The sequence below is a fragment of the Leopardus geoffroyi genome, chromosome D2 (assembly GCF_018350155.1).
Source record: "Leopardus geoffroyi isolate Oge1 chromosome D2, O.geoffroyi_Oge1_pat1.0, whole genome shotgun sequence".
NCBI classification, from domain to species: domain Eukaryota; kingdom Metazoa; phylum Chordata; class Mammalia; order Carnivora; family Felidae; genus Leopardus; species Leopardus geoffroyi.
The window spans coordinates 12,607,182-12,733,464 of NC_059334.1; the positions used below are offsets into that span (position 1 = coordinate 12,607,182).

The 126,283-nt window shown below is 44.4% G+C and overlaps 2 protein-coding genes and 1 long non-coding RNA gene across 8 annotated transcripts; 2 read left to right on the forward strand and 1 right to left on the reverse strand.

The window, feature by feature from the left end:
• Positions 1 to 4,005: 4,005 nt before the first annotated feature.
• ERO1B (endoplasmic reticulum oxidoreductase 1 beta) lies at positions 4,006 to 65,900 on the forward strand. 3 transcript variants are annotated; one of them, XM_045437267.1, is made up of 17 exons: positions 4,009 to 4,290; positions 13,855 to 13,974; positions 20,110 to 20,193; positions 30,107 to 30,148; positions 32,400 to 32,482; positions 37,625 to 37,698; positions 42,591 to 42,711; positions 42,832 to 42,878; positions 46,425 to 46,436; positions 48,301 to 48,327; positions 52,138 to 52,230; positions 52,357 to 52,603; positions 53,664 to 53,733; positions 55,945 to 56,031; positions 56,956 to 57,089; positions 62,918 to 62,974; positions 65,569 to 65,900. In XM_045437267.1, exons 1-17 carry the CDS (start codon positions 4,189 to 4,191, stop codon positions 65,738 to 65,740), a joined length of 1,572 nt encoding a protein of 523 aa, XP_045293223.1. In that variant the 5' UTR covers positions 4,009 to 4,188; the 3' UTR covers positions 65,741 to 65,900. The 3 variants fall into 3 exon arrangements, with proteins under 3 accessions (XP_045293224.1, XP_045293225.1, XP_045293223.1); XM_045437268.1 differs by lacking the exon at positions 30,107 to 30,148 and having other exon boundaries at positions 4,006 to 4,290; XM_045437269.1 differs by lacking the exon at positions 20,110 to 20,193 and having other exon boundaries at positions 4,007 to 4,290.
• Positions 57,244 to 120,569, reverse strand: GPR137B (G protein-coupled receptor 137B). 4 transcript variants are annotated; one of them, XM_045437272.1, is made up of 7 exons: positions 119,942 to 120,567; positions 99,044 to 99,093; positions 92,961 to 93,183; positions 90,018 to 90,167; positions 87,081 to 87,209; positions 74,292 to 74,416; positions 57,244 to 57,338 (listed from the first exon to the last, which is right to left on the reverse strand). In XM_045437272.1, the coding sequence occupies exons 1-7, from the start codon at positions 120,353 to 120,355 to the stop codon at positions 57,284 to 57,286; spliced, it is 1,146 nt and encodes a 381-aa protein (XP_045293228.1). In that variant the 5' UTR covers positions 120,356 to 120,567; the 3' UTR covers positions 57,244 to 57,283. The 4 variants fall into 4 exon arrangements, with proteins under 4 accessions (XP_045293228.1, XP_045293227.1, XP_045293229.1 ...); XM_045437271.1 differs by lacking the exon at positions 57,244 to 57,338 and adding an exon at positions 71,991 to 72,854 and having other exon boundaries at positions 119,942 to 120,563; XM_045437273.1 differs by lacking the exons at positions 57,244 to 57,338; positions 87,081 to 87,209 and adding an exon at positions 71,991 to 72,854 and having other exon boundaries at positions 119,942 to 120,569.
• Positions 85,832 to 88,523, forward strand: LOC123576427. Its single transcript, XR_006701380.1, has 2 exons — positions 85,832 to 86,274; positions 86,847 to 88,523. It is a non-coding gene; the product is annotated as an uncharacterized LOC123576427 (long non-coding RNA).
• Positions 120,570 to 126,283: the final 5,714 nt, after the last annotated feature.

Below are 126,283 nucleotides of genomic sequence, written 5' to 3' on the forward strand. Positions count from 1 at the left end.
GGAAAAACGAAACTTCTTGAGGTTCCAGTGGCTGGGGGGAACTGACAGGAAGGAAGAGCTCAGTCAGTGCCAATGTAGAAACACACTTCCAGCAGCCACTTATGACCACCTATGACCTTCTCTGCTTTTCCCTCCCTGCCATCACCATTTCCATGACCTTGTCCCCCTCTACTTCCTGTAATGTTCATTTTCACATCATAAGAACATGCTCAGTGTTAGCCCTTCTGTGACGTGCCCTAGACCCTATGTGGAGTGGACCGGAGTAGCAGCTGGAATAAAGTCACACAGTCCCAATGTGCAGGCCAGTTACATAGGACTTTGTGATTATGTGCAGTCTTTTGCATCATAGAAATTAGGTGGGAGAGTGAAATTGGCAGAATCCTGATTCTGGTTTTCTCAATTATTTACATTTAGGAGATTTTCCCTCTGATTGCATTACATATTAACTTTTAGCGTAATGCCATGTGTTTGTTACATAAAAGAAGGTTTTATCCAAACTGCATATATCTCCGTGCAAACTCCTTTAGAAGTGGAAATAATTCCAACTTACTCCAGTTTATCACCTTTAATGCTGTTAAGTGAAAATGCTTGAGAGTGTCACAGCTGAGTAAATATTAAAGAAAAACAGTGAGTGCTTTAGGTAGGTAACTAACAACAGGCCACAGGCTGGCCAAGGTCTTTCATTTTAATTACTTTTAATCCCTATTACTTGTCAGAAGAAAAGGGGAAGAAATTCCCTCAGTAAAATTGAGAAATCCTATCATCACCCAGAAATTCCCTTTATAACTAAGTCGCAGGTGGAAATCGACTTTCAAAACAAAATAGCCGTGGCAGGTTGTTAATACACCAGTACAAATACACTTGTTTAAACACAACAGATTGCCACTACTCAGCAGGTTTGTTAACCGCAATTCAGCTTGCCATCAGAAGTGAAAATTATTGATGTTATTAAATTTCCACCCCATTACCTTGGCTTTTATTTAGAACCATTCATCAACGATTTCCTTCATTAGAAGTCACAAGTTAACCCAGCCAAAAAATCATCAAAGAAACACAATACATTTGATGGTATCTTGGAAGCCTGAAGACAGTGCAGCGTTGCTAACTCACAAAGTCTCTTAAGTGTTACAGTAATCTGTTCAAGACCAGTCTCAAGCTGTTGCTTCAACCACCACGAGTAAAGACATTTCAAATAGTGTTTGAGGAAAAACCAAAATGCTTGAAGTAACGGATTTCCAGTAATTGGTACCAATTACCAACCAATCCTCTGACAAGTCCATTACTTTCCTCAGTCTTTTCGATAGTGCCCAAATACACCTCTGTTTGAGCACGTGTAATCCCTTGCCTTAATGAAAGGCTGCCCGTTTCATCTTCCTGGCTTCTCCAGGAATATTCCTGTCCCATGAAGCTACTTCCCAGCTGTCCACAGGAAACGTTTAGGGGCACCCATCCAGGATTGGTTCTGAGACAGATGTCTTCTAAGATAAATTGAGATCGTAAGTAATATCAACCAAATAACAAATGTGTATCAACTACGGTTCATGCGAACTGAAGCCCCTAAAGAGAATATAGTATAAAAAGACAGAGTCCTCTGAAAATTTACACTCTAGACACCTATAATATGCATATACACTGGAAAAGCTAACCCTAATACAGAGCGGGCAGACTGTTCGAGTTAAATGAATGTCATGGGTAGGAACTGCGATAGGAATCTGGATGACCCACTCTAGACTTTGGGGATGACATAATTAGGCCATCCTCTCGGAAAGGAGAGAGGTAGCGGAGAGGAGGGGAGAGAAAACAAAGAGATAAGAGGGACAGGGAATCATTTGTATTTGAGAGCAAAATGGAAAAAATCTGCGATGAGTAGAAATTTGGTTTTGTGCATGTTGTCAATGTGACTACATCTCAAATACCAATATTCTGAATAAGACTAATCTTGACTTGGGGTGCCTAAGTGACTCAGTCGGTTACGGGTCCGACTCTTGATCTCAGCTCAGGTCTTGATATCAGGGTCATGAGTTCAAGCCCCACATTGGGGCATTGGGGTCCACGCTGGACGTGGAGCCTACTTAAACAACAACAACCAAAGGAACCATTCATCTTGACTTAAGCCCATTATGACACTACTCATTGAAAACCTGCAGCACACAGAACAATTATTATTATCAATTATATTAATAATAATATCAATAATTAATATTAATAATAACATCAACATTAATATTATTATTATTATTAATTATCACAATATAATTAATAACAATTAATAATAATTGCTTCAGATTCTGTATCTCGCTCTCTGCCCTTCCCCCGTTGGCGCTTTGTCTCTCTCTCTCAAAAATAAACATTATATATATTTTTTTTAAAAGAAGGACCCTGCACTTGGTTTAATGACCTAATATCACTGTCTTGAAATTCTTACCATGTTTTGAACCAGGACCCTGCATTTTCGTTTTGCACTAGGCTCCACAAATTATGAAAATGCTCAGAAAGGTATAACACACTGTGCTGACTGATTAATGTCCCCAAAGCTGTGAGTGTATTACCTTATAGGCCAAAAAGGACTTTGAAGAAGTGATTAAGAATTTTAAGGGCTGGCACCCACCCATCCACCTGCCCAATAAACAAGCTCTCAAAAAAAAATTGAGATGGAGAGATTACCCTGGATTATCTGGGTGGGCCCCATGTAATCACAGGGGTCTTTATCAGAGGGAGGCAGAAGAGTTAGGGTCAGCAAGAGAAGGCATGTGACAATGGAAGAGGAGGGAGTGAAATGTGATAATGTGGGGCACAGTCATGACCTGAGGAATGCAGGTGGCTTTTAGAGGCTGGAATGGGCGAGGAAACATATTGCCCCCTAAAGCCTTTAGAAGAAATGCAGCCTGGCTGATATAATTTGGGGTTCCGGTCTTCGGAAGCTTAGGTCACTAAATTTATGCTAATTTGTTATAGAAGCGGTGGGAAAGTAATACACACTACATAAATGTATGGTGATGTATTACTAATTCTCTAGAAATCAAGGCTGTTAATAAAACGAGTAGCAGCTATCATTTATTGAACACTTCTTTGTGCTAGGCACCCTACTAAGCCCTTTATGTATGTAATCTATGTAATCTTACGTAATCCTAGAACAATGTCTGAGGTGGGTATTATTGTCTTCACTTACAGATGAACAAATTGAGGCTCACAGAGGTTAAGTAACTTGTCTAAAGACCCATAACAAACTAGGATGTTTTAGAGGCGGGAATTGAACCCGCTCTGTATCACTTCCAGTTCTTCTATGCGTATAGCCCCGTTCCAATACATCATTATAAACGATTGGGTTTGTTCCCATTCTTCAACGTGCATTGTGCTTCTCTCATCAGAGGAGAGGGAGTGGGCCGGGGAAGAGAGGACATCCACGTCCGGGGCGTATAAAATAAAAGAGGAGCCGAAGTCACCTCTCCAAGTAGCAGGTGGAGGTGGTTGATTCTTATAAGGCACTTGCAGTAGATGTGAAGCCACAGAACACTGAATGAACCAAGAAAACGCTTCGGCTCGAAAGTCGAAGATCCTGCACCACTGGTTCCACATTTGCGTAGGTAGCGGGCGGATCCCGAAGCCTGGCGGCTGTGCGATGTTAGGGAGCAACCGTACGGGGCGGGGCGGGGCGGCCCCCTCTCTCCCCGGTTTCCAGGAGCAACCGCCCGGGGAGGGGGAGCGGAGGCGGCGGCCGGCCGGGAGGAGCGCTCCCCGCGCCACCTCCTCTTGTTTTGGAGGCCCTCGTGGTCCTGCCTCATTGGCCGCCGTGGAGCCCAAGGCCCCGGGGAGGCGGAGCGGCCTCCGCAGTTGTAGTTCCCGGGTTCTCGCGGCCCCCTGCCCCGCCTTCCGGCAGGAGGCCCCCTCGCGGCCGCGCGAGACCACAACTCCCACAAGGCCCCGCGCTCGGAGGGGGCGTGGCCGGGGCGAAGGGGAAGCCGGGGGCGGGGCCGCCTAGGGGATGAAGTGGGGGCGCTCGGCTCTTCAGCCTCACTCGCAGCTGCCGGGAGCTGGGGAGAGCGGCCCCCTCCTCGGGACGGGCGTGCAGACCTCTGACCCTGGAGCCTCTTAGCCGCCGGGAGCCGTCCCCTTGGGTCGTCGCCCGGGCCGCCCGCCGTTCCCCGGCCCCGAGGGGCCCGGCCGGCCGCGGTGGGGGGAGAGGTCAGCATGAGCTGGGGGCCCCGGCGGGCCGGCGCCGGGCAGGGGGCGGCGGCCGCAGTGCAGCTGCTGGTCACCCTGAGCTTCCTCCCGAGCGTCGTCGAGGCCCAGGTGAGCCCGAGTGATGGCGGGGCGGGGACGCCGGCCGAACGCCCGCGGCGGTGGCGAACGGGCCGGGGCTGGGGCTCCGGGAGAGGGCCGGCGCCGGACCCCGAGGGGGATTTCTGGCGAGCGGAAAGGGGCCGGGGTCTGGAACCGAACCGTCACGTCCAGGAAACGTCCGCGAGCCGCGTGCCGTGTGCGGGGGATGGCGACGCTCGCGGGGTGATGGCAGCAAAAAGAGGAAGATGGTGACGGTCCCCTGAGGTGTTTTCGTTTTCCTTTTCCGATTTTTTTAAGCGGCTGGGAGTGTGGCGGGAGAGGAGACGGGAATGAAAACGTCATCAGCGGTTTGGGGGAGACAAGACGCGTAGAAACGGTGAAGCCCTCCCGTCCCTCCCAGGAGGGAGGGGAGGTGGACCCCGCGCCCCGCAGAAGTGGGGTGGATAGGGAGGGGACGGGACTCACTAACTTGCTTGAACTTCTGGGGCTCTCTAAGCCCCTCGGCTGCTACCCTCGCTCTGGCATCTTTCCTTGGGACTGCTGTATTTCCACCCAACTTGTGGCACCTCCAGATGAGCCCAAGCAAGAGACGTGGGGGGGGGGGGTGGGGGGGGGGTGGGGGGGGAGCTGGCCTTTGTAGGTCTGTGAGCAGCGAGGTGATGGCAGGAGGGTGAGCTAGAGTTGAGGGGCTGCCTTTGTGAAACAGTGTTACTACAGACGTGTTGTCAACACGCCGGACGTGGGAAGGTTAGCTGACCACAGCCTTGTGCCTGGAGAGCGGTGCTGACTGCTTTTCTACGGAAGATTTTGAATAGACTGCCAGGTGCAGCCGCGCCTTGTCTGCACCTGCTGCAAAGTGGCAAAACTGCTAAGAGAGAGAGAGGAAGGAACCGTGTCTCAGGTGGCTCGATAATGAGGGGAGATGTCATTGTAGGCAATTAATACTCACTGCTGAGAAAAACCGAAGCTGTGAGTGGAGCCGTGTAAACATGTTTTTCTGACTGTTCGCACGCTGTTTTCAGGGCGTTAGGGTGTCCTGCACAAAGTCCCAGAATGCCTGAATAGTCTGTTTTGTTCGCGTTTGGGTATTTTTTCAAATGAATGATGTGCTAAAAATGAAAGGGGGCAGACTTGGTTTTGGTATTGGTGAGCGTGTTAAAATGCAGATTCTCTGGCCCTGCCGCCGCCGCATGTTCTGATTTCGTGGATCCGGATGTGCCCCAGGGATCAGCAATTTTAAATGAGCCGTGTAAGTAGCTGTAATGCAATTATCCTTTGAGCTACCTTTTGAACCCCACCTAGAAAACACTGAAGTAGCGGAAATCTGGGTGGGAGTATCTACTATATTAATAAAAAGTAAATTTCCCAAATTACCTTTAGCAAAATAATAATCTAATCACTGGTTGGGTGATTGTTTTTGAGTGGCATGTACATTTAGATATTTTTCTAAAATGGGATTCTTGTCATTTTTCCTTTTTATGCCTTATATTAGTTGTATACGTTGCCATCAATCTAGAAGCTTCATTTTAGTCCTCTTTATCTGCTAGTTACATGTTTTATAATTGCACGTTACACATGCCATTTATTAAGGTAAAATTTTAATTTTATTGTATTTAAATGAATATATGGAATTTCATCATGTCCAAATGAATACCTGTAGTTTAAAAATTAAAGATTTGTACATATTCAAAGTAGCATTGTTCCAAACAGTCCTCAAAAGTGGATACGTTTGGTTTTTGTTTCCAGTGGTACTTTCTAATATAGAAGTTGGAGCACATTTTAGATAGTATTTTAATCTCTAACACGTTTAAATATACATTATCTCATTTTATTGGATACTTCTCAGAAGTGGGGCTATTGAGGTAACTGAAGTTCAAAAAGCTTACGTGACGAATACCACACTTGTTAAGTGAACAAGGTTGAACTGGACCCCTCGTAGGCCCCGTTTTCTTCTGTGCAGTACATCTCTGTATGCCTGCTTCTTTGGGGTATAGAAATCTGAGGGAGACCCAGGAAAATAAAAAAAGTGCAACTAAGATAGTTCTTTTTTGTTGGGGGTGGGGGAAGGAAGCCCAATAAAGCATAAAGGGAAGAATTTGATTTAAAAAAGAAAACACCTGGGGCACTTGGGTGGCTCAGTCGGCTAAGCGTCCGACTTCAACTCAGGTCACGATCTCACAGTTTGTGGGTTCGAGCCCCGCGTCAGGCTCTGTGCTGACGGCTCAGAGCCTGGAGCCTGTTTCAGATTCTGTGTCTCCCTCTCTCTCTGACTCTCCCCCGTTCATGCTCCATCTCTCTCTGTCTCAAAAATAAATAAAAACGTTAAAAAAAATTTTTTTAAATAAAAAAAGAAAAAAGAAAACACCTCCGTTTAAAAGAAATCATTTAAGGACAGGACTATATCGACTATGTCTCCTTGCAGTGAAAGCATAAAGTTATTTTTGCACACTTAAAATGATAGGCATTTGTATATCTCATACTCCGTTTTCTTATAAATTAAATGCGAATGGGCTTTGTAGTCTGGAAAGCACTAGAAACTAAAGACCTAGTGCATACAAATGATATGACAAGTTAATCTTCCTGTAAAGAAGTAATTTTAGTCAGATGTATTTTTAAATCTTTCTAAATGCATTTCTGAGGTGGCATGAAATCAAAGAATACATAGAGCTCCCCTGCCCCCAGCCCCCAGTGGAAAGTCAGACGTTGAGACTCAAACAGTGCTGTTCCAGTCCATGACCCTGAGGATTTCCCCCAAACCCTGAAGACCCTGAGTTTCTGCTTTAATTGCTCCTTGGTGTGGAATGGACAAGAAATAAGGGTTGTGTGCCCAAAGAGAGGAAACTAAAAGAAGACCCCGTCATAAAGCTTGAACTCCAAAGAGCTACGGCCTCAACATGAGAAATGAATCCTACCAGGAACAAGGGGAGAGTAAGAAACTTGCCAGGGAAGGGGAGGGGGGGAACTCCCTCGAGAATTTGTAACCATGAACTTGTTCCTATAAAGGTTTGCAGGCCAAATTCATGCCACCTATGCTGGGAAAAGCTTCAAGTGGAAAATTTGATTTATAGCAGACCCAGGTTGGTATGCCCCCAGCTTACTGGTAAAAGCAAATGTCCATCCCCTCTGGAGGAATTTATTTTCAACCCAAACCCTAAAGAAGTCTTTAAGAGCCCATGCCAAGGAGAATAAGCAGCTAATAGTCAAAAATCACAAAACACAAGGCACCGTGAATGAGATAATAGAAATATAGCCTATAGAAAAAGACCTGTGATAACCTTAGATTCTGAAAATATCAGACATAATTTAAACACATGAGACATAGTGAGTTTAAATACAAAGGGGTGGGGGGCAAAGATAGGGACACTGACCTGAAACTGTGAAAAGGGAACAAGAGATTTTAAAGAATGATCAAAAAGATTACAACAGTGTGATAGGATTTCTAGAGATGAAATTAAAAACTCCATGGATGGATTAAATAGCTGATTATATCCAGCAGAAGAAATGATTCCTGAATCAGGCATCCATTTTATGTCTTATTCTAATCCTCCAATTCTTTTCCTTTTTTTTTTTTTTTTTTAATGTTTATTTATTTTTGAGAGACAGAGACAGAGGGAGACACAGAATCCGGAGCAGGCTCCAGGCTCTGAGCTGTCGGCACAGAGCCGGATCCCAAGATCATGACCTGAGCTGAAGTTGGGTGCTTGACCGACTGAGCCACCCAGGCGCCCCACTTTTCCTTTTCTTCGTTTCGTACTTCATACTAACAATGTAATCCATGTTTATTCACCCATTTGTCTCTGTACCCTCACATTTTGCCTTCCAATGGATTACCATAGATGAACTGTGAACTCTTATCAAAAGCCAATCCCTCTCATATATTAGGTCCCAGTTTCTTCTTTGAAGATCGTGTTTTGAGCAAATCTTTTTTCTCTCCTGGATCATTAATTTTTCCTTGTCTGATGGATTGTTACTGTCATCCTAAAACATACTGTTAATTCTGTTTTAAAGTTCTGTCTTGACCCACCCATCTTTTCTGGCTCTGCTCCATTTTTCTGTTCCCCTTTATGGAAAAACTCCTCAAAGGAATTATCTTTATTCGTCCTATTCTGGTCCTCTCGCCAGCCTATTCCAGTCAGACTTTTGCCCCTACCTCTCCGAAACTGTTCTTGTCAAGGTCATTAACGTCTGTCTTGTCACTAAAGCCAATAGTTAGCTTTTAAACCTTAACTTTACCTATAGACAGCATTTTTTCCCCACAGCTCATGGCTTACTCTCCTTGAAATACCTAATTTCTTTGGGCTTTCAGGATACTGTACTTTTCTGATTTTCTTCCTTTTTTTAGGCTAGCTGTACTAGTATCCTTTGCTTATTTCTCCTCTGCTACTACTGACCGCTAGTTATTTCAGCCTCAGGTTTCAGATCGTGTACTCTTTCCCCTCTCTATCTTGGTTCTCTCATTTGGTTTCTCAGCTTTAAATACCACCTATATAACTGATTGTCAGAATCTCCAGAACAGGATTCTCAGCTTTAGATCTGGATAGGCGGGGCACCCGAGTGGCTCCTTTGGTTAAGCGTCCCACTTTTGATCTTGGCTCCGGTCATGATCTCACGGTTAGTGGGATGGAGCCCCTCATTGGGCTCAGTGCTGACAGTGTGGAGCCTCCTTGGGATTCTCTCCCTGCCTCTCTCTCTCTGTTCCTCCCCTGCTCTGTTCTCTTTTGTCTCAAAAATAAATACTAAAAAAAGAAAAACCTTGGAATTTACAGAATAATCGGAATGCCTTTTGTTATTTATAATGAGCCCCTTTTAATCACACCTATTTATGCTAATGGGAACCCCTAGATCACCTCAGGGTGGTAATGATCATCAGACACACTAAGTGGTTAGAGGGTTGGAATTTTAGCCCCACCCATAACCACTGGGACGGGGAGAGGGATGCTGGAGACAGAGCTCCGTAAAAGCTCTTGGGGCATCTGGGTGGCTCATTCGGGTGAGCGTCTGACTCCGCTCAGGTCACGATCTCACAGTTCCTGAGTTCGAGCCCTGAGTCGGGCTCTGTGCTGACAGCTCAGAGCCTAGAGCCTGCTTCAGAATCTGCCTCCCTCTCTCTCTGCCCCTCTCCTGCTAGCACTCTCTCTCAAAAATAAACATAAAAAGAAATTTGAAAAATATAAAAGCTCTTAAAACAAGATGGATGAGCTTCCAGGTGGGCGAAACATAGACTTTCTGGGAGGGTGGCTCAGAGGCATGGAAGCCCTGAACTTGCACTCCCAGTAGCTTTCCCTCTGCACCTATTCCATTTGGTGCTTCCTGAGTTGTATCTTAACAATAAACCAGTAGATATAAGGTAAGTGTTTCTCTGGTTCTATATGCCATTGCAAATTACTGAACTTGAGAGTCATTGGAACCCCCAGTTCATAGCCGGTCAGTCAGACGTACAGGTGGCCTGGAACTTGGCAGTGATACCTAAAGTGGGGATCGTGGTGTGTGACTGAACCCCTAATCTGTGAGGTCTGCTCCAACTCCAGATAGCATCAGAACTGAATTGGGTGCCCAGTTCGCGTTGGAGAGTGGGAGAATTGGTTGGTGTGAGAAAACACCAGGTTCCAGTAAAGGCCAGAGTCTTAAAATGGTCTCCTATTTCTCCTTTTTACATACGACATAGTCCTTGTCCTATTTCCTCAGGAACTTCAGGTGAGCATACTGCCTCAGGGCATTGAGCTTTGTATTCCCAGTGCTTGGCATGTGTGCCCCCACGCCCCACGTAGCACACCCCCACATAGCGCTGGCTTGTTCCTTTTCCCCCTTGAAGTATTACCAAAATTTGCCAAAATTTCACTGAGACCTTTTTAAATTATACTTTCTAAAAATAGTAGGAACTCAGTTCTGCACTGATGGTCTCCATTCCCTAGTTTTCCTGTCCCTTTATTACCATCTGGAAGCCCCTGGAGGGCAGAGATTTTTGCCTTTTTTTTTTTTTTTTTTCCCTTCTACTTCTGCATTCTCAGCACTTAGAACAGTGCAAGGCTCATGTTAGGTAGGTCCTCAAATAGGTTGAATGAATGAATGAATGAATGAAGGGAAAATAAATGCAAATTCAGAATGAAGCCCAGAAAAATAATGGGATAGTAAATTTTAAAGAGAGCTTATGAGACATGGTCTAATTTGTGTGATTGGAGTTCCAGAAGAATGTAATAGAGTGGGGAAAGCGGTACTGATTCCTGCAGGTCAGTATGAAAAAGACAACCCAGTAAAAAAATGAAAAAAAGGGGCATCCGGGTGGCTCAGTTGGTTAAGCGTCCGACTCTGGGTTTTGGCTCAGGTCATGATCTCACGGTTTGTGGGTTCAAGCCCTGCATTGAGCTTCGTGCAGGCAGTGTGGAGCCTGCTTAGGATTCTCTCTCTCTCCTTCTCTTTCTGCCCTTCCCCAGCTCTCTCTCTCTCTCTCTCAAAATAAATGAACTTTAAAAAATCTTAAAAAAAAAAAAAAAGAAAAATGAGAAAGGACAAACAGGTATTTCACACAAGGAGTAATTACAAATGCCTTATACAACATTATACCTCATTAGTACAAAAATCAGATACCCTTTCGTTCTTACTAGATTGGCAAAAATTACAACAATATCCAATATTGGTAAGGAGATAATTCAGCAGTAATTCCATCTGCTGTTGGATGGGGTTGTGAATTGGTAACCTATTTTGAAAATAAGCTATAGTAATTCCACTTTAAGCATATAAGCTGGAGAAACTCTTATACGTAATGAGGTCATGACAAACCTTTGTGTAGCATTATTTAGCTAAATCTGGAAACAACCTACATATGTTTTGTATTAGTTTCCTGTTACTGCTCTAACAAATTACCACGAATTTAGTGGCTTAACGTGGGTTTCACAGGGATAAAATCAAGGCTGCCTTTTTTTTTTTTTTTTTTTTTGGAGGCTCTAGGGGAGACTCATTCCTTGCCTTTTCCAAGCTTCTAGAGGCTGCGGTGCTTCTGGCATGTGCCCTCTTGTATCTTAGAAGCCAGTGGTGTAACATCTTCCAGTGTCTCTCTGACTCACACTCTTGGCTTCCTCTTTCAAGGTTCTTAGTATTGAGTCCACCCAAATAATCCAGTATAATCTTACCATCTCAGGATCCTTAACTTAATCATGTCTGCAAAGTCCCTTCCACCGCATACAATAACAGATTTACAAGTTTTAGGAATTAGGGTATGGATATCTTAGGGGGGCATCATTCTGCCTACCTTATGGGTCAACAGTAGAACAAATACATTATGATATTTTCATGTAATGTAACATTTACAGCAGGGAAAATGAATGAGCTACTAGAAAACTCATTATTTTGGGTAGATGTCAAAATGTTAGCAAAAGAAGTGTATTACAACATAATTCCCACAATAGATTCCATTAATATTAAAGTTCAAAAATCAGCTTTTAAGTATATTGCTTCAGGATATATATCACATGTGATGAAATTACAAAGAAAAAGAACAAAAATAAGATATTCTACCTCCGTGAGGAGGAAGATGAATGTAATTAGAAAGGGACTTAAAAAAATAGCTGTATTTGTATTTTTTAAAAAATTTTGGTGATATACAGGTTTTTGTCTTAGTAGTTGTGTTTAAGAGTTAGAAGTAGGTATGTGACAATTTTGTATACCTTACCCCAACCCCTACCACAATTAAAACATCTTTAAATTTTTTTTTTTCAACGTTTATTTATTTTTGGGACAGAGAGAGACAGAGCATGAACGGGGGAGGGGCAGAGATAGAGGGAGACACAGAATCAGAAACAGGCTCCAGGCTCTGAGCCATCAGCCCAGAGCCTGACGCGGGGCTCGAACTCACGGACCGCGAGATCGTGACCTGGCTGAAGTCGGACGCTTAACCGACTGCGCCACCCAGGCGCCCCAACATCTTTAAAAAATAAACTGTGGTGGTTTACTAACTAAAAATAAACAATTTAAGAAAAATTTATACGAAAGAGAAATATCTGGATAAAATATTTTTAAAACATAGAAAGCTTTTGGTTCTTATTTCTACCCCCCCCCCATCCCTATTACTTAGAATTTGAGGTTTTATAAATAGTAAGCTTGAGAAACGGAATGAATTTCAGTAGAGTTGGTGACAGGATCTTAGTAACTAGGATAGTAAAGCATATGGAATTCTAGAGCTAAAATTCTCATTAATGATCCTTTGTTCTTTAAAGAGGATGTACCTCTGACTCTTTATGTTGTAGAGAGTTTGGGGACTTATTTACAGCCCTAGGGGCAAAGCCTGAGAAAGAAACAACTGGGATGTTCTGGTTTCCAGGTTCTGGTCATTCTTTGCATAGATTCCTCCAGTGGATCATGTGAATGACCTTTAAAAGACTGGGTCCCCTTTTTGTTTTTAAATTTTAATTTCAATTGAGATAATTGTAGGTTCCATGCAGCTGTAAGCAATAATACAAAGAAATGCCACCTACACTTCATCTAGTTTTCCCCAATGGTAACATTTTGTAAACGTACAGTGCAGTATTATCACCAGGACATTGGCACTGATTCAGTCTGCTGGTCTTCAGATTCCCCCTTGTCTCATTTGTGTGTGTATGTATTCTTTTCACTTTTATCACGTTTAGGTTTGTGTATCCACCACCATGGTCGAGATACTCAATAATTTGATCACCACAGGGATCCTTCCTCTTGCCCTTTTATAACCACACTTGACCTCCTTTCCAACCTATGCCCCCACTCCACGTCCTTCCCTCCTCCAGTCTTTAACCCAGCAACCAATAACCTGTTCTCCATTTCCAAAATGTAAAAATGAAACCACATAGTATGTAACCTTCTGGGGTTGGCTTTTTTCACTCAGCCTGATTCCCTGAAGATTCATCCAAGATGTGGATGTCAGTGAGTCCCATTTTTAAATTTAGCGGAAGAATGTTTTATGGAAGTTTTGGATTCTGAACTCCCTTTGTAAATATCAGTTTCTGTTGCATTAATGTATACTTTGAGTAGTGGATAAAGCATGTATTTTTAAGTGTGATTGACTTAGGACTAAGTCTCATTGCTACTTGGGAAAAATTATTTTAACCGTGCTCAGCCTTAATTTTCTTAGGTGTAAAATGAGGACAATACCTATTTCATAGAATATTTTTTAAAAAATGAGGTAATTATCACCATGCCTATCATACGTGTTCCATAAATGGCAGTGGAAAAGAAAGATAAGGCTACTACAGCAGTATTCTTACAGTCTGTGACTTCTAGGTTAATCTTGGAAGAAATGGCTTCAGCATTCCAAATACTTGTTGGAATTTATGTATGTTTCATATATTTCTCTTTGGCCATTAAACATTAATGCTTAGTTCTTCAGAATAGGTGTATCTGATCCTTGTATTGTGTCTTACTTAATTGGCCATAGTAAAAAGTAAATGATTGCTTTAGTGTTTTATATCTCAGGCAATGAAGACTAGTTACCTTGAATTAACAAAGTATCTTTTTTATATAATATTACAGATTTGTTAAGGTTGGAATATCAGTAATTCACATATTTAAAGTTTTATGTTTGTATATATATTTTCCACCCCACAGGTCACCGGAGTCCTGGATGATTGCTTGTGTGATATTGATAGCATTGATAACTTTAACACCTTCAAAATCTTCCCCAAAATAAAAAAATTGCAAGAGAGAGACTACTTCCGTTATTACAAGGTACAGTTATAATTTTTGATTCCATTCGTAGCAAAGGTTTTTACACAGCTGTCTACAGATGTGACTTTTATGACCCTTTTGAAAGCCCATTTTGACTCTTCTCAGCACCCTCTGTGTGTTTTATCGTTGGAATGTATTAAGTATTGTGGTGAAACCTGATGGTCTTTTTGAACACAAAGAATCTGAACCCTCTTCCTGTGTTTGGGGGATTCGTCATCTTTCAAGTTTTGTTTTTGAGACAGAGACTCATTCCATGGAAGCTCAAAATGCCAGACTTCCCTGGTCAGCCTTCCTTGTGACGTTGCCTCCTCCATCTAGACACTGACCCAGGTTCTCTGCTGTGCTGATGGCAGTGGCCTGTGTTAGCATTGTTAGCTGTACAAAGTACCCCCGCGGCAGACGTTCACCAGAAGGGCTGGCCCCCAGGCTGAGGGTACAAGCACCATTCATAGTAAAACTGCAGAATCGGTTCTGAAACCTAGTAGTCGTCTCCAAGTATAACCATAACAGCTTAAAGGGAGGAGAAATGAGGCAACATTCAAAAGAACGGTATTTTACATTTAAGAACAATATTTTAGAAGCTGCTGTTCTGCTTTGCCTATGCTCTTGTGCTCAGCATTCAGTTGGGTTCATAAGTTCTCTGATTTTCATTTTTAGTTTATTTTAAAAATTGAGCATGATTTTACACTTTTTTTTTTTATCCTGATCCTACATAGGCTATCTTAGTCTTTAAATATTTTTGAGGATAAAAAAAATTTAGAGGAGGAACTAATGGCCATTCTTTTTATGGTACCACCAAAATCTTGAATCAATTTCCCATATTTTTGCAACACTTTGTACAGGTGTCAAATTTCTGGCAGAACACTTCTATAAGTGTCTAATTGACCAAAAGAGGGAAAGACACTTTGGTTAGCAATCCTACTTGCGTAAATATAAGGGAAGTGATTGTTTCTTAAAGGAACGTTAGAGGATGTTACAGAAGAAGGAAAAATGAAAGTTGGGTAGGCAGAAAGAACAATGTTCTAAAAAAACGTTCTACCCAATTTAACAAAATTGCTCCGTGTGTAATGGGAACATAGTCCTGTTCTCCCAAGGGAGGGTCATGCAGTAATCTAGTTAATGGATTTATCTCCATGGCAAGGATAGCAGTGATACCCACTCCTTTTCTAGTTCTGTCAACCTATGAATTAAACTAAAGGGACATTTTTTTTTTTTTTCCAACGTTTATTTATTTTTGGGACAGAGAGAGACAGAGCATGAACGGGGGAGGGGCAGAGAGAGAGGGAGACACAGAATCGGAAACAGGCTCCAGGCTCTGAGCCATCAGCCCAGAGCCCGACGCAGGGCTCGAACTCACGGACCGCGAGATCGTGACCTGGCTGAAGTCGGACGCCCAACCGACTGCGCCACCCAGGCGCCCCAAACTAAAGGGACATTTAATCACCACAGTATCCTGTTCGTGCACCAGTGGCAGAAAGGAAAGCTAAGAGAAGAGGTGAATTGTAAACATGCACATACATACTGGTGATTGAGCACGCAAGGGTGCACAGGTTGAGGCACCAGTCTGCCCCTGTCGACTGGTCAGCTGGCTGTTGTAGTTAGTGTTTACAATTTCTTGTACTATCCATTCCATTCCTTTAGTCATGGAGTATTTATTGAATGATTATTCTGTGGGAGGCCCTATTCTAAGTGCTGTGGATACAATAGTGAATAACACAAAGACTCTGACTTCATGAAGCTTTTATTCTGATTAGGAAGGCAAACAATAAACAATGAAATATAATTTCATATGGTTATACGGTAAGTGCTATGGAGAAAAATAAAGTAGGAGATACAGAGTAATTAATGGGGTGGGGATGGAAGGTAGCTTTATCTTTGACGAGGATGACCAGGAAAGGAAGGTATTCATACTGTGCTGTTTGAGTGAAGACCTACATGACGTGAAAGCCATGATGAGATACAGGGAAAGAACATTCCAGGGAAGGGGAGGAGAACTGCAGGTGTAAAGGTCTAGAGTGTTTGAGGAATAAGAAGACAGGGATAGGCTGGAGCAAAGTGAGTGAGATGGAGAGTTGGAAAAGTGGGTAGGGGCCAGATTAAAAACAAAAATTAGAAGGCCCTATTCCCCACATAAGGATGTTGAATTTTAGTGTAGGTGTGATCAGTTTCTGGAGGGATTTGTACAAAATAGACTAAGGGTGTGAGACAGGAAATAGAGAAAAACCATGTAGGAGGCTTCTGCAGATGGAAGGTAACGGGTTTGGAATAGGGCAGTAGACTTGGAAGAGGTGAAAAGTGAGCAAATGAGCATTATATCTAAGAGGTAACACCAAAAACTTGTCGGATGGTGTGAATGTAAGCTCTGAGGGTAGAGGTGAAATCAAAGATAATGCTGAGTTGTGAGCATACTACAAAAAAGTACGTCCTGACCAAGTTGATCTTATTCTAAGAATGCAAGGACAAGGCTTTTAGGTCTTTCACACAATTAAACACACATTCTTGATTTTTTTAAAATTAGGAATGATGGATACTTCCTTAACATGAACATTTTAATCCTAACATGAGCATTGCCAACCTCTTACTTGCTGGGAAATAATAGAGGAATTCACACTTAGGTGAGGGACCAAGACAGAGGCACCCATATCTCCTTTACTGTTGGAGGGATTAGTATATCACAACAGCTAGAGGATAAACATTTTTAAAGAATAAGGAAAACGGTCTCCTTTTATAAATGACAGAAGTATACTAGAAAACTCAAGTAATAAAACGAACACAAGTGATAAATGCATTAAGCTCGCAGGCTATAAAGTTAATGTACAAAAATCAATATCTTCATAAATACAAACAATAACAAGTTAGAGGATCTGATGGAAAAGAAATCCCCATTTACATAAGCAGTGTGAAAAAAGGCGAAATATATAGGAGTCAAAAACTGTGCAAGACCTAGAGGAGGAAAGCCTCAAAACCCTACTGGGAGACCCAAAAGTAGGCTTCAAGAAATGGACAGGTGTGTCTATAGCTAAAGAGGTTGGTTCTCTCCACGTTGGCGTATACGTTCAGTGTGATCCTAGTAAAAGGACCAATATTTTTTTCCTGGAGCTGGACAAGTCGTTGCAGCCTCAGTTCTCTGGGCAGCAGATGAGACCGTGGTTGGTGTGCAAGAGGTTACTGAGGGACTGCTCGTGGAAGCGACGGCTCAGGGAAGGACCGGGCGGAAGGGAGGTGAAGCTCTGGGAGTCCGCCTCTGTGGAGACCTCAGGTGACCCTCTGGGAACCCTGGAGACGGGATGGCCCTCCAGAACTCTCCCCCCTTGCCGGAGAGACCTAGGCCTCTGCAGCCCTCCATCAGTCATTTGCAGGCTGCCGTTGGAAGGAGTGGTGTGACCTTGTGCTAAGTGGCTGTCTTCGGCTGAGGCCAGCTGCCTGCAGTGTTTTTGGAAGCCCGGGGTAACAAGCCCTTCCTGAAGGATGACGTTAGCAGCATGTTCCAGTGTCCACCACAGTCCGCTCCTTGCTCTGTGTTACTAGTTTTCTGTTGCCGCCTGACAGATCAGTCTAAAATGTAGCAACTTAGGGGCGCCTGGGTGGCTAAGTTGGTTAAGCACTGGACTTCAGCTCGGGTCTTGATCTCGCCGCTCCTGAGTTCGAGCCCCACATTGGGTTCTGTGCTGACAGCTCAGAGCCTGGAGCCTGTTTCAGATTCTGTGTCTCCCTCTCTCTGCTGCTCCCCTGCTTGTGCTCTGTCTCTCTCAAAAATAAATATTAAAAAAAAAACATTTTTTTAAGTGTTTAAAATGTAGCAGCATAAAGCAGCAAACTGAGAAGGTGGGATTTGGGGAAGACCTAAAGAGAGGAGGAAAGCAAGCCATGTCGATATCTGGAGGGAGCACACCCCGTGCAGAGGGACCAGCGGGAGCAAAGGCCCTGACTCTACAGTGTGTCTCCTGTTTTGAGGAACAACCCGGGAGCCAGTGAATAAGGGGCAGAGAGCAGACGGACAGGCCACATAAGGCATTCCTGACCGTTACAGGGACTTGGGTTTTGAACTAACCCAATTTTTAGAAGTATTGGATGTGGAGTGAGAAAGTAAGGAGTCAAGAATGATGCTGGGATTTTGGCCTGAGGATCTAGAGTAATGGGGTTGCTGTTTTCTGAGATGGCAAGAAGAATGTCCTGTGGACAGATCCAAGAGGCATTGGATGCATAAGCCAGGAGTTCAAGGAACCTGCAGTTCCCAAAAGAGGTTGTCTTCAGACATCCCGAACCCTCTGCCTGGAAATCTCTTTCTCTAGGAAACCTGTATCCGAGTTCTCCCTATTTTACATGTAACTGAAGGGAGGCCTCCCCTGATTAACTCCACGGTCAGAGCTGACCGCACTCTCCTTGTGTCACCAGTTCCACGTGTTTTTGCCTCTTCCTCTGTGACGTAGGTGTTATTCACTTCATTTACCGGCTATTGATTGAGCTGTCTATTAAGTATCCCAGGCACTGGGGATAGAATAATGAAGAAGGTGAAATCTCAGTCCTTACAATGGGAGATGCAGGCAATAAGTAAATCAGAAATAGGTAGTGGTGAGTGCTATAAAAGAATAACAACAGGGTGTAGGGTGCATACTGAGTGTTACTTTAGAGAGTCTGGTCAGGGAAACTCTTTGCCGAGGTGGTATCTGAGAGAGCCCCGGCCGAGGTGAGGGGAGCAGGCCGTGAGACCTGGAGGAGCAACAGGCCAGGCAAAGAGGAGCCACTGTAGAGGCCTGGAGACCAGGAGCTAGGTATGTTCCAGGCTGGAGGGCCAGCGTGGCTGGAGGTGCACAGGAGACCAGGCGAGGGAGGGCCTAGTGGCGCTTGCTACAGAGCTGGGATTCCTTCTGAAGGTGCCGGGAAGCCACGGGAAGGTGTTGAGCAGGGATTGGTACCGTCTGAATTACGTTTCAGAGGGATCACTGTGGCTGCTGTATAGTAGAAGCAGGGAGCATGGGGTAGTCCTGGGATTCCCCTCCCTCCCTCTCTCTCTCTCAAATAAAATAAAAAAAAAAAAACAGTGGAGGTGGTGGGAAGAAGTGGATAATGAATTGTGCATGGAGGTAGCAGAGGGAAGAAACAAGAATAAAACTTTGATTTTTGGCTCAGGCAATCCATCTGGCAGTCCTGTTGAATCACTTTCTGTTAAGTTCAAGATAAGAAAATCCAGAGTTTTTAACAACATGGTTAAAATGGTCCGTCCCTGGGGCGCCTGGGTGTCTCAGTCGGTTGGGCGTCCGATTTCGGCTCGGGTCATGATCTCGCAGTCCGTGAGTTTGAGCCCCGCATCAGGCTCTGTGCTGACAGCTCAGAGCCTGGAGCCTGTTTCCGATTCTGTCTCTTTCTCTCTTTCTCCACCCCTCCCGTACCCATGCATTATCTCTCTCTGTCTCAAAAATAAATAAACGTAAAAAAAAAAAAAAATTGTTTTTTAAATTAAAAAAAAATAAAATGGTCCATCCCTTTCCTATGTCTGCACTCATTCTCGCACTAAAAGTTGGTTAAACTGTTTTGTTTTCCAGTTCCCACAACTGTTCAAGCTCTATCACCTTATCCAAATGCACAATTTCTCCAACTTTGATCCATCCTGAGATATTACCTCCTCAGAGGCTGCCATCCACCAGCCCCATTATTTTCCATTGTGAAACTCTGGATTTTTGTTTGTAATTAAACATTCATTCCCTCCAGTAGATTATCAGTTCCAGGGGGAAAGTGCTTTTTGTGTCTCTTTTTGCCCCAGAACCTCCATGGTGCCAGACAGATAGTGGGTGCTCGGTGCACGTTTAGGTGGCTGGGCGCACAAGCGAATCCTCACGGGGAAGGTAACGGCATGGTGCCGACAGTTGTGAAAATGCTTTCCAGGGTCTGCAGGTGAGCAGTGTGCTTGGACTTTATTCCTTTTGGGAAGTGTCAGAGGACTAATAACAGTTATTTTTTACATTAATATTACACCTGGGTGTCTGAAAACCTGCATTTAAGATTCTGAACTCTATAGATGACACGGGAGAGGAAGCTTTTTCTTCTTACCAGCATGTCATTGGCGCCCACACAGTGACACTTAGCATGCGGACTGTGACACTTCTATCCTAATGTTAATCCAATCTCTCTCTCAAGGTTAATCTGAAGCGACCATGTCCTTTCTGGGCAGAAGATGGCCATTGTTCAATAAAAGACTGCCATGTGGAGCCCTGTCCAGAGGTAAAATAAATTAAAAAAATATGAATAGGGAAAACATTGCTTCCTCTTGGGCTTTTAGACAAACATGAACTTTATATTTTATTGATGGATTTAGACCTGTCATCAAATTCATAAACTGTTAGATCTCTCCTTTTTAAGTATTTTTATTTTATTTATTTATTTTGAGAGATTGTGCAGGGGAGGGACAGAGGGGGGGGGGGGAGAGAGAGAGAATCCTGGGCAGGCTCCACACTCAGCACGGAGTCCATCGTGGGGCTTAATCTCACAACCCTGGGATCATGACCTGAGCTGAAATCAAGAGTTGGATGCTTAATTGACTGAGCCACCCAGGTGCCCCTAGCTCTCTCCTTTTTACTGAGATTATTAAAGATTTTATACTCATTACCAAAATGGGTTTGAAGACGCTTGTATCCAGTGGTATTGATGATTGGATATGGAAGTATAGTATGATTCTAAAACAGATGGAAAATCAGGGGCCTGTTCTAGGATTGGATCTACAATGTCTAACGCTTATTTCGTGCTTTATTGGATGTGCATCTTGTTTCATAAGAAAAGTAATGCTACCAGGGGCGCCTGGGTGGCTCAGTTGGCTGAGCGTCCGACTCTTGATTTCAGCTCAGGTCATGATCCCAGGGTCATGGGATCCAGCCACGTGTTGGGCTCTGTGCTGAGCGTGGAGCCTGCTTAAGATTCTCTCTCCATCTCTCTCCTCCCCCTGCCCCTCTCCTTGTCTTGTACTTTCTCTCTCTCTCTCTCTCTCTCTCTCCCTCCCTCCCTCCCTCCCTCTCAAATAAAAAGAAAAGTAATGCTACTGGACCTTCAATTTTACATTTAGAGTGGGAATTACCATGGGTAAAGTGGGAGAATCTCAGGCTTGGTGTCAGGTTTGCACTTGGTCTTGTTATATTAAAAAAAAAAATAGCTATACTTATATTTTAGACTTCATTTTTTGGCATCTAGCACAATTCTTTTTTTTTTTTTTGAATATATGAAATTTATTGTCAAATTGGTTTCTATGCAACACCCAATGCTCATCCCAAAAGATGCCCTCTTCAATGCCCATCACCTACCCTTCCCTCCCCCCACACCCCCCCATCAGCCCTCAGTTTGTTCTTATTTTTTAAGACTCTCTTATGCTTTGGCTCTCTCCCACTCTAACCTCTCTCTCTCTCTCTTTTTTTTTTTTCTTCCCCTCCCCCCATGGGTTCCTGTTAAGTTTCTCAGGATCCACATAAGAGTGAAAACATATGGTATCTGTATTTCTCTGTATGGCTTATTTCACTTAGCATAACACTCTCCAGTTCCTTCCACCTTGCTACAAAGGGCCATATTTCATTCTTTCTCATTGCCACATAGTACTCCATTGTGTATATAAACCACAATTTCTTTATCCATTCATCAGTTGATACAATTAATTCTTAAACAGTAATTAGTTATGAGCTATGTTTTCATTCATTTTTTTCTTTTCTTACCTAATCAGTCTAGTTTGTTACCCTTAAAAATGGGGGGGGGGCGGAGGGGGAGCCTTATCTGAAGCAATGTCCTTCCTAAAGGGACAATTTTAAAAAATTCTAATTTTCCTTTAAGAATAAAATGTTTTAACTTTTTAGTTTGAAATAATTTCAGACCTACAGAAAAATTGCAAGGATAATAATAGCAGTCCTCATATACTTTTTATTCAGATTCCCTAAATGTTCATCATGTTTGCTTCATTATTCTCTCTATACACATATGTTAATATTTTCTGAAGCATTTGGGCCTAAGTTACCAACATGGTGATCTTTTACCCCTAAATACTTGAGTGTGTATTTCCTTAAAAACAAGATTATTCTCGGGGCGCCTGGGTGGCGTAGTCAGTTAAGCGTCCGACTTCAGCCAGGTCACGATCTCGCGGTCCGTGAGTTCGAGCCCCGCATCGGGCTCTGGGCTGATGGCTCAGAGCCTGGAGCCTGTTTCCGATTCTGTGTCTCCCTCTCTCTCTGCCCCTCCCCCGTTCATGCTCTGTCTCTGTCTGTCTCAAAAATAAATAAACGTTGAAAAAAACAAAAAAACAAGATTATTCTCTTACCTAACCACAACATAATTAACAAAATCAGGAAATTAACATTAATTATAATACTGATGTCTAATCTGTAGACCTTGCAGCTGACTTAATGTGCTATATAGCTAAAAAACAAAGTGTAAAAACATAGTGTTGTGTTCATTTCAGGTATACAAAATAGTGATTCAACAGTTCCATACATTACTTAGTGCTCATCAAGATAGTGTACTCTTAATCTGCTTTGTCTATTTCAGCCCCTCCCCCCCACCTCCCTTCTGGTAACCATCAGTTTGTTCTCTATAGTTAAGAGTTTGTTTTTTGGTTTGTCTCTCTCTTTTTTGTTTTTTTGTGTTTTTGTTTTGCTTTCGTAAATTCCACACATGAGTGAAGTCATATGGTAATTGTCTTTCTCTGACTGGCTTATTTCCTTTAGCATTATACTCTCCAGATCCATCCATGTTGTTGCCAAGTGGCAAGATTTCATTCTTTTTTATGGCTGAATAATATTCCTTTGTATGTATATGCTACATCTTTTTCCAATCATCTACCGGTGGACACTTGGGCTGCTTCTGTAGTTTGTTTATTGTAAATAATGCTGGAATAACCTAGGGGTGCATATATCCCTTCAAATTAGTGTTTTTATAGTCTTTGCATAAATACCTCCCGGTGTAATTGCTGGATTGTAGGGTAGTTCTATTTTTGATTTTTCAAGGAACCTGCATGCTGTCTCCCAACAGTGGCTGCACCCGTTTGCATTCCCACCAATAGTGCACAAGGGTTCTTTTTTTTCCACATCCTCGCCAACACCTGTTACTTGAGTTTTTGAGTTTAGCCATTCTAAAAGGTGTGAGGTGATATCTCATTGTGGTTTTGACTTGCCTTTGCCTGATAATGAGTGATGCTGAACATCTTTTCATGTGTTTGTTGGCCATCTGGATGTCTTCTTGGGAGAAATATCTGGGATTATTTGGTGTTTTTTTGGTGTTGGGTTGTATAAGTTCTTTATATGATTTGGTAACCTTTTATCGGATATGTCACTTGGAAATGTCTTCTCCCAATCAGTAGTTTGTCTTTTAGTTTTGTTGGTTGTTTCCTTTGCTGTGCAGAAGCTTTTTATTTTTATGTAGCCCCTAATAGCTTATTTTTGCTTTTGTTTCACTTGCCTCAGGAGACATATCTAGAAAGATACTGTTATGGCCAATGTCAGAAAAAGTACTACCTGTGCTCTTCTAGGATTTTTATGGTTTCAGGTCTGACACTTAGGTCCTTAATCCATTTTGAGTTTTTGTGCACAGTGTTAAGTGGCCCAGTTTCCTTCTTTTGCATGTAGCTGTGCAGTTTTTCCAATACCATTGTTGAAGAGACTGTCTCTTCCCCATTGCATCTTCTTGGCTCCTTTGTCAAAGATTAATTGACAATAACATCGTGGGTTTATTTTTGTGCTTTTTATTCTGTTCTATTGATCTGTGTGTCTGTTTTTGTGTAAGTACCATATTGTTTTGATTACTATAGATTTGTAATGTAACTTGAAATCTGGAGTAGCTCCAGTTTTGATTTTCTTTTTCAAGATTGCTTGGCTGTTTTGGGGCTTTTGTGGTTCCATGCAAATTTTAGGATTATTTTTTCTAGTTCTATGAAAAATGCTATTAGTATTTTGATAGGAATTGCATTAAATATGTAGGTTGCTTTTAACATTTTAACAATATTTGTTCTTCCAATCCATGAACGTGGAATGTCTTTCCACTTCTTTGTGTCATCTTCAGTTTCTTTCATCAGTGTTCTATAGTTTTCAGAATATGGGTCCTTCACCTCTTTGCTTAAGTTTATTCCTAGCTATTATTTTTGGTGCAGTTGTAAATGGTATTGTTTTCACAGTTTCTCTTTCTGTTGTTTCCTTATTAGTGTATACAAATGCAACAGATTTTTGTACATTGACTTTATGTTCTGAAACTTTAGTGAATCCATTTTTCAGGTCTAGTAGTTTTTTGGTGGAGTCTTTACAGTTTCTGTATATAGTGTGATGTCATCTGCTGATAGTGAAAGTTTGACTTCTTCCTTACCAATTTGAGTACACTTTATTCCTTTTTGTTGTCTGATTACTGTGGCTAGGACTTCCATTAGTATGTTGAATAAAAATAGTGTGAATAGATATTTTGGTCCTGTTCCTAACCTTGGGGGGAGAAAAACTCTCCATTTTTCCCTATTGAGTATAATGTTAGCTGTGGGTTTTCCACATAAAGCCTGTATTATGTTGAGGTATGTTCCCTCTAAACCTACTTTGTTGAGGGTTATTTATCACGAATGGATGTTGTACTTTGTTGAATGCTTTTTGTGCATCTATTGAAATGGTGGTATGGTTCTTGTCCTTTCTCTCATTGATGTGGTGTATCACATTGATTGATTTGCAAATATTGAGCCACCCTTGCATCCCAGGAATAAATCCCACTTGATTGTGGTGAATGATTTTTTTTAATTGGTTGTTGGATTTGGTTTGCTAGTATTTTGTTGAGGATTTTTGCATCCAAGTTCATCAGAGATACTGGCCTGTAGTTGTCTTTTTTAGTGGTGTCTTTATCTGGTTTTGGTACAGGGTAATGCCGCCCTCATAGAATGAATTTGGAAGTTTTCCTTCCTCTTCTATTTTTTTGGAGTAGTTTGAGAAGAATAGGTAGTAACTCTTCTTGGAATGTTTGGTAGAATTTGCCTGTGAAGCTGTCTGCTCCTGGATTTTTGTTTGTTGGGAGTTTTTTGATCACTGAATTTCCTTATTGGTAATCAGTCTGTTCAAATTTTCTATTGCTGCTTCAGTTTTGGTATGCTACATGTTTCTAGGAATTTATCCATTTCTTCTAGGTTGTCCAATTTGTAGGCATATACTTTTTCATAATATTCTCCTACAATTGCTTGTATTTCTGTGGTGTCAGTTGTTATTTCTCTTTCATCTGTGATTTTGTTTGGATCCTCTCTCCCCCTTCCCCACTTCTCTCTATGAGTCTGGCTAGAGGATTATCAATTTTGTTGATCTTTACAAAGAACTGGTTTCATAGATCTGTTCTGTTTTTTTTAATTTTCTGTACCATTTGTGCTCTAATCTTTATTATTTCCTTCCTTTTGCTGGTTTTAAGTTTTGTTATTCTTTTTGTAGCTCCTTTATGTGTAAGGAGATTTTTCTTGCTTCTTGGAGTAGGCCTATATTGCCCTAAACATCCCTCTTAGAACTGCTTTTGCTGCACCCCAAAGATTTTGGACTGTTAAATTTTCATTTTCATTTGTACCCGTGAAATTTTTGATTTCTTCTTCAATTTCTTAGTTGACCCATTCATTGTTTGGTAGCATGTTAGTTAATCTTCATGCATTGATGCTCTTTCCAGATTTTTGTTTGTGGCTGACTTCCAGTTTCATAGCATTGTGGTCAGAAAAGATGCATGATATGACTTGATCTTGAATTTGTTGAGGCTTGTTTTATGGCCTAATAAGTGATCTATTCTGGAAAATGTTCTGTGTGCACTTGCAAAGAATATGTATCTGCTGTTTTAGGTTGGAATGTTCTGAAAATATGTTAAATCTATCTGATCTGGTGTGTCATTCAGAGACACTCTTCCCTTGTTGATTTTCTGGTTGGGTGATCTTTCCATTGATGTAAATGGGGTGTTATAGTCCCCTATTATTGTATTTCTTTTGATCAGTTTTTTATGTTTGTTATTAACTGTTTTGTGTATTTGGGCACTCTCAAGTTGGGTGCCTAAATATTTACGGTTGTTGTATCTTCTTGTTGGATTCTCCCCTTCGTTATTATATAGTGTTCTTCTTTGTCCCTTGTTACAGTCTTGTTTTAAAATCTATTTTGTCCAGTATAAGTATTGCTACTTTGGCCTTCTTTGACATCCATTTGCATGATACCTGTTTCTTCATTACCTCACTTTCAATCTGCAGGTGCTTTTAGGTCTGAAATGAGTCTCTTGTAGGTAGCATATTAGATGAGTCTTATTTTTTTTACCCACACTGTCATCCGATGTCTTTGGATGAGAACATCTAGTCCATTTACCTTCAAAGTAGTTATTGATATATATTTATTACCAAGTTGTTACTTGCTTTGTGATTGTTTTGTAGTTTTTCTCTACTCCTTCTCTTGCTCTCTTTCATAGTGTTTTGGCTTTCTTTAGTGATATACTTGGATTCCTTTGTCTTTATTCTTTGCATATCTATTGCTGGTTTTTGATTTGTGGTTACCATTAGGTTTGTACATAACATCTTCTGCATAGCAGTCTATGTTAAGTTGATGGTCGTTTAAGTTTGAACCTATTCTTTCTTCCTTTCTGCCTGACATTTTAGGTATATGGCGTCATTTTTATTTTGTGAATCTCTTGACTGATATTTACATATATATTTATTTTTACTGCTTTTGTGTTTCCTACTTTTTATAATAAGTCTTATAGTCTTCCTTGCCACTCAGAGAGTCCCCTTTAACATTTCTTGTGTGGCTAGTGGAGTGGTCATAAACTCCTTTAGTTTTTGTTTGAGAAACTCTTTGTATTTTCTTGTATACTGAATGAGAGCCTTGCTGGATAGAGTATTCTTGGCTGCACAGTTTTTCTTCTTAGCACTTTGAATGTATCATGCCATTCCCTTCTGGCCTGCAAATTTTCTGCTGAAAAATCAGCTGATATCTTTATAGGGTTTCCCCTTGTATGTAACTTGTCTTCTTTTCTCTTGGTGCTTTTAATTTTTTTCTTCATCACTACTTTTTGTCACTTTAAGTACTCTGTGTCTCGGTGTGGACATCCTTGGGTTGATTTTGTTGGGGGATCTATATGCCTCCTGGATCTTGATATCTGTTTTCTTCCCCACATTCAGGAAGTTTTTAGCTATTATTTCTTCAGATAAAATTTTTGCCCTCTTTTTCTACTTCTTATGGGATCCTTGTAATGCGAATGTTATTATGCTTGATGGAGTCCCTGAGTTCCCGAAGTCAGTCTGTTCTCATTCTGTGTAATTTTTTTCTCACACCTACTGAGCTTGATTACTTTCCATAATTGTGGCTTCTGGGTGATTAATGCATTCCTCTGTTTCATCTAGCCTGCTATTTATTCCAGTTAGTGTGTTTTTAATTTCATTTATTGTATTCATCTCTGATTTATTCTTTTTTATCTCTGTGTTAAGGGTCTCACTGATGTTTTCCGCTCTTTTCTCAAGTCCTGTGAGTATGTTTATGCTCATTATTTTAAATTTTCTATCAGTCATATTCTATTCTTTTCTCTTTGATCTCTTGCTGTGCTTTTGTCTTGTTCTTTCATTTGGGACATATTCCTTTGTCTCCTCGTTTTGTCTAATTCTATAGATCTGTTTCTGTCTGTTGGGGAAAGTCTGCTACATCTCCTCCTCTTGACAGTAATGGCTTTATGAGGAAGAGGTCCTATAGTGCCCTGCAGTGCAATGTCTCCTGTTCTCCACGACCTTATACTTCAGGGAATGTCTCCTATGTGTGTTGCAAATGCCCTGCTCTTGTGCCTTGGCCACTTTTTTCTTTAGTCCGGTCGTCTGCAGAGGCTCTCTTAGCCCATTGTGGGCCGTATTCGGTCCCAGACCTGTGCCGCACATTTTCACAAGGTGTGTGCTGCTCTGTTTGTGAGATGAAACCTGTTGCCTGCACTGGGGGAATAGAGGGTGTGTGGGTGGGGTACTTCATGGGGATCTTCCATGAGCTTCTGCAGAGCCCATGCTGCTGGGACCTATGCCCTGCAAAAACCCATGGGTCAGGAGAAGCTGTGTTGCTGATGTGATGTTTACATTGGTCTTGTGGGGGAGGTGATTCGCAGCCAGGACTGAGGAAAATCTGTTGAAAAGGGCAGATCAGCCAGGCGTGGATGGGTGGGGCTTGCTGTGAGCAATTTAGGTAGGGAGTGTTGTGCAGCACTGGTTCCCGCCGGTGCCTGTGTGTTTCTGCTGGGGGCAGGGAGTGGGGATTGTGGGAGGGGGTTGCGGGGGAAGGAGGGAAATAACACCTGCCTCTTCCTTTGTACCTGGAAGGGTCTCCCAGTGATCCCTGCCTCTCTGGACTTGCTCTGTGATTAGTAAATAAATCTCAGTCCCATGTGCCCTGGGCATTTTTCAAACTGCTGCTTCTAGGCTGTATCTACCTGGGCCGTTTGTCATGCTATCATTTTAAGGGCAGGAACTCTGCTTCCTAATGCCCTTCAGGCTCTCCCACACCAGAGCTGCTGATTCTTAAAATTCCAGGCTTCAAGTCCTGCTGGTTGTAGGAACTCTTGTAATTTGGACCCCCTGGCTTTCAGAGCCCAATGTTAACTGGGATTGGTCTGCCCTGTGCAGGCTCCCTGGTGTGATCATCTATTTCTCCCCCTCTCCGTGCCCCCCGCTCAGAGAAGAGTGAGATGCGCCCTCTTCTCTTCCTTAGTTGTGGAGTTTGTTCTGCCAGTCTTTGGGTTGTTTTCTGGGTTATTTGTGCTGAGGTGAGTGTTACCTAGTTGTATCCATGGGACGAGGTGAGACCAGGGTCGTCCTCCTCCACCATCTTTCCAGCCTCAATCCCAGCCAGATTTATTTCATGCTTGATTTTAGTCATTAGTTTTACATTTATCATTACTTCTAATAATTCTCTTTTGTGATTGTTATATATTATCTGTGACAGTGATCTGTGATGCCTACCCCAATATTTCTAAAAGCCTTGTTAAGATTTGCTTAAGTCAAGTTACTGCATTTAGCATCAAACCTTTAAAAAAGCTGCTGAAGATTTTGATTTTAGCACATTATACTACACTAGTTAGAGGACACACTGTAGCCAGCAGTCACTTTTGGTTAATATTTATTCCGTATTTTAAATTCAGGGTCTGTGGCTGTTAGGTTTGACTTGAGTTTTACAGTCTTCTCTCTTTTGCCTTCTGTTAGATGTCCTAGGAAGCACTGAAATGATAAAATACTGGCAGCACGTAACATTTTAATTGATTAATCTTTTTATTAATAAGGGAAATATCTCTTATCATCATTATTATTATATACATTCTTCCACCTGACAGGAAGATATTTATTCTGAATATTTGGTTAAGTTTGCCTGTGTTAAAATTTATCATGATGATACATAAAAAAATTTTAAGAGGTAATTTTCTATACCGTAGATCCAGATGTTGAAAATCAGTCCCCTGAATTGATCAGAGTTATCAACCTGTGATTTTCTGTTTCAGTATGGTTTTTGTTTTAAAACTGTGTTTGATAAACCAGCTGTAATGATTTCTAGGTTTATTTATTAAAGCCTAAAACTAATTATTGGCTTTGTAGGAAAGTGAGTCAAATTGGATCCGCATGCAGATCTTCTGTTAGTAAACCCTGGTTACCTAGATTGATAAGCCCTAGGTTAATCCTGTGGACCAAAGAACTGACTCTCTTAGTATTAATCCCAAACTGCCTTCACTATAAATGTCAATTTAGAGCAGAATTTAAGATTGAGCCTAAGATATTTCAAATAACTGAAAATTTTTAAAGCTTCTGTTTCTGTTGTAAGAAAGTTCATGGAAAAGTGATTTTTGTCAGGTTTTTTTAACCTAAAAATTATGTAAACTATTAGATACTTCATTGAGAATTTAAATTATAGCTAATTTTGACACTCTTATTTTGTATATGTCATTTGGTTTGCTATACTATGATTTACAAGTTTGTAAATTGGTATACCTCCTTACGATTTATCTTAAAGAGGTAATATGAAAACAGATTTTGAATGAATGTATATTTTCTCATCATGGAATAAAATAAAATACCCTTTATTTGAGCAATGTCATTATTTGTGAAGAAATCTCAAAAAAAAAAAAAAAAAAAACAAACGATGGTCATTTTTTAAATTGCTGTTGTTGTTCTTTTAAGAGTAAAATTCCAGTCGGAATTAAAGCCGGGAGTTCTAATAAGGTGAGTCCCTTTTCCTTGAGTATTTCTGCTTTATGTTATGAAATTTACCATTTACTGCTTGACGGTAGTTACCGAAGGAGAACTGTACTGTGGTTAGTTGGGAGTGGGCACATTTTGCCCCAGAATCCCATATTTCCAATTCTTTCAGCAACAGAGAGCTTGTGTATTTTTTTTACAGTTAAATTATATACTTTTGTTTTGTTTTAAGATATTTCAATTCTGTTTTTGGAACCTCTAGAAGAACTACAGTAGTGTAATGTAACTACAGTGTCAGATGGCCTACTCAACAGGTGTTTTATCATGCATGTATTTTTAGTTTTCGGTTTCAACTAGTCAACCTGTCATATTCAGGGTTATATTGTATAAACAGCTATTAAGGTATTAGCATAGTACTTTTCAACGGCATTAAAATACTCCTTTATTAAAGATTACCGTCCCCCCTTTTTTTACCCTTTCCCTTTTAAATTAAAAAAAATTTTTTTTTAATGTTTATTCTCGGGAGAGAGACAGAGACAGAGTGTGAGTAGGGGAGGGTCAGAGAGAGAGAGGGAGACACAGAATCCGAAGCAGACTCCAGGCTCTGAGCTGTCAGCACAGAGCCTGATGCAAGGCTCGAACTCCAAACTGTGAGGTCATGACCTGAGCTGAAGTCAGACCCTTAACTGATGGAGCCACCCAGGCGCCCTTACCCTTGCCCTTTTAGAAGCATGCCATAATTTACTTAGCCGTGTATGTTTTTATGTAACAGTTTACTTCTAGTTTTTCACTATTATGTGTACATAGTAAAGATCATCATACCCTCTCTCTCCCTGCTCCCTCTCTCCATTTTCTTTTTGCATTTTCTCCCCTGTGTGTTCTTTTGTTTGTGTTCACTCTCTTTAATTTATTTTTGTTTCAGCTCTGAACTAAATACACAGTGTTAGAGACATTTGAAATCTCTTCTGGACTCCTTCCCAATCCCATTCTGTTTCCTCCGTCCCCAGAGATAGCCACTTTTCTGAAACTTACATGTGTCCTTCTGTGTTACTTAACTTTTCTACTTCTAATGCACATGTAGCCACAAGTGACATATAGATCTTTTTATTTTTTATTATTTTCTTAAACATTTGTTTATTATTGAGAGAGAGAGACAGAGGATGAGCATGGGAGGAGCAGAGAGAGGAGGAGACAGAGAATCCAAAGCAGGCTCCAGGCTCTGAGCTGTCAGCGCAGAGCCTGACGCGGGACTCAAACTCACAAACCACGAGATCATGACCTGAGCCGAAGTCGGACACTTAACCAGCTGAGCCACCCAGGCGCCCAACATATAGATCTTTTAATATGAAGTTTAAACATTAAGATTATGCTTTTTTATTTCTTCAGGTTAAAAACATTTTTTCAGTTACCTTTACTCCACATTATGCTTTTGTCTCTGATGTAGCTTTGTTAATTTTAATAGGTAGTATTCTATTTTTTTTCAATGTTTTTTTTCATTTTTTTTTTTTTTTTTTTTTTTTGAGACAGAGAGAGACAGAGCACGAGCAGGGGAGGGGCAGAGAGAGAGGGAGACACAGAATCTGAAGCAGGCTCTAGGCTCTGAGCTGTCAGCACAGAGCCCGACGCGGGGCTCAAACTCACGGACTGTGAGATCATGACCTGAGCTCAAGTCGGACGCTCAACCGACTGAGCCACCCACGCGCCCCAATAGTTGCATAGTATTCAATGGTATGATTATGTCATTGATTAGCTCCTCCTCTGTTGATGGACATTTCACTTGTGTTGACTTTTTTGCTATTACATACAGTGAGGCACTAGCATTTCTGTCCTTTGTCTCATTGTTCATATGTAAGAGTTTTCCTAGGTCTGTATTTAGAAGTAAGGTTGCTGGGGCATCCGTTATGCTGTCCCAACATGAGATAGTACCTAATACCTTTTAAAAGTGGTTGTACCTTGTTTTTAGTTTTGTTTTTAAATGTTGCTCTGGATATGGTTTCAGTTTTAAGACTGCTGGTTCAAGGATATTATGCATTTTTGCAGCTCCAGATAAATATTGTCAAATTACTTTCCCAAGATGGTTTTCTCAGTTTAGGTCATCACCAATGTACCAGTACTAATTGTTTTTAATGTCTTAGCTTAGTTGGTGGAAATTCGTGATGCATTTTGATTTGTATTTCTTACATATGTGAGAGATTTTGATGTATCTATGTCATCACTGTCAGATTGCCAGTCGTACTTGAGATTATTACTAAACTTCCTATGAACTTCCTTTCAGTACTCAAAAGTGGCAAACAGCACCAAAGAATTAGAAGATTGTGAACAAGCTAATAAACTGGGAGCAATTAACAGCACATTAAGGCAAGTTTATTTTAGGAGTGTTAAAAAATATTCTTTTGTTTAGTATATTTATATCAGAAATCTTCTGTTTGTGATTTTGCTTCAAGTAATTCTTAAAAGGAAGAAGTTATTTTTATCTTAAATTCCATGATTGCTTTGCTTCCTCCTGTTAGCTGATTTGTTCTTAAATTTCTGGAATGTATGATCAATAGTGACTTTATCAAAAAGGAAAAATTTAGAAGATTGCTCAACTAGCAGGGCTTATGGGTCTATTTTTCCTGGTTATTATAGGAAAAGGAACTTGAACCTCTAAGTCTTTTATAAATAGTAATTCAATCTGTAGGTTACATTTTGAATGGGAAAAGTTATTACCATAACTGTTAAGTTTCGTAGATTCTTTTTCCTATTGACTTTTCCTTATTCTAATAAAAACCTGCTTGGGAAGGCCAGTGTAATTGTGAGTGGTCTCAGATTATGCACTAAAAATGATTGTATCTATAGTTGAATCTGGGGAATGGAGTATCATTGAACTTCTTTTGAATTTCCCTTTTTGTTTAGGTTGGCATCTATGTACTATAACTGTTAAAGACTTAATAAAGTTAGCAGTTTTATTATCTATTGAAGAACAATTCTATAGAAAACTAGAGAAGATAATATAATAAATACTCCTGTGTCCTTCACTCCAGATGAATAGTTGTTAACTTTTTCTACCATGTCCTCTCTGGCCTATTCCCCAATCCTGTTTTCTTTCCTTTTTCCTTAGGAGGAGCTACTCTCATGAATTTGCTGTATACCCACTATGTTTTTCTTTTTATCATATATATCATCTTTATTTCGTGTATGATTTTACTTTTCCCTTATATAAAATAATACTGTACTTAACAGACTTCAACTTTATTTTTATACTGTACATTTTGCTTTTCTAGATCTGTCTCATTTTTTTAACTGATGAGTGGTTTTTACCTTATGAATATATCATATTTTACTTCTCTGTTCCCGTATTGATAAACACTTGAATTGTTCAAATTTTTGCTTCTGTAAGTTATGCCACCTTGAGCATCCTTGAGAAATTTTTTTTGGTGTATGCTAGGAAATTTGTCCTACGCTAGAAAAACTGCTGCATCTTCCTGTTGCCCAGGTGCGCCTATTCGTGTTACTGCCTGATGGCTTTCCAGAATACTCGTGTGGTTACATACTGCCTCTGGGACTGAGAACTTGTTTTGTTCTTCACATCCTTGCCAAAAATGGATGATGTTTGACTGCAAAGTAGTACCTCATTTTTGTTTATATTTTGTTACTAGTGAGTTTGAGCATTTTTTTGATCTGTGTATTGAACATTTATGTTTTTTATTCATTCAGTAAATGAATGCCTGCAATATGCCAGTCAGTGTTCTAGAATATTAGGCATTTAGCGCTGTACATGGCAAATTCTTTTTCTCAGGAAGCTTAATCCTAGTTGGAGATATGCAGTAACTGAGTAAAATGTATCAGAAGTTAAGTAAAATGATGATGAGTGCTTGGGAGAAAAAGAAACCTGAGAAGAATGATAGAGAGCTAAGAGTGGCAGGGCAGGGAGGGGAGGGAGTTGCACTGTTTCCAATGGGTTGGTGAGAGAAGGCCACAGTGATATGGGACATTTGAACAAAATGCCCATGAAGACATAAGTCCTATTATGGCTGCCTGGGGCATGAGTGTTCCAGGCACGTGTAATTGTTAGTAAAAAGAACCTGTGGCAGAAGCACGCCTAGATTATTTGAGGAACCACAGAAAGTCCAGTGTCGCTGGAATACAGTGGTCATAAGATCCTAGGGGTGGACGTAGGAGTAGGGTGGGGTGGAGATCTTATAGAGCCTTGAAGACGATTACAAATACTGCTTTGAGGCTAAGTGGAATGAAAAGCCACTGGAGGATTTTGAGAGAAGGTGTTGAGGGAGGCAGGTGTTCCACTGTGGAAGCCTTGTTATGTGATTATTGTAGTGATTCAGCTAAGGTATGATGGTGGTTTAATTTAGACTAGGGCAATGGCAGTGGAAATGATGATAAGTGATCAGATTCTGGATGGATTTTGAAGATGGAGCGGACAGGGTTTGCTGTGGGATTTGATGTGAGGTTTGAAAAAAGATAGGAACTGTGAATGACTACAAGATTTGGAACTAGAAAAATGGAGTTGCCATTTACTGAACTGGGATACCTACAGGAGGAACGAGTTTGGTGGAAAATCACAGTTCAACCTTGGACCTGTTAAGTTTGAGCTGCCTATAAGACATCCAGTTGGAGATGTCAAGCAGGCAGTTGGATATACAAGTCTCAGTTTCAGGGGAAGGAGAAAATGTGGGAGTCATTCAGTAAATATATGCTTATTTAAAAACTATAAACCTGAATAAGATTACCCAGGAGAGAATATAACTAGAGAAGTCATCAAAGGATTGGGCCTTAAGTCATTCTAAGATTTTAAGGTAAAGCCCCTGTTCATATTCTTTGCTGTTGTTTCTCCATGGGGGGGGGGGGGGCAGGGTAAAGGTGGAGTAGGTGTGCATTTCTCGATCATTATTAATTTGTAGGCATTCTTCATATAATATGAGACAATGGCTTGTCTTTTAATTTTGCTTACAGATCTTTTGTTGAACAGCAGTTACTAATTTTTTTAAACTTTTAAATTCCAGTGTAACTCACATATAATAAAGTGTATAAATCTTAAACGTAAAGGTCAGTTTAATTTTACAGATTAATTTTACAGAGTAAATCAACTCTGCAGCAACTATCCAGAACAATGCACTCGATACCCTGAAGATTGGCACGTGTGCTTTCCTAGTCATTACCACTGTCCAGAGTTAACCATGATTTTGAATTATATTAGCAGAGATTGGTTTTGCCTGTTTATATAAATGAACTCTTAAGGAATGTATTTTTTTTTTTGTATCTGGCTTATTTTATTAAACATCACATCTGTGAGAGTCATTCATGTTCTTAAGGTTAGTAGCATTTAATTCTCTTGTCATTGGTATAATATTCCATAGTTAAGACTGCACCAAAATGTTTCCATCCAACTATCATTGATAGCTGGAGTTTTTCACTTTGCAGCCATTACAAAAAAAAAAAAAAATTTGGTGGATATTTGGTGGTGTTTTTGGTATGCATTTTTGTGTAGAATATACCTATAAGTGGAATTAAGTAATACTGCCACGTGGTCTTCCAAAATGACCACTAAAATACATTGCCACTAGTAGTATATGAGATTTCCTCATTCCACGTCTCCAACAATTGGTCTGTAATTTTTTAAACAGCTTTATTGAAGTTTAATTGACATGCAGTGTATTGCATCTACTTGAAATATACTGTTTGATGTTTTGACAAGTGTGCACTCGTGAAAATCTGCATTATCAAGATAGTTGTCCTACCCACCACCCTGAAAAATTCTCTCATGGCCTTTGGAAAGGCCTTCATTCCATTCTTTCCTGCCCTGCGTTTCCCACTTTGAAGGCTCCTGCTTTAACACACAGCACCATCTTGACAGGAAGCCCTGGTTTAAGCCCAGGAAATTCTTATAGAAGTAGCTTGACATCCATCTTCAAACTGACTTTTAGAGAAGCTGGGCAAGGGTTTTTTTTTTTTTTTGTTTGTTTGTTTTTTGGTTTTTTTTTTTTTTTTTTTTTTACATTTTATTTATTTTTGAGAGAGAGAGAGCGCGCGAGCACAAGTGGGGGAGGGACAGAGAGAGAGGAAGACACAGAATCTGAAGCAGGCTCCAGGCTCTGGGCTGTCAGCCCGGAGCCTGATGCAGGGCTCGAACCCACAAACCATGAGATCATGACCTGAGCCAAAGTTGGATGCTTAACCGACTGAGCCACCCAGGTACCTCTGGATGAGGTTCCTTCTAACTCATTTGTAAAGCAAACTGGGCCAGCTCTGTTAGCATTAGGTTAGTGTTGCCTGTCTTTTCTGTTGCTGTGGCTTTCAGGCAGGGTTTAGGATGAAACAACAAAGTGTCATCAAATAAGTATGCTCAAAGAAAAAAGTTTGTTTTTCTAAGTCAGATTGTTAACAAGAAAATTGGAATTTATGTCACAGTGGTCTTGTTCTTGATTATTTTCAATGGAAGATGTATCTAATTAAACCTAACGATAGTTATTTTAGCTGTAACTAGAACTTAGACATTCTCGTTTTATGGAATTATATGTTTCAGCTGAGTCAACTAAGATACGAGTATTTCCATTAACTTTTATTATTAAGTTAACTCAGTATTCCCACAGTGGGAAAAAAAAAATCCCACAGTGAATTGAAAACATTTATTGATAAAGTTGGGGTAGTCCAGTCAGTCAGCCTTACATACTTCTCGTAGTGGTTATGTAATGTAGCAGTTTTTCAAATACAAAATAAATTCTTGGCTATGAAAGTAACACATTTAGAAACTACCTGATTTAAACTTAGTACACAAATAATTTTTTTTTTATCTTTTTTCCCCCTATTGTGTAGTGAACAAAGAAGAGTAATAATAGTTCTCTTATAGATGTTGCCAGTCTGGGTTTAAGACCGAGAAGGTCTGAACATAAGTTAAAGTAAATGTAGGTCCGAGGTTATTTGAGAGACTGTGATTGTTCCTTTATCGGTTCTCCAAGCAGAGATCTTGATCATAGGTTTTGTTAAATGTGAGGTAGTATGTAAAATGAATGGTATGTCCTGATTAAAAATGACATTGGTGTTACCAGTGAATATCACATTGGAAGGGACATCCTGGAAATGCAGCGTTTGGTGTTTTTGTCCTATAAATAACAGAAACAAGTTAAAAGAATTATGAAGGTAAATTCAATTCCTGCTTTAGAAAAAAATACCACAATTTCTAAGTTAGGTGAAAAGGCTAGCTTAAATTTTGTGTTTAACTAAATCTCATATATATTTGTAAGTTTTCTAGTTAAAGTAATTATCGCACTAGGGCTAATAATAGCTTTAGTATGAATGGAAATCCTTCACGGGAGAGTTAATATCTGTGTTTTTCGTAAAACTTGCTATCATTCCTTCATGTGACCACTAATTGAATTTGTGACACTATCTAAATTAAAGATGTGACCTCGGGTTATCTGTTTTCAGTTATACAAGATGCATTGTAAACATTTTCAACTCCAGATTTAATCATTTTTTTTTCTTTCTTGTTCCCTCCTTCCCTAGTAATCAAAGCAAAGAAGCCTTCATTGACTGGGCAAGATATGATGATTCACAGGATCACTTTTGTGAACTTGATGGTAATAAAATAAACTATTGTAATTAAATTCTGTTCACTCTAATCCTTTTATAAGAACTTGAAGTCAATGAAAATATACTCAGAATTAGAACTTGAACACGCTGGATGTTGCTGTGTGGATCTTACTATTGTTCATAATGGCATTTATTGAGAGCTTATGTTCCAGATCCTGTGCTAAGTGCTTGAAGTGTGTTATTTCTCATCTTTGCAGTTACTTTATTTTTAATTTTTTTTCATGTTTATTTTTGAGAGAGAGAGACCAAGTGGGGGAGGGGCAGAGAGAGAGGGAGACACAGAATCCGTAGCAGGCTCCAGGCTCCGAGTTGTCAGCATAGAACCTGATGTGGGGCTCAAAGTCATGAGCTGTGAGATCACGACCTGAACCAAAGTCAATGCATATCCGACTGAGCCACCGAGGGGCCCCTTTGCAGTTACTTTAATAAGTATCTGTTATTTCATATCCAAGGAAATGGAGTCTCAAAAAGACTGGCTTAGCCAGGATCACACAGTAGCCAGAGGCTGAGATGGGATTCGATCCCAGATCTGAATCCCATATTTTTTTCATCGTGACATACCATCTCCTGTGGACCTCTATTTCAAGCCACTTAGTTTAGCTCTGTGAACATATAAACATGTTCACAATGGAATTTTCTGGATGTCTCAACAAACTAACATAAAGATGCCCTGCAGTATTGGGGAGGACTCTAATTTGACTTCCCCATAGCCCTCTTGCCAAGAGTCTGCAGAATGGTACGAAGAGAGGGCACTGTTTACCAATAACTACCATGACTCCTATGGCAGAAGGGAATTGGAGTGACTCAGAATTTTTTCTGAGGAGAATATTTCCAAGAGTTTTGTGCTGAGTAGGCTTAAATCATTCATTTGGCCTCTCTTCACTTTTTACCTTTATATTGTGGGTAGTGGAAAAGAATTTGGGATAAAGCCTGCCCATTTGGAGATAGCAGAAGTTCCTCTGAATTCTTAAAGCATATAGAGTGGTCATACTGCTTTCTGGAGGTTTTTGGAAGATTCGTCTGTAGAACTGTGCTGTGAATCCAGTGTGTAATGGAGTAAGTTACAGTGAGCTGCTACAGTAGTATGGGAAATTGAGACAAAGCCAGGAAGTGGAACGGTCTCACCATGGTTTATATGGTTTCAGCAAGGACATTTTTAAGAGATCTGAAAAAAGTGTCTTTGGGTATCATAACTCCTGTTAGGATATTTAGAATCGCCAAAGGTTTCGTCGAAGCAAGCCGCTGTACCTAGGTTAAGAATTAACATCACTGCTTACTTACTCTTTCATTTGCTCTTGGGTCATCATTCTAATTACATGTAACGTTCAACATCACGGTCACTTCCTGCCAACTTGTTTTACCTGTTCGTTATTAAAATAAAAAATTTTCAGTAGTGCTTAGTTGACAGGGTTTTTACATTAAAAATCATTTCTGTGAATATTTCTCTCAGTAAATGATATCAATATATATTTCTCTTACAGGTATTTAGTAAACAATACTACTCATTGGCAGGGATCACCTGATATGATTAAATTGATGTACTCAATTACCTCATCAATATAAATAGTATTAACTAATTTTTTGACATTAGCTCCTTCTATTGTAAAAATGGAAGAAGTGTCCTAAAAGAATTTACATCGAATCATCCCTTAAGATTTTTAGGATGGTATAATTAAAATAATTAGTGGTGTTTATATTTTGTGTAGTCCTTAAACACGTAACCGTTCTGCTAGTTGGATTACCACTGCTCTTCCAGGTAGTAATGTTCGTGTGTCTCCCAGTGATTTATACGTACAATTTTTAGTAAAAGGTGAAAGATGTATACAATCTGAAGAGAAACCAGAGTATTATACGTACAATTTTTAAAAGCCCATCAGAGTAGCTTTAGAGTCACTGTTGAGTAATTTCAGTTATCTAAACTCACTGGATCAAAACAACAAATCTGAAGAATAGTCACCCCCGTTTACTGGAATGTGTTTATACATAAGCCCGTGTGCTCGGCTGCTTTGTTGTTGTTCTGTGTTTGGAAAGGGAGATGATCTTCATAGATCAAACGGTAGGTTTTTAAATAATTTAGCAGGTTAAGGTAAGCTGCTTTCCCTGCTCATTTTTTCGTCGTCGTTGCTGTCTTTATGCATGGCTGGCTGCTGCTTTTGCTTCAGGTTTCTGCTCACATGTCTCCTCAGCAGAGAAGCCTTCTGTCACCTCCCTATATGAAATGGTAACCACTGCCCCTCTCTGTCTGCACTGCTGCCTGCTCTCAGACCACTGAGCACTACCTGAGCGTGCGTGGTGGGTTGTTTAGGTTATCTGCTTGTTGTCTGTCTTCTCCAGCTACAGTGAGAGCTCCTCTGGTCCACTACCACACTCGTGCCCAGAACCGTGCCTGGACGTGGCATATGCCACCCTAGTGCCTAGAACAGTGCCTGGACGTGATATATGCCACCCTAGTTGTTTATGTGGTATATGCCACCCTCGTGCCCAGAACAGTGCCTGGACGTGATATATGCTCAATATATATTTGCTGCATGACATTGTTGGTTCAGATATAACTGAAATAGTGTGATTTTTACTTTTATTTTTTCCATTATAACATTAATTTAAACATAACGTAAATTTAAAGTGTTTAAAATAGTAGTTTCTGAATCTGGCTGTGTATCAAAATTACTTGGGGACTTTGTGAACTGTAGGTTCTCCTCGACTGAGTATACTTTAACAGTGCATTACTAGCAATCTGGGATCAAGCTGGTGATGGAGGGTTGTAGGCTCAATCCTGAGTATACAATAGGATTTTTTATCCGTGTCCTTACGCAGAAAGCCCGTGCACTAAGTTGGGGTACCAGCACTGGTGTGTTTGTAGGGGGAATGCGACCTATGTATGCTGCCCCCCACCACCCATCTAGATGTCACAAAGTTCTTGCCAGTATGGGTCAGGGGTGGACAAACATTTTCTTCTGTAAATGGACAGATGGTAAGTACTTTAGACTTTATGGACCATATGGCTTCTATTACAGCTACTCAGCTCTGCCATAATAGTGTGAGACAGCAAATGAACATGGCTTGTGTTCCCATAAAACTTTCCTTACAAAAAGTACACACTAGACTAGATGTGGCCTTTGGGTTGTAGTTTGCTAACCCCATTCTGTAGGTTAATAAGACCCACTTTTTCATCATTTGAAAAAGTAATACAATTTTTAAAACCACTTTTGATTTAATTTAAGGGAACATACATTAAGAATGTTGAGGTGCAAGTTTTAAATTAAACGTTGATATAATTGACTTTTGTGATTTGTCACTGCCTTAGCTTACATTTTTTTTTAAGTTTATTTTTCAGAGAGAGAGAGAGAGGGTGCATGAGCAGGGGAGGGCCAGAGAGAGGGGAGAGAGAGAATCCCAAGCAGGTTCTGCACTGTCAGCCCGGAGCCCAACAGAGCTCCATCTCCCAAACCATGAGATCATGACCTGAGCCAAAATCAAGAGCCAGACACTCAACTGATGGAGCCACACAGGCGCCCAAAATTACATTTTAAATCCTTGTACTTTAATATCTGAATCTGTTTGTTTTTCCTTATTGGTTGGTTAGTTGCTTTTGTTGGGTGAAGGGGTTGATAGCAGTCCATTGTGTGCATTTGTAGGTGAGCCTACAAATGTGTAGGCTTACATGCACACACACATTCTTTATACATGTGTATATACGTATATATCCATGCATATAGGTGTTTATGATATGTTTAATATTGTAAAGCTTATGTAAAATCAATTTTGCAAATGAGTTTAATTGTGAACAACTCAAATTAAAAATCTGTAACAGAAGTTAGTGAATTGTAAAACTTTTGTTTGAACTTTCCTATAAAAGTCACACTTTGATTCACTTCATAATTTGAATCTTTTTGTAATGAAGATTTTTTAAATTATTGTTTTTAAATCTTGAATCAATCTATGTCCATGGGCAGTTTCTGTTCATCCATCTGTAAATTACCTATTTTCTCTATCTTAGCTTGTATAGTGGAATGTCTATATAATGTTAGGGCTAGAAATAGAGGCAGTATTCTTCATGTTTCTGTTGTCTGTAAGTTAGATATAACTCATTTAGTAATGACAAGTTGTAATTCTCTTTGTATTCTTCCTACTTCCTTACAAAAGCCAAGTAGTTCTTGGAAGGTGTGCATCAGGATTCCATTTTACTCTTAATGGTTATGGGTAATCTCTGTCTGTGGTCACTGAATGGTCAGTGAATATTGTTAGGTAATGAAAAGAAGAGGGGCCGTATTTTAATGACTGTGTTTGGCCACTGTTTTAAGTCAGTGCCTGTATACCATTGATTTGATCTCATGACACCAAAAGGGAGGAAACATACAAATAAAGGAATACATCTGGGCCAACGTATATAGCGCTCCAGCTTATATGCATTATGAATCATACATTTGGGAAGCGTGGTCAGTATAATTTTTCTATTTCTAGTACAATATATATTTAGTGAAATAAAAAAATGGTTGCAAGCATGTGTGTAGGTGGGTGTACGCATAGGGAAGAAATAAAATACTAGAACAAGTTATAGTCTGTTTGGTCATTTCGATCCTGGGTGGTTAAAACTTAAGAATAACGAATGCCTCTAAGAAGGGGAGGTGCATTCCATTACTGAAGAGAGTATCGAGTATCGGAAGGAAAGGGAGGAGTTGTTTTTTCCTCTCTCTCAAGTGTAAGTTACCCTGGGTCAAGTACAGTCACAAGTGTGCTAACCATTCTACCATTTACATTGGAGATTACCTGAAAAGCGTGGCCTTTGTCTAACCTTTGGGTAGTTCTGCTTGTGTTATAATGTGAAATTTCAGATAACTGGTGACATAGAGGTGGTTTTTATGACTTGTTTCTTGTTCAGATGAGCGATCCCCAGCTGCTCAGTATGTCGACCTGTTGCTGAACCCAGAGCGTTACACTGGCTACAAAGGGCCCTCTGCATGGAGAGTGTGGAACAGCATCTACGAAGAAAACTGTTTCAAGTAACTGGAGGGAAAACGGCTGAAGGGTGGATGGAGTAAGGGGGGTATGGTTCTGCAGGGAAAACATTACATACAAAAATCAAACCATTTTATGACTGAGTTTCACACTTGCTTTTTCAGGCCTCGATCTGTTTATCGTCCCTTAAATCCTCTGGCGCCTAGCCGAGGTGGGTGTTTCATACATTTTCATGCTTTCAGAGATTATTTACAAAATGTCTTTGTAACTAAACAAATTTTGAGTGAATTTTCAACTATTTTATGTTTTTCTTAATTTGAATGATCACAAGTATAAGATTAATTCGTGGGGCGCCTGGGTGGCTCAGTCGACTAAGCATCCAGCTCTTGATCTCAGCTCAGGTCATGATCTCACAGTTTGTGGGACTGAGCCCCACATCGGGCTCCTCACTGACAGTGCTGAGCCTGCTTGGTTCCCCTGTCTCCCTCCCTGTCTCTGCTCCTCCCCTGCCCCTTTCTCTCTCTCTCTCTCTCAAAATGAATAAACATTTGGAAAAAAGTATAAGATGAGTTCATAATTGAGTCTCAAGGTTTCTATGTGTTTTATTTAATTACTGACATTTATTGAGTGCCTGATCTGTGCCAGGCCCTAACGTAGGAGTTCTAGGTGAAATAAATCAGAATATATGAGTAATGCTTATATATCAGAGGTTTCCTGGGGAACTATTATAAATCTGGATTTCCAGGCCCTATCCTCTACCAACTTGAGTCAGAATCTTTGGGATTAGCCCCAGGTATTGTTTTGTTTTGTTTTGTTTTAATTGTCCAGGTGATTCCAATATGCAGGCAAGTTTGAGCACCAGTGGCTTATAACGTGCTTCTCAGACTTCAGGTGTGCTTACGAAGTACCTAAGGGCCTTGTTGAATACAGGCTCTGATTCTGTAGGTCTTGGGTAAGGCCCAAGATTCTAACAAGCTGCCAGGTGATGCCTAGGGTTCTTGCTGATCCGTGTAGCACATCTGAGTCCTACGGAAGTAGAGGACTCAGAAAGTTAGGTTGCCTGCAGCTTTACTCTAGACCTGCTGTGTCCAAGCTGCACCACTTGACACACTGGGCTGTATCGAGGACGTGAAATATGGCTAGTGTAAAACCAAGTTTGACATTTTACTTAATTTGTTTAAATTTTAAAATGGAAGCAGTGTAAAATACTTCTACCATGGAACAACTTTATTCTTTGGATAGGACTGCTTTAACTCTTGCCTCACATAATGTGCAGTTGTTGTAGTGCATGTATACTTTTTACTTTTTAAAACATGGGTATTTGAAAAATCTTTAGTAGAAATTTTTATTAGAAAAAACTTTCCGCATGTGACTAGTGTTGTATTTCTATGGGACAGCATTGTTGTAGACAGTTGGAGGTTAATCAACGTGAAACTACCTGGGCACATCTTCAGTCCGCTCTCAACAAGGAGCCAAAAACTCTCTTAGCAACTCTGTAATTGACTTGGGCTTTTGATGTTTTCTTCAGACCAGGATTGATTTTAACAACTTGAATTTCCCTGGTCTAGATTTGTATCTTTAAGGCATCTTTAAAGGTTTACTGAATGGACTGCTTTTAGCTACTCTTTTACAATGTAGCAAATGTTCTTTGCTTAGGGGAGAAGGGAATTGGATCATGAAAAGGGTGTGCATGGTTTCTCAGCCTTTGTGTGTTTTGCTACTTTGACCTTATAATTTATAATTATAAAAGTGGAAACGCAAAAGTTATATAAAGTAAAAAGAGAAGGCTCCCCCCACACCCACCCTGGTCCACACACTCTGTTCCATAGTGCAGATCTTGAAAGGCATTCTTCAGACCTTTTTTATGATTAGTATTTTGTTTGTTTTTTAGGATTGGAGTTCAAACATTAAAAATTGAGGTATAATTGACATACAACATTATATTAGTTTAAGGTGTAGAACACAATGTTTCCATGTTTGTGTATATTGCAAAATGATCACCATAGTAAGTCTAGTTAATATCTGTGACCATATGTAGTTACAGAATCTTTATTCTTGTGATGAAAACTTTTAAAATCTACATCCTTACCAGCTTTCAAATATGCAATACATGTTGTTAACTGTAATTGACAAGCTGTTCATTACATCTCCAGGACTTACTTATTTCATACCTGGACGGTAGGTACCTTTTGACCACCTTCACCCATTTTGTCCACTCCCTACACCCTACCTCTGACAGCCACCCATCTGCTCTCTGGATCTGTGAGCTTGGGGAGTTTTGTTCTGTTTTGTTTTGAGATTCCACATTTAAGAGAGATCATACGTTATCTGTCCTCTGACTTCTTTCTTTCCGAGTCCATCCATGTTGTCACCAGTGACAGGGTTTCCTTTCCTTTATGGCTGAGTAATATCACTTCTTTTTTTTTTTTTTTTTTTAACATTTATTTATTTTGAGGGCGGGGGAGGGAGAGGCAGAGAGGAAGAGAGGAATCCCAAGAAGCCTCCCCTGCTTAGCACAGAGCCTGGCATGGGGCTCAATCTCACAAACCAGGAGATAATGACCTGAGCCAAAGTCAAGAGTCGGACGCTTAACCGACTGAGCCTCCCAGGCGCCCTCGATCACTGGCTTTTAAAGCAGAAAATATAGTTAATTTAACAAAACCATCACATCCCAAGAAATACTTCATGTCCATATTATGATAAATTAGAGGCATGAGACCACTGGAAAGATGAGAGGAAGGAGAGCACCACATAGGAAAAGATGGGAGGCAGAGAAAGGGGGGGGGAAAAACAGCCAAGAAAGAGGGGAGACAAGGGACCGGGGGGGGGGGTCCATGCAGTAATTCAGTAGCTCTGGCCGATGCTCTTTGAACACCATCTCTGCTGAAACTGCTAATGTCGATTCACAGCTCCTCAACCGTCTCCACCGTGCTGCTTGCTGTTCCCCAGCCAGACAGCTAGGCATGTACAACTGGCTTTCCAACAGTTTCCACAGCAGAACCTTTCTTTCTGAAAATGAAACCTTGTGTCGGAATGCCACATACACTGCTGACAAAGGCAGAGCTGCTGTGGATCCCTAGAGCCCAACCTTCTAGTGCTTCTCCATGTCTGGGGAGCTCTGCAGCACCCGCAGTGAGGCTTTTGCGGATGACAGTTTGGGCGGTACTTTTATTAAGCTCCTCCGTGCTGAGGAGCAGTACCTGGAAAGAGAGAAGTATCCGGCATGGAAACAGCAATGTTCAGAGCGGGTTGTGCACATAGGATGAAGGAAGCAGCTGGGTCTCTTTGTTAATTATTGAAACTAGTGATCTTCAGGAGTATTTTCAGAGGCTTTTAAAACATTTTTTTATTTATTTTTGAGCGACAGAGTGTGAGCAGGGGAGGGGCAAAGAGAGAGGGAGACACAAAATCAAAGCAGGCTCCAGGCTCAGCTGTCAGCACAGAGCCCAACGCGGGGCTTGAACCCACTAACCGGGAGATCATGACCTGAGTTGAAGTTGGACGCTTAACTGACTGAGCCACCCAGGCACCCCCAGAGGCTTTCTGATATTTATTGTATAAAACATCTGTGAAAATCTTGTACCTTTTGGCCTCCATTCTTATCAAGAAGTCTCATTTGGAAGATCACTATACACTGACCAAGGTTCATAGTATAATAATTTAACAGTAAGTTTTAATCTGATGTTAATTAAATAGGTTTAAAATCTGAACTATGGAAGACAGTTTCTAAAATCCTGTTTATTATTTTCTCTTTTAGGAGAAGATGATGGTGAGTTAAAACTGTTCTATTTGGGTTTGCCTCAAGTGTAGAGAAAATGTTTTTAGTGATCAAAATTTGATTTTTCCCTCTATTCAAAAGAAAATGTTTATCCTATTTTTCCAGAAATAGCCACCAATGAATGGCGACAAAAATAAATGTTTTATAATGTATATTTACCCTATGTTTGAAAGATGTATAAATTCCATCTTAAATATTTAGTGTAGAAACCAGGATTACATTACAAGTTCCCCACTTTCCGGTTATTATAATCTGCTTGAATATGTTCTGTAGAAATGGAGACAAGATAGTTTTACCAGATAGTTTGTCTTGTGCCTTTATTTTCTTATTGTCTTTGTAATTTGTAACCTCTGTTACAGTAATACGTAATCTGATGAATAGTAATTTACCACCAATTGATTACTCCAGGTTACCAAATGAATATCAGTCATAAATTGCCCCCAAACAATCAAAATAGTTATTTCAAGTGGATGTTTACTTCTCTGTGCTCAAGGCAGTGATGAGCATTGTGCAAGGTAGAAAGAGGTGTGAAAGATGATGCCTTGCCCTACAGATGCTGACAGTATGTAGCAGGAATGACCAGCACTGCTCATAAATAATGGCAAAGAAGTGCTGCACATACATAATAAAACAGTAAGTGAGCTAGCTCTTTAGAGGTGGGACAGATCCTGTCCCACTGATCTGGAGGCTTAGTGGAGGAAGTGGCATTTGAGAGGAGTGTTGAGTAATGGGACAGGTTTAGGCTGATAGAAATTGGATCCTGTGTGCTGTTAGGAGGAAATAGCATGGACCAAGGAGTTCAGAAGAGAAGAATCAAGCGTGTTTGGGGAGACCGTGTTAGCAGTAGGGAACACTTCATACAGTAGTAGTTTAAGTTGGGGGAGAGGAGCAGAGGCCACATTCTTGAGGATTGGGGAGCTCCGCTTTTCCTGATAGCGTTTGGGGTTTCTTGAGTAAACAAGTGAGATTATGATGAATGGTCCTTAGGCAGAGTATGTGGAATAAGTTCATCTGTGGGAAGATGTTTGTGTAGTTTTGCAAAGTATGAAGACTCTCAGGAGACAAAGTTATTCCCCACTATCTAATTTGTCTCCTAGGCTCCTTGCTTGGCTCATCTATGTGTTGAGTTTTTCTTCTGCTTTGCTTTTCTCAGGTAGAATAAAGATAGGTAACTCACAAAGTCTATTTTGATGAACTAGATTGATGTTTATTGGCTGTCGTTTTTTTTTTTTCTAGTCAGAACAGCACTGGTCTAGAAATAGCTCTTTTAGCATTAGTACACGGGTAAGTCAGGTCCTTCCATACTTTAGGCATTGATGTTCCTGAAAAATTTTTTAAAAATTAAGGGATTTTAAAATTACCGCTTGCAATTTAGGAGTTCTAGATAATTGAGGAAATGTATCTAGCTTTACTGCTCAGGAAAAAATGGAATAATTACTAATTTGATTTTTGGATTATAATTCACTGTTTTTTTTCTAGAAATTTTAAGGCATTATATGGCTGTTATGAAAAGCAAATTTAAGATTGTTAAACTCTTTCACCACCATACTTAGGGATGTTTAAGCCTTCTAATGAATAATATTACATAATATTTTGACTGAAAAATTTTTTTTAAAATTTTGCTTAGTCAAGTATCATTTATAAGAAAATTTTCCCAAAGTTACTTAAAGTACTTTGGGGCTTTATTTTCTAGAACCATATGCCTATTTTTCTACTTCACATGAAGCAGTGGCCATTTTTAGAGGTGTTCCTTAATCTGTCGTAGGAAATACTTTATGTGCTTAATTTATTCTGATTTGTAGATGACTGTTTAAAATATTTTAACCCAATTCTGTATCTTTTTTTTTTTTTAAAGGAGAATCGTTCTACACGTGGCTAGAAGGTAAACTTACACATCTGCATTTTAAATTTATTAGTCTCCTATAAAAATGTATGGATTGATTGAATATATTTTTGTAAGTTCAGGATTCATTACCTAGACAACTAATTTCTACAGTGTTGAAAGAAAATAACATATTGTAGGTTGTTGTATTTTAGGATATAATTATTTGAAAAATTTGAGGTTATTGGTCAGCCAAAAATAATCACCATTAGGGAGATATACACGGCATATACTGTCCTCGGGTTTTCATAACTGGCTCCTCAGTGTTATTTTCATTCTGTTTGTACCACTCATCCAGACTGCTTTCCTAGTAACCATTTTGCAAATTTGCTTTGTAGGTAGAGACCTTCTTGTTGGAAGGAAGTACTTGTTATATATATGAAAATGAGGGAAGGTACATTTGATTTCAGAAGATTAAACAATGTTTACACATGTTAAGATAGTCTAAACTTGTTTAATTAAAGGATAAAGCAATATAGCTCCCAGTAGATATTTGCACTCTTACATTTTTTGATGTTGAAAATATAAATACTAGTAATGGAAAACTGAAGCATTCTAGGATTTTAACAACTTCAGTTAAAAACTGGATATATGAGGGGCGCCTGGGTGGCTCAGTCGGTTAAGCGTCCGGCTTAGGCTCAGGTCATGATCTCAGGGCTCGTGAGTTTGAGCCCCGCGTCGGGCTCTGTGGTGACAGCTCAGAGCCTGGAGCCTATTTCAGATTCTGTGTCTCCTCTCTCTGACCGTCCCCCATTTATGCTCTGTCTCTCTCTGTCTCAAAAATAAATAAACATTAAAAAAAAAAACTGGGTATATGCTTTTTAAAAATTTACCAAATTGTCATTAATTTATGAAAGCAAAAGTTAAAATGTGTTGGTGAAAGATAACCAAGTTGAATGATAGAGGAAATCATAACTGTATAGGAACTCTGTAGACTTAAACTAAGTATTTTATGTTTGCTAATTGGTGATGTTACCTTGTGAAAATGATTTCTCTTTTTTATTTTTATTTATTTTTAAATGTTTATTTTTTTTGATCGCACAAGCAGGGGAGGGGCAGAGAGAGAGGGAGACAGAAGATCAGAAGCGGGCTCTGCGCTGACAGCAGCAAGCCCGATGTGGGGCTTCAACTCAGAAACCACGAGATCATGACTTGAGCCAAAGTCAGACACGCAACCAGCTGAGCCACTCAGGAGCCCCCTGATTTCTCTTTTTTAATGTAGTATGTACCTGTGTTGGCCATTATTAAGGTGAACATTATTGGTGTGCCAGTACTACTAGGAATTATATTGATAAATGGCCTATGTGGAAGAAAATTCTTAATTTTATTTCATTAGCTGTATTCTAAAGATACAAATTGTGAAGAGTAGTATTTAGGTTGAGAGAGGTGGTAAGGGACTCTGAATATTGATAATGGAGGATGAGAATGAGATTTACGGGCAATATTGAATTTTCTAGGGTATTCTTTATTAACCACTTTTCTAGTGTCCTACTGATGGGAGTCCCTGAATACTGATACATGGTTTCAGAGAACACTCCTATATATAGGCAACTGATTGAACTTTTCTGAGATCTAGTTCCCTCATCTGGGACATGAGATTAACAATGGCCATCCAATTCACCTACACTGTACGTGTAGATGATGCCTATAAAAATGCCTTTGAAAATCACTAAACAACGTGCAAATATCCAATAATACTGTTACAGTAAATCTAGCCCTTTTATGAGAGAAAAAATTACATATCCGTGTCCTGTAATTCACTTGTTGAAAATGAATCTGGGTGAAATTAAATCCAAAAGAAAGAGAACCATTGTCTAAATTGGATAGTTGAATTTGCTCTGTATTTTTAGAAATAGAAATCGGTAAATTTTGCCTTTGTAAATCAGCTTCTGTAGATGTTACTTAACATGACTGTGATGGCTTTGTCATGCCTGCCAGCAGACTGCAGGCAGGAAAGAGCTGTCCAGCAATTTCCCACAAGGTGTGCTGTGTGTTTTATTGGTACACTTAGTTGGCACATCTTCTATTATTAACCATTTTGCTTAAAGTTACCTTATTTTCACAGTTTATGGAAAGACATTTCTACTCCTTCTCACTCCTCACCTGTCCCCATTCCAAGTAAAGGGTTTTGAGGGCTTTGCAAATTAGAATTGTCTCCCAGTCTGTGTTCTTATTTTTAGGCATATGAATTTTCGCAAGCCGTGCTTTGCCTGTTTTCCCTTCTCTGGTCTTTAGACACTTTACTGGCTGTAAACACTGCTTGCAGAGGTGCGTTAGAAGGAAAAGAAAGTGAACTATACATCTGATCATTTTGCTACTTGGTAACAGATTTAATGAAAAGTTTTACTAGAGGAAAAGTTAGTACTTAGTAGTTCATTAAACTTGTTCATGATGTTTATATGCCTTGCTACCATGAGCATTCAAACTGGGCCATATACTTTTAGGAAGAAGCTGCAAAAAAGAACTTAATTTTTACTTTTTGGTCTCCATCCATGACAATGGGAATATTCTAGCAAGAATTCTAAATTAGGGAATGAGATCTCAAAAGAATTATATTTTCCTGTTAAAAGCTACTTGCTTCACAGCCATATAGGGTAGAACATCGGGTAAATTGAAGATCTAAAACATCTTGGGGAAAATGCAAAGCCAGCCGCATACGTACTCTTACATTTAAAAAATCCCACAGCTTACAAGTGAGGTTTTTTCTTAGTTCCTTCCCACTGTTGAAGTTCATTTTTCCTCCATGGGGAGAGTTTACAAAAAAAAAAAAACAAAAACAAAAAGCAAAAATGACAAAAACAAAAAATCTGTTGGATGGTAAGAGAAGGAAAAAGCCAAATGCTCTGCATTCAGTGGATTCTTAAAATCTAGGTTTTTGCATTTTTATCTATTCCAAAAATTGTCTATGAAGAATATTTTCTAGATTTTTTTTCTTTTTTTGTGGTTAAATATACATAACAAAATTTACCATTTAAATATGCATAACATAAACTTTGCCATCTTAATTATTTTAAGTTTAGTGGTGTTAAGTACATCCACAATGCATAGTACTTTTGTAGTAAGAGTAAAAATGGAGGTAGGGGTAGGATAGGGTAGTGGAATTATCTTGACCTCTGTTTGAGCAAAAGCCTGTGTGGCTTAAGGCTACATAAAATCATTTTCCATCATATTCCTGTATTCCGTCTGATCTGATTCTACTCAGAGGGAACAGTCAACCTACGTTTTTTCCTTGGTTGAAATTCCTGGATTACTGTTTCCCAGGTTTTGCCTCCTTACCAAGTGGACCATATAGTCCAGTGGAACTAGAGGATTGTAGGGTGGAAGATTAGTAAGACACGCTAAAGAATCCGGAGGAAGAAGAGAAATGGAATGCGGTCTCATCTTCCTCCACAATCAAGTAGGGTCGGAGACTTGACAGCCATAGAAAAGGGAAAGGGAAAAACAGCTGTTAAGCCAAAGCAGTGGCTTTCTAATTATATTGGCTTACAGTTTAGCCCTAACCCATGAAAAGTCTGTGCCACTGCTTTCTGAGTAACGTGGGAACTTGTCAAGTACACCCATACTGCTTGGACCTCCAGGGCCCAGCATTTTCTGTCTTACTCTGCATTAGGTTAGCATGTGCATAACTCCATTCAGAAGTCAGAATCTTCTAGTAAGAGAATCTTGATCTAATCATTTTGTTATTCCTTGATTGTTTTTAATTTCCTTGAACCTTAACTTTAAAAATAAGCCTGTGTACTGAATCTCCTTGATTCAGTATTTCCGTTATCTAAATGGATGTGATTTCTTTTTCAATTTTTTTCTGAATAGGTTTGTGTCTGGAGAAGAGAGTCTTCTATAAGCTTATATCGGGACTTCATGCTAGTATCAATTTACATCTGTGTGCAAATTATCTTTTGGAAGGTAATCCCATTTTTATGTAGAAATCATCTATTAATGTAAAAATTTTGGGGGGTGGATATATATTCTCTAGAGAGGGAAAAAAGCCTACTTACTAAAGGTATGCTATGTATTTCTCTTTCTCTGTAGAAACGTGGGGTAAACCTAGCTGGGGACCCAATATGAAAGAATTTAAACGCCGCTTTGACCCTGTGGAAACTAAGGGAGAAGGTCCAAGAAGGCTTAAGAATCTGTACTTTTTATACTTAATTGAGCTTCGAGCTTTATCAAAGGTCGCCCCGTATTTTGAGCGCTCAATTGTTGATCTTTACACTGGAAATGTAGAAGAAGATGCTGACACAAAAACCCTTCTACTGAATATCTTTCAAGATACAAGGTAAGAATATGGTTTCACTCTTATGTGGATCCTGAGAAACTTAACAGAAACCCATGGGGGAGGGGAAGGAAAAAAAAAAAAAAAAGAGGTTAGAGTGGGAGAGAGCCAAAGCATAAGAGACTGTTAAAAACTGAGAACAAACTGAGGGTTGATGGGGGGGTGGGAGGGAGGGGAGGGTGGGTGATGGGTATTGAGGAGGGCACCTTTTGGGATGAGCACTGGGTGTTGTATGGAAACCAATTTGACAATAAACTTCATATATTGAAAAAAAAAAAGATACAAGGTAAGAATTGACTATCAGCATTCTGAAATTCTGCACTCTGAATATGAATGAGGTAGTGCTTGAAATACAACAGAAACTGATTCCTGAAAGCCAGTTAGGAAGAGGGAGGGTTACACGTGAGAAGGAAAATGCTTAGAAGGACAGCAGAGCAAGGAGAACAGCCTGTCCACACTTGCGAATGGCCTGTATTTTCAAACATAACTTTACATTTTATGTGGTGTCAAAGTTTAATGCTGTTTTAATGTATTCTGCCAGTTTTGTATTCTTCCCATTGCTGTTTAAATTCAGATGCTGCTCTAAGGGGGTTAGCATGAAGGTAGATACCTGAGGGACTGTTGTTAGCTTTACCTTCTAGAATATAACCCCTTTTAAAAATGCTGAGTTTGTAAAATTTGAGTTTACTGGTTGTTAAAATGAGCATGAAGGAAAGTTGGATTAACAAGTGTTTATGCATTAAATTTTAAAACCTTTTTTTTAAGAGTGTTGCACATTTTCCACATAAATTGCTTTTAAACTCATTTCTTGAATTATTTTTTATCATGTAATTTCTTTAAAACATTAGTCTTCTAAATTACAAAGCCATGTTTATGTTGTTTTACTCTTTTATTGAGTAGTTTACATGTGAGCTGTTTGCCACCTTCCTGTGCTATTGAACTTCACACACGTGTCAATTATGACATGTAAGCATTTGTTCAAGGGACAGAAAATTCTGCCGGAGCTCTACTGCATAGCACTTGAATTTTTCGTCTGTAACTTACAGTCTTGTCATTTCATCAGGTCCTTTCCCATGCACTTTGATGAGAAGTCCATGTTTGCAGGTGACAAAAAGGGGGCCAAGTCATTAAAGGTAAAAAGTTTGAGCTTGGGGGCTAGGGGTGGGGAGCAGTTTACTGGCTGTGTTTTAATCCTGTCCATCTGAACTCTTTCCAGTTCTCTATCTTGTTGAAGTTGGTCTGATTGGATTTTACTACAAATGACACAGAAAACCTCTTCTCTGTACTTTTCAATTCCCCTTTTCTCCTTTCTGGTCTGGCCAACTCTCAGTGAATCCTCACTTGTCACTCTGACCAATGAATATGGAACCTTTGTAAATGTAAATGTCTTTTTAAAGGTCTTTATCTTGAGAGCAAGTTTTCTTTAAAATCACAGCGTGTCCTGTTTTGATTCTAAAATCGTGAACTGTTAGCCACTCTGAAGGCAATAAATACCGTATTTTTTCTAAAGTTTATTTAATGGGATATCTTCTGGAATGTTCCAGTTTCTGGAACTATTATGTCTTTGTCTTTATGGACTGACCTAAAAGGCAAAAAAATTACCTGCTAACCTAGGATATCAGAAGGAGACTATATTTAAGGAACCTTATCAAACTTCATGTTAGCAGCTCTGTATTTTCATTTGCTTACAGTATGTTAGGGAATATACTGTACCCTTAAAATGTTCATAAAAATAGTTGAAATGGACTGGCAAATAGTCTTCTAGTACAGCTCCACAATCCTTTATAAGCAGTTCTGAGATCCAGAAAGCTCCAACACGGTAATGTTTTTCTTCTGTTTGGTGCAAATTAATTTGTGAGCAAAACCTGACCAGAACTGATACACGAGTATTCATAGTGTTTTTTAAAAATTGCGCTGTATGAATATTCTTACATTTTGCAACAGAAACATTAATGTATTTGATGACTAGGTTTTGCCACACACTCCGGTGGCATGTTTCGTAATAAATCCTGTATGTACTGTATTTCTGAAATTTGGAAAATTCTGAATTCTGAAACACATTTGCCTCGGAGATGTCTTAGTTGTGGATATACTACAAGAGCTACTAAATTAGCACGGAGTGATGCTTCACTCTGGAAGGGGTTTCTAGGGGCTTCTGAAGTGAAGTAACAGTCCCCTGTATACTAAATACAACTCTATTTTAGTTTTGGAAGATTGTTTTGTTTGATGATTATTTGAGGGGCATGTTGCTGTTGTGGTATGTAATGTAACATTAATATGTTTTTGTATTGCTGTCTATTTTCTAAGTATTTATACAAATGTTATACTTTTGGATAACTGGATCTTTCTGTGGAGGAGGAAGGTGGGAGTGAGAAAGGAACTAGCTTTCAACTAGAAATTGCTGGAAATTGTGTTTGCTGTTTTTCATAGGGTATAAAGGGGGACTTCAGTTCACTTTTCCATCTGCTCCTGAGAACACAAACTATATGAGAATGGAGAGTAGAGGACTTGTGTTCTTTCTGTTGTCTTGTGGCTGGGATACTGCTTCTTGGGAACCCTTTGGGCAGGCAGACAGGGCTTCTGGTGGCCAGAGTTTTCAGGCCGCTTGCCTCTAGCTTCATACAATAAAATGTTTACCTGGGTACAATGAAATGAAATTTATTTTCTGTGTTTGCCAAATGCAAAAGATGAGGAAACTCTCTTAACTAGTGTTAGCCTCAGAGGAGACTGGTCTTAGAGTCCTAGAAGCCGTGATTTAGAGTCTCTCCTGTGTAGGAAACAACTACAGCACAATACAAGGTCCAGTAGGCAGCCGTCCCTGCAGAGGCTGTCTAGCAAATGTGGGGATCGCACAGCCCTGTGATCACCGGGGCTGATGGAGCACCCATTACAGTGTGTGGTTCTAAGGGGAAGGATGAAAATTGATCATTGGTCTAAGGCCGGCTTTCCGATGTGGCCTCACCCAAGCAATATGTGAAAAATAAGCCAAACGTAATAGAGAGGTATTTACCCCTTGTTCTATGCAGATATCAAATGGAGGCAGCAGTGAAGTTCCTTCAGAGTAAAACCCACCTATCATTTACGTTCGTTTCTCCCGTAGTGTTACTTTGTAGAGAGTAGCACCTCAATAAAACATTTGTGTTAATACATAGAATGACTTGTATAAATTTCTATGGTCCGTCTTATGTGCCATGTTATGTCACACAAATGCAAATATTTTTCTTCTTCGCTGTTGAGAAACTCCTTCATTAATAAGCTTCAGAACTTTTATTTCTTACAATTCAGACCAATGCAGTTTAATTTTAAACCTCTAATGAGCATAAAAAATATGTCCTGCACGTTAGGAGGAGTTCCGCTTACACTTCAAGAACATCTCCCGAATAATGGACTGCGTTGGATGTGACAAATGCAGATTATGGGGGAAATTGCAGGTTTGTATTTTGTCTTCTGTTTTAAAACTATTTCTAACCTTAAATTTTCCTCCCGGGAAGTTGCAGGTTTTTAGTACAGTGCCCTCATTTTTCACTGAAATTAGAGGATCTAAAGTGTGGATTTCCTGCTTCTTCGATGAAAAAGATGAATATATTAAATCTGTGTTATATGTGTAAGAATATCTCTCCTGTTTGTGTTAATGATTTTGGTTTTATTGTATTTGTTTCTATTGGTACAATCTCAGATTCATTTTTTCTTCTTCTTCTTTTTTTAATGTTTATTTTTGAGAGAGAGACAGAGTGTGAGCGGGGTTGGGGCAGAGAGGGAGAGACACACACGGAATCCGAAGCAGGCTCCAGGCTCTGAGCTGTCAGCACAGAGCCTGATGGGGGGTTGAACCCACATAAAAGAGAAGTTCTGCCAAGCAGGCCCATTTCTGTGTCTATTCAGTGTGAAAGGATTGTTTGATACTTTATCTTATTCATTTACAAGTATGACAAGAAGTCCTGGAAAGATCAAGAGACAAAATTTTTTCTCTAGTTCTAATAATTGATAAATTTTGAAGTGTGGTTTTCACTAATAGCTTCTACGTTTTGAATTGCTAGGGGCCATAAAGATTGCTTTCAGGGTTACATATTGAACACTGTTATTCTAATGGGATATTTTCTAGGTTAAAGCATCTTAGTAATTTATGTCCAACAAGTGTTAAGTTATTCAGGTTCCTTAATAGTTTAGATACATTTATCATATACATAATGTGTGAGGAAGTAGAAACTATAATTTGCAGTTTAACATTTTGGTGAAAAGTTCAGTTGATATGAATTTCTTGACTCTCATCACAGTGACTGTGTATTCCTTTTAACCTTTATAGTAATTATTACTACAGGAATTTAATTGTTAACATGTATCACTATTTTGTTTAGACTCAGGGTTTAGGAACTGCCCTGAAGATCCTATTCTCTGAAAAAGAAATCCAGAAGCTTCCAGAGAACAGCCCATCTAAAGGCTTCCAACTCACCCGACAGGAAATAGTTGCTCTTTTAAATGCTTTCGGGAGGTAAGAACGGTTTTCACAGTGAAGACTTCTTGGGTTTTGCTGGCTTCAGCAGGACCACAAAGATCATCTTCTCTGCTAACGTCATTTGCTTTGTTTGGTTGACAAAGAGAAAGAATTCTTTGGCATCCTACCTGTCCACACCGTCCAGGGTCTGCGCAGGTCCCAGGAAAAATGAATAAAGTCCGATCGCCTTCTCAGGGTCGTGGGGCAGATACTCTCCTGATAATACTCCCTTCAGCTGGCTGTAGCCTGTTGGCACACAGCAGCAGGAGTAAGGAAAGGAAAGCTGGGTTGAGATGGTGATAAAAGAAACAGACGACACCTTCTCACTGCTTTTTCTTTCCTAAGCCGAGGCGGCATTTTCCCTTCGTTCATTCTTACCCCATTCTCCCAGCACGGACACAGAGTTCGCTTTTGGTTTGCACACGGATGGTTTCAAACAGAATTTGAGTTTTCCCCCAGAGAGGCCTGCGGTACCAGTGAACTGAGAATACAGAGCAGAAGGAAAAGAATCCCAAAGTCAAGTCAAGGAAGAATTGTTTTAAAAAATAGGGAACCACATGATGCAGAAATCATTTTTTAGGTTTTCTTAACGTGCATTTTTGAGTTAAAACGGGGCCATTAAATTAAATTGGCTCTTCCCCATCTTAGATATCACCTGTTGCTCCTGTGTATTTAAAGATGACTCTGTAGGTTGGGATTTCAGGCATATGACAGAGGACATAGGACATCAGCGATTAGTGCCTGATGGAAAATTTAGTTCACTCACTTACGAGGCCTATGAGTAAGATGGAACAGGAGAAACTGAATTAAAGTATTTAAATGAGGGGCGCCTGGGTGGCGCAGTCGGTTAAGCGTCCGACTTCAGCCAGGTCACGATCTCACGGTCCGTGAGTTCGAGCCCCGCGTCAGGCTCTGGGCTGATGGCTCAGAGCCTGGAGCCTGTTTCCGATTCTGTGTCTCCCTCTCTCTCTGCCCCTCCCCCGTTCATGCTCTGTCTCTCTCTGTCCCAAAAAATAAATAAACGTTGAAAAAAAAAAAAAAAAGTATTTAAATGAAATTTAAATGAAAAAGATGTTTGAATTTTTTTTTAACATTTATTTTTGAGAGAGACAGAGCATGAGCTGGGGCGGGGCAGAGAGAGAGGGAGACACAGAATCCGAAGCAAGCTCCAGGCTCTGAGCTGTCAGCACAAAGCCTGACGCAGGGCTCAAACCCACAAACTGTGAGATCATGACCTGAGCCAAAGTCGGACGCTTAACCAAATGAGCCACTCAGGCACCCCTTAAATGAAAAAGATTTTAAACAATTTAAGCATTTTAAATCCAAATTAAATTGAGGAAAAAAACAGATGTTCACGTCCTCAGATTTCTCTGAGTGTCCTAGAGAATATTCATAAATGCAACCCTTCTGGCTCTAGTTCTGTATCCAGAGCCTGGCGTTCTCTCTTACTGTTCTTTAAAGACAACCGGACTCTGAGTCCGCGGTTTGGAGTTCTAGAATCCCAGGCCTGCCGTGTACTGGTCGTGTGAGCTCAGGCAAATGACTTCGCTCTTCAGCTTGTGCCCCTCTCTGTGACAGATGGATGATAGAAAGTCTTCTCCCAGAGCTAACGTGATGATGGCCTGAGATTAGACATGACCGTGCTTCTAAAACTACAGGATGCTACCTGAATTCCATGGTAGGGGTGCTGGTGATGGGGATTTACAAACCAGTGGAGGTTCAGTGCTCTTGTTTTCGAGTATTTAAAAAATTGTCTTTGTTTCTCACCGGATGTGGGGAAACTGTTCTGCTAAGGGCAGTGACACTCAGGCTGGGATGGTCACACAAGGACACAGCCTAATTTAATCTCCTTTTTCTTCCCCAGGGAAACACAAACACTAGTTTATTCATGTGCTTTTTAAAGCTCTTAAAATAATCCTCTTCCCCCCCACTCCCAATTATAAAAGTAATTCATGGTCATTATAAAAAATTTAGAAAAACATATGAGAGTATAATTTTAAAAATAAATTTAAAGCTCATTCATATTCCCACTACCCAGGACTATTTCAGCATTTGTGGTATTTTTCATGTGTATTTTCCCCCTACTTCTAAGTAAAATATTTGTGTGTGCACGCATATATGTGTGTATGTGTTAACAGAATTGAAACATACTTTTTTTTATACGTACAATTTATTGTCAGGTTAGCTAACATACAGAGTGTTCAGTGTGCTCCTGTTTTGGGGGTAGATTCCCATGATTCATCACTTACATACAACACCCCAGTGCTCATCCCAACAAGTGCCCTCCTCAAGGCCCATCCCCCATTTTCCCTTCTACCCTGCCCCCCATCAACCCTCAGTTTGTTCTCTGTATTTAAGAGTCTTTTAGGGTTTGGCTCCCTCTCAGTGTGTATCTTTTTTTTCCTTCCCTTTCCCCATGGTCCTATTAAGTTTCTCAAATCCCATATATGAGTGAGAACATGTGTTATTTGTCTTTCTCTGACTGATTTATTTCACTCAGCAATAATACCCTCCAGTGCCATCCACTTTGTTACAGATGGGAAGATTTCATTCTTTTTCATCACTGAGTAGTATTCCATTGTGTATATAAACCACATCTTCTTTATCCATTTGTCAGCTGATGGACATTTTGGGCTCTTTCTATAACTTGGCTGTTGTTCATAGTGCTGAAAGCATTCTTTTTGTGTATTTTCCTGTTCTATTTGGCATTGTATTACAATCATTTCCTGATATGATTACATTTTTTAATAAGGATTATTCTTTTTATTTTTGAGAAGAAAATATTATATTAGTTTTTGGTGCACGACATAATGATTTGCTGTTTGTATGTATTGTGGGATTTTTACTACAGTAAGACTAGTTAACATCCATCATGACAGTTACAGAAATCTTGTTCTTGTGACAAGCTTTAAAGTTTACTGTCTTAGCAACTTCCAAATACATAAGCATTATTTTATTTTTTATGAGGTTTTTCAGTTCCAGTATAGTTAACATAGTGTTATATTAATTTCAGCTGTACAATATAGTGACTCCACACTTCCATACATCACGTGCTCATCACGACAAGTGCATTCCTTAATTCCCATCCCTGCTTAACCCATCCCTCTATCCCCCTCCCCTCTAGTGACCATCAGTTTGTTCTCTTATAGTTAAGAGTCTGTTTCTTGGCTTGTCTCTCTCTTTTAAATATGTGCCAATATTCTGTTATAAGGACACACTGCAATTAACTTAGCCCCACTCTCCTCTTAATCTTAGTTGAGCTTTATTTTTTTAATTCGTAGGAATCCTATACATTTACTTTTTCCTTAAAGAATGTAACAGTTTTTGTTACTAATTGCTATGGGATTTGTTCATTATATCTTTTACCTGATTATCAGTCCATTTGTTTTTTAAATGTTTGGGTGTTTTTGTTTTTTGTGTTTGTTTGTTTGTTTGTTTGTTTTATGTTTGTTTTTGAGAGAGAGCATGCGAGAGTGGGGGTGGGGGCAAAGAGAGGGAAGGACGGAGGATCCGAAGCAGGCTCTAGGCTCCACACTGGCAGCACAGAGCGCAATGCGGGGCTCAAACCCACAAACCGTAGGATCACGACCTAAGCTGAAGTCGGACACTTAACCGACTGAGCCACCCAGGCGCCCCTCAGTCCATTTAAATAGTAAATGACTGGCTACACTAACACATACTAACACATACAAATTATTGTGTTACACCTCGGGGAGGTTGTGCATTAGCTTTACTTAAGTGAATTCATAGTTTTCTCTGTCCAACAGCCTATTTAATACAGTTTTAGCTCAGGGCACCCAGCACCACATTGCTCTGTCACGTGATGCTGGTGAGCAGGGACATACAATGCGCAGTCTTCAGTTCTAGCCACTGAACTGAAGCCATTTCAGCCATTTTCCAGGGAAAATGTGGTTTCTGTACCTTGAATGCTCTGTGAGTATCTTTCCTACACGAACAGCCATTTTCTGCTAGTTTCTACATTTGTATCAAATGGTTTGCATACGGCATTAATATACCTGTTGGGTGTTCCGATATCCTGTAACGCGCCTCTGAAAGAGAGAAGCAGCAGGTAGACAGAGGTGCGCCCGTGCCCTCCTGTGTACGAAGGTGTCACACGTCTCTTGGGTAATACGATGTGAGGTCTGGGACTCCTCTCCCCAGAGACTGTGCTGTGATGGCCCCTGGCTGTGCTGGCCAGTGTGTGGTCTCTGGGTGAAAGGAATCCCTGTGGTTAATTTGTGTGTAACCTTGGAGCTCTCTGATCCTCTGCCGTCTGTGTCTAAATCAGACTTCGAGCATGCTTTTTCATCCTGAACACCCCTCCTGCTATTTACTCAGCTCTCTTTTCTTTAGTTCTGGGCCTTGGTTTCCTTGCTGTACCTTCATATGTATTTTGACAGGTTTTTTTTTTAGAAGTAGGTACTTTAACACACATGATTTTACACATTTATTTTGTTTAATAATTATACTGCTTTTTTCTGATAATCAAAAACTGTTTCAATCCTTTAATATTCTGAGGATTAGAGTAAGAATTCATTTTCTATTAATCCACATCTTGCAAGCATCTTAGAAGAGTATAAAGAAAACATTGTTGAGACTCTAGAGAGCATGGACTTTTTGAGAGGCTGTGTGGTCATGGGGTATGATGGACAGGTTGGAACCCATCTATTAGTTGGGTGATGCTGAAAATTACTGATTTATTTGAGCCTCAGTTTTCCTCAAATAGGACATCAAGGTTAATTTTATCTACCTTGTAGGATTTTTTCATGATGACTGAGAGTATGTGTGTGATGTGCTCAGGACATTGCCTGGCATATCCTAAGCTTTTGATATAAGAAAACATATTAAGTACTTAGAGGAAAGAAAGACATTTAATACTACATACTACAGTATGCAGAAAGAAAAACATTAGACTTTATTCTGTCAACCCTAAATTGTACATAGGGTAACTGAGCTTATAGAATTATTTTTTGTGATTCCCATTCCAGAATTTTTGGGCCTGGACCCAGAAGCATGCATGCATTCATTAACTGATTCAGTAATTACTTATTGAACACCTTCAATATTGATGGGCATAGGGCACAGGTATTCACCATGAGGTAAATAAACCATCTTTACCCTGTGGGGCTAATAGTCCCCCCATGTGGTAAAAAAATCCACGTATAACTTTGGATTCCCCAAAATTGTAACTATTAATAGTCTACTGTTGATCAGTAAAACCTTACAAATAGCATAAGCAGTCTATTAACACCTATTTCATACATTATATGTATTATGTACTGTAGTCTTAGAATAAAGTAAGCTGGAGAGAAGAAAGGTTATTAAGGAAATCATAAGAGAAAATACATTTACAGTACTGTATTTATTGAAAAAAATCTTTGTGTAAGTGGCCCCTTGCAGTTCAAACCTGTGCTCAAGGGTCACCTATAGTGTGTTTGGGGAGTGACAGGGAAGGACTGAATATTTGGAGAGGAAGGTGCACCATGAATTTATATGACCAACTGTAAATGATTTGAGATTCTTTATTGTAATGAGTTATTCATATCATGGTTCCCGTCATTAGTCTAGAATCTGTTGTTAATAAGTGACATAGCTCCCTTTTCCCCTTCTAAGCCAAGACTGAGGAACCATACCTGTGTGTTTTGTCAGTCTTTGTTAATTACAGCGTGTTCATTTAAAAATGGAATTTCCATTGTTCAGTGTTACTTACCTTCTTTTATTTTGGATTTTGCTTTCAAATTATAGCTCATATCACAGTATCAATAATTTGAAATATGTGCACATATTAAGTGTCCTAATATGTTCTTTTTTTTCTTCTTTTCTAGGCTTTCTACAAGTATAAGAGAGTTACAGAATTTTAAAGTCTTATTACAACACAGTAGGTAATAAAGGCTTTTATATGTCTAATTAGAGACATAATGTGACTGTGTGAAGCCTGTTAGTCTTGGACATTCAGCAGAAGGAGACTAATCTTCAAAGACTTGAAGAAAGAATTCTGAACTCTTAAAGAGAAAATTCAAATGTTCACTTGAATATTTATGATTCTTAATAGATTGTCAATTAGAGATATTTATAAATGAAGTATATGCTTTTAAAACATGTAAATTATACTAATTCTGTGTTTAATTTCATGTTTCCACTTGTTGAATATTCTGCTATTCTGTTTAGAACTGGTTTTGTTCTTACTCTATTATCCTTGATTTCCAGTTGTCCAACTTACATGACCATCCTGATAACACTGTTAGCAGTCTGTTCTGGAAAAAGAGAGCTAGAGAACAAATGTTGCTTAGAGCTGATATCCGTGATAAAAATTTATCAGTGATCTTGGAAATGTGTTTGGATTAGCTTTGCCTCATTCCGGGTGTCACCCTCTGTAACATGGAGGCGTCGGTGTGATGAATGGTACTTTCAGTGTAAGAATCCCCATCCCCAGGACTTCAACTTCAGTTTCCCTGGTGTTTATGTAAGATTTTTAGTTGCTGTTGTTGTGGCTGTTTTGGTCTAAAGGCCCTGCTTCAGTAGAGGTGAAAAAGCACCATCCCCTGTGCTGGCTGCCCGGCCGGACCCCCCGAGTGTGTCATGGGCAGGTCTTCACCTAGAGCCTATCCTATATACCCATTTCCTTTGACTCTGTATTTCTCTGTCCGTACTCGAATTACAGAATTTTTGTTCACTTTGAGAAAACAAAAAAATTGCGTAAATATTTAAGTTTTGCCTTGATAAAATGTGAATGGGATTATATGGATCTGTAACGCCACCTTCAAACATTATATACACAAAATTTACTCTTTTAAATTAAGCATTTTTAAAGGAATTTTATTTTTATTTTTATTTTATTTTAGAATACAATCTATGCAATCCCCTGTCAACCTATATCTTCAGTAGGTCATTCGAGCTGGTAGAGGAGTTCAAGCCTCCGTGATGCTCCCCGTCCCCGCCTCTCTTTTCCTTTCAGTCCCTTGTATATAAATGGTACCTTGTGGGACTTGTACCAACAAGTGACTCTCAAGTCCTCAGCTTATTTTCTAAAGCTGGGGTTTAGATATCCTTAATATTTAAAATACTCTTTTTAAAGCTGTTAGAGATAGATTAATTTGGAAGGAGGCATCTGTGTAGAAGTAATGCGGGGACATTTCTCCTTCAGTCTTTTATGAAGTGCTCTTAAACCCACATCTCACCTGCCAGAGTCTGAAATGTGTTCATTGATGATTTAGTGGAGTGTTTTAAATTGTGCTTCGTTGGCTCACCCCTCTTTTAAAAATACTCGGTCATCCCTTGGAGGGATATGGCTGAAGGGGAGTAAGGTCTCACTAGTTAATTATTTTCTTACCCAATTTCTAACCTTTAGAGACCCAGGGGTTTTTTGTTGTTGATGGTGGTGACTTGTTTGTTTGTTAAGTCGAATAAAACAGACCGGCTTGACTGGAGAGCCTTCTCTACTTTTTCCTTTCATTCTTAGGAGTGTAAGTATTGTGCAGTGGGAGAGGGGGACCTTAAGGTAAAAAGTGAGTGAGTAATCTTGTTGGTAAATTAGTAAGAATTATTCTTAGTGTTCATTCAGAGTTTAAGAAAATGTGAAAGTTTTGCACTTTGTCTATTACTGTAAGTTTAAAAACTCGTTTGGTAGTGTTACTTTACTGTTCCCTCCGTTAAAGATAAAACTGTTATTTAAATTCTGTTGACTGGAGAAAATCCTTGGTCATTTCCATTTATTGCTTTTTTTCTTTATGTGATTTGCTTGAAGCTTAGGAAAAATTGTATATTAGAGTGAGTTCTAGGAAATTAAAAGGTTAGGATTCAGTTCTTTTCAGGGTTTTAATGGATGTTTTCACTACCAAGAAAATAAACAAGTGAAGTATTCTTAAGCTGAAATTTATGTAACTTTATTTTACCGCAAATTGGATGGGGGGGGGGCAGCCTACATTTTCACGTATGTGTGTATCTCCTAAATGTACGTGTAGGAACCTCTGTTTTGTGCGCCTGGTGATACTGTATGATCTTTGTGATATAATGTGTTTTTCTAAGTCACAGACCCCCTTGTGCAGGGACACTAGAGCACTGAGTGTGTCGTGAAAACACGTGGCTGGCATCTCCTCCCGCATTTTGTCTTCCTCTCGTCACCTGATTTAAAAATCCAGCACTTGATACTATAACTGACAGAAATGATTGTACCGGCTGATGAAGTAATGAAAATGAAGAAAAGGAAAATAATTCCTTCCTTCAACAGCATGGGTTTATTTTTTTTTCCCCTTAAGTGGCATCTATGTAAGTTAGAAATATTATATATTAAAACTGATAAAATTTGAATGCTTCTCCTGTGTTGATTCTTAGATTATCAAGAGGATCAGACAGAATACTAAGTTTTCAGTTTTGAAATTTAAGTCAAACATGCTGACACGATAACGTTGTGAATTACTCAATACTTGTCAGCTCTGTGTGTATATGAAACGCTGCCATATTTTTGGACTTGACCTAGGTGCCACTGTAAGAAAGGGCAGCTGTTTCCATCTACGTCAGCATCACCTTCAGCTGGAAGTTGGGGGACAGCCGACAGTCCAGCGCTCGGCAGTTTGCAGCCTGAAGTGCCCGCAGAACCCCTGGCTGTCCACAGCAGCACGCAGACTGCTTCCGTGGGATCTCGGAAATGATTTGGTGAAACGTCACAGACACAGACATGCCCGCAGGTGGGTGTGCGTTCTAGCTTCAGATCTGAACAGGTGCAGCTTTGATTTTGAACACCGTTCTAATAATGTGTTGTGGTACCCACCAGACTGTAGAAAATGTGAATTAAAGTAAATGTTTCTGCGATCTTTCCTTTCTTGTTCCTTCCCCCCCCCCCCCCGCCCCGCCTTTGAAATGTTTCCTGTTATGAGCTGAGGATTTGATTATAGTTAGTGGAGAACTGAGAGAAGACGGAAGCAGTCAGAGCTGGTTTCTCGGAATGGCAGCCACCGGCCTCCAGCGTGCAGGGTTTCCTTGGGCTCCTGGTCGCTGCGGCAGCAGCAGTAGGTAGGTCCGGTGACTAATCCGTTTTAGGAGAGAACGGAGAAGAGTGGATGACTAACTTGTCCGTAGTCACAAATTGTAGGTTGTGGGACTAAAGTTGAAAACCAGCAAGTCTGACTCCATGTCCCTTGCTCGGAATGTGGTGTATCTGTGTTATCACAGAAGTTGGCTTATAATACTCAACTAAAAATTGGGGACTTTGAGTATTTTTGGACTTGTTTTGAGTCACAAGGCTTTTCAAATATTCTTTATTTAATTTTCCAGATAAGTAATACATTCGCATGGTTGAAAAACCAACAAATAGGAAAGGCCATACAGTGGAATGTCTTCTTTCTGTCCTTGGCCAACCTCCCATACTGCGGACCTCCCCCACCCTTCACCCCTCACCACAGCCTCTGCCCTTGGTTTCTTAGGTTTCCATCCACACTCTACTTGGGCTTTACACAAGCAAATACAAATGTAAAGTCTTCATTTTGCCTCTCATTTTTACCCAGGAGTAGCATCCTATACAACCATCTGCTTTTACTCACTTAATTTTTCTTGGTAGTCTTCCCATATCACTAGTTACTTCACTCATTAAATAAACTTTTTTTCTTTTTTTTTTTTTTACTAACTGCTCGATATTCCATAGTGTGAATGGACAGTCGTTTAATGAACCAACGCCCTACTCACGGGCATGTGTCATTCCACACATATGTAAATATGTACTTGTAGAATAAATTCCGCAAAATGGAATTGTTGGGTCACAGGCCATATCCATTTATAATTTTGAAAGATAGACTGTTTCCCTCCACGGAGGCGGTTTTACCAAATTGACGGATGTACCTGCTTACCCGCCACCTTACCTACGTGGATGTGGGTTTGCTGTTTGCTGTTCTGATACAAAACTGTGTATCAGTGTGTTTTAGTTTTGATTTTTCTTATTACCAGCGAGACTGACTTCTTTTAACATGCTGAAAATCCATGTTGTTTGTACGTGTCTTTTGTGTTCATATCTTTTACCCTTTTTGTACTACACTGTTGATCTTCTGTTTCTGCGAGTGCTTTGTTACAGATATTAATCCTTTGTATTTTTTTTTTTTTTTCTATTTGGTGTCTGTCTTGTGACTTGGCTTATTTAGGATAGCTTTGCCATGCAATTTTTTTTAATGCAGTCTAATTTATCAGTTTCTCAGTGGTTTCTGGACTTTGAGTCAGAGTTAGGAATACCTTCTTACTTTCAGAGCGGTGATTCACCTACCTTTTCTTTTAGAACTTTCATGGCTGTTTTTAGATCGGAATTTGATTCCTTTGGAGTATGTCCTGGCATGGGGCGTAAGTTATGGATTCGACCCAATTTCTTCCTGCCTGATTACTCAGTTGTTCCAGTGTCATTACTGGACAGTTCTTCTTGTCCTCACCAGTCTGAGATGCTACATTTATTGTATCTAACACCCTACACGCATTTAGGTCTGTATCTGGGTTCTCCGCTGCATCGGTCTGTTGACTCAGGTACCAGTACCACCGTTATTTTAATTACTCGGGGTCTGTGTTTAAATATCTGGTGTGGTGGTCCCCTCTTCTCCCCAACCTCCCTTTTTAAAAAAAGTTTTCTTTAGCTTTGCTTGTTTATTCCATATGAGTTTTAAAAACATTCTTGAACATACAGACCATGCTAGAACTTGGCCCTATTCAGTGTTTTCTCTGGAGAGTTGCCCTTTTAACCACCTAATGTGTCCCTACTCTTTTTATCCTTACCGGGTAAGAATCTACTTTTTACTGCCTGTTGTGTTCATTATTTCAGTGTTTCGCCTGCCAGTGCCCAGACAGGTGAGGGCCACGACTGGGCATGCGGTGCCTGTGTAGACCTATTTTCATCTCCATGCTCCTGTTTTAAGATGGAGTTCTCAAATGATTCCTAGAGGCTATCCTTACGTAAAATCCTTATTTCCTTTTTTATTCCATTATGAATTATTTACCCAAAAGCTACATATCTGTCAGACTCCTAAGAAAACAGGGATAGGCCATTACAGGAGTATTACACTTGTCAAATCAATACATAGCAGATACAAGCGCAAATCAAAGAAGTTACCCTTAAAAAAGACACCGTCTACCACAAGAACAGGATTGGACTGTTCATTCACTGTTGTGGGTGTCGGGACAGTGAACAAAACACAAATACCCCAGCCATCATGTAGCTTATGAATTATGTAACCTAACTAGGCTAGCCCTAGCTTCTAGCGAGGACACACCCAGGAATAGCTAACATAGAAACCTGTCTAGCAGAGAAGATGCCCTCAGTGTGAACACATCTTCGTGTCTCTCTGACGATGCCATCAAGTTGTCACAGATGGATTAAAATCACACCGTAACACCCCTCGCTCACAGCAGAGTCCACATTCTTCAGGCAGCACTCGGATAAATTATTTAACTTTCCATACGGATTTCCTTCACAGAATATGCCTCCGAATGGGAAAGTGTTCTCCACTGCATAGGTGTTAGGTCTGCAAACTTCAGTAAGGGGACAGCAGACCACGGGTACTCAGTAACACAAACTGAATGGCTCTGACAAAACATTTGTTCTTCCTAAACATACCATTTTATATCTCAATTAATGCCCGAGTTCAAGGAGCACCATGTGGGGACCGCCAAGGGACTGGAGGGGCTGTTGTCGGTTAGCAAGATTCGTGGGAAACTGAGGTTCAGAGAAAGGGAGGGATTTAGAGGGAAGTCACAAATCTAGCTTGAGGAAGCAGGTATCTGATCTCCAGTTCTGGCCACGCTGAAGTTCAGAGGCAGAAAACCTGTTCTGGAGATAAAGAGGCTTAATGTTCTGAGCCTTAACGTTGCAAAAGGGAAGACAGATTTGGAGGCTATGCTGGAATGAAGTATCATCAGTTTCTGGGCAGAGAGAGGAGAGGTTTCAGCCACAGGTCAGAGAAAAGATGAAAATCCAGCTTTGGAGGAACCAGGTGGATTCCATCAGGAGCTGGTGATTTGGACCCGAGGACTTGGATCCCCTACTTGATGATCGGGGGGGGGGCCACCTCAGAACTCCACACGGAGGGACCCGCCGTGAAGGCCCAGGCCCCGAGGAGCTGCGTGACCGGCACAGGGAATCCACAGTGATGTCTAGGTTGGGGGTACGGGGACTTCTTTAGCTACTTCCAGGTATTCTGACCCACTGGCACAAGGCCTTTGCATATATCCCTACTAAGGGCCGAGAGGAGAGTTAACGGAAGGATGCTGCTGAGTTTACACCCTGGACCCACAGACTGGCAAACGCCCAATAATCCCAGTGTCTAGCACATAATAAGCACTCTACAGACACTGACAGGATTCCACTCCCTTCGTTCCTTAAATGTTTCCTCACTGGAATCACTTTACGGTTTCTGATGAGGATTCCATTATTTTAGCCTGATCCTTTCCAACAGCTCCTCTCTCTGGACCATGAGAAGCCTTAAAATAGCATTATGCATAGTTAGAAACTTTTTTAATTAGTGAAATTCTCACTCACCTGGGACAAAAAATGGAAAGGCCTAGGAGATAGGTCTTTGATGGACCTGACACTTGTCTAGGTTTTATTATACATCCTCTAAAGTGAAAAGGTATTTTTTAAACAAAGTTTCTTCAGTTGGAAACCTTCAAAAAAGGTTCAAATACTTAAACCCATTTAATTCTAATGTAAATTTACCTTTATTAAAAAAATAAAAGCAATGTTCTAAAAAAATAAAAGCAATATTCTAGTAATATCTACTATGAGTAAATATAAGTGAGAACCTTTTCCTCAAAGCACTTTTCGTGCTCTAGGATTTACTAATGCTTATTCCTTTCCTCTTAATAGGAATTAAGTGTTCAAGGCCAACAAAGAGCAGTTCTGTTGGATTTTGGTAAAAGAGGGTATCTGGGGACACACTTGCAGGTGTCCCTGATTTACACAGCTAAACAAGCACAGTTTTAACAACGTGCCTGATACATTCAAGAGAGAACTGGCATAACTAAATACGATTGATGTGTAGAGTGCAACCGTCAAAACTTCTTACGGTCCCAGCTCCGTGTATCACAATCACTGGCTCAATTAAACAGGTTAATTGTAGAAAGAAGAAAAGAGCCCATGAAAGGTATCCACACGACTCAGCTGGCACCTGTAGACCGTTACCTGCAGGAGTGCAGCCCATTCTGCAAGATCTCCAGCAGGTGCACAGAAATACTCAGCCTTTTAGCGCAGAATCAGACTTAGTCCACAATTTTCAGCGACCCTGCCTCTTCCCCACTTGTAACTTTTAAATGACCAGGGTTTAAATTTCATCATGTTGCCTTAAAACAGGAGGACATTTGGATATTTTACAACCAGTAATCCCCACTCCTTGTCTTCTCTTAGCCTTTAATATTTCACGTAAGCAGTAGTAGCTTTGTTAGTGTACCTATTTCACAACACTTAGGAAACTAAAGGAAATTTTCATTTCCCTTTTCATACCATACCTGTAACATTTCACAGGGTACATGTGGTCATTTACTAGGAGAGAGAGTTTGATACAATCCTATTTTTTACATTCTAGATGTGTTTACAATACTTGTGCTTTAGCAATACTTTTTAGAAAGGGGAAGAGAAATATAGGCTCTTAGAACATTTTTATCCTTTCCAGTAAAAAAAAACATAGTTCAAATAGCTTTATCATAAAAATAGAATTTTGGCTTTTATCCGTTAATGCTGGGTATTTAATTTTCCTGCCAGTAGTGATAGAATAATGTGTTGATACAGCAGGAGTAGAATAATTGGATGATTTTAGTGATTTATTACTATATTAAAAAAATATACCTACCCTTGAATGATCTTAAGTACTTTCTGAAAGCATGATCTAAAGTTTTAAGCATATGCCGGGGCTGCCTTTAAATTTTCCTAAGTCTTAGTAACAAAGACAGTATGACAAGTCAGGTGTTCTTAAAGCTATTTAGAATGACAACTTACAATATAATAGGCAACCCAAGTAACCAGTGCAAATTTTGCTTCAGTGTACAATTTTCCCTGACAGTAACTATTTTCAATGATGTGTGACCCCAATTCTTCCATATACTAAAAGGCAAGAATGCTGTTATGTGGGATTCTGCAGGATAAATGTGTTCTGTACAAATGACATAACCCAATCACAAACCATTTATGACTTGAGATGGCAATTTTAAATACTATCAAGAGAAAGTAGACTTGATCTCTGTGAATGAAATCAGTGCCCAGAGAGAAGTTATTTCTGAAGACCACAAAAAAAAAAAAAAAAAAAAAGACATTTTGAAATGGGTTTCATCCTGAAGGCAGAGCTTATTAATACAACTTTCTCTTCATCTCCTCCTCCTGTCCCGAGATGTAAGATTTCGTAGGCAGAGCAGATACTTTCTGGTAACAGCACTTCCTCTAGTACCTTCTCTCCGATTTACAGAAAATAGGAGCATTCAACTGACAGAGCCATGCACCATGGTTTTGCATTACAGGCAGTTTTACTTCTAGAAGATCTTGGAGGTTTCAGAGTAGCACCTGTGGCTGGGGAACCAGTATTTCAGGACAGGGGTCTCATTTAAACGGAAGAGGACTTCTAAGCAATCGTCTGGAACACACCCTTTTGCGTGGCTAAAAGGCAGGAATCCTGCTACAGAAAACTGCCCTTTTTAAAGTTGCAGTTTCTAATAGGCTGCTCTCAGAGCTATTTAAAAATAAAGGGCATTACTCGAGATACGGTGGGAAATTACAGGAAACCTGTTGAGTCTTCTGGATCAAGGGCATTTCTTACTCATCCCCTTGCGAGAACCTCTCCTTTGTTCCTTGAAGGTAAGGAACCATCGGTGCTTTGGGAATGGCGCTGTCCTGCAGAGGCCCTCAGGTACCGCTTATCAGATTTCACTGGGCTGAAAAACCAGGCAAAGTTTCCACATAGAGCAGAGCACGTTTAATAGCGTGAGTCCACTCGGTTTTTTAACACACCGACTCATCACCGAAGCGTATGCATTAGTGCCCTGTTGAAAGGATACCACCTTTTTGGCAAAATTTAGGAGATTAGTTGAGGGAACAACTGCCTGGACCTTAAAGAACTCAGAGGAAGGGGCCAATTACCCGGTACAAGTCCTGGACATTCTCCTACATCGTAACTTTTAACACTGGAGTTGCAACTGGCTTTCCGAGATGTCAACTGTATTTCGAGTTGATTCAGAAGCTTCGGATCTGCATGACCCGAAGAGGTGAGGACCTAAAGAACACTTTAGTCCAAAAGCCTTAAACAACCATCAGACCATGTACTGTATGCTTTTAAAGTGAATTATGCATAAAAGTCTGTGCAAACTACAAACATATATTGCAATAACATTCTCAAAAAATCCTAGTATATATTTTAGCATTATTAAGTTATATAAAATACATCTTTATAAAAGTACAGAATTTTTTTAAAGTTTAAATTATACCCACTGAAATAGGTGGCCAGGCTCACTTTTTAGTACTAAAATAAGGTTTTTATCAATCTAAATTATTGCTTAGTCCTATGGAGCCATTAGAAACCTGTAACAAATAAAAATCAAGTCCTATTTCTTAAGGAAAAGTGCCTTATTAAAAATTCAGCTGTCATTGAGTTAGTCTCTCTGAAGCCTCTCACTTGAGGAATCTTCCATAAAATTTTTTACTGATGCTGCCCCTGGCTTGGCTTGTCAGGATCCAACATGGGGTCTGGTTGGAAAGTTCCCACCTGTGCCAGGAAGCTGTTTGTTTGCTGTCCCCAGTCATAGTAGTCTGGAGCAAAACTTAAAAAGAAAAAGACATATTGGTGACTTGGAATGCTGAACTTCCTCCTGATGACCTATTTTAGATGGACAGAACTGGGGTTTTTGTAGATAAAGTGTAGACAAGCCCAGTTTTTTAAAGTAGCTTCTTGAAGTCCCATGTGCAGTGGCCAGAAGTTCACCCGCAAAAACCTACTGAACGCTGTGCAGCCCAGAAGCATCGTATTAGAACAGTAAGCCAATCACTATGTATAACAAAATATTCCACCAGCAAATTGTGTCTGACAGCTCTGGACAGGTAACTTCGCATTGATTTTGTCATGTGTTGAACACTTGTAGAATCAATAACTGCCCTGTTGGGCTTCTGTGAGTTAATACCTGTAAAGTGCTTAGAACAGTATCTCAGTGTCTAGTAAGCCCTCAACAGTGTACCTTTTATATTCTTCTGCTCACCTTCCGTGAGCAGAAAAGGGATCTTCTTCCACAAGGGGAGTGAGGACCCTCTCAGCTCTGGGCTGCCTTTGGCAGGTGAGAGGCCAGGGCAGCTCCAGCAGGACAGGGAGGGACACACATAGCGAGAGGGAAATGTGGTAGGGGAAAGGGATGAGAGAACATTCTAGGGAGGAGGGTGAGAACAACTTTTGACCTCGGGAAGTCCTTGGTTACTGGCTCCCCTCCAGATTTCTATGTTCTTCACATCTGCTGGTGTGGAGCATCATCTTGGATTCTGTCTGGATCACTGCTCCCTCATCTAGTGAGCAAACCATGTGTCCCCCAAGCTTTTCCTCAGTTCTGTGTCCCTAACACAAGGGCGCCTCTCACGTTTTCCAAGGAGTAAAAAAGCTAGCTTATCTTCTATCATTCCATCCTGAGGGTGGAGTGGGGGGGGGGGGGGGAGGATAATTTATGTTAAAATGTTAATGATCACCCTTTAAATGTACAAAGGATTGCAAAAAAAAAAAAAAATCTTTCACTTCCAAGAAACACACTTCCAAGAAAAGAGGCCTGAAGCCTCCCTTTCACAGCAAGCGAATGGGGTCCTGGGACCACAAGCCCCAGCAGAGAGGCGCTCGGTAAGCACCAGCTCAGCCCTTTTTGCTTCTCTCCCTGCTGCTGGCCCTGAAGTCCCAGGTTCACAGGCCGCAAGAGGGGACACGATGATCACTGGGCCCTGGGGAGTGGCTAAGCATCACAGGCTAAAAAGGCGGAAGGGAACCCCAGTAGCTCCCGCCCCTCCTGTCTGCCGCAGAGTAAGGAAGCATAATCCTGGGGGCGGGCCTCTCAGGTTGCACTTAGTCTCCTAGTCAGGGGCTTCTCCTCCCTCCGTGTCCTCTTTGCCGAACAGCCTCCAGCTCCAGGGCTATTTTACACGGGCGTTTTCTCTTGGGTTGAATCGATTTCACCAGTGCAGTCCTCAGCCTACTAACCATGCCTCTCTACCTTGAACTAGGGTCTCACCTTCCCTGAAGTCCCTGAGGGGCGATGTTCCAGGCAAGGTCATCATCACTATCGTATCTTCGAGGGTTGTCAAAGAAGTAAGATCTGGGGCTGAATCCGTGGCTGGGGACCATCCCAGGGTTCGTCTAGAAAGACAGTTAATTGTTCAGTTACTTTGAGACACTATGCCTTCCTCTAGACAAAGACGAGGAAGATTCTTTCTTGTTGGAAATTGAAGATTCTGTGCCCATCTGAATGGAGGATGTACCTGTTCAACTAGTGTTCATTTTAGTTGCTTTTCTGTTTAAGAGGTGTTAACTTTTTCTTTTCTCAGTATGGACAAAATCTTCTTTCAGAGTTCTGCTTGCAACAATGAATTACTGTTTCAATCCCTCACTGAAACACAAGCACCGCCCAAAGTAGCCAAACTCCATAGTCCCGATTTAGCTACAAACCTCTATAAACATGTGGGCATTTACCACAAGTTAAAATAGTGAAACGATAATGATGAAATAATTTTGAGAAGGTTTTGTATCCAGTTTCCATATCCTGCTTCTATAATCCTTTCATCCTGTTTCCCCATGCCGAGCTCACCTTTCAAAAGATTTCAAATGACTGGTTTCATTAAGTAAGCAGAAGATCAGAACTGCATGCATTATATGGCAAACCAAAGCTGGCATAAAATACAGAATTTGTTTGACATCCTTGTGCGTATCACTACTGGTCTGTTTTAGAGTTAAACAAGAGTCTGAAACAAGGTTGCTATATGATGGTATCTATATGGAAATGCCTCCTTTTCTAAGACGAATCTAGCCAAATACAGGAAACAACTTACACAAGGTGGGATGCCTGAAAATTTATCAATTTGTAGCAGTTCAAGAATGTCTTTGCAGAAGAATGAATTTGGATCCCTGACCTCACACAGATACAAAAAGTAACTCGAAACGGATCAAGGACCTAAACGTAAAACCTATAAATTGTTGAGAAGAAAAATAAAGGCACAGATCTTTGTGACCCAGGAAATTTGGCAAAGGATTCTCAGAAATGGTACCAAAAGCATGAGCAACAAAGGGAAAAAACATGATTAAAATTAAAAACTTCAAAAGATACCATCAAAAAAGTGAAGAAACAGCCCAAAAATGGGAGCAAATATTTGCAAAATCCCTTATATGACAAGGGACTTGTATGTAAAATACACCAAGAACTCTTACAACTCAATAATAACTCCATTTAAAAATGGGCAAAGGAGGGGCGCCTGGGTGGCTCAGTCGGTTAAGCGTCCGACTTCGGCTCAGGTCATGATCTCACGGTCCGTGAGTTCGAGCCCCGCGTCGGGCTCTGTGCTGACAGCTCAGAGCCTGGAGCCTGTTTCAGATTCTGTGTCTCCCTCTCTCTCTGACCCTCCCCTGTTCATACTCTGTCTCTCTCTGTCTCAAAAATAAATAAACATTTGGGGCGCCTGGGTGGCGCAGTCGGTTAAGCGTCCAACTTCAGCCAGGTCACGATCTCGCGGTCCGTGAGTTCGAGCCCCGCGTCAGGCTCTGGCCTGATGGCTCAGAGCCTGGAGCCTGTTTCCGATTCTGTGTCTCCCTCTCTCTCTGCCCCTCCCCCGTTCATGCTCTGTCTCTCTCTGTCCCAAAAATAAATGTTGAAAAAAAAAATTAATAAAAAAAAATAAACATTAAAAAAAATTAAAAAAAAATGGGCAAAGGATCAGGGCACCTGGGTGGCTGTCGGTTAAGTGTCTGACTTCAGCTCAGGTCATGATCTCGCAGTCCGTGAGTTCGAGCCCCACGTCGGGCTCTGTGCTGACAGCTCAGAGCCTGGAGCCTGCTTCGGATTGTGTCTCTGTCTCTCTCTCTGCCCCTCCCCCCCCCCTCCTCTCTCTCTCTCTCTCTCAAAAATAAACATTAAAGATTCCTTATTTTATAAAAGCAGGGGAAGCAAAGGATTTGAATAGACATTTCTCCAAGGATGATGTACAAATGCCCAATAAGCCTGTGGAAAGATGCTGAACATTGTTAGTGATCAGGGAAATGCAAATCAAAAGACACAGCGAGGTACTAGCCATCCAGGGTATCGAGAATCAAAAAATCAAATCACAAGCGCTGGGGAAGAGGTGGAGGAGCCAGAAGATTCACACGCGACGGGTGTGAATGTAAAATGGGGCACCTACTGTGGAAAACAGCGTGGCAGGTCTTTTAGAAAACGTGCGGCACCCGCTTCCGGGACGACGGCAGAGTCGGAGGGGCCTGAGCTCACCTCACCCCACAGATACAAGCAGATGACACATCGGTGTAAATAACCCAGAAAACAATTCAAACACGGACACAGCAAACTCCACAAGTAAACGCTGAGAAGGAGCCACGTCAAAGACCGTAGGGAGAGCAGAATCCTGCTCGGGAGCTAACGGGCAATGCCATATGCAGGTGGCCAGGACCTGTGGGCACAGTGAGGGCAGAGAAAGGGTTCCTCACACCCCTGGAGCCTGCATGGGGAAGTGAATCCCCGCAACATGTGGCTCTGGAGGCCAGAAGGGCCGAATTTCCTGCGTTCTTACATCCGGCTGCACTGAAAGCCTGGAACTTCGTAACTCACCAGGCTCAGTTCCGGAAGAGGCAGGAGGGAGAGAGGGAAACTGTGTCCCACTCTTAACGAGGCAGCACACCAAACAGCACCGGGAGCTGCGGTTTGAGAGATGCCTGGGGCTCACGGGAGCGAGAGTTGGTCACTAACCTCAGGGCCCGTACCCGAGGGCCAGATTTCACTGGGAGATGCCTCCAGGAGCAAAGGGGCTGCAGACACAGCCTCCCTATCCCACCCCCACCCCCAGCAGTAAACATAGCCACCTGGGGGAGCCAGCACCGTGCCAGCACCCACGGCCTGCCTCAGCCCTGGTGCCGCGGGTCCCCTCCTCCAGAAGACAGTCACAAACGTTGCCAAAGCCGAGTGTCCCTACTGTGTGTTTTGGCAGGGCCTGGGTCCTGGCAGCAGTGGTGGGTCACCCCCCACGGAGCATGCTTGCACCTCGTGGAAGCTGCACGCCCTGCCCTCTGTACACACTGCAGAGCAACCCTGGCCAGCCTGTCTCCGCAAGGCCGCGTGTCCCCTGTGGAAGAGGACCCGCACGCGAAACTGCACGGGCAATGCACGTTCCACTTGTGTACTTTGCGGAGCAATCCAGGCTGGCGGGGCTTGGCGGTGGAGGGACATCCCCTCTGTCAAAGGGCCAGTTCCACCTTCTTAAAAGTACACAGCCCACTACTACTTTCAAGGGCAGCAAAAGTAACTGACTTTTCTAACAGAATCAGGGGTGCCTGGGTGGCTCAGTCAATTAAGCACCCGACTTTGGCTCAGGTCATGATCTCACAGTTCGTCCGGTGCTGACAGCTCGGAACCTGGAGCCTGGAACCTGCTTCGGGTTCTGTCTCCCTCTCCCTCTGCTCATGCTCTCTCTTCTCTCTCAAAAATAAATATTAAAAAAAAAAAAGAAAATTAAAAAAAAAACACAAAACAGAAGTAGACAAAATGAGGAGACAGGAACACGTCCCAAATGAAAGAACAGGACAAAACGTCAGCAAAACACCTAAGCGAAACCAATATAAGTCATATGCCTCATAGAAACTTTAATGATCTTAAAGCTACTCACTGGACTTGAGAAAAGAGTGGGAAACATCAGTGAGACCCTTAACATGAGATAAAATAGAATCAATCAGAGATAATCTAAAAATACATTAGATTTAATAACTAGCAAGCCTGAGGCACCTGGGTGGCTCAGTTGAGCATCCAATGCTTGATTTCAGCTCAGGTCGTGATCTCACAGTTGTGGGACTGAGCCCTACATCAGGCTCTGCTCTGAGCACCGGGCCTGCTTGGGATTCTTTCTCTGCCCCTCCCCCACTCATGCTCACAACATTAAAAAAAAAAGAAAAAAAAAAAGGCTAGAGGAAGCAGAGGAACGCATTAGTCACCTGGAGGGCAGAGTGTTGGAAAGTAATCAATCTGAGCAGGTGAGAAGAAAAAAACAAATTGTGCAAAATGAGAACAGACTTTGAAGCTCAGCAAGTCCATCAAGCATAATAACGTTGCATGACAGGGATCCCAGAAAAAGAAGAAAGAGAAAAGGGAGCAGGAAATGTATTTGAAGAAATAATAACTGAAACCTCTATAATGTGAGGAAGGAAATAGATACCCAGATCCAGGAGGCATACAGATCCCTCAAAAAAAATCAACCAAAGGAGGTCCACACCAGGACATATGGTGATCAAAATGGCAAAACAGTGACAAAAAGATTTTAAAAGCAGCAAAAGAAAGGACTGTTACATGCCAGAGAAACCCGATAAGGCCATCCACTGCCTTTTCAACACAAACTTTGCAGGCCAGAAGGGAATGGCATGATCTATTCAAAGGAAAAAATCTGCCATCAAGAATACTCAACAAATAATCCTAAAATTTGTATGGAACCACAAAGACCCCAAATAGTCCATGCAATCTTGAAAAAGCAAAGCAAAGCTGGAGGGATCACAACTCCAGACAAGTTATATTACAAAGCTGTAGGCATCCAAACAGCGTGGTGCTGGCACAAAACAGACACATAGGCCAATGGAACAGAACAGAAAACCCAGAAATAAATCCACAATTATATGGTCAATTAAAATTCAACAAAGAAGGCAAGAATACACAATAGGAAAAAGACAGTCCCTTTAACAAATAGTATTAGGGAAACGGGGCCACATTTTTACACCATACACAAAGTAAACTCAAGATCGAGTAAAGACCTAAATGTGAGACCTGAAACCATAAACATCCTAGGAGAGAACATAGGTAGTAATTTCTCTGACCTCACCCACAGCATCATTTTTCTAGATATGCCTCCTGAGGTAAGGGAAACAAGAGTGAAAATGAACTATTGGGACCACATCAAAATAAAACGCTTCTGCACAGCGAAGGAAACAACCAACAAAACCAACAGATAACCTACTGACTGGGAGAAGATATCTGTAAGTGGCATATTCAATATAGGGTTACTATCTAAATTATATAAAGAAGTTATAGGGGCGTCCGGGTGGCTCAGTGGGTTGGGCGACCAACTCGGGCTCAGGTCGTGATCTCGCAATTTGTGAGTTCAAACCCCACGTCGGGCTCTGTGCTCACAGCTTGGAGCTGGAGCCTGCTTTGGACTCTGTGTCTCCCTCTCCTCCTCATGCTCTGTCTCTCAAAAATTAATAAACGTTAAAAAAATAATTTTAAAGAAGTTATAAAATGCAACATCCAAAAACCAAACAATCCAACTAAAGGGGTTGCCTGGGTGGCTCAGCTGGTTAAGCGTCTGACTCTTGGTTTCTGTTTAGGTCATGATCCCGTGGTTCATGAGATTGAGCCCTGTTTTGGGCTCTGTGCTGGCAGTGTGCAGTCTACTTGGGATTCTCTCTCAAAATAAATAAACAAACATTTTTTTTTTAAATGGGCAGAAGACATGAAAGGATATTTCTCCAAAGAAGACATCCAGATGGCAAACACACACATGAAAAGATGCTCAACATCACTCGTCATTAGGGAAATGCAAATCAAAACCACAATGAGATATCACCTCACACCTGTCAGAATGACTAAACTCAAAAACACAAGAAACAAGTGTTGGCAAGAATGTGGAGAAAAAGGAACTCTCGTGCACTGTTGGTGGCAATGCAAACTGATGTAGTCACTGTGGAAAACAATATGGAAGTTCCCTCAAAAAATTAAAAATAGAACTACCCTATGATCCAGAAATTGCACTACTAGGCATTTACCAAAAGAATACAAAAACACTAATTCAAAGGGATATATGCAACCCTATGTTTACTGCAGCATTATTTACAATAGCCAAATTATGGAAGCGGCCCAAGTATCCACTGACAGATGAATGGATAAAGAAGATGTGGTGTATATATACAGTGGAATATTATGCAGCCATAAAAAAGAATATGCTCTTGCCATTTGCAACAACATGGATGGTGCTAGATAGTATTATGCTAAGCAAAATAAACCAGTCGAAGAAAGACAAATACCATGTGATTTTCACTCAAAACAAATGAGCAAAGGGGGGAAAAAAAGAACAACAAACCAAAAAACAGACTCTTAACTATAGAGAACAGTTATCACAGGGAAGATGGGTGGGGGATGGGGGAAACGGGGGAGGGGAATTGTAAGTACACTTATCTTGATGGGCACTAAGACACGGATGGAATGTCAACCTGCCAATATTATACACCTGAAACTAATACAACACTATATGTTAACCATACTGAAATTTTTTAAAAGTTCCACATAGAATTACCACATGACCTAGCAGTTGCATTCCTAGATATATACCTAAGAGAAATAGAGACCTATGTTCACACACACAGAAACTTGTACATTGATGTTTACAGAAGCACTGTTCATGAGAGCTAAGAAACGGAGGGGCACCTGGGTGGCTCAGTTGGACATCTGACTTCAGCTCAGGTCATGATCTCATGATTTGTGAGTTCGAGCCCCACGTTGGGCTCCGTGCTGACAGCTCGGACTCTGGAGCCTGCTTCGGAATCTGTGTCTCCCTCTGTCTCTGCCCCTGCCCTGCTTGCACGCTCTCTCGCTTGATCTCTCAAAAATAAACATTAAAAAAATTTTTTATAAAGCTGAGAAATGGAAACAATGGGTAATTGGATAAACAAGATGTGATCTATCCATACGATGAAATGTTATTCGGCCCTAAAAAGGAGCAAAGTACTAACACATACTGCAACACGGATGAACCCTGAAAACATCATGCCGAGGGAAAGAAGCCGGTCACGGAACACGATATGATCCCATTCCTGTGAAAGCCCACAAGAGAGAGATGAATAGACACAGATTAACAGTTGCTCAGGGGCTGGGGGCAGGGGATGGGCAGTGATAGCTAATGGGTACAGGTTTCTTTCTGAGGTGATAAAAAACGTTCTCAAAAGTGTGGTGACAGACGTACGTATCTGAATACACCAAAAACCACGGAACTGTAGACACGAAATGGGGAAACTGCATGGTATGGGGATTCTAGCCCATTAAAGCTGTTTAAGCAACAACAAAAATACAGAGATTCTCAAACTTCACAGTGCATTCAAATCACCTGGGGTGCTTTTTATTGAAAATGTGGATTCCCTGAACCTACCCGGGAGATCCTCACCTGGGTCTGGAACGTGGCCTAAGAGTCAGTGCTGACACTGAGCGCCCTTGGGACTCTATGGGGACGGGAGGGAGCCACACTGCGAGGACGGTCACACTGGCTTTAGTGATGCCGAGTGCAGAGGCTTGTTTATACCGACTGGACGATGGGTACAAGCGGTAGATAACGTTTTAAAGAAATGCCTCCACCTGCAGCGTGCGCTTTTAAAGTCAACGAAACATGAGTTGTATTATAAATCCGCCCCCCCGGCCCCAAAGCAACATTAGACTTTTTTCTCCAAGCAACGACAGGAATTACAGACAGTAATCAGATTATTACTGAGCCATGCATATTAGCAATGTAGCTTCCCCAAACCTTATGCCAAGGAGAGCCACCACTCACCACAGTAATGAGCATTATGGACTTGGGAGCCAGACTGCATTTGGTCCCGGCTCTGTCTCCGACTGGCCGTGTGGACCCTGAGCCTCAGTTTCCTCATCTAAGTATGATAACAGTTTCCATCTCAGAGGGTGAGGATTAAAGCGCCGATCAGAATCGGGCCCAGCACACACACGCACTGCAGTATACAGCTGTTAGCTATTTCCAGGAAACTCTGCACCCAATAATGGCATTAACTCTGCAGTCCTCTGCCTGAGGATGTTTTAGGCACACTGGTGCTTTGCCAAGCCCAATCTGACACTCACGCCACCTGCTCGTTGGAGTTAGTCCGTGTGTAGAAAAGGGAGCGTGTTTTTGTATGCAGGATCATGCATCCTTCGTACTGAAGTCCCTTCCTCGTGGTAAATTAGGAGAAAATATCCTTGGGGGCATAAAGGGTCGCTGTAACTCACTAATCTGCTACTGTCGGTGGGAGCTTCTCGTGAGTGTGGTGCACGGACTCGAAGTCCCGGAGATCTTCTTCTGCAAGGTCATGACTGTTTTCATAACTCGTATGTTAAGATGGAATCTGCCTTTTCCGTGGTCTCAACACTGGCACTAACGGAGAACCAAAGTGCTGTGGCTTCGATGCACCGGCCATCACCGCGTCCTTCCCCCCACTGCACAGTCAGGTAAAGCAGGTCCACTGAAGATGGTCTTCGGGGAGTCTGGGTGGCTCAGGCGGTTGAGCAGCCGGTTTTGTCTCAGGGCACGACCTCACGATTCATGAGTTCGAGCCCCGCATTGGGCTCTGTGCCGACGGCTCAGAGCCAGCTTCAGATCCTCTGTCCCCCCTCTCTCTCTGCCCCCCACCCCGCTTTCTCTCCCTCAAAAAAAAAAAAGATTGCCTTTGACAAAGAGGAAGTTATTAGTTGTATTAAATCTTAACCCTTGGGCCTTTTTTATTTTGGGGGCAGGGAGAAAGAGAGAAGTGGGGCTGACCTGAAGCAGGGATCGTGTTTTTTTTTTTTTCCCCAAAGCAGGGCTCGTGCTCCCCCAATGTGGGGCTCGAACTCATGAAGCATGAGATCATGACCTGAGCCAAAGTCAGGTGCTTAAAGACTGAGCCCCCCAGGTGCCCCTCAGACCTGTCATTTTACTATGTGATGTGACAAAATGGGACATATGCACACGGTGCTTCTGCTGTGAGAGAGCTGTTTTTGGGAACAGACTCACAGCAGTGTGAGTTTAACTACCTCTTTCTGTGCAACTTAACTCAGACCATGCTTTTTTGGACGTGGGTATTTGACGGACGCTTGAAAGTAAATGAAAGAGAATGTGTGGATGGTATTTGTTGTCACTGATCAAATTTGAGCTTTTAAGCCCAAATTAAAGCTTTGGAAAACCTGTATTCCCCACCGTGAGCTAGAGGGCATCCCAATACTTAAAGATTTTCCTGATGAGATCAGTGGTGATATTTAATGAATGAGTTTTAGAAGATCTGCATAACTCAGTAAGCCAGTGTTTTCCTGATGACTGATGCATATTACAAACGATGTGTGGGTAAAAGATCCATTCAAAGCACAAGACAAACTGATGGGTGTCCGTGTACAACAATCCAGAAAGTTCACTGGTATGGTTCTAGAGTCCACACTGCAGGTACCTTTTAAGAAACCACAACTTGTCAGTTTTGATGTGTATCAAAGAAAAATATCCACAATTAGGTTCAAACTTATTAGAACACTCCACTTCACTGCAACCACATCTTTCTGTGAGGGGAATTTTCTTCATACACTCAACGAAAACAACATATGACAACAGAAGCAGAATCCAGATGTCTTCTGTTAAAAGCAGGTCAAAATCCCCCCAAGTTTAAAACAATGCTACTCTTCTATTTTGGTTTGGATAATGTTCTTTCTCATAAAAAAAATTAGGGTAATGTTTATTATTTTTAGTGCATTTTTTAATGTTTATTCATTTTTGAGAGAAAGAGGAGACCGAGAAAGAGAGAGAGAGAGAGAGAGAGAGAGAGAGAGAATAGATGGGGGAGGGGCAGAGAGAGGGGGCACAGAGGATCTGAAGCAGGCTCTGTGCTGAGAGCAGTGAGCCCGATGCAGGGCTTGAACTCATGAACTGTGAGATCATGACCTAAGCTGAAGTTGGATGCTCAGCTGAGCCACCCAGGCTCTGTTGGTTTTAAATTACACACACACACACACACACACACACACACACACCTCCAAACAAGAGCCTCTGGGGTGCTCAATAATTTATCGGTGTAACCCCTAAGAGCCAAAGCAATCTCGAAAAAGAAGAACAAAGCTGTGTCACGCTCCCTGATTTCAAACTATATTACAAGGATACGGTAATCAAAACAGTACGGTATTGCCATAAAAACAGACACCTAGATCAATGGAACAGAACTGAGGGCGCAGAAAGAACGCCATGCTTACATGGTCAATCACTTTATAACAAAGCAACCATGAATACATAATGGAAAGAGAACAGCCTTCTCAATAGATGGGAAAACTGGACAGTCACACGGAAAAGAATGGAACTGGACGACTATCTTATACTAAATACAAAAATTAACTCAAAATGGATTAACTACTTGAATGTGAGAATTAAAACCATAAAACTCCTCCTAAAAGAAAACACAGGTGGTAATCTCCCTGATGTCAGTCCTGGCAATGATCTGGCACCAAAAGTAAATGACACAAAAGCAAAACCAAACAAGCGGGACCACATCAACTAAAAAGCCTCCTTCCACACAGCAAAGGAAACCATAAACAAAATGAAAAGACGACATACTGAATAGGAGAAGATTTCTGCAAATCATATATCCAATATCCAAAATATCCAATCTATCCAATCATATATCCAATCTCCAAAATATATGAACTCCTACAACTCAATAGCAAAAACCCAATTAAAAACAGGCAAAGGACCTGAGCAGACATTTTCCCAGAGACCTACAGATGGCCAACAGGCACGTGAAAAGATGTGAACCTCACTAGTCATCTAAACAAATCAAAACCACAGTGAGCGACCGCCTCACACCTGTCAGAATGGCTACAATGAAAAAGACAAAAAGTAACAAGTATTGGCTAGGATGTGAAGATAAGGAAATCCTTGTACACTCCTGGTGGGAACGCAAACTGGTGCAGCTGTGGAAAACAGTACGGAGGTTCCTCAAAAAATTAAAATTGAACTACCCTACAATCCCATAATTCCACTTCTACCTGTTTATCTGAAGAAAATAAAAACATTAACTTGAAAAGACACATGCACCCTCGTGTTCACTGTAGCATTATTAACAGCCAGGACATGGAAACCACCTAAAAGTTCATCAACGGATGAAAAGCTAAGGAAAAGCTATACGCGCTGGAGTATTACTCAACCAAGAAAAAGAACAAAATCTTGCCACTTGCAACAACATGGATAAACCTTGAGGGCGTTATGCTAAGTGAAATAAGTCAGACAGAAAATGATAAATACCGTAAGATCTCACCTAGGTGGACTCTAAAAGTAAACCAAGAAAACCCACGAGGATATAAAGATCAGACGGGTGCTGGCCTGAGGTGGAGGATAGGGGGTGGGCAAAATGGGCGAAGGGGGCCAAAAGGTACAAGCTTCCAGTGATAAAGTAGGTCCTGGGGATGTCACGCATAGCACGGGGCCCACAGTTACTAATAGTGTACTGCATATTTGAAAGTAGTTCAGAGCATGGACCTCGAAAGTTCTCATCACAAGAAAAAAAAAAACCCTGTAACTACACAGTGATGGACGTCAGCTGGACTCACAGTGATCATTTTGCAATATATGCAGATATCAAACCATTACACTGTACCCCTGAAATATTGATATGTCAGTTACAGATCAGAAAAAAAAAAAAAAGAATCCGTGTAAAGTATCCTGAGACTGAAAAGTTTAAGAACCACTGCTCTAGAAAATGCCCTCAACAGCAGAGCTATTCAAGGCACCACGACCAAGTAACCCCAGCTACGCAGAGTATGTTAAGGGTGACCTATTTCCCTGGACAATGAGATCTGAGAGTACAAATTGAGACATTATTCTGCATTCATTTAAGAAAATAGTACCTTGAACACTATCACGTTAGCCTTTCTCTTGTTAAATTTGGACACCTACTCTCTCCTTCAGGCTGCCTTGGGCTTAGGGAGCCCAGTTCTGAAGTCCCTGAAACACAGGGAAGTGACGAAAAGGCACGTGATGCCTGGGTGAGGCCTCGCTGGGCACGGGAGTGTGATTAAGAGACCCCGCCCTATCCCTCAGTCAGGCAAGCGAGGCGCCCAGAAGACTTCAGGAAAGGAGAGAAAGCAATGCAGCTGCACTCCCGGCCTGGAATCCGCTGCCTGCCCGTCCGGTCCTGTCTCTTCGCCGGTGACCCCAAAGTGTTTAGGATCTGACCGTCACAGACGCCTCTGGCTGTTCCCAAGTCAAGTAAAGGTCAGATGGAGTGCAGGGCGGCTTCCTAAAAAATCATGCAAGGGGAGGAAACGGATCCCGAGGTCTAAACAACACTGCCCACCTGCCTGGTCTTCGGGGGCCTCGGTCAGGCTGTGCTGCGGGGAAAACACGGCGGGCTGGTTATCGGATCGCTGCTTTCTTTACCCCCACGCTTGGCTCACATTGGCCAAGACCCACTTACTCTAGTTTTCCACGGGTTTCATAGATCAGCGGCTCAAAATGCCAGGGCTGGTTACAGTGGCTGGAATAATTCACGAAGCCAACACTCCCAGGAGTTTCCTCACTCTAGGAAGTCGTGCACTTTCTGTCCCGTCCTCATAAAGACATTTATATGAAGCTGGCTGAGGAGAAATGGGACCAAACTGGGACAGTGGGGTCAGCACTCCTCACGGTGTTTCCGTATCACCGCGCCCCCTACTCACCGTCCGGCATAACACGGGGTGAGGAACTGGAGCCCCATTTTCTATTTCCCTTTTGCTAAAATCAAAGCTTATAGACGGGGTTCGCCCCAAGGCAAGGCTAAGATACTAATGACACAGTTGTTGCTTTAGGAAAAACAGCTGATCACTAGCTCAAGGCCGGAGATACAACTAAAAGCATTAGCTGAAGAATGAATTTGCCTCGAAAAGAGTTACGCAAAAAGACAGTCACAGACAGACATGGGAAATTTTTATAACACGACAGGACAGAAGAGGCACGCTACTGAAAATCTGAGAAGAAAATCTGATTGCGTGTTTTGTGACTAGAGGCAGATCTTTTCTGCAAACATCAAATGGTCTACTCACAAGGTCCTTTGTAGGGTTTCTAACTCGGAAGAAGAAGACGACCAAGGTGGTGGGTAAGAGCTCCCACACGAAAAGAACCACTCCAAACACCACATATCCGGCATCCCCCAGCTGGTTTTTCAGATCCGCCTGCGGAAAAGAGAGGAAATGGAGTCACCAGACTGAGGGCGAAGGAAGGAAGTCTGATCGGACTCTTCCTAACGCGAACAGAGACTAATTCTAATGCTACGACGTGCGTGCTGAAATCAGGCAAAACTAATGGTCCAGACCTCAGGTGGGGGCTTATTTCAGCCACACAGGAGAGACAATTATCACCTTCAAGAGAATCAAGGACAGAAACTGCCCGTCTCTGATGTTTTACTACTCCAGCCTCCAAAATCTTCCTCACATCCAAATCAAGTCTCCTGAATTTACGTTGATTTTCTTTCCTTCAACAATCAAATAATGAGACGTTATGTCACCCCCTCCCCAATTTTTAAGAGAGGCATGCAACTGTGACCCTTTGTCTCATCCCTAGGATAAACACGTGAATTTTTTAAGCGGGGGAGAGGGGCAGAGAGAGAGAGAGAGAGAGAGAGGGAGAATCCCCTATGGGCTCCATAACCCCAGGACCGTGACCCAAGCCAAAATCAAGAGTCGGATGCTCAACCAACTGAGCCACCCAGGAGCCCCAACCCATCAATTGCGCAGGCTAGATTGTCTGGAAACAACTGTTCAGAGTCCAGGACGTTTGTCCGGACCAGTGAGACAGCTGAATGGGCCTGGTGCGTGGCCCCTCCCTTCCTGCAGGGCACAGGGCCTGTGAGAAGCACACATGGTCGTGTCTGGGCAACTCCACCAGAGAGGCCAGCATCTCAAACCTAGACAGTGTGCCAAAATCGGGCCATAGCTGGCCAATCACCTCAACTCGATCCTTCTGCCTTCTCCATTACGTGGGATTCGAGGTACAGTGACCAGCACTAACCATGCCACTCTCGGAAGGATCCCTCTCGAGCTTTGCCTCTCCAGTCCCATCTCTGCTACATCTCCGCAGTACGCTGTCCCTTCTATTCATTCTACACGAATAGCGGGCAGCTTGTGGCCACCTGTTAGATTTGCTCCTAGGTTCTCTCAGTTGCAACCCACAGGTCTAGCTACTCATGACCAACCATCCCCCTAAAAAAACAACAGAACTTTCAAGGTCGTGGTATTTTAAATTTGTTATCACCAGAAGCCCTTAACTGAAAGAAAAATTGAAATAATTATTTTGTTAAAACCTAATCTCTGTTGTTTAATGGATATGAAGTTTCAGTTTGGGAAGATGAACAAGTTCTGGAGACAGAAGGTGGTGATGGTTGCCCAAGAATGGGAATGTGCTTAATGCCAGTGATCTGTACACTTAAAAATGGTTACAATTGTAAGTTTTATGTATATTTTACTCCATGAGATCCTTTGTCTTACGAATAAGTCTCTAATTTATTATTGCTTAAAGTTTATATGTGTGTGTGTGTGTGTGTGTGTGTGTGTGTATTTGAAGTTTATTTATTTTGAGAGAGAGAGCAGGAGTGGGACAGAGAGAGAGGGAGGCAGAGAACCCCAAGCAGGCTCCACGCTGTCAGCACAGAGCCCAATGTGGGGCTCAAACCCACAAACCGTGAGATCATGACCTGAGCTGAAACCAAGAGCTGGACGCTTAACCGAACTGAGCCACCCAGGCACACCTCTCTGTCTAGATTTTATCCTAAACCCACTTTGCCCTTAGCTAACACACTGGTTAACTGCACAGGTTAAATTCACCAACAGGAAAAATACATTTTTATGTTTGATTTTCTCAAAACAGGGCGCACCTTCAGCAGTGCTCAACTTTCTACCATCCTGCACGTGTGGTATTGGTTTGGGTGGTGGTGGCTGTTTTGATCTTTTCTAATTATGACACCTTCCACGTGCCTGTCCTGAATGTCCCTTTGTCCTCACGTGTTTATTGTGGTCATTTAGTGCCTTCCTCCAGGGTCTTAATCCGGCCCAGGTGCTGAGCATCGCTGGGATTTTTAGAAGCGCGTCTGTATATGGTTGAATATTCAGTATTTTTCCAGGAAAAGTTAAGGGCTTTTGCAATTCAATCCAGGAGACTCCTGTCATAAAACAGAAGTTCTGTTTCTCTCTTGTAATGGCCTGTGTGTGTGTTCTCCTCAGTGGACGTAAGTCGCTCCCCCAGGCAGGGAGGGAGTCTGAACGTTTGTGTCCCCAGCACTCCGTCCACGGCTGAGGACAAAGCGTCGCTATTTCCCAAATGAGGGGATGACTTACGTTCAGTCTTTCTCATTTGGACAAGAATCCCAAATGATGCGTCGCTACCTTTGTTTGTTGCTTTATAATTTATGAGCTTCTAGGATGTATTAAATGAGAAGAATATCAGATGGAGACAAATGCTCAAAGGAGCTTTTACTAACACCTTAATACCCCAGTCATTTTTGTCTCGAGTTCCTCAAATGTTGTTGTTTACAGGCTCCATTTTTTTTTAAGTCATGGTTTTATGTATTTTCTGAAGCCTGCATACACTGTTTTCCCTTGGCAAATTTCACCCTTTAAGGAAACCATTTCACATTTATATGGAAGCACTTAAAATTTTTTTTAAGTACTGCTTGACAAGAGCCCCAGAAAGGAGAAAGGAGAAAGGAGAAGAGGATGCATGTGTGTGCCTGCATGTCTGTGTGTGCATGTCTCTGTGTGTGTGTGTGCACATATATACCCTAGTTCTCTCAGAAATGTGAGCTGGAACAAGGCAGGTACTATGATCCCATTTTACAGATGAGGATGCAGATACCACACAGGTTAGCGACCGGCAAGGTCACCCAGCTATTTAGCCGCAGAAGCAAGGAGCTTATACCTCTCTGCCACATGGGATGCTGCGAAGCAAAGAGTCGCCGTTCAGGTGACAGATCGCCGGCACCCACTGACCTGGTCTGATACATTGTACCAGTCGTAATCAAAGGAATGGACGTTCTTGCTCTGAGAAAACGAGAGGATGAACAGGTTGTAGCAGGCCCGGGAGGCGTAGAGGAGGATGACGGTCACTCCGATGGCGGTCACTTGACACACGGAGGAGCCCTGGAAGAGCGGGAGCCATGAGGGCTGCGCCCGATCCGGGTCCGGGACACCGGCCTCCTCCCGGAACCCGGCCTGTGTTCAGCCTAATGCCTCAGAGGCATGCGCTATGGTGCCCGCGAGCCCCATCAAAGCCTCCACCCTCAGACATTAGACCCAAGCCCCAGCTTCATTGCATCCCACATCCCCCCTAAAAATTTTTAATTAAAAAAAATATTTTTTAATGTATTTTTGAGAGAGAGCGAGAGAGACAGAGCATGAGCAGGGGAGGGGCAGAGAGAGAGGGAGACGCAGAATCGGAAACAGGTTCCACGCTCTGAGCTGTCAGCACAGAACCTGACGAGAGGCCCGAACCCACAAACTCAAGATCATGACCTGAGCCGAAGTCGGCCGCTTCACCGACTGAGCCACCCAGGTGCCCCTCCCCTCTGCAAATTTCAGATTATCTTCATATAGATGCTTCAAAATCTGGAAGTCAATTTGGAGATGCCTTAAATATGGGCCATTTGCTTAATGCAAAGTCAAGTGGCTTTGTTCAATTTCCAAGACGACCCCTGACTTATGAGCCCAGTGCACAGCCTGTGGCCCAGGGAGAGCCCATCTCAGCAGGATGGTAGCTGGGAGAGTGCGATCCCGCTGACGGTGGCTCTGGGCAGGGAGCGCTTCCTCAAAGTCCAGAATCTTCTAAGCCGGAAGCACTGGAGTCGCAGTGTCACTCTGGACTTGGAATTACATGGAAATTGGTGATTTGTGCCCCAACTTAGGAAGCTATCGATTTACAGTCAATGGGTGCCAGCTAGAAACACACAGTTGACAAACATAACCAAAAACCTGAAATCGATTTTTGAGATTTGCATTCGGAAGTCCCTACTTAACGAGATAGTATTTTATTTTGTCAGTAGTAGGTTATTAGCTTGTTTGCCACAGGGGTGACCTAAATGGTCTTTTGGCAGTCTGAAATTTAACCCTTCCTGTAAAAACCACAATTCTGATTTTTAACCCTTCCTGTAAAAACCACAATTCTGATTTTTGTGGGGTTTTTTTCTGTAAAAAAATTTTTTTTAATGTTTACTTATTTTGAGAGAGAGAGAGAACCCACAGGTAAAGCATGGAGGGAGAGAACTTATAAGTGGGAATTATTCTGGTGGGTACAACATATTCTGGTTGTAGCAAAGTCTTTTGGGATTTTGCAAGAGGTCAGCCACTCACAGGATTGCCTGGTGATGGCTCTGTATTTCTTTTTTTTTTTTTTTTAATGTTTATTTATTTTTGAGACAGAGAGAGACAGAGCATGAACAGGGGAGGGTCAGAGAGAGGGAGACACAGAATCTGAAACAGGCTGAACTGTCAGCACAGAGCCCGACGCGGGGCTCGAACCCACGGACTGTGAGATCATGACCTGAGCCGAAGTTGGACGCTTAACCGACTGAGCCACCCAGGTGCCCCACGGCTCTGTATTTCTGAAGTCAGAGGCACAGATTTTAATCTACTGGTCACTGCTGAGGACACGACACTGTGGAGACAGAGCTGCCTCACGGTCTGCAGACCGAACATTTACCGCAGCCAGCCGGGTCTCGGGGCACAGAAGGCAGCCAAAGGGGTCTGCCGCAGGACACGGTCACGGAAGGTGAGAAGCAAGGGAGCTACGGAAGTCACTCAACCATTTTACAAATGAGAAAAGCCAACGTCCACAGAGGTCAAGTGACTGGTGTGCTGGGGCCGCTCCCCAGCCTCCACACTTCACTGAGCTTCCCGACAAGGGGAAACTTGGGATCAAGCCGCTCAGGGGCACCTGGGCACCACAGCCCCAGGAGCATATCCACCACGTCCTTTTTTTTTTTAATATTCATTTTTGAGAGACAGAGACAGAGCGTGAACAGGGGAGGGGCAGATAGAGGGAGACACAGAACCAAAGCAGGCTCCAGGCTCTGAGCTGTCAGCACAGAGCCCGACGTGGGGCTCGAACTCACGAACCGTGAGATCATGACCTGAGCTGAAGTCGGACGGTCTGAGCTTAACGGTCTGAGCCCCCCAGGCGCCCCTGTCCTTTCTAACTCCAGGGAAAGGAAGGAGAAAACAGAGACTGGAGGGTGTGCCATACAGCAGCAAAGCGAGAGAAGGGGCCAGGAGCCTCCCTCTCATAGCATCTGCCTCCATCCGTGACCAATCAGCAGGAGAGAGACGTTGTTCTGAACCCCAGGGGGTGCTGTCCACACTGGGATGTCCACCATCCCCGGACATGCAGGCCGGTCCCGAGGGGAGTGTGAATCGCACCTGACAGACCCCGGGGCCAGCCTGCCGGGTCCCAAGTTGAGCTGAGCATCCACTGAGTGTGCAACCCAGGGCGAGCTACTGCCCTCTGCGCCTCGGTCCCCCGGTCTATGAAGTGGGGATAACACCTCCCCCCAGGGATTTGTGAGGATTACATTAGCTTCCCCGTGTAGAACGCTTATCTTCTATAAAAGTGCCTGGAGCACAGGGGTCACTGGGTGTGCGTTTCTACGAATATTACCAGCACGGTCAATCCTGCCAAGTCCTTTAAACACTGTATCTATAAGCCAGAGAGGACCTCTCTGCTAGTAATTCTGCACTCTTGGTTCCGTTGAGCCAGCTCGAATGGAACCCTCCTTGCATACAAAGTTCACGAACTACACAGCTCTGTGTTTTGGCAACCACGGCACGGCTAATCATTTCTAGGGCAGGTGTGAAAGGTATTTGTTGAGTTGTCTGTTTGCAACCAGGAGACTATTTTCGGAATAAGTTTACTGAGGGGATCTTGACCGTCATTCCACCTACCTTAGACTCCAAGTAAATGTTGGCTAAGGACATCTTCGAGATTTTGTAGAGACAGATGGAGAGCGAGACGGCACACAGCACAAAGAGAGTGTCATTAATGGCCACACGCACGGAGACAATGACCTTCCTCTCCCAGTTTCCCGTCTTCACCAACACCGCACAGGTTAAATTCACCAACAGGAAAACGAGGCTGATGAAGAGTGAGGCCAGGTAGAGGGGTAACCTGGAAGGGACCAGTGAGAAATGTCAGACGCTGCCTGCACACTGGCTGTACGTTCTGGATCCATCCAGAAGGAAACCGCGGTATTTTCTGGTTGGCTGCCAGAAGCAGAACGTACCAGAGTTATCCAACACCTACGAGGGCAGATTTCGGAGGTGGCTGTTCCACGATTCAAGTTACAGATAAAAGGGGCGCCTGGGTGGCTCAGTCGGTTAAGCGGCCGACTTCGGCTCAGGTCATGATCTCGCGGTCCGTGAGTTCGAGCCCCACGTCGGGCTCTGTGCTGACCGCTCAGAGCCTGGAGCCTGTTTCGGATTCTGTGTCTCCCTCTCTCTGACCCTCCCCCGTTCATGCTCTGTCTCTGTCTCAAAAATAAATAAACGTTAAAAAAAAATTTAAAAAAAATTACAGATAAAACTACATGTTGTGCCCTCAGGAAGGTGCCCTCGGGGCCACCCTTCCCTGCATCCGGGAGGCCACGCGGACTGGGTGGGACAGCGCACGTCTGGACTGAAGCCCCCGCTGAGCGCTCACTCCTCACGAGGACACGCTGAGAGTGAAGCACGTGGGCTCCAGGTCAGAGGAGGGTCTCAGGGGGGCACCAACAAGGCTGCGCTCGGTGACCCTGGGCAAAACCACCCCGTGGGAGCCTTAGCCTCGTCATCTGAACGCAGACTAAATAACACCTGCTTTGCAGGGTGTTGCTGAGGACTAAGTGTGTGTGTATACAAGGCTGTACCCCCCAAAAAAGTCATGGATGGAGGGGGGGAGTCTGGGTGGTGCTCACACTGACCCGGAAACACTCACTACTGAGGCAGTATTCTGCGGCGATGCAAATCTGCCCAAGCATCTTGCCCGAGGCTGAACGGATGCAAAAAGTCTAGGTCGTTGCCAGTTTTACCTTGTAGTTTCCCAGATCTCCTCATGTCCTGGGTGACTGGTGCAAGGTCTACAGAAAGACTTCTCGGATTTACTAGAACCAAAATCAGCAGCCTCACGCTTATCTTCAAGACTGCCCATACCCTTCACTTCCTTCGGCAGATATGCAAACAAGGAACAGACCTGCTTGGCTCAAAACCAGACTGGTCTAACTGGACTACATTTGGAAATCCAAAAGATGGAAACCGTCAGCTCGAAGTGGTCTGGAAGCTACAGAATGACACCGGTGTCTTCAAAAGCTGTTACAGACTGGGACCCAGAATCCCGGATCGTAGTCCCAGCTCCAGACCTCATGTCACTGACGGGACCCACGGAGGGAGGGACAGAGGGAGAAAGAGAGTGTAAGTAAAGGGTGAGGAAGCCAGACATAACTCAACACTGACCGTGTGGCACCCAGGGCAGCTGGTACGGGGTGCCTCCCTGCCACACGTTTCCACCTTGGGTTTGCAACCACGCCTCCTCCACACCCTCCCTCCTTTCCATCGCCCTGCCCTGCCCTCACCTGCCTGGCGTGACCCAGAGAAGAAGGGTGTGGGCGACACACGGGGCTGAGACGTCAGGCGAGTCTCTGGGCCACTCTGGGCTGCGTGTCCTTATCCGCGGAACAGAGATGAGGATTCCTATTCTGCCTCAAAGAGCTGCTGTGGGAATCTAGCGGGTCCTGGGCCTTCTGGTTTCTCCTCTGTCCTCACGCCACGGAGCCTCAAGGTCTCACCCCAGCCTCTCCTACTGCCCACAAAGTCTTTACCTCTTCCTGTCATTCCTTCCTCCGTAGGTCCTCCCCTGCTGACCCCACGTTCTCCCAGGCCCCCATGACCCACTCGTCAAACCCAAAGGTGTCAACTCTTGGCCGCCATCTTGCCCCACCTTCCTGGTGCTCCCTTGTCCATCACTCCACAGCCCTCACCTGCCTCATGTTCCCCTGTCTGAGCCTGCCCCTTGGATAGCCCCTGGTTCCTCTTCCTCCCCTTCTTCCCCCAAAGTGATGACATCCTTGGCTCTCTCCTTTACCCCCGTTCCCTGGGAAATACGTTCACTCTTACAGCTTCTGTACGACCAGGTTCATAAAGATCTTGTCCTGAGCCACTGCCCCGTCCTACGACCAGACCCACATTCCAAACAGCTGCCACCCTGTCACCTCAGACCGTGTCCAAGCCTAATTCCCGACGGTCCTCCTCCAACACTTCTCTCTTTTCCTGTTTCTATGAAAGGCACCGTCATTTTTTTTGGAGACTCCTGAACTATAAAGATCTTCCTTGATTACAACCCCGGATTACTCAGCTGTCAAGGTCAACAGATTCTTTATTCCTGCTCCCCGGTGTGCCCCCCTCCCCGTCCTCACCAACCACATGGTCCCATGCCTTCTGTCTAGAACCAACCGTGCTGGTGTCCAGATTGACCCTCACCCTAAACCCCACCCTAAACCCTCTACTCCGCCACACTCCCAATCAGTCTACGGAGCCAGGTCAATCGGTGGGTGCCCCACATGCTAATTAAGCCAGTCTGTGTGTTGTCATGAAGCCCACAGATGTCCCCACCTCCCCCTGTCTTTACCCAAGCTGATCTTTCTGCCTAAAACCTTCCTGCCCCGTAATTTCTATCCCGGCCTGCTCTGAGTGCTTCTAAGACCACCTGCCAAACAGAAACCTGTTATTGTCTTTTTTCTCTTTTTAATGTTTATTTTTGAGACGGGGGGTGGGGAGAGGCAGAGAGAGAGAGAGAGAGAGAGAGAGAGAGCGAGCATATGAAGCAGGCTCTGTGCTGAGAGAACAGAGCCCCATGCAGGGCTCGAACCCACAAACTGGGATATCACGACTTGGGCCGAAGTCCGATGCTTAACTGACTGAGCCACCCAGATGCACCGAAGCCTGTTTTTGTCTTAAATAAGCTGTGTTGTGAGACGTGAAACAACATGGAAAAAGTACTTTTGCTCCAACATTAAGGTAAAAGTCAGCTAAATCGTCAATGTGGTAAAACAACTCCGTCCTGGGAAATGTATACAAAAACCTATGATGGAAAACATCACTGTGTTTCCTCAGGGCTGGAGGGGGGTTATGTGGGGAGGAGAGTGGGGGAGCTCAGTAGATTTGGTTTCTTTCTTTCCACAGGTCCACATTCCAAACTTTCAATCTTTTTCTATTTTATCATTTTTTACAAAAAAAAAAAAACAAACAAAAAAAACCCTTACAAAACCTCACTTTTCCTCCTGGGTCTGCAGCTCTGCAGAAAAGAGATTTAGATGGTGGGCAGGGGTGCAGAACAGATCCTAGGGCAAATGTGTGTTTCCATGGCAACAACGTTGTACACTCTCCCCCAGAATTACTGCCTTTCAATTCAAACCATAGGGTCAGGATAAACAGCCTATGGTGAGAAAAAAAGGCCAAAGGAGAAGAAAATCAGTGGGGCCCTGCATCTGGGAAGACGACTTTGCTCATGAGCCCAGAGGGATCAGCTTCTGGCTAGTCCCCACGCGCAGAGACGGTGAGCCTTTGAGGTGGCTCCTAGAGTCCTGCCCACACGGGCCTGGGGACAGAAGTGCCAGCTAATGCAACACGACAGAACTCTGCTACCTTGGCTACCTCCTTCGGGGAGGGGATGGCACTAACGGATTAGAAAGCGTCGTTTCCATTTCTCTTCTTAGATCTTAGATTCCTTACAGAACCGGAAAAGCAAAGCCTGGCTCATTACATTTTTACTTACCAACAACAACAAAAAAAATCAAAGATGGAGGCAAAACAGTTTAAAAGGCTTAAAGTCAAAGCGTTCTCGAGCACCCAGCCCCGTAGGTTCGAGCCCTGCATCGGGCTCTGCACTGACAGTGCTTGCTTGGGATTCTCTCTCGCTGTCTTCCTCTCTCTCTGCCCCTGCCTCCCTCTCCCTAAGTAAATAAATAAGCTTAAAAAACAACAACAACATCGAACTGCTATGGGAGTAGCTTGGGGTGAGGAGTTGCAACTAGTTCTAGACTAAGGGCTACTGTTTCATTTCAAATGAGTCATGATTCAATTAGAAAAGCCAGTCTATTTACAAGCCAATGTATCAAAGCATCTCAAGGGATAAATCATGGCCTGAAATGTCTGCAGGGGCATCTGGCTTAAGGAAATGGGGAATCAAGCAGAGGAGATAGAAGAGATAAACACGAATAACTCTGAGGATTTATTATTAGACCGGAGTTAACAGGCTTCTCCCACTGAAACCTCCTGGCTTCTTATGCCTTCTCCAGCCCAAGCATCGCATCCAGCCGGGTTTCTCCTGGTCTCCTCCCTTCATTTCTGCAAATCCCCTCCCACTAGAAACAGCCTATCCTACTGGCTGCACTTTGGTTCCAGAATCAAGTACAGTCCCCACACACTCGTCTTCTCACCGAAAGGAATCCCATCCCCCAAGTGCTCAGGCTGAAAATTTTCTGACCAGTGCTTTGGGATTTCACTTCGAGAAGACACCTTACTACCCCAGGCTCAACCAACTGCTTCCAAGACAAGACCAGCTCAAGAATCAGAACATTCTTCCTCCACCCCAATCTTCATCCATTCTTGGCTCCCCAGTCCCCAAAGCTGATCTACATTTCCAGAGTCAAGAGGATGGAGGCAGAGATTATGGGTGCGGAGGAAAGGCCAGGTACTTTGCTTCCGGAGAAGTTAACTTGGGAACTGCTCCTTTAAATGGTTCTTCTTATTACAATAATAATATTATATTATATTATATTATATATTATATATTATATATTATATTATATTATATTATATATTATATTTTATATATTATATCATATCATATATATCACATTTACTATTATATAATATTTATTATTATTATTATATTATAATAATAACATTATTTCATGGTGGACCCTAAAATCCCATTTGAGTAGTCTGGTAGAAACATGCACAAAGTAGTGAACAAAGACATCAAGATGAGGTGAAAAAAAAGCAACGTGGCCAAGACTTGTCTCTTGATCTGAGTACTGTCATACCACTTCCTCAATTTCAGTTTTCTTGGATATAAAATGGGAGATCAAAATACGCACTTCCGTGACCTTAAAAGTTCTCATCACAACAAACAACAATTTTTGTAACCATGGATGGTAATGCAGGTTAACTAGACTTACTGAGGCGATCATTTTGCAATACACATATACCAATATCAAATCATTCTGTGGTACACCTGAAACTAATACGACATTGTATGTCAATTACATCTGAATAAAAGTACATCTTTGGAATTTTAAACAGAAAGCATTTATATATTTAAAATTATATATTTACATAAAACATAATAGGCACACATTTTTACACACTTTTCAAGGAACAAAGGAAATACATTCTCATTTTGATTCAAGGGAGTAACTGGCCAAAGTCGCCTTTTCAGAAACGTCCGCCCATGGCAGTGGGGCCCTCCTGGGCAAGGACATCAGAACACGTATGCTGGCCTCACCCCTTCCGAATGCTGGGTCTCCCTTTCCCCCTGACCAAGTCTCACATTCTTGAAGCCACTGGTTCTTTGCTGTTGGGGTGGAGGATGTTGGGGTCACAGACCTCTCTGAAAATTTTGGGAAACCCATGAGCCAGCCCTCTCCACAGAAAAACATGCCTATCGACCTCTTCACATAAACGTGGCATGTGATTTAAGGCATTTCCTTCCAGATTATGAGCCTCTCCTCTCAGCTCAGCACAGACTGACTTCTTCCACAAAATTCCCGTGACTCTCACAGCGCACAGAGCCCGAGGCAGAGACTGCTCCTGCTCCTGAACAACCACTGCTTTGCCTGATTCTGTGAGTTTTTGTGTTGGTTAAGGACCTCTTTACAGAGTGTTTGGTTCTCAAGGACGAGGACTATATTTCTGCCTCAGGGTGCCTCGCTGAGTACTAAATAGTCAAAAACGTATTTGCTGGACGCGAATGGAAATTCCCCCGGGGTACTTACCGGTATTTGAGTAATTCTGGAGAATATTTTGACTTGGCTTTGAAAATCACCTGCAAGACAGAACAACATGGCGGGTTGGGGATGCGATACGTTGACAACACCAACAAACCAACATCATCGCTTCAACGCCCCTTTCCCTTTATACCCAGGTGCCAGGGCACAGCTTCTGAAAAGGACAGATCTGCTTTGTGAGAGTGTTTGTTAAGCTAAAGATTTTTTAAGCCACCCATACAATTTTCAAGACCAAGGTATTTAAAAATGGTGAAAATGGGGGTGGGGGGACACCTGGGTGGCTCAGTTAAGCATCTGACTTTTTGTTTTGATTCAGGTCATGATCTCATGGTTGGTGAGTTCAAGCCCTGCAACGGGCTCCATGCTGACAGTATGGAGCCTGCTGGGGGTTCTCTCTCTGCCCCCAACCTTGTTCTCTCTCTCTCTCTCTCAAAAGTAAATAAAACTTAAAAAATTTTTTTTTTTAATGATGAAAATGGTAAAAAGGGGAGAAAATGTAAAGGTATTACTGGTCTACCAGTGCCAAGGTGTTTCTCTTATGATAAGATTCCTATTTGAAGGGCGCCTGGGTGGCTCAGTTGGTTGAGCGGCCGACTTCGGCTCAGGTCATGATCTCACAGCTGGTGAGTTCGAGCCCCACATCAAGCCCTGTGCCTGGAGCCTGCTTCGGATTCTGTGCCTCCCTCTCTCTCTGCCCCAACCCACTCGCATTCTCTCTCTCTCTCTCTCTAAAAAATAAATAAACACTAAAAAAATTTAATAAAGATTCATATTTGAGCCCATACTCCCACCAGAGATAAACAGCCTACCCTTACCCTTTATTAGAATTTTCACTGGCACCAAATTCATGCTGTTTGAACATAAGCATCCACGCACCCAGGCCTCACACTTTGCAGCCCACTTTGTCAATGTCCCTGGTCTCTAGAAGCATCAAACAACCATTATCTATAGGAGAAAGGTCACGTGTTGGGAATTCGCCACAACTTTTGCGTCCTGCACAATTGCTAATGCGTCCATGCAGGGTGCAGCGGCCAGCCTGGCAGAGACTCTGAGAGGCGATGAGCAGAGAAAGCAGGCGGCGGCTCCCTTCAGCCCAGCCGCGACAGGGCCACACGTAGTGCGCATGCGCGCAGGGGCTTCGGGGACAAGCTCGGGCGGGTCCCGGGGACCGCGCGGGGCTAGGACACTGCAGCACACGAGCTCATGCCCTGGCTCTCCTGGACCCCTGGTGTTTGCAGGGCGGGGGTGACTCTGGGAGAAGGGAGGGTATGGGAGAGTAGAGGAGGGGCTACCCTTTTCCAGGGATGACCTTGCCGTGGATGGGGAGTATGGGAAGCCCCGCATTCCCTGCTACGGAGCGAGCCCCTCTGCACCGAGCTCCCGAACATGCTCTCCAGCTTCGCAGCTCTCTTTGTACTTGGGACTTCTCATGGATTTGGCTCAGCTCCTGAAAATATCTAAGGGGCAGATACATACGTTGCCAGAGCTGGAAAGAGTGAAGGAGGGGCAAAGGGAGAACGGGGTGGGCATGGTTGGGGGTGGTGGTGCGGGGGCAGCTCTGGGATCTGAGAGGTCACACAGGTTAAATATTGGCGTCCCCCCCCCCCCCCCGAACCCCCGGGTCTGAGGAAGACGCAGTGAGAAATCCGTTTGCAAGAGGGATATCTGAAAGTAATCCCAGGAAATTCCTCGGTGGATCCCAAGTGCCTGGCCAAGTCTGCGGATGCAGATGTCACAACGGAGCCTCCGTGATGGCTCTAAGGGCCAGTTCCCAGAACACGTATGCAATTTCCCTCTGGGAGCCTTCTAAAAGGCCTTCTTCTGAGGACCTTCAGCAGTTAATCCCCTCTCTCCACCACTATGGAAAACAATATAGAAATCCTCCAAAACGTTAAAAAAAGTATCATACAATCCACTAATTCCACTACTGAGTATTTACCCAAAGGAAACAAAAATACTACTCTGAAAAGATAACACGCACCCCTATGCCTACTGCAGGATTATTTCCAATAGCCAAGATACAGAAGCAACCTAAATGCCCACTGACGGATGAACGGATGAAGAGGAAGTGGTATGCATACGCGATGGATACATTTCTTGACCATAAAAAAGCATCAAACCTTGCCATTTGCGACAACATGGATGGACCTATAGGGTACTATGCTAAGTGAAATAGGTCAGAGAAAAGAGAAAGACCAACACCGTGTGATTTCATACAGATGTGGAATCTGAAAAAGCAAAACAACAGACAAGCAGACTCTTACATGCAGAGAACTGGGGGGGGGGGGGGGGGATGGGCAAAATAGGTGAAGGGGATATTCAGAAGTATAAGCTCCCAGTTATAAAATTAGTAAGTTACAGAGATGAAAAGTACAGCATAGGGAAGACAGTCAATAAGGTAATAGCGTGGTATGGGGACGGTCGCTATGCTCACCAGTAATGTACAGACTTGTCGAATCACTATGTTGTACTCTGGAAAACTAACGTAACGTTGTGTGTCAACTATATTTCAATGAAAAGAAAAAAAAAATCACCCAGGGAACTTGTTAAAGATGCAAATCCCACAGCCCCACCCTTAGAGGTGCCAACCTGGTGGGTCTGGGGAGGGGCCCAGGAATCCGCATTTTAATACATGCCCGACCCCAGGTGATTCTGATCCAGCTAGTCCAAGGACCACCTCATGAGAAAAAGCACTACTCTTCAATAGCTCTGCAATCATTAATTTAAAACACACTGGAAGAGGCCACCACGATAATCACACGACACTGAGAGGTATGATGCAAAGAACAAAGATCAGAGGATGCTCAGGGTCCGTGGACAGCCCCCCAGACATATACACTGCTGCCCTCCCTCCAGTCTCCAATAACAGGCTGCCAACGGGGACCCTCAGGCACAGACTCTGTATCTGGGGGAGGAGGGACCACACCTATTCCCACAGGCTTTACAATCAGCAGAACTACCAACCCTCCTTTTAAAACACATTTTCACGGGCGCCTGGGTGGCTCAGTCGGTTAAGCGTCTGAGCGTCTTCGGCTCAAGTCATGATCTCATGGCTTGTGAGTTCGAGCCCCGCATTGGGCTTTGTGCTGACAGCTCAAGCCTGGAGCCTGCTTCAGATTCTCTGTCTCCCTCTCTGTCTGCCTGCCCCCTGCACATGCTCTGTCTCTCTCTCAAAAATAAATAAACATCTAAAAATATAATAATAATAAAAATTAAGAATTCATAGATATCAAAGTGTGGAAAAAACCACAGTATTTTTTTATGAAGTTTATTTACTTATTTTGAGAGAGAGAGAGAGAACGAGCAGGGGAGAGGCAGAGAGACAAGGAGAGAATCTCAAGCAGGCTCTCCACTGTCAGAGCAGAGGCTGATGCCAGGCTCAAACTCACAAACTTGGACCCTGAACCAACTGAGCCACCCAGGTGTCCCGAAACTACAATATTTTGAAAAAGTGCCTGACCTTGTCAAGTCAATGTGCAAATATTTTTAACGTTGTGCCACACTTAGTGGGGCTTGGTCAGCGGCAGGTAACTTCGGCCTGAGTGACTCAGTTTACTCGTACACACCAGGCCTATCCCGGTGCTCCCGGGCATGGCCCAAGGGCACTCCATGGGATAGCGTCCCCCGGACGGGGCACGACTAGGTGGTCGCATCCTGTGGACTCGGCTCTGTGCCAAGTGCCTTCAATAGGCCTACAGCTGGAGGGGAGACACCCAGAGGAGACAAGATGGGACGCAGACCAGAAAGAGGCTCTGGCCTCAGCGGGTCTGAGCGCAGGGAGCCGACATGCGAGCCATGGGCTCCAGCGGTGGGCGCCTCGGCCTCCTCTTGTCTCGCCCGGAGTACTGTCCCCTCTGGTCCTTGCAGCAGCTCCTGGTGGCTCAGAGACAACAGGAGGGAGTCTGGGTGGATCAGGGTCAACTCAGGCGAACAGGGCTCCCTGCTGCTCCCGCCACCAGCCAGCGCTGGGTCTTCAGGCTGGATGCGCGGAAGGAGTCCCCACCCGCCCACCTTCTTTACAAACCAAACAGACGTTTCTCAACTTCCCACAGCCCCCTGCCTCTGTAGCTCGCCTGCATACGTTCGTAGACTGCACAGAGTCAGGTGCGGGGGGACTGCCTCCGAGGCCAGCCTGGACCCCAGAACACCCCTCTCGGAGCGTGGTGAAGGGCGGCGTGCCCAGCTGCGACCATCAAAAACTCGGTCCAGGATGCAAGCCTCATAAGCAGTCACACGCTTTGCTTCTAAGAAATTTCCTCGGAGGCACAGCTTTCCAAGGTGTTCCCACAGAACTGAGAATTCATCAGTGTTAGGGAAATAAATGTCATGGGATCAAACACATTTAGGAACTGCTAGGCTAAACAGTTTTTCCCTGCAGGAACTTCCCAGAGTCTGGAAAAGACTCCGATCTGCTGTAAATCTTTGAGCAAAACATACGGTAGGCAACAGTTTTCCGAACTTACTTGGCCATGTAAGGTCTTCTGAATGAGTGTTCCAGGGAAAAGAGTTCGGGAAAAGAGTTCAGCACTAAGCATGGACTGTCCACTGCGGCCTTAGTAAGAGTAATGATGGCAAGAATAATAGTCGCAACAAACAAGAAGAAGGATAACTTTTAAATGATACTCAGACTTTTCCCCTTAAACACAGACAGCAGCCAAGGAGTGCGCTGAGCATGGGGGGGCCCGTGGGTGAGGGGTTCCACCCTGAGGGACCAGGGGGTCCACCCTGGGGGACCACGGAATGACTTGTGCAATACAAGAGGGGGAAACCCCACAAAACTCAAACTCCCGCCTTGCCCGGAGGGACAAGGTCCTCACCAGGGAAAGGCACCATCTGATCGTAAATCATCTGATCCTCTCTGAACTCAAAGCCAAGGTGATAACCACATCAAAATACAAGGCTTGTCCATGATTTGTAAAAACTCAACCCGCTGCTGACAATTTGTGATGAGTGTATGCCTCGAATGCAATTGAATCTAGTCAAGCCATGCTGAGAACATCTCCTTTATACTTGAAGTTAATCCTCCAAAAGTCAAGTTTCTTAAAGCTATTTAAATTCCTGCCATTTTATTTTTTTTTTCTTCAACGTTTATTTATTTTTGGGACAGAGAGAGACAGAGCATGAACGGGGGAGGGGCAGAGAGAGAGAGGGAGACACAGAATCGGAAACAGGCTCCAGGCTCTGAGCCATCAGCCCAGAGCCCGACGCGGGGCTCGAACTCACGGACCGCGAGATCGTGACCTGGCTGAAGTCGGACGCTTAACCGACTGCGCCACCCAGGCGCCCCAAATTCCTGCCATTTTAAAGCACAATATATACATTGTTATTGTATACTCCCCACACACAAGCACACACACATACAAACACGCATGTACATATAAATACACGTACGTGTATATTTTTTACAGCACGGTTTTTCGCCTCCATTAATGAAAAGTGCATAAATGTCTGGACCAAATTTCCAGCAAAATAAATCCAAACTCTTCCACTCACCCCTAATCCAATCTGGGCTCCAAGAGACGTCATTAAAGGTTGGTTAGTGCCCAGAAGTGGAGCTAAGCATTCTGGGTAATCCCTGCTCTCTGGCCCGCCAGGGATCCCTTATCAGGCTGCCCATCTCCTCCAGTCCACTGCTAGCTCCCGCTGACCTCGGCAGGAACTCGGTCAGGAGAGGAGACAGCTCCTGAAGGGCAGGCACACAAAGATTAATTATCCTTGCCTGTTTTACGGTGCTCCTGACGGCAGAGGCCCTGCCTGCTCAGTACAAAACCAGACCCATAAAATCAGAGAGGAGGAAGTCAGGGACTGTGTGAATAGCTAAGGAAAATCTGAGACCAGACAAAAATCCGTGTCATTCCCACTTTCAGATTGATGGCGTTCACATCAGATCACCTGACATGGCGCACGGAATCTGGACTCAAGAACTGTGAGATGGAGAAAAGTTGGTCCCTGACCTCCAGAAACTCACAACCAGACACAGACATGCCAGTGATGTGAGGAGGGCAGAGGTGTGGAGAGGCATGAGTGATTTGAGGGGGTGCGAGGGGGTGTGAACGGGTGTAGGGAAGTATAGGGAGGTGTGAGGGGGCATGAGGGGGTGTGAAGGGGTGTAAGTGGCTATGAGGAGGCAGGATGTGGCACGAGGAGGCAGGAGCACTGAGATGATGTGAGGAGAGGAGGACGGCCGAGGGGGGCACCTTACGGCTCTGGGACGGCAGTGGCACAGCGGCAGGGCTGGGAAGCAGCAGCCCGTGGGCAGGAAGGCACGTGTGTCCCCGGGTGGGACATCACAGAAGGTGTTCAGTGGGGGAAATGGACATGGGAGCGGTGCTTTCAGGGGCGGGGGGGGGGGGGGGGGCAGCAGGGATGACGAGAATCGGGGTGGGGGCAGCAGGGGGACGAGAAGCAAAGGGCCCGCCGGGGGCTTGAGAGGGGAGGTGAAAGTGAAGGCAAATTCAAGGCAGAAGGCAGGTAATTGGTGACCCAGGTCTGGGCATCTGGGGAGACACAGGGAGCTTCAGGCTACAGGGGTCTCCTTGGGAGTGGTAACAGTGTTGTAAATCTCACAGGGAGGTGGCCGTGTGGGGCGGGTTGTGTCCCTACCCAAGTGCAGAAGCAGGAAGGAAGCGAGCAGCAGGCCAAGACAGGGGCCTGGGGAGGGGACAGGCCACGGGAGAGGGGCCTGGGGAGGGGACAGGCCCCAGGGAGAGGGGCCTGGAGACAGGAGGTGTGAGAGAGAGGCTAGATGATGGGGGGTGGTGGAGGGCACCCTCAGAGGGAGGCCCACGGCAGGGAAACTGAGACAGGAAGGAGGGGCCACAGGGTGTCACAGGAACAGCAGGGGGTGGTGGCCCCGGGGGACTGTGAGGTCTGGCTGGAGCTCTGATGAAGGGAGAGCCCCAGCTGCCTCTTGGGGAATGAGAAGGGTGAACGAAGGGGTCAGGTCTCCTTTCCCCGACATCCCTTTGGTGTCTACACAGTCGGTGAAAACACCAGGGTTTTCAGGGGGGCCCCATGGCGGTGAGGGCTGGGAGGACAGGGTAGGGCAGGAGCACACGGCTGCTGCCCCGGAAGGTGGCTGCTCCATCCCAGAAACACAGTGTTTCCCATCGCAGACGCCCCACGGGCTCAGCACCATCCTCACCACGGTAGAAAGTCCTGCCCAGAACGGGCGCCCATGGGAGGAAAGCTAGCGGACTTTCCCAAGATGTCATCTGGGGTTGCGGATGTCACTGCGCAAACCTGGCTCCTCAGATTCTGATTTAAGACCCAGTTCCAGGTAGACATGGGGTGAAGCTGGAAGCTGTCCCCCACTTGGCCCCTGTGGCTGGGGCAGAATGTGACCCCCCCCCCCACTGTGGGCTCTCCGAGGTCCCCTGGGTAACCCCAGGCCCTTTGCATCACCTTTCAGATGACGCAGGAGGGCTATAGATGACGTACTTGCTTGGACAGAAGCAGAACGGCTCGAGAGTGGCTGCTGACCTCTGCCTCCTTCCCCTGGTAAATTACAGTCCCTGACCCTCTCACCCACCCCGCTCGACCTTTTGAACTCCTGCCTATTTTTCCTCCTACTGACTCAAGTTGGCATTTGCTGCCTCACAATCATTTTTCCTAATGTCACGTTGGCTGCTTCTGGCAGAAACTCCCTATGCTACTCTTTGCGTGTAGGACGGTCTCCCTTGTGCATTCAGCGAAACTAAACAAAAGCTCTCTGGCCCCAGAGGAACTGTCTGCGACGACCGACTGAACTTCCAAACGTGCACTTGATTCAGAGTCGCATGCAGACATCCCGCCTGATGAACCCCCACCAAACACGACCCGTGTCTCCGGGGCTCCATATCCCCGGAAGCTCTGCCGCTTGGAAATGAACACGCAGGGCGGACACCCCCCAACTTTCCCACCCATAACAGTCTCCAGACCCCACCGCCCCAGCTGCACCCCGGATCCTCAGTGCCGTGGTCCCTGGGAGAGTCTCGCAGGAACGGAGTGGGGCTGACCCTGTGTGCACCACGCAGGCTGAGGTCGGAAGAAACTAGGAGGTCTCTCTCGCTCACACACGCACTGCTTTTAAATGTATGTAGGCACGTTCGTTTGAAAACTTCGCAAACTTACGGCTGTTCGAGCTTCATTATAGAATATGTCACGTATACCCAAAGAAGTAACACAGCCAATACTCACGTACCCACCACGCAGGTCAGGCCACCTGTTACGACCTGCAAGGTTTGCTCCAGGTCTGTTTAATTTTTAAGAAATCAAAAAGATAAACACGAGGCTCCCAGCATCTCTCTCCCCCACTCTGACCCCTCCCTCCTCTGCACAGATCTTTGCTTTCTGAATCTAGCATTACTATACCCAGGAGAGCTTATACTCTTACTATGTAGGTAGGTATTCCCAAATAACACATCGCATATAAATAAATACATATGTGTCCACAAAATAACACGTATCACATATAACAAATACATAGTACCTTCTTGCCTGGTTTTTCACTTCATCTGAACATGTTACCACCTTCCCTACCTTTGTGCAACTTCTTTGTTCACCCGCTGTGATGTGTTTGCAACATTCCAAGGCTGAAACACACACCCTGCTTCATGCATTCTCACTAAGGCCCGGTATCCCACTGTCCACAGGCCACAGCTGTGTGTCTGTCTCTGGCACAGAGACATGTAAAGCTGGTGAAGAGTGTGGACTCGCGCTGGCTCCCCTGGACTTGAATCATGGCTCCACTAATTATCAGCTGGGTGACTTTGGAAAAGTTGCCTAACCTCTCTGTGCCGCATGTACCGCATCTGTAAAATGAAATTAATAACAGTGCCCACCTCATAGGTTTCTGTGACGATTAGGTGGATTAACACACACACACACACATAGCACTTAGACAACCGTGGCCACCTTGCAGGCACTCTGTGTGTTTGCTGCTGTTACTATTGTTAGTCCTTGTGTTATGTTCTCAAGCCACGATTCTAAATGCACAACTTCTAAACTGTGACCACGGAGGCTTTCTTGACCATAAAAGGAACTTTCACACTCGAAAAGATTAGGAACCATGACACATTCGCTCTTTGCTCTTTAAGGTCCCTCTGTGGTGCCCACTTCCTGACATATTGGGGAAATTATGCAAACCCGGGGGCCTGTTCTCCCCAGGTGACAGTCATTAGTCAGCTGCCTCAGTGTTTCCCCATGCTGAGCACCCTCATTCACCAGAGCAGGGTGACAGGACAAAGTCCCTGAGACCCAAATGTGGGATTTCTCCCTTTCTGTGGCAATCCTGGAGATGAGCAAAAGACAGCTCTAGGGAGATCAGCTGTTCAGGTCAGCTCTCTATGAAAACAAGGGCAAGCACGGTGTCTCCATCTTTGCAGAGACTGTCCGTGTCTTTATTTTTTTTTTTAATTTTTCATTTTTTTAACGTTTATTTATTTTTGAGAGAGAGAGAGAGACCCAGCGTGAGCGGGGGAGGGGCAGAGAGAGGGAGACAGAGAATCCGAAACAGGCTCCAGGCTCTGAGCTGTCAGCACAGAGCCCAATGCGGGGCTTGAACTCAGGAGCCACGAAATCACAACTGAGCCGAAGTCGGACGCTTAACTGACTGGGCCACCCAGGCGTCCCGCTGTCTGTGTCTTTAAAGCCACAGAACCCCATGAAAGAAAAAGGTGTATGCTGTTCGTGCCTTGTAATTCTGGGGTGCGGTAGCCTGGAGGCAAGGTGTGCTCCGTCTGGGTCCTGGGCTGGCCAGGTTGTGAGGGACCCGCAGGGAGGTGACGGGGGGCCAGGGTCAGGTCTCCACCTCCCCAGCGCCTGCTTTTGAACTTGGCAAGCTCACGGCCCCAGGAGTGAGTCCTGCTCAGCCTCACGCTGACCTGAGGAACACGGGAGCCCCCAGCACCAGGCAAGCTTCTTTCCTGCGTGATCTCAGGACCGACAGTGATGCTGCCTCCTCGTCTGCACGTCTGTAAAGCCCAGAACTCCCTACAAGTACCGACAGCCGTCTCCAGCCTGAGAGTCTGCCGTCCTTTCCTGTCCAGCGGACCCAGAGCCAAAGATGCCTTTCTGGGCGCCTGCGCGTGCATGCACGTGCATGTCTGTGTCACCCCCGGCAGCCCGACTAGGAGCTCTGTGCAGCAGGAGCCGGGCCTCACACCTAACCTGCCCCCGACACTCGGCCCTCCTCTGAACGGCAGGGGAAAAGGCCCCACCGTCTCTACCTGCCTCCTCCCTTCCTCTCCTGTTTGCACTTCCCACTGGTCAGGCCAAGTCTGCTCTGTCTCTACCCCTCCCTGTCCTTCATCAACACAACCTCGCTCCATCTGACAGCGCCCACACCGGCCAGGCCGCTCCAGAAGGCTCCGGGCCCCACACTGATTAAGGCAGGCTGGCAGGCAGCCCAGGAGGGGCAGTGGTGCCCGGGAGCGTGCACCTCTGTCCGGAGGCCCTCGCCTAACGACGCACCGAACCCTGGCCCTCAGTTTTAGCGCTTTTCCTTGTCGTCTGTCACCGGAGTATCTGGATTCAGGGGCGCGGCTGACCAGATGGCCATGAACCTGCTTTGCTCAGCCCCAAGGACCTCTCTTTACCTTCCGTGTGTATCAGTGAGACAAAGTCCCAATATCCACGAAGGTGCCTTCTACCTTTAAAACTCTAGGACTTGGCGCCTGGGTGGCTCAGTCAGTTAAGACACCAACTTTGGCTCAGGTCACGATCTCACGGTTCGTGGGTTCAAGCCCCACGTCAGGCTCTGTGCTGACAGCTTAGGGCCTACAGCCTGCTTTGGATTCTGTGTCTCCCTCCCTCTCTGCCCCTCCCCGTCCTCTCTAAAATAAGTAAAACGTTAAAAAAAAAAAAAGAAAGAAAGAAAGAAAAAGAAACTCTGGAACATGAAGTGCCTTTCTGGAGGGCAGCCTGTGTCCTCCGCCCCGGGAAGCCCACCGTGACTGCTGCGGCCTTGCCTCCAGGTGCACATGTGCCCCACCTGCAGGGGAGGAAGGAGGTGGGTCCCACAGCCCCCAGCAGCAGAGACCCACCCTGGCCTGCCAAGGCCGCTGGGCAGAGGCCACAGGGAGAGGCGGCCTCCCTCCCTGTGGGACAGGCGGGGACTGACCATGTGGATCGGCCTCCCTGGCAGGATTCTCCCTCTTCAGCCTCATGTACAGGAATGACCTTGGCCACACAAGGCGCCATTATCATTACTAGGTTTCTGAACCACTCCTCTGGCAACAGAGGCCATTCCCGATTTGCCAGTCAAGACCCTGCCTGTAATTGTTCCGGATGTGCTGAAGTAAGTAACACCTTAGCAGCACGGAGGCCACTCTGTCCAGCACGGGAAGCTCAGCCGGGGGTTACCGGCCGGCTGGGCCCAAAGGCTCCAAGAAGGCAGGTCCCCGCGCCCCTCCTGCGCACCGTCTCGCTACGCCACGGATCCTTGCAGGAAGGTATGCAGAGCTACAAAATAGGTTAGCGGTGAAAATGCCTCGGGGGTTCCCCCCACAGAACAACCTTCTGCCTCAGAAATGAGGAGGATCCTGACATTCCCTGGGAACTCTGGCCCTTGCTGGGGGCAGTGTGGTACCTGCTACTGACTGCCAACTTGCGTTCCCCCAAATTCACGTGCTGAAGTCCTGCCCCTCAATGTGATGGTGTCAGCAGGGTCCTCCTTCAGTGGACCCCAGAGAGCTCTCTCTGCTCTCCGCCAGGTGAGGACTCCGAGGAATCACCGTCTGCAACCAGAAAGCGGCTCTCGCCACAGCCCGGCCACAGCGACGCCCTGATCTCAGACTCCCAGCTCCAGAACCGTGAGCAGCAAATTTCTGTCAAGCTGCAGAGTCAGTACGGTTCTGTTCCTGCAGCCTGAGCACACGAAGACGGCAGAGACGATGCTCCCTGCATCCTGCCCAGAGACAGCCGCCATCCGTCTGTCCTAAGAAAGCAATGCCGTCTGGCAGGGAGAAACTGCTCACGGGGAGGGCGGCCTCGTGCTCCTGGAGCTGCCCCCCCACCCCGGCTCACCGCTCACCGTGGGACACGGGGCGGGGCCGACAGGGACCAGGATGGGGAGGGACAAACCCACATCCCATCAGAAACAATGAAAGGAACTGAGAATGTCCCGCCCCAAGTGGACAGGACCCGGGAGGATACATCTGTGAGGGGCTGTCGTGGGAGGAAGGACTCTATCTGCTCGGCATGACCCCGTGGGGAGAACCCCCCCAAGTACCACCCTTCTGTCCTGATACTGCTCTGGGCCCCAGGAAGCCGCCACCATGAACAAACCAGAGCAAACAAGATTTGCCCTACACTTCAACGGTAACAAAAGCCACTGGTTCAACCTTCTGTTGGAGACATCCTACTTTGTGTCACGGCTGTGAGGACTGTGACCAAGTAATGTCGGCCAATGGCACGAGAGATGTTCGTCAGGTAGTCTGCTTCCCCCTCAACACCAAGTTCCTTCAAGGCAGAGGCCATGTTTGACCTTAATCTTGTCTACACGGCATCTAGAGAATACCAGGTGCTCAGAAACACAAGACCAGGCAACCCCAACGTCCATCCACGGAGAAAAGGGTAACCATCCGTGGCAGACGCCCACAACCGAGCATTATCCAGCCTTGAAAAGGAATGATGTCGTGGGGCACCTGGAGAGCTCCGACGGTTAAGCGTCCGACTTTGGCTCAGGTCATGACCTCGCAGTCGTGAGTTTGAGCCCCAGGTCGTGCTGTCGGCTGTCAGCGCTGAGCCCACTTCACTTCCTCTGTCCCCCTCTCGTTCTCTGTCCCTTCCCCACTCACTCTCTCTCTCTCAAAAATAAAAAGACATTTAAAAACTTTAAAAAAGAAAGAAATGACGTCATGATACCAGCTATGACGTGGATGAACCCCGAAAACATTATGCTCGGTGAGAGAAGCCGGCACACCAGGGCGCTTGCTGGGTGATTCCTCTGATGAGAAATATCCAGAACAGGTCAACTCGCAGAGACAGAGGGCACTCTGTGGCTGCCCAGAGAGCGCCTACCCGATGGGTTTGGAGTAATGGAAACATTCTAGAATTAAAGAAAGATGACAGCTGCATAGCACGAATGGCCTAAATGCCACTAAACAGTACACAACACAAATTAGTTGTACGTTATGTGCAGTTCACCTTAATTTTATTTTTTAATGTTTATTTTTGAGAGGCAGAGGCATGAGTGGGGGAGGGGCAGAGAAAGAGGGAGACACAGAATCCGAAGCGGGCTCCAGGCTCCGAGCTGTCAGCACAGAGCTCGATGCGGGGCTCGAACCCACGAACTGCGAGATCATGACCTGAGCTGAAGTCAGACGCTGAAGTGACGGAGCCACCCAGGTGCTCCCCACCTTAATTTTAAAAACATACCTTGTTGAATGAACGAAGTGAATCTCTAGGTTCCGGTGCAAAGGTGTGTGAAAGCCGTTATGTGGACACAGCTTTGTGCTTGTGCTGTCCCCTCACGACAGGAGTGCGGCCCTGACGGGGGCCTAGCCACCTAGCCATGGTGGGGGGGAGGGGTTGTGGAGGGGAGCTGGTGGTGTTCACACTCTGCACCCTTCTCTCCCTGTGACCACCGTTCGTGCACCATGCCTGATGGACGACACAGCCCCCAACAGCAAGCCCAGGAGAGCAGCGTGAGGCAGGTGCGGCCCGGGAGCCGATTCCATTGCATGTGTGCAATTTTACTCCGTGGATCACGTTTAGCAAGTATGTCTGCAATTAAAGGGGTAGAGAGCCGGTGACGTCACAAGACAAGCCGGTCGAGGCCCCTCGTCTGTCTCTCCCCAGCCTCCGGCAGGGGAGGGGAGAGTGAATGATGCTCTCTAACCATGAGACATATGAAAATCCGAGTCCATTTCCAATGGGTCCCAGCAAAAATAACAAGGTAAAGATGGGGCGGGAGCTTGGTGGTAAATGCTGGGTTTGTTCTAACCTCGTCCCAAGGACCAAATGCAGCCTGCGGTCTGTTTTTGTATGGCCTGTGAGCTAAGAATAGCTTTTACCTTTTAAAAGATTATATATATATATATATATATATATATATATATATATGTATATATATATCTAGATATATAGAGATATATAGAGATATAGAGATATATAGATATATAGATATAGATACACATACACACACACACATATATGTATATATATATAAATAAAAGAATACACAGCAGAAACCGTATGCAGCTCAAAAGGCCTAAAACACTGACGTGGGCACCCAGCACCACTTCCTTCCTCGGGGCCCTCCACGCACAAATTTGAGGAAATCAACCCACTTGTAGAGAAAAACCACTCGGCCTCAATCTGTCCCCACTGGTTACCAGACTCCACACTTCAGCCCCAGGATAAACAAACAGTAAAATATTTACGAGCCTTTGCAAACCTCCGTGAATGCCAACGTGCCAGGTATGGTCTGAAATTGTTTGCTGAGGCTATTTCTGTCCCGGGAAAACCGACCTGCCGGAACGTCAGGGCTGAGACAGGCCCACAAACCAGGAAGAGCCTCTTCTCCTCTCACTGGAGCTGAAGAACAGGAACCGACGGCCGAAAGCAGCGCTCCAGATCACATGATGTGTTGTTCTCGAAAACCGAAGAAGTCCAGGGTGATGTCACGGGGGTGAGCAGCCTTTGAGCCCGTCAATGTCTGTCGTCTAGACAGCCCGGCCCTCACTGCCCAGCCCAGCACCTCCAGGAAGAGCCCCTCCCAGGCACTGGAAGCCTCAGGCATTCAGACGGGGGACACATGAAAGCCCTGTCCTTGGGAATGACACCCACCTGGGGACAGTGCTCTCTCCCTGCCTCCACCCCCAACCCCACAGGCCCTGCTCATCTGACCTGGGGAAAGTCAGGGAGGAAAAAGATGCCACAAAACCCTGTAGGTAGCAGGGTGTGTGGGACCCAGACCAAAGCTCCCGGTGGGGACAGGAGCCGCAGGTCTGGGCTCGGCACACACGGATGAAGCCGGCAGCGCTTGGATCGGACTCTGCTGTTGGGAAATCAAGGCTTCGTGGTCAGTGGGGTTTGATTTCACATACACTGTGGGAGTCTAACCATTCCCAGGAGCGCCGACGGCATTAATGAAATATGGTTCACCTTAGGTCGGCACCAAAGCAGTAATAATGGGAGCGGGGAGAATTAAAAGCTTGTGCTGCAAGGAGAGATCTTGGAAGCCAGGCTGTGGAATTAGAAGCCTTCTTCCTGGGGGAAATTTTTAGAAAGCTGGGAAGCTACTTCCTGGGAGAGGCTGGTGCCGGGCGGTACACAAGGTAAATAAGGAAACTTGTCCTGGGCTCTGTGTGCCCATGCCCTCGTAGAGGCACATACACAGACGCTTACACACACACACACACACACAGGAAGACATGCAAGTACATACACACACAGAGGCATGCACACAGGTACACACACAGCTCTGGAGGCTGTTACTCCACTGACTGACCACAAGGAGCCCGTGCCAAGGACAAGGAGATCATGGGTGCAGTGCACAGAGGTGAGGCTGAGCATATGCCCTGCCTTGGTGTGACTGGTCCCAGCTTTGAAATAAGGTACCTGGGGGCTGTGAAAGGCTCGCCTTGTGTGTTCCTAAGCTTCTTACTTCTTCGTAATCACCAACAGGCCTACAAGCATCCCCCTGCTCAACTCCTGGATCGGGGCCTAGCACACAACAGGTATTTAGTAAATATTTCTTGATTAAATGGACTGCCAAGACTTGTTTCTTCCTAAGATCAACACCTCTCTTTTCCTGGTGGGGGAGGCGGGGGGAGAGAGGCTCCCTGGACTCGATTCTGGCTGCCTCCTGGCTTCCTGTCAGCAGGGCTGAGGACAGGGACGCATTTTGAGTTGGGGGTCGTGTGTGCACCAAGCACAGGCTCACAGGTCCTAGGTCTCATCCCGGCTCTTCACGCCAGGCTGGGTGACCCTGGACAAGTCACTAGAATTCTCCTGGCCTCGGTCGGCTCACCTGCAAAATGAAGGGCCGGGCGGCTGAGCCTCCCACTCTCCCTGGCTCCTGGCTCTTCCACACTCTCCCTGAGGGCAGGCCATGCGCCACGACCGTATTACAAACACAAATGCCGCCACGCAGTGGTCAAAGTCATTTTGGTGACCCGATGGGGTGATAAAAGGAGAGCCAGCACTGGGGTGTGGTCCCTACCGCTAGAGGCAGAAAGAGGACCTTAACTGAGGTGCAGAGAGATGCCGCACAGACACTATCTCCTTTGACCTGCTCCAACCAGGGGGATGGGCACCATGGTGGCCGCTTCCCCAGGGAGGAAGGTCAATAACCAGCCACGGGAGCCACACTCGGGGTGAAGCCAGGATTCGAACCCAGCTCTGCCCAGAGTCCCTGCTCCTTCCATTCCCAGTGATGCCTCCTGATTCATAGGCCTTTACTGGCACATCATGAGCCCCAGGCCCCCATGATGTGCTCCGACACCCACCATGGCCCCCAGACCCCCAGGATGAGCCCCGGTCCCCACGGTGACTCCGACACCTCCCCTGAATCTCAGCGCCCCGCCCCCCCCCCCAACCCTCCTTGCAGCTTCCCAGCTGCCCCGTAAGACACGCAACGGTCCTGGCTCCTGCCTCAGCATCCACTAATCACACCACATCTCCCCCCACCGAGAGAGGGCACTTCTCCTTTTCCTTCCTCAAACCACCCTACTGTGATGGCAGGAATCTGTCACCGGGCTCAAGACAAAGCTGTAGCAGCAAGAAGCTGAGCCCCCTCCACTCAACCGAACTCAGGGACCCCCAAGAGTCTGGGGTCCAGACTCGTAATTCCCAGTGAGAATGGCTGGAAGACACAGCTGCCCGGGGATCACCGAGCCCACGGCCACACCACCACGTCTGCAGACAGACCCGCCCTGCCCAGGGGCTGCCCTGGCCCAGGAGCTGGGGTGAGAGGCACCGTAATACCTCACCCCCATGTGCCTCGGGTGTCAGGGTCCTGCTCTGATGGAAACCTCTATGTGAAGGGCAAATGGAAGGGCAAATGGTGCTAGAAAGCAGGCTCTGGAGGAAAGGCCTGGGTTCACGCCTCGGCCCCACCCCTTCCGAGCCAGCAAGGAGCCGAGGGGGAGCTTGGTGGGGGCCGGCACGGGTGCTGGGGCGCGGAGCCAGAAACGAAAGGTACCCCGTGCTCCGTGTTCCGGAGAGAGCCCCAGACATCTGGGCCAGCCGTTCACACCCTTCACAGGGCCTGCTCAGAGTGGGCAGAACCATTGCTACCACTAGCCAACTCCCCACCTTCCAGGCCATATGACAGGGCAGAGAGTGGAGAAAAGGAGTCATCAATCAGCCTGCCGGCAGGAGGGCAGCATTCATGGTGGAAGATGTGACCGTCGCCCCAGGTCACTGGAGACAAAACTCCAAGGGAACTGCTCAGGGGGATCAGGAAGCAGGGGACCTGGCCACCCTGCTCCCCGGGCAGGAGCTGCGCTGGGAACGCTCAGTCCCAAGAGGTGGAGACCTGAGAACAAAACGGGTTGTGGAGAGAGTCCTGCCAGAGGCCAGCCTGTGCCATGGAGGTCTGAGGACACCAGGGACCTCCCAGGCCCCCACCTGCCTCCACCTGGGATCTGTGTGGGTGACGGGGCCCCCAGGCGGGCAAAGAAAGGAAAGGGGCAGGTGGGGGCCTGGGAGGAGACCTCGTGTGGGCACCAGCCCATGACCTGTGTGGCCCCACCCAAAGCCAGGATTGGACGGAAGGGGGGCGGGTAGAGGGGGCCAGGACAAAACCAAGTCCACGATGTAGACATGGCCACATGGCAGGGTTACCCACAGAGCCAGAGGCGAACAAGCTGGAAGTGAACAGGCAGGGAGTCACTTGAGACAACCCTGTCCACGCCCCACCCCCCCACCCCCACCTTGGGCCAGTCCCAGAAGAGCCAGATTCCAAAGACGGAAGGGGAGAGACTTAAGAGTGCAGCCCCTGAGGGACCAGACCGCGGCACTCGGATGGTCAGGGCACCTCACCAGGTGCTGCACAGGCTGCGTCTTCACCTCTCCGACCCTCGGAGGAGAGAGTGAGAAGATCCTTCTCACGGGTCATCAAGGAGGATCCACAGACACATCAGTGAGCCCCAGGCGCAGGGCCAGACACAGATGACAATGACAGTAAAAACTTCCTCCAGCTCCAGAACCACCTTCCAGTTCCTCCCCAGGCTTCTGCCACGCCGGCCCCCTGCCACTGCCCTCTCCTTCCCAAGCAGCCTCCCAAACTGCCCCAAACCCGCCTCTTCTCTGAGGACTCGGGTCCCACTCAAGCCTCCTGAAGCTTAAGCATACACTCCCCTAGATCCCTGAAGTCATTGCTTAACTGTGTGGTACACAGTACATTTTGTGTCTCCCCAGCCAGGTGTTCGCCCCTCTCAGAACAGGTGTCGCGTACGCAATAGGCTATGTTCTCCCAGAAATACTGAACCACACAGGACAGGCCTGACACTCAGATGTCAGAAGTGTGGGTGGGTCTCCCGGCTCTTCCGTGCACTGACCATATGACCCTGAGTGAGTCACTGAACCTCTCTGACCTTCCCCAAAAAGGGAACACTATCTGAGGACTGCCGTGAAGCATAAGGCAAACCACTCAGAACTGTGCCTAGCACACAGTAGGCGCTTCTTAAGTATTTCCTGCTACCCCTCCCCCACAATATGATGTACTTGTTCTGAGATGGGACCGGGCAGCAGGAATTCTTAAGGCTCTCTCTCCTGGCAATTCCAGTGGTTGAGAACCTTGTCTAAGAGAAGGCACGTGAAGGAGGGGGGCACCTGCGGGGCTCAGTTAAGCATCCGACTTCAGCTCAGGTCATGATCTCACAGTTCGTGGGTTCGAGCCCCGTGTCGGGCTCTGTGCTGACAGCTCGGAGCCTGGAGCCTGTTTTGGATTCTGTGTCTCCCTCTCTCTCTGCCCCTAACCCACTTGCATTCTGTCTCTGTCTCTCTCAAAAATAAATAAACGTTAAAAAAAATTTTTTAAATAAGAGAAGGTACATGGGAGGGAAGAGGAAGAGAGTGACGTCAGAGCTGAGCGCCGAGCTGAGCCCCAAAGGGTGACTCCCTTTAGAACTCCCCAGAAATATCAGAGCATTTGTCAGGAAGCCAAGGGATGGCCCTGCAGGGTCTCGGATGCCAGCACAGAGGCACCACCTTCCTCCACGAGCCACCCTGGACATATAAAGGGGAAGACAAGACTGGGAAGATATAAAGAGGCCAGAGCTTGAGGCCTCTTGGCCTGAGCAGCTCTGTCTGCCTGGTCACTCTTTCCCTCACTCAGCATTTACTTGCCAACCAGCAGATGGTGCAGAAACTGTGGCCCTGGCCCTAATCCAGCCGAGCGGAGGATTTGCATGTGATTAGCAGAGAGCTATGGCACTGCCCTACGTTTCCCTTTTCTTTTTTTTCTTCAAAAAGGGGCACAAACGATCTCAGTACAAAACACGATCGCTGTCACAGTGCTGGAAGTAACATCAACCCATCTGACTTTTGTATCTTGCAGGAACTCTTTCTGATCTCACTAAAAAGCTGGAGTAGTCTGCAATGTAGCTGACTGCCTCAACCAGTTTGGGAGCTTAAAAGTAGTAGCTGGAGAGATAAAACCCACCACTTGTGGACTGGAAAACAGGGTGCTACATAGAACATACCAGCAGACTTCAAGTGTGGATCCATTCTTATAAGGTTGTAACAGCTACTAAATGGTACATGTGCTATTTTGCAGTCAGAACGTATTTCCACCAGATTTCCAGTCATGGGCTGCTTCTATCTTTCCTGGCCTTTCTTTTTTTTTAAGCAATGGCATTTTCTTTAGAGAAACAGGGACGCTGTGAAAAGGAATGTAATGCCTGCTTGCACAAAGCCTCTGCCCATGAGAGAGCTCTTAAATCAACAGGTGACATGGGCAGAGTCCTAGTGAAAATGCATGCTTTAGTGCTTGGAAAGCTAATGAGAATCAGAGATGACGGTGATGGCATTGTGCTATTAAACCTTTATGCAATTCTTTACACGGTATTTGCACAGCACTTTACAATAGCTGTCCTTTTCTCAAGGCAGCCGTCATAGCAGCCAAGTCGATTCACATGGTCTCCCATTAGCTTATTAACAACATGCCTCATAAACTGGTTCCTCTGTGCCCGTAAAAGAGCCCCAGTAAACTTTATGGCTTTTTCTTGGGGGCCTCTCAGACCGGCTCAGACAGCAAGCCCGACCTCCTGCCGCAGCAGCTGGGGAGCTGGGTGTAACCCCAGACTGCTGTTTAGCAACCCTGTGAAATGAATTAGTAAGCTCCAGTTCATTCAAGAGGGCTCCTAAGCTGGAGATGAAAAACATCTTACCCGAAACGGGACAATCCCACCCTGCCATCACTCAAAAGAAAAAAAAAAATCGGCGTCTGGCCCAAATCTGGAGGCCAAACATGCGGATGACCTTTCCAGGCTCAGAGTTGGGTGCCCTGGGATGACGGGATGGAGGAGAAATTCTACAGTTCAAGTCTTCCTGGCGGACACACTTCCCACAGTACCGATCCTGATGTGTGTGTGAGGGAAGATGCGGCTGTGTCCGGACAGCCAGGGCCCGACACCCACTCGACCATGTTGAGCTAAGGGCAGAGACAGACGTGGTGGCCTCCGGCCCCGCCTTCCTTTCGCTGTCGCCTCTTTTGGGAATACAAGGGCGATACCTTGTATCTGTACCTGCAGAATGGCCTGCAGGTAGGACAGGGCTCCGGTGACCCCAGCCCAGTGCCTTTTCCCCTACACGGTCAGCCCTGGGGCTCTGGGACCGCCCCCAAGGCAGCCGTCGCCCCGGCATCCGGCGCCGAGCAGGGCGGGGAGCCACCTGCCAGGTGAGCGCCCGCCCAGGTGCCTCCCGCTCGCGGCGCTGCGTTCCGCGACTCACCTGCGTGAAGTACAAGTTCATCAGCGTGAGGGTGAAGAACTGCAGGCACACGGGAAAACAGTAGAGCAGCCAGAAGACGAAGGGGCCGAGCGCGTTGGCCGCCACGAAATCTTTGAAGTAGAAGGAGAAGAGGACCGTCCGCAGGGAGGCCCAGAAGAGGCAGAGGAAGAGGAAGACGCTCTGGTAGCTAAGCCGCTTGTGGCGGTAGCGCAGCACCAGCCAGAGCTGGACGTAGATGAACACGAAGAGCAGCGAGTAGAACACGGTGTAGACGACGGTGAGGCCGAGCTTCACGTAGGGGGGCACGGCCGGGGTCAGCGTGGGCGGCAGCGAGTCGTTGCGGAGAGGGTCCCACGGCGGAGCCTCCATCGGGCCGGGGGCGCTGCAGCGGGGCCGGGGGCGCTCGGGCCTCATCGGGGCTCGCCGCCGCCGCCGCCGCCGCCGCCGCCCGCGCGGGGGTCTCCGAGCATCGCGCTCCGCCCGGAGCCCGGCGACTGGAGGAAAGAAAACAAGCCGCACTTCCTCCCCCGGCACCACATGATTCACTGGGGCGGCCTTTGTCTGCGATTGGCAGCGCCGCGCCCGCCGCCCCCGCGCGCCCGCCAGCCCCGCGCGCCCCTGCGCCGCCCCGCGCGCCCGCGGGCGCCCACCCCGCGGCCCCGAGCCGCACGCCCCCTCGCCCCGCGTGGCCCCGCCCCGCCCCGCCCCCCGCACTGCGTGTCCCCGGCGCCGCCCCGCCCCCCTCCAGACACCGCGCCACTACTCTGCCCCGCCCCCCGGCTCCGCGCGACGCGCCCCAGCACCGCACCGCCCCCTGTCCCACCCCCTCCAGACACCGCGCGGCGCGCCCCATCACCGCACCGCCCTCTGCCCCGCCCCCGCCAGACGCCGCACCGCCCTCTGCCCCGCCCCCGCCAGAGTCGGGGCCGCGCGCCCCATCACCGCACCACCTCCTGCCCCGCCCCCGCCAGACACCGCGCCGCGCGCCCCAGCACCGCACCGCCCCCTGTCGCGCCCCCGCCAGACACCGCGCGGCGCGCCCCAGCACCGCACCGCCTCCTGCCCCGCCCCCGCCAGAGTCAGCGCCGCGCGCCCCAGCACCGCACCGCCCTCTGCCCCGCCCCCGCCAGACACCGCGCGGCGCGCCCCATCACCGCACCGCCGTCTACCCCGCCCCTGCCAGACACCGCGCCGCGCGCCCCATCACCGCACCGCTTCCTGCCGCGCCCCAGCACTGCACCTACAGCCGCCGGATACTGTGTGGGGCGCCCCATCACCGTACCCCCCCCCTGCCCCGCCGGGCACCGCGCGTCCCAGCACCGCACAGCCCTCCCGGCCAGACACCGCGCCCGCCCGCCCCAGCAGCGCACCCGTCCCCTGGTCCCGCACCGCCAGACACCTCACGGCGCGCCCCAGCACCGCAGAGCCCCCGGCCAGACACCGCACCGCGCGCCCCAGCACCGCACTGCCGCCCGCCACTGGGTCTCCACTCCGCATCGCCACCAGGCGGACTCTAGGCTCTGCCTGCGGCACGGCACGCCACCCCGCTCCCCTCCCCCGCTCCGTCCAGCACCCGAAGCCCCCCCACCAACCGCCCGTCCTCGGTTGGTGCTTCTCACTGCCTCCCGCTACCTGCTGATGATTACTTGTTTCGCACAGTTTAGTTCTTTTATTTCAAAACAACAAACTCAGTCTTTTTTTAAAATTAAAATGTATAACTGTACGACTCTGTCTATGAAGTGGTGGTGCTTTTCCTTGGAAATCTCAGGCTGGGGTGACATTTATTTCTAAATCCAGAAAATGCCCAAGATAAAGTTCGTGTTTTTGAGGTCACGTATACCGCGAGTGAGGAAAGGAATGGTTCTGTGGCTGCTGCCTGGTCCGGGTGGTAACCTGGTAACCGGGGCATTTTTCTCCCGGAGATGCATACCGTGCGCCCCTCACAGCGCCCCTCGCCTCCCAACGGCGCAGTTCGGACAGCGAGGAGCGTGGGCGGGGGGAGGCTGGGTCAGCGCCACGGAGGCCACAGGACTCAGGAGTGAAGCGTGACTGCCCTGGGTTTGCTGCCTCACATTCCAGTCCAGCCCAGCCAGCGGGGTGTTCTGTCCGCCAGACCCCCAGTCCCCTCATTTGCGGCGCCAGAGAGGATCGATGCTCCCAGACAGAAAACTTGACTTAGTGTACACCCCAGGCCATCTCTCCAGGTTACCCCGGGATGCCGGCAGTTGTGGAGTGCTGGGGACAGAGAGGGGATGCCAGGCTGACCTCTGGAAGCACTCCAGAGAAGCAGTTCCGGTAAACGGAAGAAAGAGGCCCGAATCTCCAAGACTCCAGTAATTTCTTGTGACTCCTTTTCTCATCTGTAGAGTCAACTTCAAGCGAAATTGTGGGTTTTTCTAAAACTGGCCCCGCGGAGCCTGGATCCAGCCCTGTTTTTCCTCCAAATTAGTGTTTACACTTTCCCGATATATTCCAGGTGTTTCTTCACCAAGGCAACGTGTACCTTTGGCGTCAGGCTCCTGTTCCAGCTTCTCCAACTTTCCCTTCTCATCGCCATTTGAAGAGGAAATACCGCGGGGCCTGGTGGCTCAGTAGGTCGAGCATCTAGACTCTTGATTTCTGCTCAGTTCAGGATCCCAGGGTTGTGAGATCAAGCCCCACCTCAGGCTCTGAACTGAGCGTTGAATTTGCTTAAGATTCTCCCTCTCTCCCTCTCTCTCTTCCCTTCTCCCCTGCTCACGTGTTCATGCTCTCTCTCTCTCTAAAATAAAAAATAGAGAGGAAATAATCCCCCACCTGTGATCTTGTTCCCCTCAATCCCTTCTGCACACAGCAACTGGAGTGAGCTCTCTGAAGAGTAAGTCTGACCATGTTGCTCCCAGGCTTAATAATATTCACTTGTCCCTCACCGTTCTGAGGATAAAGTCCACACCCCTACCCAAGCTTACCTCCCTGACTTGTCTCTCTAACAGGTGTTACAGAGTGTTAAACAACTCTTAACTCTCCTACACCTAGAAAACTCTTTCCACCCTTTCCTCCAACAACTAGCCAAATCCTATTCATGTATAAGGAGGTTACTTCCTCCTGAAAGTCTCCCCAGACTATGCCACCCACCATCTACTCAGGATTAGATTAAATGCACCACCTGTGTGATTACAGAGCAACCTTGCACAATTTGTCAGTCACCCCACTTGTCTGTAAGTTTCCTTCAGCTAGAAATGATGCCTTGTTTATCAATGTCTTCCCTGTGTTTGCCTGGAGATTAAAAAAATATCTGTTATTACCTTATTATACTGAAAGAATATAGTTTGTCATCAGAGGCCCAGGCTCTGATATTTCTCTTTCACCATGTGAGACCTCTATTCACAAGACTACCTTAGGACCCAATATGGCTGCCAGCTCTCCAACCATTGCATCCACCTCCCAGGCTGGCCTTAGGAAGAACAGGGGAGAACTAGAGGGCACTTGTCCTTTCCTGTTTATGGAGCCTTCCCAGAAATACCACAGAATGCATCCGCTTTCCATTGTTAAAACTTAGTTACCTTAAAGAGGCAACTGCAAGACAGATTGGGAAATGTAGTTTTTATTCCATATGGCAACATGCACAGCTAGAAGTCAAGGTTCTGTGATTATGGATGAAGAGGAGAATGGATTTGGGGAGGAATTAGCAGTCTCTACCAGCATCAAATGTGCTTCTCACTATTCTTAACATTTTTGAAAATAAAAACTATGTAAAATAAAAATATTTGCACTTAATAGAATGCAACACGCCTGGGGCACCTGGGTGGCTCAGTCCTTTAAGTGTCCGATTTCAGCTCAGGTCATGATCTCACAGTTCCTGGGTTCGAGCCCCACATTGGGCTCTGTGCTGACAGCTCAGAGCCTGGAGCCTGCTTCAGATTCTGTGTCTCCCTCTCTCTCTGCCCCTCTCCCACTCCTGCTCTGTCGCTCTGTCTCTCTCCCTCTCTCAATAATAAATAAATATTTAAAAAAATTTTTTAAAAAAGAATGCAACATGCCTTGTACACTTGAAAAATACCTTCACTCCTCCTCACCAAGGGGTCACACTGAAAGGTCATTTCCTGGGTCCAGCTTGGAGCCCAGCACCTGTGGGGGACAGTCATTCTTCCTTTCATACTGCCACTGCCCATCTCAATATTCTGATCTCCTAGATTAAGTTGTCTAGTCCTAATTTATCTTATATAAACAGAAGAAAAATAAAAATACAAGGCAATTGGTTAAAATAGATATAAACACACATAAGGCACAGCAAGGAAGAAAATATAAGTAGAAGTTAGAGTTCATTATTTTTGCAACTCGTCACAAAGCTATAAGTCATAAAAAGATACCAATTTATGACTCCTCTCTTCAATGCATATTACAAAATCTCCATTTCTCTTTATCAAGCATCTCAGCTAATCAGGAGATAACCCTCATGTCTGAGGGATCTGAGTATGTTAATTTTTATTTTAAGGTTTTTTTATTTATTTGAGAGAGAGAGAGGAGAGAGAATGAGTGGGGGAGGGGCAGAAACAGAGAGGGAAACAAAGAATCCAAAGCAGGCTCCAGGCTCTGAGCTGTCAGCACAGAGCCCAACACAGGGCTCAAACCCACAAACCGTGAGATCATGACCTGAGCCAAAATCAAGAGCCAAACACTTAACCGACTGAGCCACCCAGGCACCCTGAGTATGTTAATTTTTTTTATCAAAAAGTTATTTCCCATTGGACATCCCACGGTAAGAGACCCGCCAGCACGGCTAGCTTCTATGGGCCTCCTTTTCCCATTGTGTGATGGCAATCTTACATCCCCTTGAGTGTCACTATCATCACAGCCAACAGTAGAAGTGAGCTTTCATGCAATTTCAGCCCCTGGCATGAAGAGTCTGGAATAGCCAGTATCTCCATTTCGATCTCAAGGGAGCTATGCTGGAGTCCCCTGGGAGAAGAATTCCTCCTCAGTCGCTATGACCTTCAAACTCGCAAAGCCCAAAGGAGAAGGGAACAGAAACAAAAACTTTGCAAGTGGGTCATTTGGCATATCAGAGATGCCATCCCCTTGGATCCTGTACCCATGTATCCTGGCTGCAGGAGAAACACCATATATTGGCCTTGAGATCAGAAGATAGCCTATGTGTGCAGGACAGTCATATTGTCCTTGCAGGTGTATCTTCCAGCAGGCAATATCACCAAGTCTACAACTGTCATTCCATTATTCTTTAAGCCCAGCTGCTTCTAAGGGACAGAAATTAGCCCACCTTATTTCTTCTTTTGGTGCAAAGTGAGGTTCTTAGAAGCAATATTGTGTGGAATACCATGATGATGAACATGCCATTCAGAAAGTCTGAGCATGATAGCATAGGCATGGTGGGAAAAGAAATCCAAGTTCAGAAGCATTGTCTCTTTCAGTGAGGACAAATCACTGATCCCCCTCCATGATGAAAGAAGTCTATATAATAATCTGCTTCCAGGTGTCTGTGTAGGACCTCCTCTGAATTTGGTGCCTTTTGCAAGACTCATTTGGTTAGTGATGCTGGAAAGAAGCCAGGTCAACCGTGGAAGGGGAAGTCTAAGTTGCTTAAAACAAGGCTAAGTCTCTGCCTACATGGTCACTGTGTCCATGAACCCACTGAATAAGCAGTGGACCAGCTGGGGAAAGAAGCTGACTTACCTTCAAGGTGCTAGCTAACCTCTCCTCTTGAATACTGAGCGTCTCCAGTGTAACTGGGTCTTTTGGTGACCTGACTTGGTGGCTTGATGGACCAAAATAACATTAGGCTCAAATGTTACAGCTCTAGACTACATGGTAATCTGAGTTTCTTCATAAGGCATTCAGTTTCTTTCATGGCCCAGTAGCAAGCCAAGTTTTTTCCTCAAAAGGAAAATAGCTATTTGACAAAGAAGGTATCACTGAGAGTTGACACTGTGATTCTCCTAATAGGGCTTGTCACGAGTACCATTCGTATGTCCAATCTGCCATTGGCACTTGGAATGCCATTGGATCCACTGAGTCGAAGGCAGCAGAACAGATTGTACTACAGCGTGAGCAAGATGGAGAGTCTTCTGTATCTCTGGGCCAGTCCTCAAAATTAGCACCCTTCAAGTCACCCAGTAACTCACCCAATGTGACAAATGTTGCTTCCATTGAGGACTTCAAAGCATTGTCTCTCTTTCCTATAGGAGGTTGTGTAAGGTACAACCGCTCATCCTTCGCTTTGGAGAAGCTATCTCAGCCTGCTGAGATCACTAGACTCTCTAAAATTGGTTCCAAAGGTGGGGAGGGGCACCTGGGTGGCTCAGTTGGTTAAGCATCCAACTTTGGCTCAGGTCATGATCTCACAGT

Coding starts and splice junctions, on each gene's coding strand:
- GPR137B (XM_045437271.1), bottom strand. CDS start 120,355: ATGAGGCCCGAGCGCCCCCGGCCCCGCTGCAGCGCCCCCGGCCCGATG. Junction 99,094..119,941: donor TGAACTTGTACTTCACGCAG/GTGAGTCGCGGA, acceptor TCTGTCTTGCAG/GTGATTTTCAAAGCCAAGTC. Junction 74,417..87,080: donor GAAACCCTACAAAGGACCTT/GTGAGTAGACCA, acceptor CTGTCTTTCTAG/ACGAACCCTGGGATGGTCCC.
- ERO1B (XM_045437267.1), top strand. CDS start 4,189: ATGAGCTGGGGGCCCCGGCGGGCCGGCGCCGGGCAGGGGGCGGCGGCC. Junction 48,328..52,137: donor GTTCTACACGTGGCTAGAAG/GTAAACTTACAC, acceptor TTTTCTGAATAG/GTTTGTGTCTGGAGAAGAGA. Junction 57,090..62,917: donor CTTTTAAATGCTTTCGGGAG/GTAAGAACGGTT, acceptor CTTCTTTTCTAG/GCTTTCTACAAGTATAAGAG.